Raw genomic sequence first — 116,737 nt, 5'->3', positions numbered from 1 at the left:
CAATACATGAACCATGAACTTCCTGATGTTCAAGCTGGTTTTAGAAAAGGCAGAGGAACCAGAGATCAAATTACCAACATCCTCTGGATCATGGAAAAAGCAAGAGAGTTCCAGAAAAACATCTATTTCTGCATTATTGACTATGCCAAAGCCTTTGACTGTGTGGATCATAATAAACTGTGGAAAATTCTGAAAGAGATGGGAATACCAGACCACCTGACCTGCCTCTTGAGAAATCTGTATGCAGGTTAGAAAACAACAGTTAGAACTGGACATGGAACAACAGACTGGTTCCAAATAGGAAAAGGAGTACGTCAAGGCTGTATATTGTCACCCTGCTTATTTACCTTATATGCAGAGTACATCATGAGAAACGCTGGACTGGAAGAAACACAAGCTGGAATCAAGATTGCTGGGACAAATATCAATAACCTCAGATATGCAGATGACACCACCCTTATGGCAGAAAGTGAAGAGGAACTAAAAAGCTTCTTGATGAAAGTGAAAGAGGAGAATGAAAAAGTTGGCTTAAAGCTCAACGTTCAGAAAATGAAGATCATGGCACCTGGTCCCACCACTTCATGGGAAATAGATGGAGAAATAGTGTCAGACTTTATTTTTTGGGGCTCCAAAATCACTGCAGATGGTGACTGCAGCCATGAAATTAAAAGACGCTTACTTCTTGGAAGGAAAGTAATGACCAACCTAGACAGCATATTAAAAGGCAGAGACATTACTTTGCCAATAAAGGTCCGTCTAGTCAAGGCTATGGTTTTTCCAGTGGTCATGTATGGATGTGAGAGTTGGACTGTGAAGAAAGCTGAGCACCAAAGAATTGATGCTTTTGAACTGTGGTTTGGAGAATACTCTTGAGAGTCCCTTGGACTGCAAGGAGATTCAACCATTTCATTCTAAAGGAGATCAGTCCTGGGTGTTCTTTAGAAGGAACGATGCGAAAGCTGAAACTCCAGTACTTTGGCCACCTCATGCGAAGAGTTGACTCACTGGAAAAGACTCTGATACTGGGAGGGATTGGGGGCAGGAGGAGAAGGGGACAACAGAGGATGAGAAGGCTGGATGGCATCACCGACTCGATGGATGTGAGTTTGAGTGAACTCCGGCAGTTGGTGATGGACAGGGAGGCCTGGCGTGCTGCAGTCCACAGGGTCGCAGAGTTGGACATGACTGAGCGACTTCACTTTCACTTTTAACTTTCATGCACTGGAGAAGGAAATGGCAACCCACTCCAGTGTTCTTGCCTGGAGAATCCCAGGGGTGGGGGAGCCTGGTGGCTGCCGTCTATGGGGTTGCACAGAGTCAGACACAACTGAAGCGACTTAGCACCAGCTGACAAAGGGCCCTGTTAAGAATAGCCATAAGCCTCCGTACCACCTGTCTTACCGTTGGTCATGGTCAGGGAAATGGCTCTTGCTTGCTGCTTCTTCCCATATCTAGAGTTACACTGTTATAATCATCTTATAGATGATCTTATAGAATCATCTATAAGGTCAATTGTTTCAAGTTGTTTAATTGTCATTAATTTTATCTGAGGCTCAGTCACACATCTGGTAATGCAAGAAACCTCAAGCTGTTTAATTGTCATTAATTTTATCGGAGGCCCAGTCACAGGTCTGGTAATGCAAGAAACCTCAATCTCATAAAATAGGCAGAATACAAGTAATATATCTAGTAACATTAATAAAGTGCAGCCCAATACCGCCCTAAGATATCTACATCCTGACTCCTTACAGGATTGAGAAAGGAATGTTATTATCTCAGGAGTTTCATGGCCAGTGGCAGAAGAATTGATCTTTATGGTAGAGCAGGTATTTCTGCCCCTGGGGAGGTCTGGTTAATGCATAATGCAGATACATAATGCATACTAGAGGACCAGGGAAGTCGTCTGAATGTATTTTTATATTCTCCTACAACTTGTTTTTCTAATTCCCTTCTACTTGATTGCCTCCCTTAAGGGGGTGTCTGCCCTCCCCCCCACCCCACTTTTTTTTTTGCGGGATCCTAGTTCCCACTGGACTGCCAGGGAACACCCTGCCATTCCTTTTTATCCAGCACAACTCTCTTGAATAGGGAGATGTGCACCTGTCAACCAACCATCCCACTAGACGTTCAGGCTCTTTCAAGGTTTTCACCGAAATGCTGTTGCAATGAACTTGCTTGTTTGTGTCTCTTTGGGTTCTTGCGTTTCTCTAGAAAAAGCTACCCAGAAATGGAAGTACTAGATCAAAGAGAATGCCTATTGCCAATTATAACATTCCCCATACCTTTGCCAATACCAGACAATATCAGTCCTGAAGCCAGTTGGATGGTTAAAGAAATGACAGATGGGACAGGCTGGTTAAAGAAACAGATGGGACAGGAGGAGAACGCACGAGATAAGCCTGAAGCGGTGGTGATAAAGGGCAAGAAGAGCCCGGAGAGGCGTTCATGAACACCCCTTCTCACGAAGGGAACAACTCTCCCGTCCGCACTTCGACTTCCGCCACAGACCAGCGCGCGAGGACGGCTGCCGCGTGCCCGCCGCAGGGGCGTGTCCTGCGCAGGCCCCGCCCCCGCTGCGTGCGCACGTCGGGCTGCTTGCTAGGCTGCGGCGGTCGCGGCGCCAGAGCCAGTCGCTGACTTACGCGCGGACGCGGTGCTGACGGACGCTGGAGCGGACTTGCGGCGGGTGAGTGTCGGTGCCCTGCAGGGCCTTCCTCGGGGCTTCTCCGCGAGCCTGGCCACCCCTGGCTCTCGGGAACTCGGCTCGGCCGACACGGCCCGCCGCTCCCCGGCGCCCGCCTGAGGAAGCCCGGACGGGCCGGGGCGAGGGGCGGCCAGGGGCCGGGAGGGAGGACCTCGCTTCCCAGACGGCGTTTCAGAGGCCCGGGGAGGGAGGCCTGAGCCGCTCGTAGGCGTTGGTCCGCGTGGGGCACACCCCCTGCCGGCGTCTCCTGCGCCCCACAGGAGGTGACCCGACCCCCGGGTCGCCGCGGGAGGACTTGGCGTTCCCGCCGGGCCTGCAGCCTCTGGCCCCCCAGCCAGCACGTCGGTCCACTTTGGGCCGGCGAGGACCCAGACCTAGCTTGGCGTCCGAGAGTCGTACCCGGGCTGTTGGCGCGGACCGGGCTCTGACCTTCCTCCTCCTGACTCACCTCTGCCTAAAGGGCCCTTTGAGTCACTGTTGTGACTTCCCTAATGACCCGCGGCCGCCAGGTTGCAAGGGAGCAACGTCAGGGGCAGCTGGTTAGTCTGGCAGGGAGTCTACCTGTCACCTCACAAGCGCGGTGCCCTCGGTGTGTTAATTGCCCTGTAAAAGCTGCCAGGACCGCCGTGTCTTAGCACAAGGCCTGTCAGCGTCTTGTCATTTTAATGACTTCTGGTGAACTGGTTGCTGTGGCCTGTGGCTGTTCATCCTTATCGTGTTGTATCATTGGCTCCCATGACCCGCACCAGGTGGAGCATGGTTGAAAAAAAGAGAGACATCCTATAGTGCTCTAGAGCTCAGGAAGCCCTCTCACTCTCAGTTCAGTTCAGTCGCTCAGTCGTGTCCGACTCTGCGGCCCCATGAATTGCAGCACGCCAGGCCTCCCTGTCCATCACCAACTCCTGGAGTTTACCCAAACTCACGTCCATAGAGTGGGTGATGCCATCCAGCCATCTCATCCTCTGTCGTCCCGTTCTCACTCTCAGCCCCTAACAAAACCCTGTGAGTTGATAGTTTTTCCACTTGTGAAATGGGGTTAATGATGAATGGAATTAAGACGCTTAACCTGCCTCCCACAATCAGGAAAAGGGCACAGGTGGTCTTGTACCCGGTTATCTGCCCCCAGATCCCATGCTTTTTCCTAGAGTGGAAATGAATTTATGTTATTTAAACTAGACAGTCTTCCCCCTCACCCTAAACTGTCCTCCCAAGTAGAAGGAAACAGGAGCTTACTGGTTTTATGTATTTGAATTTCTGTTATGGCATTAATCAGGGTATTTTGATTAAAATTTTAACTGCCACATTAAAATTTTTAATTTTTCTTTTGTGAGGAGGGGGATAAGAAATATAAATGAGTAATTCTGTGCTTTATTCTTTAGTTTAGTTTTTTTTTTTTTTTTTGAAGAAACATCACAAGCTTACCAGAAGCTCTCAGTTCAGTTGGTCATTTCCAAGTTTACTTGGTGAAACTGGGAAAAGTTTTCAAATACAGTAGCTAAGCCAAAGGCTTCCTGAGTAGCTCTGTGGTAAACAATCTGCTTGCTAAGGCAGGAGATGCAGGTTCTATCCCTAGTTTGGGAAGATTCCCTGGAGAAGGAAATTGCAACCCACTCCAGTATTCTTGCCTGGAAAAGACCATGGACAGAGGAGCATGGCTGGCTGTAGACCATGGAGTAGCAAAGAGTCAGACTCAAATGAGCAAATGGGCACTCATGCAGATAAGGCAAAACACTGGTGAGGGTGTGGGGATTTCAAGGACACACTCGTTGAGTGACTTCATCTGACTGGGGATGTGAAGGGGAAGAATCTGTGATTTCCCCATTGTCTGACTGGATTTCCTTGTTTCCTTTGCCTGGGCCAGTAGGATGATAGCCTGTGAGTCTCCAGAGTCAGGAATATGAGCTACTCCAGAAATGACAATGCCAAGCATAAGATGAAATACAGAAAGTAAAGTATTCATCACCTTTGGTTTACGCTCGTTGAGTCTGTCAAAAAGCAAAACAGCCAGGGCCTTTGGCTACCTTGATTTTTTGGTTTCTTTTGAAAAGCTGACTCTCTTCAGAGAACAGTTGGGCTGTGTATCAGGTTTGCAGGAAAAACCAAAATATCATCCATCTAGGAGGAAGACATTTTTGAATATTGAAATTGTATATTTCAGCATAGTTCCCTGACCAGGATTGGAACCCATGCCCTCAGCTGTGAAATTGTGGTGTCCTAATCATTGGACCACCAGGAAATTCTCCAGTATAAAATTTAGAATGTAGCTATAACTCCTTGGAGAGAAAAGATGAAAAATTTGAACCATAAATTACCTCCTTGTTTATTACTGGACTAAAAAATTTTAAGTACACACTTAATTCAGTCTCTTATTCTGATAGTACTTAATGGGAGAATTGAGAAATCTGAGTCACATCTCCTTTTGTATCGAACACAGTGAAGGTTATTTGCTTTTTAACTTTATTATATCTGTTAGGTTTGTTTGTGTAAAAGCAGAGGATGAAAACTCTGTCTTTTGTTGTAACCTGAATAATCTCTCAGGATATTTTTGCCCTGCTGAGAAGCAGTGCCATTACTGATTAATTCTTGCCAACAGTGAAGGAGGGGTGCATATCTTTAATTGGAACAATTAGTATAACTGCTTATACTGGGATCTTTCTGTTTTTTATAGTGAAGATATTTCACTCTGGTGACCATTCAGGTACTCTGTGATGTTGTTGACTCCAGTTTGGTTTACTTTTTCATATTGACTTCGTTTATTTACCATAAAATGTCTCCTATTATATTACACATTGTAAAGCCAGTGAAATTTAGCAGTATTGTTGATGGTCTGGTCTAACAATGTTATATATGTTTACAGAATATGCATTACATTTATTCATAAATCCTTTCTATATGACCAGCTTCTTTCTATTTAAGAATAATAATGGTTTTGGAATTCACTGTAGATAATTTAGAGGTGCATAGCTATTGTAAAGGGAGTTCATTTACAATCAGCCCATTAGAGGACTGCATCTTTTTTTTTTTTTTTTTTAACTTTACAAATTGTGTTAGTTTTGCCAAATATCAAAATGAATCCGCCACAGGTATACACATGTTCCCCACCCTGAACCCTCCTCCCTCCTCCCTCCCCATACCCTCCCTCTGGGTCATCCCAGTGCACTAGCCCCAAGCATCCAGTAACGTACATCGAACCTGGACTGGCAACTCGTTTCATACATGATATTATACATGTTTCAATGCATTTCTCCCAAATCTTCCCACCCTCTCCCTCTGCAACAGAGTCCATAAGACTCTTCTGTACATCAGTGTCTCTTTTGCTGTCTCATACACAGGGTTATTGTTACCATCTTTCTAAATTCCATATATATGCGTTAGTATACTGTATTGGTGTTTAATTGTGATCTTGGCTGACTGCAGTGGAGCAAAGGACGCTTTCTGGGTCATCATATCAACCACATCTATAGTCAGACCTTCCTTACAAGATAACATTCTGAACCTTAACTAGGCGTTTCAAAACAGCAGTTAAATTCATGAGGCTCTTTTCAGTGAGCAGGTTTTAATGTCACTTTGATGTAATTTTAGAAGGCTTTTAGCAAACATGCATTTCCCTATGTGATCGTTTTTTTAAGCAAATATTTTAATAGTAATTCAAGGGCTGTTTTGTCAGTTTGTTGTTGTTCAGTCACTAAGTCGTGTCTGGCTCTTTGGGACCCCATGGATTGCAACACGCCAGGCTTCCCTGTTCTTCACTATCTCCTAGAGTTTGCTCAAATTCATGTCCATCGAGTCGGTGATGCCATCCAACCATCTCATCCTCTGTTGCCCCCTTCTCCTCCTTCCCTCAGACTTACCCAGCATCAGGGTCTTTTCCAGTGAATCAGCTCTTGCATCAGGGTGGCCAGAGTACTGGAGCTTCAGCATCAGTCCTTCCAATGAATAGTTGGCTTATGGAGTAGGAATTGCATCAGAATTGCATGTCTTCTTGCATTCATTGAGGAGGGTTCTTTTTTCAAATATGTGCTTAAGTATCTCCCTGTGAAAGTCTACAGATACACTGACTTTTTGTTTGCACTTCAAAATGATTGAATTGTTAAGTACAAAATTGAGCTGATTAATCAGTTGGTAACCATTATTTTCACTCATAAACAGCTATTCAGCACTAGATAATGTTTTACATATTCATGTATGTTTTCTAAATACATACATGTTAATTTATATTAGAAAGAGTGACAAATAAATGGTTCATTTCTCCCCCAAAGGAAACTGTGGAGTATTTTTGATCATGAGAAAAACATTTAAACCCCTTGATCTGCAGTTTCTGTGTCTGAAAAATGAAGTTAATACTTGATGAGCCTTCAAGTCTTGGGTGCTTAGAATGCTGTTCTTCAATCTAAGGGGTTTCCAAATCTTTCTGTTTCACGAAGTTAGGGGTTGGGAACTTGTGTTTTTAAAATTTCCCTCATGCTTATTGTTTGGGGCCTCCCTGGACATAAGAGAAAGCAGACTGGCAGGAAGGCAGAGAAGTAGTGACAGGAAAGGATGGATTGCTACGCACAGTGCCTGCCATCGGCCGTTCTGCCAGAGGCCCAGCAAGTGGGTACTGTCTCCTGTCTGTTGTTGTTGTTTAGTTGCTAAGTTGTTTACGACTCTTTGCGACCCGGTGGATGGTAGCCTGCCAGGCTCCTCTGTCTGTGGGATTTCCAGGCATGAATACTGGATTGGGTTGCCATTTCCTTCTCCAGGGGACAACAGGAGCAACACACGAATAGATTTGTTTCCTTCCCAGGAATATCAATAAGTCTAATTATTGTCATAGTTCTCAGTAACTTTAAAAGGGCTTTGGGGAAGAATGGCCTAAAGAGACAAGTGTCTAGCACCTTGCCAGCCTGACTTCTGCTAAATACCCTCAGCTTCCTTTCTCCCAGCGAGCTCTCTCTCAGTCTTGGAAGCCTCACGTTTCACTGTCTTGTATTATATTCAATTCCATGATTACCTGAGGGCTGTGGGAAGGTGCTGGCATGATTAGAACAATCTGCCATCATGCTTTTAGTTAATCTAGGTGGCTGGCCTGCCTTATCAGTCACTGAGGTGATCCTGTTTATTATGACAAACACTGGGACCCATAGTCTGAACATACAGGTGTACTGAAGGAGTTGGTGAGACAGGATATTTGAGTCAGAACAGTCTTGGAAAATCTGGAACATAAAGCTCTATCTTTAACACCATTGTCTGTACAGCACAATTAGCGTTTATAGTATAATACACCTGTTCTGTTAGTTATCTTTCTGTTTCTCTTTTTCTCTCTCTCTATTGAAAGCTGCTTAAAATCCCCAACAAGATCTTAGGCCTCTTTGTAGTCAAGGAGCCCCATGAGTATTATAAGTGTTTGTGGATGATAACATGGCATGTCATATGCCCAAGCGTGTTCATCCCTTCCTTAGTACTGCATCTGCTGTTCTCTCTGGCAAGACCACTTGGAGCTGCTGCGGAGGAACTGTTGTCATCTGAAACTATTTCCAGAGCAGCTTGGGGGAGGGCAGGCAGAGGAAGGGGAAGGATCAGTGAGCAGAACTGAGTTAGAGTGTGAGGGGGTTCTGGGTAGCAATGTTTGAAGGTGATGAGAAAAGCAAAGATAGTGAAGTGACGTTACACTTTTGCTCCTTCAATTTTCTAGAAGGAGACAAGGGGAGGGTCAGTCTTTCTCTTTGCTTAGTAATTGCAGGTGTCCCACTAATTAGAAAATAACTTTGGCCACCTCATGCAAAGAGTTGACTCATTGGAAAAGACCCTGATGCTGGGAGGGATTGGGGGCAGGAGGAGAAGGGGACAATGGAGGATGAGATGGCTGGATGGCATCGCCGACTCGATGGACGTGAGTCTGGGTGAACTCCGGGAGTTGGTGACGGACAGGGAGACCTGGCGTGCTGCGATTCATGGGGTCGCAGAGAGTCGGACGCGACTGAGTGACTGAACTGATTCCTCTACCACACTTGGGTTTTTGTCAGCCTCAGAGAAATCTCTTAAGTGTCTGTGCTCAATGTCATGTTCGTCTTGCTTTGTAACACTTTTTGTGTTTGCAGAAAGTCTTCCTGGTGCACCCAAAAGGAACAGTGAGATGATTGGCTCCTCTGGGTTATGCTTTCTTCCCTTTTGCATGTGACTTTTCTGGGACACATGCCCAGATTTAAGTCAATACGTTCAAGTTCAAATGCCTACAGGTAAAAGGACAGAGAAGCAGCGCACTCTCTGCCCACTTGGCACACTTGTATTGCCTCTGTAGTGTGCACCGAGAGGGTTACAAAAACAACAAACCCATGATCCTTGTTCACCAAGAATTGGCAGTCACCTTGAGGAGGCGCCAGACAAAATTCACTTTGTAAGGTTTGTGATTGTTGTTTTGACACTCAATATTCTGGGAGGTCAGGGAAGTGAAGAGCTGAGAAATGGAAAAGACAGTCATTTGAACTGAATCCACTGCGTTGCCTAAAAGACAGCAGGAACAGAAGAGAATGAATGAGCATTAGTGAATGAGCATTCAGAGAGTTACTGGAAACATGTCACCCACAAAAAGAATGTCTTTCATAAATGGCTTGTCTAGAACAGGGATTCCTGAACTTGAGGGGCCTACGGGTGCTCTGGAATTGCATAGGTAACATGTATTTATTTATTAATGAATCTGTTCTCTCCAAATTTATTTCTTCTGTATCTGCAGAAGTTCAACACAGGAGGCATTAGCCACATGAGGCAAGTTTTTTTTAACTTGTGATTGTCCTGGAGAGAGAGTCAGAAGTCTTCCTCTGATTCTCAGAAGGGTTTGCAACCCCAAAAGGGTAATGATTATTATAATCTGACAAATAGCTTTGCTACCAGTCTTCAGAAGTACACATCTCTGAATTTGTATCTTCAGATGAGGAGGTAACTGGGTGGAAGATTAGAGAGAGAAACCCAAGGATTCCTTTGTAAACAACCTTCTACCCAGCACCAGGTGTCATGGGACATACATGAGTGCTTGTATGTCCCACATACAAGCATGTTCCCACATACACAGCGGTCTAATCTGGTTGCCAGGCGTGGCACAGCTAAAATGCACTTACTAACTAGTGGGGGTGATGCTCAGCTCTGCCTTCGGAGACCTTATAGTCAAGTGCAGCTGTTTAGAGTGTGTGCCTGTCCACAATACAGATTTAGAGCCAAGTAGGAATGTTGGGAATGGGGTGAGAAATCACGTGCTTTTTGGAAGGTCAGGCCATTTTTTTCAGAAATGACTGGCCTGTTGGAAACAAGATATGAAAGAGGGAGGGAGCCCTGGGCAGGTTCGGGAGTGGTGACTGATTAAGAACTAGCTCCCCTCTGCTGCTTTGGACATATAGCCTGAAAAGACTGTCCTAGAACTGCCGTCGAGTAGCACACGCAGTGAGACATGCAAACTATCTGTTTCAGATGAGTGCCTTAGCTCCCCAGAGCTCAGCCAGCCAAGTAGGCCAAGCTTGTACCCCCGCCCCACATCGCCCACCACCACCCTGCTCTAACTGTGGATGCTCCACTGTCCATGCTTCCGGTATCAGCCTTCCGTGTAGGGTTGGGTTGGGGGAAAGGCATTCAGTTCAGTCAGTTCAGTCAGTTCAGTCGCTCAGTCGTATCCGACTCTTTGGACCCCATGAATCACAGCACGCCAGGCCTCCCTGTTCATCACCAATTCCCGGAGTTCACCCAGACTCACGTCCATCGAGTCAGTGATGCCATCCAGCCATCTCATCCTCTGTTGTCCCCTTGTCCTCCTGCCCCCAATCCCTCCCAGCATCAGGGTCTTTTCCAGTGAGTCAACTCTTCGCATGAGGTGGCCAAAGTACTGGAGTTAGCACACCTTAAAGCAAGCCCTGGAGCACATGATTTTCTGCTTTGTCAGTTGTCCTCCTCATCTTGTCTACCTTTTCCCCTAGTTATTCATCCAGTATTGCCTAATCAGGTCCTTAGTCAGCAGTAGATGTTCCGGGCCATTTGAATTTCTTCTCAGTAATGATTAGCGCTTACAATGATGTTTGACCAGTTCTGGAGACCTCTTGGGAATTAGAGGCACCCACTTCATGTATCTTCATGTATTTCGTGGGGGCTGTCTCATGTAACAGGAAGTTGCTCAGTTTTACAGTGGCAAACTGCTGTTTGTTTTTTTAAATTTTCTTTTTGGTAAACTGGTATTTTTGTAGCATTTTGCTTTACCCCCCTGCAGTAACCATAACAACATAATGCCTTGGTGTATTTCCTCCAAAATGTTCTAAAAATGTGGGCTTGTTAAGAGAAGCTTGACCCCCCTCCCCCTTCCCTAGAGTAACAGACCTGAGAAGAAGAGTGCTGTGAAACCCCTTCCCTGAAGCCAGCTGGGGGAGTAAAGGGTCTCCCAGGTGGACAGCAGGGAGGGCCGGCGCTTTACGTCTGCATCAGGTGGAGCAGTGCTGGCAAGTGTTTGTTACCTAGACTGTTAAAATTTTGCCTAGCCATTTCTTCCCCCACCCTTCTTTTTCTCCCTCCCTCACCTCCCAGCCCAAAACCTCTCTCTTTTTTTTTTTTTTTTTTTTAAAGTACAGCTGTGTCTGCTGCCTCACCCTACACTGCTAGCCTCCTTTTCCTTTTTAAAAATAATTTAACAAATTTATTCACTTTGGCTGTGCTGAGTCTTCATTGCTGCTCGGGCTTTTTGCCAGTTGTGAGCAGGGCCTTACTCTCTAGTTGCGGTGCCTCGGCTTCTCACTGCAGTGGCTTCTCTGGTTGCTGAGCACAGGCTCTCAGGCACTTGGGCTTCAGTAGTTTCTGCACACGGGCTCTAGAGCACAGGCTCAATAGTTGTGATGTACTGGCTAAGTTGCTCCCAGGCATGTGGGGTTCTCCCGGATCAGGGATCAAATCTGTGTCTCCAACACTGGCAGGAAGATTCTTTACCACTGAGCCACAAGGGAAGCCCTCCATTTCTTTCTTTCTTTCTTTTTTTTTTTTTTAAGTAAGGCAGTGTTCTGTTCTTAACCAGGCTTCCAGAGTCCTTAAAATCTAAAAGGTATGTCCTTAATAGCTATATCTGTGGAATGTGAGGGAGGCAGTTTAAAACCATGCAGTGCAACCTTTCTCTTTCAGACCCCCTACAAGGCCCATGTAACCTCCCCCCCCACCACCCGCAACTGCTCATCAGTAGAAATTTTTGTAGTAAATATGGTGCTCAAAGATACTTACTCACTAGCCAGCCAATTTTCTTATGTCTGGGATTCACTTTTAAATGTTCTCTTTGTCATCTGCTCTTTGAGAATACCTCGATTTTGAGAATACCTCACATTCTGGAAATCATCCAGTCACTCAGCAAACCCTGATTAGGTAGGTACCCTGTGTTGAAGTAAGACACGAAGATAAATGAGCTGTGATCTGGAAAAACATAGGTACAAAGAAATGCTGCAGCAGGATACACGTGCTGTAATAGATGATGAAAAGCTTGCTTAGGTGGCTCTTAATGTAATATCAGGTCTCCAAGATCATCCAGCTCATTGTTATCTGACCTTATTTTTAGAAGCAGCACAACTCCATTTTCGGAGGAGTATGCGAGCTGCTGTGTCTGAAATGGGTGGGGGAAGCCCATGGTCTTTCCTGCTCTACCTTCTGTTAAATGCCATCCTCCCTGCAGCTCTCTGAGACGTGCCTCTTATTTTATAAATGAGGCTGTTGGAGTTCCAGAGCAGCAGTGTTTGTAATACAGCTCACTGGCGCAGACCTCGTATTAGAGCTTTTTAGCCTACATGTCAGTCAGACACCAGACTGATAAACAATGATTCAATTTTCTCCCAGTTCTGTGTTCTATTCCTTCAAGAAGTCAGTGAACACATTTCTGTCAGGGGCTTCTCCTCTTCCTGGCTTTGTTAACTGAGCCTGCTTGAAAGGTTTTGCCTCCTTGTGGGCTAAATACAAATCAGTCCTCTTCCCAGGAAGACCCTTTTCCCTGTCATCTGTGGGCAATGAGTGCCAAGTTGCCCCACTTACAGCCTCTTCTGTTTTCTGGTGGAAATTCAGTTTCCCCAGAAATCGCTGTAAAGGATATTTGATGAAGGTGTGATGGATGGCATGAAGCTTACTGTGAAAACAAACCTCTTCTTGTCTCTCTCTAAACTGATGAAGGGATGAGAGGTTAGAGCAGGGTTTCTCAACTTTGGTGCTCTTGACATTTTAGGCTGGATAATTGGTGGTGGTGGTGGTCTGGTGTGTGTGTTGTGTGTGTGTGCACACGTGTGCTTTTGCTTTCTGCGCATTGTGGGATTTGAACAGCATTCCTGGCCTCTATACACTAGATGCCAGTAGCTCAGCCCACCCTCCAGTTTTCGCAAGCAGACATCGCTCTGGGTGTGACCGATGTCCCCTTGAGAACCACTGGGTGGGGATTGATTGTCAAGAGAACTAACTGCAAATGAGAGTTACCATATTTATATAAAGTCAAGTTTTCATTTACCTAAACCTTGATTTATAGTGATGAGCTGCTCTGAAGAAACAAAACAAGAACATGTCCCATCCTGGATTCTGACCCGTCTAGAGCATGGGGGGGCCTTCACCTAACTCAGGTTCAGAGGCCCCTGAATAGAAGGTGAACTCCGGAAATCATCTTCCTTTGCGTTCTTTGCAAAACTTACTTTGCTAGATATGCCCAGGTTTTTCTGTTCCTTTTTTGGTATTAGAAATGTTACCAGAAAGAAAACAGTTTCTTCATAGTGAGCATTCATCTCAGCCTGTGACCCTGGAATAGATTTCATGCTACCTACAGGACCTTTCATAGAGAAAGCGGTTTTTCCATTTCTTGACTAAAAATATTCAGAAACATTAGTTAACTTTTGGTGACACTTGCTTTGGTTTACTATTCAGCATCATATGGCAAGCTAAAAATAATAAATAAATGAAAACAGCAGTTTTATAAGTAAACTAAATAATAGACTGAAACAGCAGTTTTATGGTTATCTCATTCAGTTTTCACACCTGCCATGCAGAGCTGTTATCATTACCCTTACAGATGGAGAAACTGAGATTCTGAGAGTAACTGGTCCGAGGCCCCCAGTGGGTGTGCAGCAGAACCAGGGCCTGCCCTGCAGTACCTGACTTGAGCCTGTGCCTTGACCACATGCCTGCACTGCCTCTCGGCCTGTGTGGCAGTGGACTCTTGGCCAGTCATAGTTGAAGTCAGGTTTGTTGGGCTCCTATACACGCTAGCAAAGTAATGCTCAAAATTCTCCAAGCCAGGCTTCAATAGTACGTGAACTTCCAGATGTTCAAGCTCGTTTTAGGAAAGGCAGAGGAACCAAAGATCAAATTTCCAACATCCTGTGGCTCATAGAAAAAGCAAGAGAGTTCCAGAAAAACATTTGCTTTATTGACTATGCCAAAGACTGTGTGGATCACAAAAAACTGGAAAATTCTTAAAAAGATGGGAATACCAGACCACCTAAACCTGTCTCCTGAGAAATCTGTATGCAGGTCAAGAAGCAACTGGACATGTAACAACAGACTGGTTCCAAATCGGGAAAGGAGTACATCAAAGCTGTATATGGTCACCTTGCTTATTTAACTTATATGCAGAGTACATCATGAGAAATGCTGGACTGGATGAAGCACAAGCTGGAATCAAGATTGCCAGGAGAAGTATCAGTAACATCAGATATGCAGATGACACCACCCTGTGGCAGAAAGTGAAGAAGAACTAAAGAGCCTCTTGATGAAAGTGAAAGTGGAGAGTGAAAAAGTTGGCTTAAAGCTCAGCATTCAGAAAACTAAGATCATGGCATCTGGTCCTATCACTTCATGGCAAATAGATGGGGGAACAATGGAAACAATGACAGACTTTATTTTGGGGGGCTCGAAAATCACTGTCAGTGGTGACTGTAGCCATGAAATTAAAAGACACTTGCTCCTTGGAAGAAAAGTTAGGACCAACCCAGACAGCGTATTAAAAAGCAGAGATGTTACTTTGCCAACAAAGGCCCTTCTAGTCAATGCTATGGTTTTTCCAATGGTCATGTATGGATGTGAGAGTTGGACTATAAAGAAAGCTGAGCACCGAAGAATTGATGCTTTTGAGCTGTGGTGTTGGAGAAGACTCTTGAGAGTGCCTTGGACTGCAAGGAGATCCAACCAGTCCATCCTAAAGGACATCAGTCCTGCGTGTTCATTGGAAGGACTGATGTTGAAGCTAAAACGCCAATATTTTGGCCACCTGATGCAAAGAGCTGACTCATTGGAAAAGACCCTGATGTTGGGAAAGATTGAAGGTGGGAGGAGAAGGGGATGACAGAGGATGAGATGGCTGGATGGCATCACCGACTCAATGGACATGAGTTTGAGTAAGCTCTGGGAGTTTGTGATGGACAGGGAAGCCTGGTGTGCCACAGTCCATGGGGTCACAGAGAGTCAGAGATGACTGAGCAAGTGAACTGAACTATAGGCCAGCTCTAAAGACCACCACGCAATTCACTCATTGCCTCAGTCCCTCTGGTGTCTGGTCAGCACGTTAGCATTGTGCTGTGCAGGTGGGACTTGTGTGTGTGTGGCTGCCGTTAGCCTTGTTGAGCCCATGTTCCAGAAACTTTAAGATGGAGGGATTTGGTCTCCATGTCCTTGGATGTATACTGAAATACAGATACTTATGTTTGTATCTAGATGGTGGTCACATTTACACAGATGCTGAGTTACTGCCAGCAACTACTGCACAGGGAGACTGTGATCTGGGCATCTTGTACTGGTGAGGAAACTAGAGCAGACAGAGTAGTGTGTTCAGTTCAGTTCAGTTTCTCAGTGATGTCCAGCTCTTTGCGACTCCATGAACAGCACTCCAGGCCTCCCTGTCCATCACCAACTCCTGGAGTCCACCCAAACCCATGTCCATTGAGTCGGTGATGCCATCCAACCATCTCATCCTCTGTCGGCCCCTTTTCCTCCTGCCTTCAATCTTTCCCAACATCAGGGTCTTTTCCAATGAGTCAGCTCTTTGCATGAGGTGGCCAAAATATTGGCGTTTTAGCTTCAACATCAGTCCTTCCAATGAACACGCAGGACTGATGTCCTTTAGGATGGACTGGTTGGATCTCCTTGCAGTCTAAGGCACTCTCAAGAGTCTTCTCCAACACCACAGTTCAAAAGCATCAATTCTTTGGTGCTCAGCTTTCTTAACAGTCCAACTCTCGCATCCATACATGACCACTGGAAAAACTATAGCCTTGACTAGACAGACCTTTGTTGACAAAGTAATGTCTCTGCTTTTTAATATGCTGTCTAGGTTGGTTATAACTTTCCTTCCAAGGAGTAAGTGTCTTTTAATTTCATGGGTGCAGTCACCATTGACAGTGATTTTGGAGCCCCAAAAAATAAAATCAGCCACTGTGTCTACTGTTTCCCCATCTGTTTGCCATGAAGTGATGGGACCAGATGCCATGATCTTAGTTTTCTGAATGCTGAGCTTTAAGCCAACTTTTTCACTCTCCACTTTCACTTTCATCAAGAGGCTCTTTAGTTCTTCTTCACTTTCTGCCATAAGGGTGGTATCATCTGCGTATCTGAGGTTATTGATGTGGTATGTACTGACCTGTTATCTCTGACCTTGGATCCTAGAAGATTTTAGCGAACAGCTGGGGTGTCTAGAAAGAGAGTTTAAGGGTGTTTTGTTAAGTAATCACTCTGCCACCTTGATTTTTCTGCCTTTCAAGTGTGGTTTTGAGGATTGTTGCAGGTGGATTGTTGTTGTTCAGTCACTGAGTCTTGTCTGACTCTGTGACCCTGTAAACAGTAGCACACCAGGCTTCCCTGTCCTTCACTGTCCCCCTGAGTTTTACTAACAGTGAAGACTCTGAATGTTTTGTCTGTTAAGAAAAATTTTATTGAGTTAAAGATTATCCTTGTAAGTCAGCTGTCACTCTGAGAGGCTTTTTAGATTGGAAGAGAGGGCTGGTGTTACACCTGACTGCTAATACTCTCACATCACCTGCAGTATATTTTCTCTACCTTTCCACTCCTGGCTCCTCCTCAGGGACATGTTCATCCATGTACGAATCGGGCCCGATACACCGAGGGAGGAAGACAGTTGCGCACCCCTATTCCTTGAGCTGTTGCCTTGTTATTAGTACAGGGAACCAGAGAGCAGAGTGGCAGCGGGCTGCCTGCTCTGGGGCCCTGACTGCTGCCCCTGGGAGGCCGGGCCTGCGGGGAGCCAGAAGCCGAGCCTCTTGCCCTTGGAGAGGCCGGTGGCTGTTGCTCCTGGTCCGCTGCCACTGTAGACGCATGTCTGTGAGGACAGGGCAGCCTCTTGGGAGTTACCATTCCTGGTCAGGGCTTGTTTGTCTGCACCCACTTCACCCCCCCCTCCCCTCTACTGCCAGAGTCTAGGCAGTTGTGAAAATGCCTGAGAATAATACCTAACTCTGAGGCCTGTGGAAGCATGTTAGGGTCCCAAACAGGTCCAAGGTGAGCCAGAGGAGCCGCCTCATTCGATTGACCAGTGCCTTGGCCTGTGGAGTTGCTGATTTTAGAAGACCTATATGTTGATATATTTTCTGTCCATCACACTCCTGTTACCAAGGCAGAGTATATTTTCAGTAGACAGGAAGATTGGACTGAATAGATCTCAACATGTGGAGAACACGCTTTCAGGTTCTTAAAACCAGCTCTTCTGATTCTCTGTAGTTTCTATGGTAATAGGTACTATAGAAATCTGCAGGCCTTACCTATTGTGACCTCCCCGTGGGGTCAGGATGCCCAAAGCCTCGGCTTCAGCGTCTGCCAGGACCTGGCAGATCTGGCTGCTTCCCTCCAAGCACTGAGGTTGGGGGGTGGGGGGGTGGGCGCCATCCTCCCCCTTGGGACCAGCCGTTTCCAGCCTTGGCCTGCCCTGCTAGTCAACAAAAGCAGGGCCCGCCAGAGGACAGCCTTCTCGGGTTGCCCTGTAATCTGAGTGAGCCAAGGTGAGTGTGTTAGGGGTGGCGGTATAGTCTTCAGATGGGAACCTGAGCATATACTTCTCAGCAACCATAGGATTGAGCTCGCTTTTCTACTAAAAAACAAGTGTCACTCAGTGGTTTAGCCAACCCCTCCACTGTGAGCAGAAGTGCCATGTAACATAACCTCAGTTCCCATGTGGCTAGTAGTCCTGTCAGTAGACACCATACCGGTGTCACCTTTGTGTGCCACTGAGGCCTGGCTGTGGACACTGAACCACCTTGCATTCCGAAGGACTCAAGTTTGGTCCCAGCTTGACTGTTCACTCTGAGTGACATTGGCTGTGTTACTCAGTTCTCTTGATCTTACTTCCTTCATAGTCATGGGACCCTGCTCAGAAGTGACTTAACATGGCGTGTCCACATCTGTTAGACTTCAGTCCAGTGGTCTTCCTCTGCACCGCCCCTTCTGGGTGAACCTGAGGGCCTTTGGTCCCTGCTGGGAGGCTCTATTGAGTCTGTTTGTAGAGAGGAAACGGCTTCCCAGGTGGCTCAGTGGCAAAAGAATCTGTCTGCCAAAGCAGTAGACACCTGAAATGACAGTTTGATCCTTGGGTTGGGAAGATCCCCTGGAGGAGGAAATGGCAACCCACTCAAGTATCCTTGCAGGCAGAATCCTATGGACAGAGGAGCCTGGCAGGCTATAGTCCATGGGGTCCCAAAGGAGTCAGACATGATGCATGTACAGAGGACACATGCATGTAAAGAGGAAATCACCTGGAAGCCCATAGCACTTCTAGGTTTTCCAAGGTGGAAATTTGGCAGCAGCATCCTAAGCCCCCATGGTTTCCTGCCACTCCCAACACTGTTTATGTCATCATTTATGAGAGAAGCCGAGGTCACAGGTGACAGTTGTTGCACCTGAATGAAAGAAAATGTGGCTGACCACTTAATCCATAGGACACATGCTTTCTAGATTGTTCCAAAGTTGGAAGGATTTTTGCTTGATTGTGCCTAGGGGTGACCCACAGTCTCATCAGAACTTATGCTGTTACAACTGGCCTTGTGGCTATCTGGTGCCTAAGCTTTGTTCTTATAAAATCCCAGCCTGACTGTTCTAGAATTCAGTCATGACTTCAGCCCCCACCCCTCAGGTGCTTCTCATGGGACTAAAAAGCCTTGTCTTCTCAGCCCCAAGACCCAGTGACACTCAGGAAACAGAGCAGGTCTTGTAGTAGGAAGTGGCATCTTTGGTGCCAGCAGCCAGTGGACTTCTGGCCCCTTCTCTGCTCTTTTTAACGTTTCAGGTATCATCGCAGTGTCTGAATTCTTGCTCAGCTGTATTTGAACGTGCTAGAGATGAGCCCACCGCTCCCCAGCGAACACAACCTGCCTGAGAAGTCTTAGACTTCCTGAGTCCAGTTTTTGAAGTTACTAAGAGGCTAGTGCCCTTAGTTGCTTTCTGGTTGCTTGTTGCCAGATATGCAGGTGTGTGTTGAGTAAACCTGACGCAAGAGCTTTGTGTCCCTAGACTCCTCACTTTTCCAAAATTGCTTGTCTGAACTTGCTCTTTGTCAAGAGGTTAATAGTCATCCATTCAATTAACTGTGGGATTGAATTCACCCAGTAACCAAAATGAAAGGGGTGAAGCTTGTGTATAAGAATTCCTGAGGTGTGGCAGCACCAGAGTTCAGAGACCTCATGTCATTCATTCTATAGACTCAGAAGGTGGTGACCTATAGGATATGGTCTCCTCAGGGGTTTGGGAGGCCCCTCTTCTCGGCTGCTTTGTTGGATTAGAGCTGAGTCGGCCCTGTGCACTGCTCCCAACACCCAGCTCAGCCAGCGTCCAGCAGCATCTGCAGTGAGAATTTTCTAGCTGCAGCGGTCACAGATCTCACCTCAGAAAGAACAGGAATTCCCTTTTCCTGACACGGGCAGAGGAAAAGGCCAGAGTCACAAGTCCTCACATGTAACTGACTGCCCAGAATTACCTTTGGATACATCAGATTTCATATTCATCCTCAGTGTTTCAGAACCACCCACCTGTTCACTTTGTCCAACAACTTCTCAAGAGATCATCAGCACTTTTCAGCCGCGTTAGTTTCATGAAGCCCTTGTACACACGTTAGCTCCTTCAGTCTTCACAGCACACTTGAGAATGTGGAGCAAAGAGAGTTTTGTTACCCAGTTTTATGGATGTGGAAACTCAGCTTTCAGAACGATACGCCTTACCGCAGCCATGGAACTACTAAACACTGAAATTGCAGCCCAAACCTTTCTAACTCTAAAGACCTCATCCTTTGGACAGGGCCCATCTACCTTTCCCTTCCTCAAGGTGAGCTGGGTCTAGAGCAGTAATCAACAGCAGGTGGGAGCCCGGACGTGACCCCTGTAAACTGACAGGTTCACTGAGCTCCCTCCTGCCCCCCAACTTCCAGCCCTCCCTGAGGTCTGGGAGCAGCGCAGGGACGGTCAGGTGGTCGTTTACTGCAGGAAGCAGGTTGCACCCCTCTTCACATCCATTGCCAGATGAGATGCAAAACTGGCCCTCGGTGTGAGGTTTACCCCTCTCAATACTGGATTTTAAACAGTGCTCAGGAGAGCAAGTCTATTTCCACGTTGCATCCGGGAATAGGGCTTCTTCCACTTGTTGAGTTTCCTGGTGTCGTAGCAAGGTCTGAAAAAAGCTCACCAGAAGTGTCTCGTCTCCCAGGGTAGACCAGTTAATAAACAGCTCACTCTCAGTTTTTTCTGTAACGTTGACACCTGTTGTAAAGTGGTTTCATCTTCGTCATCTATTTGATCTTCATAGTAGTCTTGTACTGAGTGCTGGGTAGGTGTTCCTCCCATTTCACAGGTGAAACGTGGAGAGAGCCCGAGGTTAGGAGGCTGAGAGCTGCACTGTCCCGCTCCCGGCTTCCTCCCTCCTGCTGCCTCCACAGGAGCCCTGGCTCCTGTGTTTGTTTGTCCTGGCGTTGTTTGTCCCCCAGATCATGTTAGGCTTATAAGTAGCATGTTAGAATTTACTCTTCTTTCATAGACACTCAGAAAGGAATATGTGTGATGGGTAAATAACCTGTTTCTTCATAGCTGCTGAGGCCTGCCTGATAAAGAGTATGTGGCACCATTAAGAACTGACTTAGCCTGCTTTATGGGATTGTTCAACAAGAACAGAGGGGTGAAAAGCCTTCAGGGGATATAGGGAAGGAACAGCTCCTATAGCCCAGGAAAGGGAGCGTCTTGTTCTGTGTTTATCATCTGAAGACATTTTCAGGGCACATGCTCGTATTTACGTGCTGAAGACATTTGTGTTGTACATGGTTTTTGTGAGCAGTGAGGCATCATTTTTACCCGTGACCCTCCTGAATGTCACAGTGTAAGTAGGTGGGGTGAGATCATAAACAGAGGTGGATGTGATGAAAGCTATTAGTTCAGCCAGAAGAGTGGAAAACACACACATGCACACACACCCCCCACATCCACGGGCTGTGGGAAGAAAGCTGCACCAGTGACTAGAGGCAGGACTGAGACAGAAGGAGCCAAGGGCCTCCTTACCTGCAGTGCTGGCTACGAAAAGCAGCCAGAGCCCCAGGAAGGGCCTGCCCTCACAGGCCTGCAGGCGAGGAGCAGCAGCCTTCCTGGGCAGGGGGGTGTGGATGTGGACTGGGCCTGGTGGAGAGGTCAGGGGCCAGTGCCCAGCCCTGATACGGGGAGAGCAGCCGGGGGCAGGGACTCTGGGGCAGACCCTGGGAGGGGAGCAGTGAATTCTCGGGGAGCCGCAGGAGAAACACAGCACTGGCCGCTCAACGAGGGTGCCAGCCCCCTTGGGCCCTGTGAGTGAGAATGGCCTTGGCCAGCTCAGAGGCACAGGAATTACAAACAAGTCTGTAGTTAGAAAAAAACGGACCACCAGAGAGAGGGGTGGAGGTGGGGAGAAGGGAAGGAGGAGGGGATGGAGTCAGAGCTGAAGAAAAGTAAAACTAGATTTCACACCATCTAACTCAGAGGTGTAGTACCCAATTAAAATTTTTATTGTTTTGTTTGGTATTTTAGAATTGAATCCATAACTTATTGTCACTGTCTCACCACCCTCTTCGTTTACCTAGCCTGGTCGGTAGGCATTTCATTTATGCAACGGCATCCATTACAGCTCAAGCTGGAGGCTCCCCAGGGCGCTGGGCTGTACGTGATTTGGAACGTGGTGTTGGATTCTGAGCAGCTCAGCCTGAGGGAGTCTTGCTCTGTCTTGTAGGATATGCTTCCAGCTTAACAGGGAAAACAGGATGATGGCCCTTGTGGCTGTGATGCCAGTTCTAGACTGGAGTGGACCCTGAGCCTCACACAGCCCTCTCGAGGCAGCCAGGGCCTCCGGTGTCCAGTGGAGGCCTTTGTGCAGGGAGCGAGCAGCCCCTCACCTTCCCTCTGGCCGCCATCTCTGCGCACAGGAGACCAGCTCCCCCTCAGGTCATGGGCCTCCATCTGCGCGCTGTGGCAGTTGGTGTCTGGCCACCTCGATTCCAGTAGGCAGGAGAGCTATACTGTTTCCAGCCACCGGTCACTGCCTTTCCGCCTCACTTCCCCCTCCCTCTCACGTGCTGGCCAACTCTGCAGCCTGCCCCTTTCCCTGGTTGTGGTTTCCCAGGGCAAAGGAAAAGAATGGGCATGAAGAAAAGAATTGTGACAGCTGAAGTCTCCATTGTGCCTTTGGGGGAGGGAGTGGGGATCACGTTTCTGTCTGGCAGCCAGGCTGACTGACCTGAGGTTTGCTGACGTGAGTTTGTAGAGCAGGCCTTAACGTCTTTGAATTTGTCTGTTCTTTAAGAAGCCCTAGAGCCTTGAGCCTGTCATTCCCCAGGGCAGAGGCTTTGAAATGAGTGTTCTGGATCTGCTGGGCCAGGTGCACCAGAGAGAACACTGGTAATCAGGACAGTGTTGCCGTTTCTCTCAGAGCAGGTGTGGGAGTGAAAACCAGTCATGATCAGTGAATAGCTAGGAGTACAGGGGTTACAGGGTTGTGGAAGCAGATTTTATACACAGAGGGTCACGGTGTTGTCGGGAAGTAGAAGAAGAGGGCCTGACCTCTATAGATAGACATTTCTGGAATTAGTAGGAGCACAGTGAAGGGCCCTGGGGACTTCTGGGGACTCACTGGTGTAGCACAGAGACTTAGACGGCTCCCCCAGTCCTGTTCTCTCTGTCCCCCTCCTCCTTCTCCCCTGCCTGTCCCTCCTGCTTTCAAAAGAATGGAGCCACTTTGCATAGAAGGAGCCAATTGGCTAAAATGTCCAACAAACAACAGGTATTTATAGTTTTCCAGAGTCCCTTCCTGCCATCACTGGTGTACTTAGTTATCCGTCGTCCTAGTCAGTGTTTGGGGTCTTTTTTTTTGTTAGGATTTTTTTTGTTTTGATGTGGACCATTTTTAGTCTTTATTGAATTTGTTAACAGTTGCTTCTGTTTTATGTTTTGGTTTTTGCCTGGGAAGTATGTGGGATCTTAGCTTCCCGATTAGGGATTGAGCCCACACCTCTTGCATTGGAAGGCGAAGTCTCAGCCACTTATTTTAAACAAAGAAGTTGATGCAGACGTTTTCATGCCTGGGTACTGCCCGTCAACTTGTTGCCGTGGTGCCAGGATTCCATTGTTTGCTGCTGTTTAAATAGCCCTGCCCTGTATTGTTAGGCTGGGTGACTTTTTTCAAATGTTATAGTATAGCTATTTATCATTTTGGTACAGATTACTTACTGTTAATACCTCTTGAGGTATATTTCCCACAGTGGACTATTTTGGGATCTTTTTGTTTTTGTCGGATGCAGGGTGGGGCAGCTTCTTATGGATTACAGTCTAGAAAGGCTCCATGTTCTTGATTTGGCCTTTGATTTTCTAGGATTATAGTGGTTCCTGCAAAGAGAAAGGATTGGAGTGTAGAAGTCAGCCTGACCAAGTTTGACCATGTAGCTTTTCAAAGAATGAAGTGAATTCTGTTTCTGACATACAAGGTGGCTCCTAAATCCCCCCGCCCCGCCCCTCCCACCCCGGCCACTCCCTCGAGGAATAGTGGCCAGGCCTCCAGGCGGCCCTCTTTCTGGAACTCAGCCCGTGTAGGGTGAAGATGCTAAATGAGCCTTCCTGAGAATGTTCTCCTTCCTGCCAGAGGGCACTTTCAGCCTGCGTTGTGTGCGTGCTTGCTAAGTTGCTTCAGTCGTGTCCGACTCTTTGCCACACTATGGACTGTAGCCCTCCAGGCTCCTCTGTCCATGGGGTTGTCCAGGCAAGAATACTGGAGTGGGTTGCCCTCCCCTTCTCTGGGGATCTTCCCGACCCAGGGATCGAACCCACCTCTCCTGTGGCTCCTGCATTTGAGGTGGATTCTTTACCACTGAGCCACCAGGGAAGTGCTCAGCCTGCGTTAGGGACTCAGTATAATTGCTGCTGGAATGGGATAAACTGGTATCTACCCTTCCTTCAAAGCAAAATTTTTCAACCCTGTTCTGAGTTTAGAACCTGTTGAGGTGGTAGACCGCAGATTGTGCCTTGCTGTCCATTGGCGCCTGCTGTTGGTGGAACGCTTTACAGTATTTCCCGTGTGCCTTCTTTCCTTTGATTTGTTTTCAGCAAGTGTTTTTATGGAGAGCCTATTTCCGAGGCCCTGGAGCTATAGCAGTGAAGCAGACAGCTGCGGCCCTGTCCCCGGGGCTAGAGTCTGGCCTTCTGGGAATGGGGATGCAGAATTCAGGGCTGTTGGGCAGGACCAGTGGAAGAGGGTGGAGGGTGTGCCAGAGGAGGTACTGGCACAAATAAACTGCTGCTGCAGAAAAAAACAGTCTGCACCACAGTGTTCACCAGCATTTTTATAGAGGAGAGTATATCTGATTTGTCAGGAGGAGGTCCCATTTTCTATATTCTGCTATTTCTATTCCCTCTTTTTTCCAGCTTTAGTGAAGTATCATTGACAATAAAATTGTAATATATTTAAAAATGTATAAAAGTGATGACTTGGTATATGTATACATTGACTTAACATATCCATCACCTCACATATTTACCCTTTTAAAGAAATGAGAACGATTCAAGATCTGTTCTCTTAGCAGATTTCAGTTATGCAGTTCAGTATTATCAACTATAGTCCATATAGTCAAAGCTAGGGTTTTTGCAGTGGTCATATACAGATGTGAGAGTTGGACCATAAAAAAGACTGAGCACCAAAGAATTGATGCTTTTGAAGTGGGTTGCTAGAGAAGACTCTTGAGAGTCCCTTGGACAGCAAGGAGATTAAACCAGTCAATCCTAAAGGAAATCAACCCTGAATATTCATTGGAAGGACTGATGCTTGAAGCTCCAGTACTTTGGCCAGTTGATGCGAAGAGCTAACTCATTTGAAAAGACCCTGATGCTGGGAAATATTGAAGGCAAAGGACGGGGGCAGAAGAGGGTGAGATGGTTAGATAGCATCACTGACTCAATGAACATGAATCTGAGCAAATTCTGGGAGATACTGAAGGACAGAGGAGCCTGGAGTCCTGCATTCCATGGGGTTGCAAAGAGTAGGGCATGACTTAGTGACTGAACAACAATTATCAACTATAGTCACCATGCTTTTCATTAGATTCTCAGACCTTATTCACAATATAACTGAAAATTTTTACCATTTTACCAGCCATTCCCATTTCTTCCACTCCCAGGCAATCCCCATTCCATTGTTTTCTCTGAATTGAACCTTTTTTTAAAAAGATTGCACACAGAAAGAGTATCATGCCTTGTCTGGCTTATTTTACTCTCTGCTATTTTCTAAGCGTTCCTGGAACAAGTGCACCATCATATCTAATATTTACTGAGTGCTTACCACGTGGCAGGCACTGTGCTTCTGTGTTCTTAATCCTTCCTGTCATTAATTCCATTGTATAAATGCTAAATCTAAAGTTGAGAGAAGTTTCAGAAAGACTGCTGAGCGAAACCAGGCCTTGTAATATCTCCAAAGATAACAAAGGAGATGTCATCTAGGGAAAACTCAGAAAGGAAATGCAGCAACATACTAATGGTGGTTATCTGTGGGCTGAGATAGAAGTGGCTTTTTATCCTTTCGGGGATCATTTATTATACTTCTTTGTCCCCCTAGACACCTATTTCTGGGCAGAGCTCAGTAACGCTCGGTAAGAAGACACGGGTTGAGGTAGAAAGTTCAGGTCTCTCCTTCCTTTGGCTTGATTTGGCCCCAGTGATAGTAGCTCTGGTCCTGTGTTACTGCTGGTGTTGGGGCAGCTGTGCTGCTGTTCCCAGATGGGCTTCCCCCGTCGCACAGTCAGGTGGAGCGTGAACTTGGCGCCTTCCAGGACCAGATCTCCCGGGCTGACGAACGCAGAGGCAGTGGGCATCGACTGGCCTACATGTGTCACTTCTTCTAGCTCGGCAGAGTCTGGAGTGGGCTGGAGGCAGTCTGCTCGCGTGGTGACTCGGTGCAGCTCATCAGGGGCCTTTGGAGCCGCCCCGAGGGGATGCTCTCTGCACAAGGGCGCCCGCCTCTAACAGGCAGGCTGGCTGGTTCCGATGCGCTCGCTGCCACACTGAGAGCTGCCGCACTGCTGCTTTTTTTATTTAAGTCATATTCCTTTGTTATTTTATGTTTTACGTAACTTTTGATATAATCTCAAAAATACAGAAAAGTTGTAAGAACGGTACGTAGAATCCTTGTGTATGTTTCATCCAGGTTCACCGTCAGCACTGACTCTAGTGCTTCACTTGTATGTCCCCCCCGCTGCAGTGTATGTGCCTGTACACACACACACACACACGCGCGCGCACGCGCGCGCGCACACACTCTGTCTCTGAACCATTTGACAAGTTGCAGGTAATATGCCCCATTACTTGTGACTATGCGAGTGTGTGTTTCCTAAAACAAGGACATTCTTGTAAATAAGCACAGTGCAGTTATAAAAATCAGTAAGTTCAGCATCAATACAGTGCTATTACCACTGTCCATATTCACATTTTGTCCAGTGCAGATACGGTCCCGTGACAGCAGAGCTTTATTTTTATGAAAACTTCCCCGAGGCCTGTGGCGCCTCCTTGTGGTGTTGCTCAGGGCGAGCAGAACCGGCGGGCACCTGGGGAGTGACTGCCGCAGGCGCCACATCCCCTGCTCCCCTGTCTCCGCAGGACCAGAGGCGTGAGAGCAGCAGCCATGTCAGCGGAACTGGAGACCTCAGAGGGGTTGGATGAGCCGGAGAAAAAGATCTCCGGGGTCCCAGAGAAGGAAAACCACACCAGGTGAGTGGTGGCAGCCGTGGTGCAGTCAGGTCGTGCTGCCGGGCCCCAGGATGCTCCGTGCCCCGCCGCCGCCTCGCCCTCGCCCCCGGCCCACGCAGGGAGGCAGGACAGGCACTGCTCCAAGTGCTGAGTCATGGGATTTGATGATGCTCCTGGCCGTTTCTTCTTCCTGGAATTCTGAGCGTTTTGTCATCTGGGGTGAGCAAGGGTAATCAGAGGCAAAGCTGGCACCTTTCCAGTGTCTTCCACCCCTCAGATGTGGGAGTAGCTCTTAACTCCAGGGCTTTCCTTACTGGGTTGGGGGCAATTCACTTGAAGCCTCCAGTCACCCGGGCCTGTTCTTCATCATTCTCAGCCTCTCCTTATAGCCCTGTCATTGGCAAAGTTCTCTTTTTACATCTTGGAATAATTGCTGAAAATAAACTGTTGGCAGCACATGAGTGATATGAGCCAATCTCCCAAAGAGGCCAGCAGAGCCTGGGCCGTGAGACGCCAGGCTTTTCTCGCTCTGGTCGACAGGTGTGTGGATGCACAGGAGTCCCTGCCCAGCACCTTCTCTGCCTTGTCTGGTGCTGGCATCTGTCGTGTGATTTTGTTCAGCAGTACAGGCCTTGGTCCTGGCTCTTGCCTCCCCAGCCTCGCTCTCAGTCCCATCCTTCTGTGCCGGGTCCCAGCTTCATGTCATCCTCAGGGGCTGTGGGTCCAAGGTGGGAGGAAAGCAGCTGGGCCACCCCAGGAGGTGCACGGTCTGTTCTCTCAGGGGTGTGGATCCTGGGAGACACCTTCCCCAAAGTCGTCTGTTCCTTGAGGTCAGCACACACTGTGGTAGGGTGAGGTATGTGTTTCTTCGGGCGGGCACAGAAGCCAAGCATCACTCATTTGGGTGCTTCAGAGAGACCCGGGCACGGTGGAGTGGGTCAGAGTCATCCAGAGTCCGAGTCCTGGGAGCAGACCCACGTCTGCCTGTGCTTTGCTCCCTGCTGAGAGGCTGGAATCACGTTTCTGAGCAGCCTCTGCCTCGAGCTCGGCGAGTGGTCAGCCTGGAGTTGGAAGGCTAATTCGCACATGCTTTCTCCATAGGATGGCAGACCTTTCCGAGCTCCTGAAGGAAGGGACCAAGGAATCACATGACCGGGCGGAAAACACCCAGTTTGTCAAGGACTTCTTGAAAGGCAACATCAGGAAGGAGCTATTCAAGGTTTGTGCCCTCAGTCGTGAACTGGGTTGGGCTGGGGGCCCTTAGTCCCACAGGGTTGCCTATCCCCCAGCTTTCCTCCACACCTCATGTTTTCTCAGCATCAGGCTGTGGTTTCATGTCTTAAAAGGAATAAGGTAGTGATGTAAAGGAAGTGATCTGTGTTCCAAAGAATTCACCATGTCATTCCTTTAAGAAACAAACGCTTCCTGCACACGTGAAATAACTCACTGTAAAAGTGGGGAGCGGAGGGGGTGCTCAGGAGTGTGGGCAGTGGGCTTGGGAGTTGCTGGCCCAGGCCCTGGCCCTCTCCCATGGTCTCCCCATCGCCCTTGGCAGCTGGCCACCACCGCGCTGTACTTCACCTACTCCGCCTTGGAGGAGGAGATCGACCGGAACAAGGACCACCCAGCCTTTGCCCCCTTGTACTTCCCCACGGAGCTACACCGGAAGAAGGCGCTGATCAGGGACATGGAGTATCTCTACGGCGAGCACTGGGAGGAGCAGGCGCAGTGCTCCGAGGCCACCCGGAAGTACGTGGAGCGGATCCACGAGGTGGGGCAGAACGAACCAGAGCTGCTGGTGGCCCACGCCTACACCCGCTACATGGGGGACCTCTCGGGGGGCCAGGTGCTGAAGAAGGTGGCCCAGCGGGCCCTGAAACTCCCCAGTACGGGGGAAGGGACCCAGTTCTACCTGTTTGAGAATGTGGACAACGCACAGCAGTTCAAGCAGTTGTACCGGGCCAGGATGAACGCCCTCGACCTGAACCTAGAGACCAAAGAGAAGATCGTGGAGGAGGCCAACAAGGCCTTTGAGTTCAACATGCAGGTACTGCCAGGGCCAGGCGGGAAGGGCGTCTGCCGGCAGGGCTGCCCCAGAGCCGCTTGAGGGGCATCAGTGCCCTCAGACAGATAGGCTGCCTGAGCGCAAGTCTAGCAACTAGACAGGCCAGCAGGCACAACCCCAGTCAGGCTTCCACCCTGTGTGATCAACAGCCTGTGTGTGGTGCTTTGGGAAGGTGACACCCCAGCATGTTGAAGGGTCGGGAAGGTGGGAGCTATCTCCCTCCCTCTCACCCCAGGCTTCTGGTCTGAAGGAATGTGGAGTTCCCCCTTTTTAGCAAGGGTTGCTGTGAAAAGTCCTGCTTGGTAAGTTCAGAGAGAGAACCAAAGAGAATGATTCCGTTTACAAGTAGCTGTTAGACAGGCCCAAGTCTGGCAGGCCGGTTCTGTGTCCAGAGCCCAGGCCCTGCCCTCCGCTCCAGGGAAGTGCCGGCCTGAGCATAGGCCTGAGGGCCCCTCAGGACCAGCCAGCCCTGCCAGGGCTGCCTCCTCCCACCTTCCTGTTTCTTGCTAGAAATACCCAGCAAGAACGTGCTGGGGATCCCACGGCATGGGGGGCAGTGCTTTCTCCTTTCTCCTGTCTGCCCCCTGGGGGTGTCCGCCCGTGGGCTCTCAGCCTGGGCAGCACAGGTGCAGCCACACCTCCCAGAGCTCCCCCTCGGGGGAGGTGTCCACCCCGTACACTCCCGTCCCTGCCTGCTCGGCCCGTCTGGGGACACAGGCTGGTGATGGCTGTTGATCCTTTGCACCTGCAGGTGTTCAATGAACTGGACCAGGCTGGCTCCTTGCTGGCCAAAGAAACCCTGGAGGACGGGCTCCCTGCGCACGACGGGCTTCCTGCGCACGGCAGACTGCCCACGCAGGACGGGCTTCCCGTGCACGACGGGAAAGGAGACTTGCGGAAGTGCCCCTACTACGCTGCTCAGCTAGACAAAGGTAGGCCTCACGTGTCCTGCGCGCCCGGGGCAGGTGTGTTGGCCCCCACTCACGGCATGTCCCCTCGGTGCTGCTGCGCAGGTGCCCTGGAAGGCAGCAGCTGCCCCTTTGGAGCAGCCCTGGCTGTGCTGCGAAGGCCCGGCCTCCAGTTCCTGCTGGCCGCCAGCGTGGCCCTGGCCGCCGGCCTCCTGGCTTGGTACTCCATGTGAAGGACCCACCGTTCCACACTGCGCTGCCTCCTGTCCACCGGCCCGCCCTGCCTCCACCCACGACCAAACTGCCACCTCAGGTGACTTTCCTAATGCTGGCCTTGAGAAAACAAGCAACCAATAAAAGCCAGAGACTGAAGCCTTTGCTTGTCAGCATCCTGCCTGCGGGCCAAACGCTGAGCTGGGTGCAGGCCCGCCCCCCGAGCCCCCCGGCCCTGGCAGCAGGAGCAGTCCGCAGGCTGGCCCAGGCCTCTGGGACCAGCGCTGCTGCCAGGGCCCCCGCACCTCTGACCCAAGGCTGGCTCGCTCCCCTTTTCCTTGTTGTGTCTGCACCTAGGTGGGTGTCTTTCCTGTGCTGGGAGTAGATCGCCAGCAAGTTCAGGCCCCAGAGCTGTGGGAGGGTGGGGGCCTCCCCAGATGGGCTGCTCTTTTTCTGGACTTCTCCTGGGGTTAGCAGCCAGAAGTTGGGCTTTCGCCTCGCCTCAGAGGTCCTGGAGCTCCGTCCTGGGCAGCCAGTCCTCACGCCTGTCAAGCAGACACCCGAGTTGGGGTCAGTTTGGCCGTGGGCTGTCTCCTCTGACCTGTGAAAATGCTTCTGCACTCAATAAAGTGGATTCTGCTAGTCGCCTCCCTCCTTTCTGGTGTGACGCCATCCCTGTCGGTGCCCGGCAGCCCCTCGCTCTCCCAACACTGCCAGTCCCTACCCAGCACCAGCCTCTCAGGGCAGTCAGTGAGCCGCCTCTCAGGGACGTGGACATCCATGTGGTCCCTCGGTTTTCTAGTTCTCAAGAGTGCTTTAGTTTTCCTTTTTTTTTAATACCTAAGATAAAAGAGCATATACTTGTATTATATAACAATTGTCTAAAATAGAAATGAACTTAAATATTTATTTTAATAGGAGTTTATTACCTGTTCTATATATTGAGAATCTGGGAAAGTGTTACTCAAAAAAGAATTAAGTGGTGGGGACACTTTCCAGGAACTGACCAAGCCCACCCACCTTCACAAGTCAGATGAGGGGTGGGGGCCCAGCTGCCTGCCTGCCCCAGCAGCCTGCAGACCTGACGCCTCATCCCCGGTGGCTCTGTCCTGCTCAAGGCAGCGAGGGCACCTCCCCCCAGGGTTGATGACCCCGAGTTCTGGCTGGCAAGGGTCTCTAGGTTGCAGACCCCATGGGCAAGCGCATGGTGTGGAGACAGGTGACATTATCAGTAAGGAAGCCTGATGGCGCAGTCATGGCTGGGCTCTGGTGGGTTTAACCAGGGACTGAGACACCAGCATTGTCCCTGGGTAGTGGGTTCAGCAGAAGCACTGAGACCCTGAGGTCTTGACCCCCTGCCTTCCAACTACCTGCAGGCCCCCCACCCTCTTTCCCTCACAAAAGAAGGAAGCCAGGCAAGAGAGCAGAGGCCTCGGGTGGGGGAGTGAAAGGGCCAATTTAATAAGGAACTATCAACTGAGACTGGCCACGGTTCACAGTGACAGGAGGCCATGCAGTGACTGTGCAAGACCAGGAGGGGGCGGCAGGATACAGCGGTCCATGGGAGCAAGTTCACAGACAAACCCTTCAGGAAACAGTGTGTGCTCAGGCCCAGGGCAGGGCTGGTGGCCACCGGGACACCTCTGCCACTTGTGGCTGCTCCTTCCTTGTCCCAAGCCTGTCCCAGTCCAGCGCCACGGCTGCTCCTGCTGCAGCGCCTGCTGATGGAGCAAGAGCAGTGACGGCGAACCAGCCAGGCTGCAGGGCCCTGTGGGCACCGGGAGGAGGGCCCGTGGAGAGTGCACCACACAGCCCAGAGTGCCTGCAAGGAATCCCCGCTCTGTCATCTCTGGTCCCACCTGGGACACTCCAGGCAGAGGCTGTGCCCACACCCTGCAAGGGCACGGTATAGCCAGATGGCCTGGCTCCTGGGCATTCCTTCTGGCCCCAGCAAAGGCTGGGATTCACGGGGTGTGGCTGAAAGGGAGCTGGGCAGGGGCCATGGAGAATCGCTTCTTGGCAAGCTAGGGTCCAGTCCCTCACTCCGTAGCCTGCAGGTGTGCTGACCTCCATTTACCCCAGGTAATTCCTGGGCACAGTTAAGAATTCCTGAGTTCTGAGGGCCAGAGTCATTGCTTCTGACCATCGTGCCTGCCTCTAGCATCCACAAACTCAGGCCTGCCTGGGTCCATCCGCCATTCTCAGCCCAACAGATCAGAAATGACAGTGGCTATGGGCTCGGCCCCACTGCAGGCCCCGGTCTGGGGAACCAGCCACGGCTCTGGCTACTTTTGGTCCCAGGGAGACTCTGGACCAAACCTGTACCTGGTACAGAAATGGAGAAGAGACCCCAGCAGGGAGGACCACATGAGGAGACCACTCCCTCTTGTCTTCTTGATCACAAATGCCTAGCACGGCAGCAGCACGCAAGCTCAGCGCCATCCCCCACCACTCACTGGCCCTTGGCCTGAAATCCAACAGAATTTTTGCCACCAGAGTCAGATGCTCAGGGAAGGGCAAGGCGAAGAGGACAAGACTGCCAGGGGACGGACTAGTGGAACGGCTTCCAACCCCCAGTGGGAGCAGGGAGGTGAGCCACTGAGTGCGGGGGGCGAAGCATGGGGGGCCAGACGGACAGCGGGGAGTCCAGGCCCAGCCCGTCAGCACAGGCGCTTGTACGTGTAGATGTAGGCCTTGCAGCTGGGGCACGTGTGTGTCACATCCTTGAAGTCGTTGATGAGGCAGGGGATCAGGCAGCAGCCCAGGTCACACCTGCATCAGGAGAGACGGGGGCCTGAAGATCAGGGGCCGAGAGTCCGGCCCCTGCAGGGCAGCAGACGTGGGCATGGCGCCACCCCGCGGGTGCCTGCACCACCTACCCCATGAAGCAGCAGAAGAAGCCCAGCACGAAGTTCATCAGGCCAATCTCATAGGAGATCTTGGTGGTGATGGCCTGCTGGCAGTGAGGGCACACGGTCTGCACGGGCGCACCCTCGAAGATCTCTCCCTGCAGCACGGTCACGGTGGTGGCAGCCCCTGAGGGGACCAGGACCGTGGCCGTGTGGCCCCCAGGGCCAGCGTAGGGCCCTGGCGGGTAGGGCCCCGGTGGGTAGTAGCCCATGGGTGGATGGGGACCCGGAGGAGGGTAGAAACCTGGAAACAGAAGACGGAGCAAAGGCGGGTCACTGGCGGGCTGGGGCGCTGGCCCCACGGGAAAGGTGAACATAAATCCCCGAGCCTCCAGCACCCCAGGACACAGGCTTGGGGCCCAGGCAACCATTGTCCTTCTCCCAGCCTTTCCTGGTCTCTGTCCCAGAGCACACAGAAGCTCCCTGTACCGTGCTCTTGGGCACCTTCCCGTGTCTGCTGTCCACCTGCACGGTCGGCCCTCTGCCCTTATGTTAAACACCCACACAGACTGCCGGCTGGCAGCAGAGGCTGGCCCAGCTGCCTACGCGGGGTGCTGGGCTGGGCTGGTTCCTTTCCGTCTTACCTGAAGGCATGTAGGTGCCGTCTGCGTTCACGTGTGGGGGGATGAAGCCGGGCTGGGGCATCGGGTGACCAGGCGGCTCATAGGGTGGGGGGCCAATGTCTGCAGGGGGCAGCGACATGCCCGGTGGGGGCTGCATCACAGCTGGGGAAGTGCGGCCTGGATGGGGCGGGGGGCGGGGGAGGAAGCGCAGAGGCTTAGTTGTTGGAGGGGCGCGGCTCCAGGTGCAGCTCCCAGCAGCTGTGAAGGGCATGGGACCCTACCTGGCGTGGGCGGAGCGCCACTTTTCTCCTCCAGAAGCGGGGCTGTGGGACCCCCAGGATAAGGAGGGGGCGGATCATTCGACATCTTCGCTGCTTCTCCTGGGCCTGGAGGTGAAACCAGGGTGCAGGCTGTGCTCCCAGCTAACCCCGCCCCCCCCACCCCCACAGGGCCTTCCGTGGCTCCTCCCATGGGCGTCCCTTGCTCTTGGCCTCAGGTCACCTTCGCTTGTCTCCCCACACAGGTGTCATCGCTTGGTATGGGCCAGGGCCAAACCTTTGGGAGCACAGCCTCGGCTGCCCCCAGGCCCTGGAGATGCCCCACCACTGCCAAGGTAACCCAACCCAGAGCCACCATCCTGCAACCTCCAGGAACTCCAGCCTCAGGGGTCACCCACACTTCTGTGTGGGAGCCAAGGGCAGGGGGGTGGCCTGGTGAAGGGGGTGGAACCCAGCAGCTCGGGAACCTCATCTAGGGTGTCTCAAGGGCAGTCCGACTGGGTCCTCTCCACCCCTCCCCCTGAGGGGGCACCAGGCTGACCTTCGCACCAGGGCCTGCCCGTGGAGGGTCGGGAGATGCTTTACCTCTGATCTCAGGTACTCAGAAGAGACAGGCAGGTGAGGCTCCTTCCACCGCTGGCCTGGGCGAACACGCAGAGTTCTGGGAGCTATTTTAGGGGGAGACCCACAGGCAGTGCCCTCAGCACCAGGGCAAAGCTGGCCCTGGGCACCTGGCCCCACGCAGCCACGGTGCCATCCTGTGTCCCTACCCACACCCAAGCTCCCCCTCCCCTCCCCACAGCTGCTGTCCCCCAGGACCACGGCCGGTCCTCCATCCTCTCCCCACCAGCCCAGAGCAGCCCCCACACGTCCACATGCCCTGCGGGAATCAATCAAAACTGAGGGCATCTCCCCACAGAGTTGCATTCTGTCTCCTTTAGTAAGACACTTCCTTCAACTCTCTTCAACAGCATGAAAGCCCCTAAATTAGTAGCATTTTAAAGTGAGAATTATTTGTTTTTAACTGAAATAATGTGAACTAGGAAAAAGAGCTACAGGAATAGGGGGTCCCCAACAATCCTGTAGCGCGGGCGGCTGCGATGGCGCACAAGCGTGGCCAAGAGGAGCTACCCTATGTCCGAGGCCAGGACAGAAGCCGGGAAGACCCCATGCCGGAGGGGCGGCGGCCAAGAGTGCTAGGCTGTGACAGCGCAGGAACGGCCGAAAGGAGCTACCCCACGTCTGAGGTTGGGGCAGCGGCCGGGAGGAGCTACCCCCGGCCCGAGGCCTGGGGCGGCGGCTGAGAGTAGCAACTCCACGTCCAAGGAGCGGTGGCTCTGCGGGCGCAGGAGGGCCTAGAGGAGCTACTCCACGTTCAAGGTCAGGAGGGGCGGCGGTGAGGAGATACCCCTCGTCCAAGCTAAGGAGCAGTGGCTGCGCTTGCTGGAGCAGCCGTGAAGATAGCCCACGTCCAAGGTAAGAGAAACCCAAGTAAGATGGTAGATGTTGCAAGAGGGCATCAGAGGACAGACACACTGAAACCATAATCACAGAAAACTAGGCAATCTAATCACACTAGGACCACAGCCTTGTCTAACTCAATGAAACTAAGCCATGCCTGTGGGGCAACCCAAGATGGGCGGGTCATGGTGGAGAGGTCTGACAGAATGTGGTCCACTGGAGAAGGGAATGGCAAACCACTTCAGTATTCTTGCCTTGAGAACCCCATGAACAGTATGAAAAGGCAAAATGATAGGATACTGAAAGAGGAACTCCCCAGGTTGGTAGGTGCCCAATACGCTACTGGAGATCAGTGGAGAAATAACTCCAGAAAAAATGAAGGGATGGAGCCAGAGTAAAAACAATACCCAGTTGTGGATGTGACTGGTGATAGAAGCAAGGTCCGATGCTGTAAAGAGCAATATTGCATAGGAACCTGGAATGTCAGATCCATGAATCAAGGCAAATTGGAAGTGGTCAAACAGGAGATGGCAAGAGTGAACGTCGACATTCTAGGAATCAGTGAACTAAAATGGACTGGAGTGGGTGAATTTCACTCAGATGACCATTATATCTACTACTGTGGGCAGGAATCACTTAGAAGAAATGGAGTAGCCATCATGGTCAACAAAAGAGTCCGAAATGGAGTACTTGGATGCAGTCTCAAAACGACAGCATGATCTCTGTTCGTTTCCAAGGCAAACCATTCAATATCACAGTAATCCAAGTCTATGCCCCAACCAATAACCTGAAGAAGCTGAACAGTTCTATGAAGACCTACAAGACCTTCTAGAACTAACACCCAAAAAAGATGTCCTTTTCATTATAGGGGACTGGAATGCAAAAGTAGGAAGTCAAGAAACACCTGGAGTAACAGGCAAATTTGGCCTTGGAATACGGAATGAAGCAGAGCAAAGACTAATAGAGTTTTGCCAAGAAAATGCACTGGTCATAGCAAACACCGTCTTCCAACAACACAAGAGAAGACTCTACACATGGACATCAGCAGATGGTCAACACCGAAATCCGACTGATTATATTCTTTGCAGCCAAAGATGAAGAAGCTCTATACAGTCAGCAAAAACAAGACTGGGAGCTGACTGTGGCTCAGCTCATGAGCTCCTTATTGCCAAATTCAGACTTAAATTGAAGAAAGTAGGGAAAACCACTAGATCATTCAGGTATGACCTATATCAAATCCCTTATGATTATACAGTGGAAGTGAGAAATAGATTTAAGGGACTAGATCTGATAGAGTGCCTGATGAACTATGGACGGAGGTTCGTGACATTATACAGGAGACAGGGATCAAGACCATCCCCATGGAAAAGAAATGCAAAAAAGGCCTCTGAGGAGGCCTTACAAATAGCTGTGAAAAGAAGAGAAGCGAAAAGCAGAGGAGAAAAGGAAAGATACAAGCATCTGAATGCAGAGTTCCAAAGAATACCAAGAAGAGATAAGAAAGCCTTCCTCAGCGATCTATTTGCAAAGAAATAGAGGAAAACAACAGAATGGGAAAGACTAGAGATCTCTTCAAGAAAATTAGAGATACCAAGGGAACATTTCATGCAAAGATGGGCTCGATAAAGGACAGAAATGGTATGGACCTAACAGAAGCAGAAGATATTAAGAAGAGCTGGTAAGAATACACAGAACTGTACAAAAAAGATCTTCACGACCAAGATAATCACGATGGTGTATCACTCACCTAGAGCCAGACATTCTGGAATTTGAAGTCAAGTGGGCCTTAGAAAGCGTCACTACGAACAAAGCTAGTGGAGGTGATGGAATTCCAGTTGAGCTATTTCAAAGCCTGAAAAATGATGCTGTGAAAGTGCTGCACTCAATACGCCAGCACATTTGGAAAACTCAGCAGTGGCCACAGGACTGGAAAAGGTCAGTTTTCATTTCAATCCCAAAGAAAGGCAATGCCAAAGAATGCTCAAACTACCACACAATTGCACTCATCTCACACGCTAGTAAAGTAATGCTCAAAATTCTCCAAGCCAGGCTTCAACAGTATGTGAACCGTGAACTTCCAGATGTTCAAGCTGGTTTTAGAAAAGGCAGTGGAACCAGAAATCAAATTTCCAACATTCTCTGGATCATCAAAAAAGCAATAGAGTTCCAGAAAAACACCTATTTCTGCATTATTGACTATGCCAAAGTCTTTGACTGTGTGGATCACAATAAACTGTGGAAAATTCTGAAAGAGATGGGAATACCAGACCACCTGACCTGCCTCTTGAGAAACCTATATGCAGGTCAGGAAGCAACAGTTAGAACTGGACATGGAACAACAGACTGGTTCCAAATAGGAAAAGGAGTACATCAAGGCTGTATATTGTCACCCTGTTTATTTAACTTATATGCAGAGTACATCATGAGAATTGCTGGGCTGGAAGAAGCACAAGCTGGAATCAAGACTGCTGGGAGAAATATCAATAACCTCAGATATGCAGATGACACCACCCTTATGGCAGGAAGTGAAGAGGAACTAAAAAGCCTCTTGATGAAAGTGAAAGTGGAGAGTGAAAAAGTTGGCTTAAAGCTCAACATTCAGAAAACGAAGATCATGGCATCCAGTCCCATCACTTCATGGGAAATAGATGGGGAAACAGTGTTAGACTTTATTTTTTGGGGCTCCAAAATCACTGCAGATGGTGACTGCAGCCATGAAATCAAAAGACGCTTACTCCTTGGAAGGAAGGTTATGACCAACCTAGATAGCATATTCAAAAGCATAGACATTACTTTGCCAATAAAGGTCCGTCTAGTCAAGGCTATGGTTTTTCCTGTGGTCACGTATGGATGTGAGACTTGGACTGTGAAGAAGGCTGAGCGCCGAAGAACTGATGCTATGAACTGTGGTATTGGAGAATACTCTTGTGAGTCCCTTGGACTGCAAGAGATCCAACCAGTCCATTCTGAAGGAGATCAGCCCTGGGATTTCTTTGGAAGGACTGATGCTAAAGCTGAAACTCCAGTACTTTGGCCACCTCATGCGAAGAGTTGACTCACTGGAAAAGACTCTGATGCTGGGAGGGATTGGGAGCAGGAGGAGAAGGGGACGACAGAGGATGAGATGGCTGGATGGCATCACCAACTCGATGGATTTGAGTTTGAGTGAACTCTGGGAGATGGTGATGGCCAAGGAGGCCTGGTGTGCTGTGATTCATGGGGTTGCAGATTCGGACACGACTGAGCGACTAAACTGAACTGAACTGAACAATCCTCCTGAAGGACGAGCCTGGAGTCAGTCAGTTTAAATATTAAATGTAACAAACCAGTGGCAGGGCCAGAAGGACTGAGTCCAAGCAACAAGAGTGAAAAAAGATAAAATCAATTTCATCAAAATATAAGACTTGTACTTCTAAGGACACTATCAAGAAAGTGGGAAGACAGCCCACACAATGTAGGAAAATTCTTTCAAATCAAATATCTTAGGGATCTGCACCATTTAGAATACATAAAGAACTTTTCTAACTCATTAACAGAAAAGATGACTCAGTTTTTTTAAATGGGCCAAAGGATGGGAACAGACATTTCTCCAAAGATAAACAAATGCTCAACAAGCACATGAAAAGAACCTGAACATTCTGAGTCAACAGGTGACTGCAAATCAAAACTACAAGGTACCTTTTCCTACCTACTGGAACGGCTAAGATGAACAGGGCAACAGTGAGTATCACGCAGAGAAGCTGGAACCTCTCCCCGCCCCACTGCTGGTGTAGCTGCTCTGGAAAATAGTCTGGCAGTTCTTCAAGAATTACCCAGCAGTTCCGCTCCTAGGTATATACCCCAAGGAACTGAAAACTCATGTCCACACAAAAACCTGTGCAAGAATGTTCATAGCAGAATTACTCATAATAGCCAAAAAGTGTAAACAACTCAAGTGTCCATCACCTGATGAGTGGATAAACAGACTGGCCGTATCTATACAGTGGAATATTATTCAGCCATGAAAAGGGATTAAGTATGGACACAGCTATAACCTAGATGACCCTTGAAAACGTGATGCTCAGTAACAGAAGCCAGACACAAAGGACCATGTATTGTATGATTCCGTATATGAGGTAAATCCAGATAATCCACAGAGGCGGAAACCAGATTAGTGGTTTCCAGGGGTTTGGGGGGTTGGCCTATGGCCAGTATAGAATTCCTTTTGGGACGCTGTAGATGTTGTAAAACTGGAATGATGGTTGCATGATTCTGTGACTAAACTAAAAACCACTGAATTGCACACTTTAAAATTTCTCAGCTGAGGCATGATCTTAATTCTCTGACCAGGGATTGAACCTGTTCCCCCTTGTACTTGGAACACAGAGTTTTAACCACTGGACCGCCAGGGAAGTCCCTGAATTGCACACTTTAAATGGGGAAATCATATGGTATGCAGATTATTATACGTCAATAAACTTATTAAACTGAAGGAAAACACAACTGCCCAAGCTTATCATCCTAATGCAGCCAGTCTCGGCATGTCCCTGCCAGTCTGCACAGGCAGCCAGGTTTTTATATAGTTTCTGCTGTGACAAAGTTAAATCCTTTTAACACTGTGTCACATATATTTCCTCTATCCTCTAAGACTCCATGATCATAGAGTTTAGTATTTCCAAAAAGGGGCCCATCCCTGTTTACTTGACCAATCCCTATTAAATCATTTAGAAGGCTCCTTGTTACTGTCATGAAACAATGCAACACCTTTGACTAACGCTCTTTCCCTTTCCTGGATTATTTCCTTGGCCTAAACACACCAGAAGTGAGATTATTAGGTCAAAAAATATAGACATTTTATACCTTCTGTGAAGGATGATGCTGACTTACAGCGCACACTTTGAGTACCGTTAATCACTGATTTGTAATGTTAAGATGACACTTGGTTTTGTTGGTCTCCTGCATCAGTAAGAGGGAAGACACCGCCCCCGGAGTCGCCCAACACCGAACCTGGGGCAGGCGCTGCCACGGGGCACCGGTTCCCCCCAGGCCCTGCCGCTCCTGTCTCCTCTCCCCTCCACATCCACCCTGCAGCTGCCTTTAGAAGCCATAGCGGAGCCTGGGAGGCAGGCCCCTCTGTACCTATGACCAACACAGCCTAGCACAGAATATTTCAGTCACCCTAAAGTGAGATTCCCCAGTGGCTCAGCGAGTCAAGAATCTGCCTGTGATGCTGGGGACTCAGGTTTACCCATGAGTCAAGAAGATGCCCTGGAGAAGGATATGGTAGCCTGCTCCAGTATTCTTGTCTGGGAAACACCACAGACAGAAGAGCTTGGCAGGCTACAGCACATGCGGTCCAAAAGAGCTGGACACGACTAAGCACACGCACACACACAGTGGGGTGAAGCCCATCTCCATGTCTGCCTGTCTTTGGACCCATTTCCTGCTACAGTCTCATCTCGCCTTCCCCAGAACAGCAGGTGCTGGGGGCCTCTGGGGTGGGACACAGGGCCAGGCACTTTCTGCAGAGCCCGGTCTCCCCACGCCCCTGCGTGGAGTTAAAAGCACAAGACTTCTGGCCCCGGGAGGCAGCCCTGGCATCCTGCTCTGCTCCCAGCTCCTCCTGGTTCACTGCAGAGCACGCGGCTGTTGAGCCAGGGCCAGGGCCCGGCCAACTGGCAGCAGCCAGAGGCAGCCCGGGGTCTCCCAGAGGAAGCCGGGAGGGCCTGGGCCCGAGCCAGCAGGATGTGCTCCTCCCTGGCTCCATCCCCTGGTAGAAACTCCATTTGGTAGTCTGAGCCGTCAGGACACGCACCCTGTGTATGGGGAGGGTGCCTACCCTGCCTCCGGGGTCCCCACCCCACACAGGACCTGCTGAGGGAACACCAACACCGTCTTCTGGAGGAAGGCTGGGAGGGCAGCGTGGGGCTGAGCCCCATCAGCACACACACGCAGGTTCCTGGAGGACGAGGAAGGGCGTGGGGCGAGACAGAGACAAGCGGGAGGATGGCAGCGGCCAGACGGAGGACATTCTGACATCAGCTCCGCCAGGGCCGGCTACAGCAGCCGTCCTCAAGGTTTTTGGTCTCAGGACCCCTTAACCCTCAATTATTAAGGACACCAAAATGACTTTGTTTTTGTAGGTTATACCTATTAATACTTAGCTACTAGAAACCAAAAATAAGGAACTGTTAAAAGTATTTGTTCATTAAAAAAATTAACTCATAGCATGTTAACAAAAATTTTAAGTAACTACTTTCCAAAACAAGATTTAATAAGAAGACTAGCATCGTTTTACATTTCCACAAACCCTTTACAAGTCTGGCTTAACATCATTAAAAAGTCTACAAATAACAAATACTGGAGAGGATGTGAAGAAAAGGGAACCCTCCTACACTGCTAGTGGGAATGTAGATTGGAGCAGCCACTGCGGAACAGTATGCAGGCTCCTCAAAAAGTGAAAAATAAAGTTGCTAAATGATCCAGCAATCCAACTCCTAGGCATATATCTGGACAAAACTCTAATTCAAAAAGATGCATGCTCCCCCACGTTCACAGCAGCATTATTCACAACAGTCAAGACGTGGAAAAAGCCTAAATGTCCATCGACAGACGGATGGACAAGATGTGGTGCATATGCACAGTGGAATACTACTCAGCCATAAAAAAAGAATGAAGTGATGCAATTTGCAGCAACATGGACGGACTGAGATGATCACCCTAAATGAAGGAAGTGAGAAAGATAAACATCATATGGTATCACTTATATGTGGAATCTAAGTGAAACTCGCTCAGTCATGTCCGACTCTTTGTGACCCTATGGGCTATGCAGTCCATGGAGTTCTCCAGGCCAGAATACTGGAGTGGGTTGCCTTTCTCTTCTCCAGGGGATCTTCCCAACCCAGGGATCGAACCCAGGTCCCCCGCACTGCAGGTGGATTCTTTACATGCTGAGCCACCCGGGAATCTAAAACATGACACAAAGGAACTTACCTGTGAAACACAAGCGGACTTACAGACAGAACAGACTTGTGGGTGCCCAGTGGGGCGGGGGGAGGGGCAGGGAGGACTGAGAGTTCGGGATCAGCAGATGCAGACGCTACAGAAGGATAAACAACGAGGGCCTACTGGACTGCACAGGAACTGTACTCAGTAGCCTGTGATGAACCAGGGAAGAATATGAAAAATAATGAATATGTATGTGTAACTGAATCACTGCTGTACAGCAGAAACTGACACAGTGTTATAAATTAACTATACTTCTATAAAATAAAAAAGTCTGGCTTAAGAGAGGACAGCTGGATGCCTGTATCTGCTTCTCCATCCAATCTGTTGTGATGTTTTGGATGAAGTATGAGAAAAGCCAGCCTCCTACAGTAAGCAGCTGGAAGGGAGAGAGGGACTGAATAGTCTTTTCAGCTTATTGTGGACATTCTTCAACACCACACCCAAACTTGACAGTTAAATATGGAATACGAATCTTTCACAACAAAATTTTCCCTGTTACACTGAAAAAAATCACTGGGCTACCTGGTATTTGGAATGGCTCTTTTACACACGGCTGGTTTTATAACAGCATGCCTGGGTCATTTGGAAAATTCTGGCCCACATTTATGAGCCTGATTATTATGTAGATCTGGCAATGTCAAGGCATCTCATTATGTGATATGCCCCTCTCAAAAAAAAAAAAAATCACATTGTTAGTATCACCACCAATCCCATCAGAAAAGTCTTTACTACTGGGATGTTGTCAAGCTCACAGCAGCAAAAAGTTTTCCAAGATTTTAACATTTTCACTTGAAAGCTCAAATTTTATCACTGGCAACAAATACAAAAACAAAAGGTCAGTTATTTTCCTTGAAGGCTCACTTTGTCGGCTGAATCCCCAAGTCCGAATAACTATAGTCTGTGTGTCAGCTGTTATTTTAAGTAAACGTGGAGCTCCATGAAAACACCAGCTGAGTAGCTGGGCTCACAGCTCCAACAGCTGCACCGTGCTTCCTGAGGGACCCAGCATGCTGCACGCGCCTCCTCTCATTTCACCACACAAAACATTAACAACGTGCACCCAAGGGTCCAGCTAATACACTCAGTCATTTTTACTGCTTTTTCTTCAGTGAAGCCTGCAGGAACAAAGCCACAACAATCACTGGTGCAGCGGGTACCACACCTTGAGCTAAGTCCCACGGCTGCTGCACCACCCCTTCGAATGCCAACATGATGGAAACAGGCAGAATAACTAATAACCTCCGAGTGTCCTTATAAACACAGTTCTGACCTTCAGCCCCTGGAAGATCTCAGGAAGCCTCCAGGCGACTGCAAGTCACTCTTCAAGAGCTGCTGGACGAGAGGAGCCCCAAGCTGGTAAGGGGGTAGGTACCTGCAGGGAGAGCAGGTCAGGGCTCCACAGCCAGAGGGACCGAGAGGGCACTGTCCCAGGGGGCCTCCAAGCGGGCTGCTGTCACTCCAGGGATGTGCCTGCGGCCACACGCGCCAGACTAGTTCAGACCCAGCTCTCCCACTCTGCAACTGTGTGACCTCACTAAGCCTGTTTCCTCATCTGTAATCACATCTACCACTCAGGGCTGGAGCAAGTTTTATAATAAAGAGCGTGTTCGAACTGCCCAGAGCAGTAGCTTGCGGCCTTGCTCACGAGAACACTGAATAAATGGCCCCGGTTATCGGGGTTGATTATTATGAACAACATCCAACAGGAAGGAAAACAACACAGGCACTGCCGCCTCTGCCACAGCAGCCTCTGGTCCCCCAGGATCTCGGGGACCGGTGACCCAGTCCAGCCTGAGAGCCCGGCCTGCAAAGGTCACTGAGGCCCTGCAAGTGGAGGCCGACCTGGGGGCCCCTGAGACACCTTCTGGAAAGGAAGACAGCCCAGCAGTCCTCCTGAAGGGTCAGCTCTCTTTCCCAGCATTTGCCCTGGCACTCCACGGCTGCAGTGCCCAGGGAAGAGTACTGGGCCTGGACCCTGGCATCCACCTGGGGCCCTGGAGGCAGCAGCTGCAGGGCCGAGTTTCCCAGAGCTGGGCCGGCCTGCCTGCTGCTCCAGGAGCTCACCCCTCAGCTCCCGCAGCCACAGCACCATGATGCCAGCTGGCCCCAGGGGGCTCCTCTGTCCCCAGGAGGCAGGTTCTAGGCAGCTGGCCAGAAGGGCTTGGGGCTTTGCCGGGAAAACAGAAAGGCAGCCTTTCGCCTTGTCTTCAGCTCCTGTCTGCTGAACCAAGGAGGCGCCCACTGCTCTGTGAAGGGTGGGGGGTCCCAGGGTCCACCAGAGGACGGAAGCACTCAGGCCCTTTGAGCATGCAGACCTTCCTGGAGGCCTGACACCCACCGTCCACACCCCCCACCCTCTTGGAGGCATCCCTCTGCCTGAGGGCTGCTTACCAGGGATGGCCACTGGCTCCCTGGGCAGCGCCACGTAACCCTCCTGTTCTCGCAAGTCCCCAGGGGCGGGCTGGAGGACAGTCTGTGTGATGGCCACTTAACAGAAGCCCCTGGAACGGATGGTCCTTCTTTTGGGAATAACCAGAGGTCTGTTGGTGCTGACTGCTGTGTAGCACCTACTTCGTGCTGGGCACAGGCTGGGTGGTGGCAGGGAGTGAGAGGCTTGGTCCTGCCTTCCAGAAGCTCACAACTGAGTTGGGGAGACCAGAGTCAAAGACACACCCCAAACCCCAACCCCAAGGACACAGCGAGACCAGTGGTGGATAAGAAAGTATGCCGTGAAAGTACAGGCGGACCAGACCTGTTCCGGGGGTCAGGGGACATCTCTCCAAGCGAGCCGGGCAGGGGGAGGAGGTGGGGTCAATGCAGGCTGAGGGGGAGGGCAGGGACAGTGGCAGGACAGAGTCACAGGCCTCAGGAAGGAGGCTGTGCCTGGGATGGGCGGCCAGACAGCAGCCTGGAGCCATCGAGTCTCAGGGCGGCCTCAGAGGCACAGGGCCCGGGGCTGCCCTGCCGCGCTCAGACCTGGGAGCCCCTGGAGGACCAGGGCAGCAGTACCTGTGTGAAGATGCTCTCAGCCCGTCTAACAACAGGTGCCCATGTGACTCGGTTCTGGCCACTGAGTCACACAGGCGACAGACATTCTTGGAAGGTGCTGAAAGGGAGCTGCCTCACCTGCAGATGGACCCCATGTCCTCGGGCCCTCCTCCTGCCCGCCGCCAGGAGGCTGAAGGCTACAGCCCCGTAGACATGCTGACCACGAGACGACCTCGGGAATGGAAGCCGTTCTGAGGGCAGCTGAAGGCGCCCGGGCCCCGGATGACCATGGAGACACCCTCCCGGCACTGACCACCTCCCCTACCCTGCAGTGAGAAACAAGCTCACTTGTTTTCACCAGTTATTTTGGGTTTCTGAGTAAATGCAGCCAGACCCAACCTCAGTATGGAAGGCAAACAGTGAAGCTGGTTTACAGCAATTCTCAACCCACAGCAGCCAGAATCTACTGATTCTGATTGGTACATTTCCAGCTGATTATTTTAACAAGGAAGGAAAACAAGTACTATTAACAATAAACAGTGCTCCCTGGGCCTGAGGCTTTGTAAACAAGAGGCCCCTCCCTAAAAAGCTCCCGCGACTTCCAGAGGCCTTGGCTTCCTCTAGCCCACACTGCCTTACTGAGCAGGCCCCGGGCCACCAAGTTCAGCACTGGTGGGACTGGAAATCCTGAACTCTGCCCCTTTTCCACTGTCCTTCCTGATAGAGGCAGGAGCCCAGACAGCATCACTGGTGGCTGCGAACCATTTCTTCATCTTTATACTTGAACATGGGTGTATCTGATGCCTTGGGAATTCTAAACACTTCAAAACAGGCTAAAGACACAGAAAGGACCAGAAAGCAGATGTGGTTTTCCCATCTGGCTGCTCTCCTCTCACCAGCCCCACACACTCCTCTGGGATGAATATCACAGCTCCATGGAGCTGATACATCAGCCTAAGCCAATGGCCCCAAATACCACAGCCTGGGCCCTTCCCCGGGGAGGCTGGAGCCCTGATGGCACAGGTCAACCTGAAAGTGCAGACGCCTCGCCTGCTAGTGCCCAGGTGTCTGGCCACCCGATACTTCAGAGTCTGTCTTCCCATCTGTGAAATGGCAGCAGCCGCCCCAGACCCACAGGGTTGTGTCAGTGAGGTCGTGATGAGAAGAGCAGGCAGCACTGTGTTCCACAAACACAAACAATGATTTGCATACATACAAACAGCTGTATTTATGGAGCCTCAGCAGAGCGTGGGAAAGGAAGTATACAATGAAACAGAAAAGAGAATATGCTGGTTGCTCTTCATCAGAAGGAAAATCAAACAGCCGACAGGACTCCAAGAATCATCTGGGCTAAAAAAGCTGTAAGACTTCTAGGAACCGTCACGATGACGACAATAACGAGCACACGGTGTCCGTCACTCGGAAGCTGGCTGGAGCTGAGGCAAACCAGTCTGAGCCCCCGGGACAGAGGTACGGGCACCTGGGCCACAGCAGATCAGGCGGGTGCACATAGCTTTTCCGGAGGACAACCCCACTGCCTGTACCTTCTCCCACATTCAGTCCATCTCAAGGCACCTGTCCTCGAGGCACACGCACGGATGGGCTGTGCCCCACTCATGCGCTGGAGTCTCTACTTCAGTTTTGTAGGAATTTGGTAACACCGCTCAGTTCCGTGCCAAGCCCGTTCCCAGTGCTCTAGTAAAACCGGGGGGATCCAGACCATGAAGCTGGGACACGAAGACCACCCAGGGTAGTTCCAGGTGGCACTGGTGGTAAAGAATCCGCCTGCCAAGGGACTTCCCTGGTGGCCCAGGGGTTAAGACTGCGCTCCCAATGTAGGTGACACGAGTTCAATCCATGGTCGGGGAACTAAGATCCCACATGGTACACAGTGAGGCCAAGCACCCGCCTGCCAACGCAGCAGACGTAAGAGATGTGCATTTGATCCTGGGTGGGGAAGATCCCCTGGAGGAGGGCATGGCAACCCACTCAGTATTCCTGACTGCAGAATCCCAACAGTCAGAGGAGCCTGGAGGGCTACAGGTAGTTCCAGCCTTGGATACCCCTCCTGGAGAGCCAGCAGGAGGTCACCTGGGAGAGGGGGTGGGTGAGAAAATCCCAAAAGACAGATGCATGAGCAAACTGAGACGGGGCTTGCCCAAGACACAAGCTGGAGAGAGCTCCTCCTGCCCCTGAGCCCCCTACCCCCCACCCCGGCAGGACCAGGCTCAGGAGCTCAGTTTCTGCTTCTACCGCTGGCACAGAGGAAGAAGTACAGACAGGAGGGAACAAGGAGCCAGGGCCAAAAACAGATGCAGCTGCAACCACGACTGAATAAACAGGACAGCCACACCTGCTGGATAGGCAGGGCTCGGTAACCAGAAGGCGGACTAATTTTAGAAATGCGATGAGTCTGAAGAACCAACGCTTAGGCAATCAGAGTGGAACCTGAAAAGACGAAGTCCTTGCCTCTGCCTTTGTTGAGCCGACACGAAATGGAAGGCAGCTCTGTGCCCCACTATACCACCACGGTGAGCTGACGCAAAATGGACAGCCTTGCAGTTGACTCTATTTTAATTGGTTATCTCAGATCAAGACACACCAGCCCAATCCAGGAAAAAGGTTCTAGGCCCTGAAGTGCAGCCCAGCCACATGGCCACTACAAGGTCTCCCGGCTGTAAGACCTATTTTGGACACAGATGCCTGCTGGCCTCACCAGCCTAAGTGAGGAGTCGGCCTGCCGCCAGGCCTTGCCCAGGTCCCCCCATTCCGTCAGGGAGGAGTGGATCTCTATACTCCCGAGAGAAGGCTTTGCCTTTCTGCCCTCATGAGCTCTAAGGTCCTATATGCACCCCTCGGGAGTGTCTCTGTGTCACGCAAGTCCCTGTGTTGCAGACAGTCTCACTTCTCACACTAGACACCGCCGGGAGGAGAACGTCTGCCTCGGTCAGTCCAGCATGGCACGCTTCTAGAGGTCACCTGGATGGAGTCAGTGAAAAGAAAAAAGCCCAAAGCCAGCAGACTAGTAATTATTCCCGGGGTGGGACCTCACCGTTCCAACGGTAAACAGCCTTTGAAAGGGCATGCGGTAAGAAGCTGTGTACAGGCTGGCACACAGCAGTCCAGGGGCACACTCTCCGGAGGAAACGTCCCTACATGCAGCAAGGGGCGCCCACACGCCCGGCATTGACGATCCCCAGGGGCTGGTGTCCAGGACAAGGACACGATGTCCGCAGAGGTGAAGGGGAGAGTGGGAAAAGCACTCTGGGAAATGTGAGTGGGGAGCAAATATAACCAGAATTTGAAATTACACTCCATGAAATAGTACAAGGAAGCTTAACTACACTCCTGTCATTCTAAATGGACATCTGACCTGAAGAGTTGACCCAAGCCGTTTGGAACAGAATTATTTTGGATCTCCTCTTTGAGGAAGTGGGAACTCATGTTATATCTGGGGTTGCCTTATTTTTAGCCATGTGTGTATTCATGCATCTAGAGGTCACCTTTCAGGCCGGAAGTGTCTCTAGGGATCACCAAGTCCAAGGTGTCAACTGACATACATCTGGTCTTCAGACATTACTAAGAGCCCACAAAGGGAGGCCTGGACTACTCATCAGGCTCTTTTCTAAGCCCTGAAGAGGAGGAAACAGCTGTCCACAAACTAGTGGGGGAGGGGCCATAAAACACAAAAACTGGTAAAATACATTAGTAGGTCGGCTGGTGAGGCCTGCCACGGTGGAAGGATAAGCAGGGAAGGGAGGGCTTTTCTGAGGCGAATCTTCAAAAAGACAGGACTGAGTTGAGGAGAGAGCCTCCCCCAGGGCTGGCCCTCATAGCTCAGCTAGTAAAGAATCTGCCTGCCATGTGGGAGACCTGGGTTTGATCCCGGGGTTGGGAAGATCCCCTGGAGGAGGGCATGGCAATCCACCCCAGTATACTTGCCTGAAGAATCCCATGGACAGATGAGCCTGGTGGGCTACAGTCCACGGGGTTGCAAAGAGTCAGACACGAATGAGAGACCAAGCACCAGAGCGGTTCCACCCAGAAGACTGGAACGTGCCCATACACCCATGCAAGGGGAGTGAGGTGGAGGGGTCCCTGCACTGTCTAGGATGCTAACGTGGGTCCCTGAGTCCTGAACCCTACAGTGCTTGGCCCCCACCTCCAGTAGACACAGGTTCTGTTTGGCCAGTGTGACTGGGACCACAGAGAAATGGGTCCCAGTGTGGCCCCCACGCTCTCCAGGAGGGGCAGGTAGACAGACGATCTGAGCTTAGAAACCAAGGCCTGCCCCAAGTGCCAGAGCTGAGAAGTGGTCATGTGAACAACACGGAATGCCTCTGGTTCTGGGATTCAGTTCAGTTCAGTTCAGTTCAGTCACTCAGTCGTGTCCGACTCTTTGCGACCCCATGAATCACAGCATGCCAGGCCTCCCTGTCCATCACCAACTCCCGGAGTTCACTCAGACTCACGTCCATTGAGTCAGTGATGCCATCCAGCCATCTCATCCTCTGTCGTCCCCTTTTCCTCCTGCCCCCAATCCCTCCCAGCATCAGAGTCTTTTCCAATGAGTCAACTCTTCGCATGAGGTGGCCAAAGTACTGGACTTTCAGCTTTAGCATCATTCCTTCCAAAGAAATCCCAGGGCTGATCTCCTTCAGAATGGACTGGTTGGATCTCCCTGCAGTCCAAGGGACTCTCAAGAGTCTTCTCCAACACCACAGTTCATAGCATCAATTCTTCGGCGCTCAGCTTTCTTCACAGTCCAACTCTCACGTCCATACATGACCACTGGAAAAACCATAGCCTTGACTAGATGGACCTTTGTTGGCAAAGTAATGTCTATGCTTTTCAATATGCTATCTAGGTTGGTCATAACTTTTCTTCTGGGATTAGCCAACTGTATTCGGCAGAGCCATTACTACCCAAGTTTGTTTGTTTATTCTTTCTTTCAAGTGACCACCTGCTTGAAAAGACTTAAGATTCTTTACTCTTTAATTCAGCCAACACTTCACAGGCCTCTCCATGGAGGCCACTCACTGCCCTGGTCCCTGCCCTCAGGGAGCTGCAGACGAACGCAAGGCTCACACTTGAGAAAAACTTACAAAAGATACTCGGCAAAACCCAAGGAGACCTGTGATGGCAGGTGCTCCAGGTGAGAGAAGGGTCGGTCTGTGGGTGGGGGCCCTGGGAAGTCTTCGAGGACCGGGTGAGCCCTAAGTAGGCCCTGCAAAGAAGTGGGCTGGGGTTCCAGGACTGGAACTAAGAATCACTAAGAGGAAAGAACTGTGGTCAAGGGCCCAGCTGCCCCAGGCAGGCCGGCAGCTCCTGGAAGGCTGGGGTAGTGCCGAGGGTCAGTCTCTCCACAGCCCCAGGCAGTACATCAAGTATCAGCTGACAAAGTGATACACCAGGCGTGAGCTCTGCCCGCAGCCCGTGGGCCCTGCTTCAGGGAGCAGCACCCCAGGCCTCAAGATGGATGTCTGGGAGGTGTCCCAGAGCCGTCTCTGCCCCTAAACCCTGATCTGTAGGCAAGCCAAGTGAACATCATGGTTCAAAGAGCTCTCAGATCTTATCTGCTTGTCAAGGTTTAAGGTCAAGGTTCAAAGGGAAAAGTCTGGACTTGGCTGTGTGTTCCAGATCTCTTTACCACACTACACTCCAGACACCCCTGACTGTAGCTTACTCTTGCAAACAAACCAAACCCTGCCCCCACCAAAGACCCATCCCTCTGCCTCCAAACCCTCTTTCCAGAAAATTGAGCCTCTCCTGTACCTCCCTGCGGAGGGATCCCCTGTCCCTCACTCTTGGGGCCCCGCTGGAGAGTACCTCATTGCCCGAGGGTGCAGCTCGGCCCCTAGCAGAGTGGTGCTGAACAAGCAAGTCAGTGAGGGAAGGCTTCCCACCAGCCTAACCCACCCCACAGGGCCAGAGCACAGCCTCCGGTGAGAAGGCCCGCACTGGCTCTCTAATGAGTGTGTCAAATATCCAGACAAGAAAAGAAATGCTTTTCTTGAGTCACAGTCAGGTCAACGGAGCCATCTTCACAGGGGAGCCCCCATTTCCCTTCAGGCCTGCCGTCTCAGGACTGCTGGGTTTGGGACCCTGCTCTGCCATTACATGCCAACCCTGGCAAGTCACTTGGTCCTCTGCCTGCGTCCTCGGCCAGGGGACACAGAGGTGATCGAGCTAGGTCTGCAGCCCTGGCGCTGAGTATGATGACCACACACGGATGAGGGCTCGACCAGGTGGGCACAGGGCGCATACAAAGCACACACTGCAGACGGAACCTCCCTCCTGCTGCCTCCCCAGCCAGCAAGGCTGCTGCTCTTACTGTTAACTTGAACTGTGACAACCATCTCACTTCTTCCTGAAGTGGTAACAGGCTGGGATTCTCCTCAAACCCCACCCAGGGCAACTCTTCCACCCTTCCCTACCTACTTCCACTTTCCCTGGCCTGTTTTCTCCTTGAAGGAAAGACACAGACAACAAAGCAGATTTGAGTTTGGACTGAATCAAAACTTACTGGACATGTCAACTACAAATTGGCACTTACCAAGAGCACTGCCAACGAGGGAACAACAAAAGCGTTTGCCATCTGCCTCTACTGAGACTGAACCCCATGCTGCTACGGCTGCTGACCTTCAACAACCCCTGAGGGAGTTCAGGGCGGAGTGAGGCATTCTGTGTTCCAGGGAATCTGATGGGACAGCTCTTTAGATAGTTGCTTATCTTCTGAAACAGACTTTATGACCTCAATCCTTGCATCTCCTCATATCTAGAGAAGCATTAAATCCTTACATGGTGACATCAGATCCTATGACTAACAAAAAACCTTTTGTAAATTGAGTGCTTCATGGTGTTGAACTCCCCCTTCACCAAAACCGTATATATTGACTTTCCCCCACTGCTTTGGAGCAGTCTCTCAGAGCTATCTGAGATGCTGCCTCCCGGGCTTCAGTCCTCATTTTGCCCCAAATAAAACTTAACTCACAACTCTCAAGTTGTACATCTTTGTTTTCAGTCGACAGACACAACATGGACCCAGCACGTTCACAGCTTTTCCTGGCCCCTCATGACACCTCCTTGGGGGTAAGAATGGATGGTCTGGACCACCCAGAGGACAGACCACATGAGAGCTCATAACACCCACAGATCGGGAGCACCAGAAAAAGTGATGAGACACATTTTCTGGAAAAATGAATCTCTGGAAAGGCAGATGCTTTGTTGCACAGCTTGGAAGTGACAGAAGGACCTCCAGTGTGGGCTATGGAGTCCAGGCAGTGCTGGTCCCAGGACCCCAGCGTTGTCACCGGAGACAGATGACCCAGAGAAGGAGAGGGAGTAGGCCCACAGGCTCAGAAGCTGATGGATCCTGCATCTCCTCGCGTGGGTGGCCCTCCCAGGGAGAGAGGCTCTGCCTACCAGAGGTCCCTGGCCAGGTGCCCCCTGCCCTCTGCAGCACTAAGTTGCACCACAGCCTCTATCACCTTCAGGGGAGATGTGTCTTGGAGGATACAGTCTATGCAGGGAGGAGGAAACCGCAGGCCTTTGTGGGATCCTAGAAACAGGCCCATTTCCATGCTGTGCACTCCACTTCCAAGTCTCTTTGTGGGGGCAAAATAAGCCTCACGCCACCACTGCCAACCTGGCTCTCTTCCTCTCTCCTCCCCACTGAGGGCCACTGTCCTTTGCGGTGCTCCCATGGCATGCTGGCTGCTCACTGGCACAGCTGCCTCCCTCCTCATGAGGGTAGAGACATCAAAATACGATGCCATGACTTTAACTGGCACACCTCCCTGTGTCCTATAGGAGTAAAACTATGTCTGTGCCCTTTCAGTAGTGTTTCTGAGAGTGGAGATGAATTTTCCCAGGCCCTGTCTCTTCTCTCCCCTTCAGATCACTGAAGAGAGAGGGTTAGGGTTGGTGTCTATGGCTGTGGAATAAAGTACCTGGGCCCAAGGGACTCAGAGCTTAACTGGGCTACGCAGCCCTGTGCCCCTCAAGCATTAGGAAACACACCAAACCAGCAGGTTCAAACAGAGCAAGAAAGCAGGAATGGCTTCCAAGCTGACCACCTGCATCAGTTCCTAACAACTGTATCTGAGGGACAACCTGGCCATAAGGACACCTTCCATTAGCTCCCCTTCAAAACAGTTCTGTTTCCTGAAGTAGCATTCGCACAGTTTATGCGTTCGCCCTTAGGGTGATTCTAGAACCACAACTGCCTGCTGTTTTTTTCAAATCTTTGCAAGAGCACATATGAAGTCCTGTCCTGGTTCCAGAGGCCCATCCAGAGTCCTCGGGTCCTCAGGGATGGGAAACAGAAAGACTTCCAAGTATTCGGACAGTTAAAAAACAAAGGGAAGAATTTTACGACTACTGAATGCTATGCATGTTTAACCATCTGGGAGGGAAACAGACAGATAACCTCAATTCACCCTGATGTGGCGGGATGGTTAGAATGGTGATAAGTATAATACAATACTGGACATTTCTAGATGGTGTTCTATGGGCAGTCACTGTAAAATTTTTTCAACTTTCCTGTACATTTGGAATTTTTCAGTATTAAACGTCTGCCAAGGCAGAGCTGGTGGGTCTCTCCCCATCCAACTCTTATCTTAGATCAGCCCTGAGGAAAGGAACAAAGCAGTAGAATCGAGGTCACACTTGCCAGGCACTGCCCTGCTCAGCAGCCCACAGGAAACACACAAAACTTGTGAAGACACTATCCTCAAGGTCCTCCACCCTCCTCACTCTAAGACAAAGGTTCTCAACCCCAGAGGAGCCCGAGAATTATCTGGGGAACTTATTAAGTAGAGTCCTGGGGCACATCTCATAACTGCTATATCTGAACCTCTGGGGGTGGGTCCCCCTAATCAGCCTTTTGAACAAGGGCCCCAGTGACTGACGCAGAGGACTTTAGGCCCACAATGGAGAAACTTACAGCCCCTTGCTCCTTACCTGACACCTGTTGAAAGGATACCTGGGAATATTTATAAGAAAGCAAAAACATGCCTACCCTTGAGTCAAGGGTCCAAACCCGGACTCGCATGATGCTGTGAGTTCAACTACAACAAGGTCTTCAATGGCATGAGGCTGGGCCCAAAGCCAGGCCAGGTCACTGCCTCCACCCCCCGGCCCTAGCACCAGCATGTGTGGCCGAAAGCGGGCACAGAGATTTACAGATGTAAGCGGGCGGGGGAGGGCGGGGGAGGCAGAGACGCGCGAGGCCCGGCGGGCCTGCCAAGGTCACCACGGAGCCCAGCAGAGGCTTCTTTGTCACCGAGACCCTCCGCTCGAGCCCCCTCCTTGAGGGAACAGCCCCTGCAGAAAACTGGGGGTGGTACTTCCCCAAGCTTGCCTGCAAGGATGTGGGAGGCATGATGGCGGGACCCCAGTGTCGGGCCGGCAGCCCCTGGTGCACCAAGCCCGCCGCCCGTCCGGGCCTGGCTAAGGTGTCACCGCAGCCCCGCGGGTGGCCGGCCAGCCTAACAACGGTACGACATCAAAACCCCAAAGCCGCTCTGGATCGCATCGGCGTCCTGGGAGGAGGCTACTGGCCTGGGAGGAGGCTACTGGCCCGCTGCGCCGCCCCCGGGGTTCCTTTACCTGGACAAGCCGGCCGGCCCAGGCCGGAAGAACGCAGAGATAGCCCTGGTCCAGGCTGTCTGTCTCGGAGGACAAGACCCTCAGCTCCGCGGGGCTTTGCGCGCACAACGCACCCCCCCCCCTACTTCCAACCAAAGGCCTCTGGGACATGTAGTCCGTTCCAGGCCCTTGAGACGCGCTCTGCGGGCCAGCGGGGACCACGGTGCCCGGCGTGCACCGCGCGGGTGCCGCGGGAGGGGGCGGAGAGGGGGCTTCGCGGCCGGAGGTCGTCCCTCTCCCTGCGAGGGCCGCGAGCGCCCAGCCCTGCTCCCGAGGGACTCCACGGGAAGCCGTCTAGAATGGTCGGGGCGACTCACCGTCGCCGCGGCACCGGCGGCAGCCGCAATACCAAGAGCGACCACCTCCGCAGCTCGCAGTCGGGCGTCTGTCAGAAGGAGGCGGGTAGGCTTTGGAGCAGGGCCGAGGCCCGAGGCGTCACGGCGAGGGGCGGGGCCGTGAGGTCAGCTCGGGGGCGTGGCCGCACGGCCGCACGGCCGCACGTGACTATCCCTGCGGGCCTCAGGCGAGCGCTAGCGTTTCGGCCCAGGCGAGGCACATAACGGGACCTAGGGGTTGTCAGATGAGGTGACTTTGTCAGGTGAGGTGACTGGAAAATCACGGGAGGTTTACCTCCCGGTGCACCAGTCCCCGCCCCTACACTACCCCCCCTACTCCCGTATCTGCCAGAGCAAAACGCACCTCCTGCCTTTCCAGGCACGTTTGTTCCTTTATTCCAAAAGTATTTATTGTGTAGGCAATGGGCGTTATGTGGACAAACCCGGGTGGGAACGGTGGTGGTTGCGTGATATGGAGATTCGAAGCAGAGCTTCGACAACACTCCGTCTTCTCCTTTCAGCTCTCATACCGTTAAGTGTTTTGTTATTGTTCAGCGTGTTAGTAGGCATTTTTTTAATTATTATTATTATTTTTTTTTTTGGTGGCCCTGTGAGGCGCGTGGGATGTTAGTTCCCTGACCAGGGATCCAACTGGTGCCCCTGCATTGGAAGCGTGGAGTCCCAACCACTGGACCACCAGGGAAGTTATGCTGCTGCTGCTGCTAAGTCGGTTCAGTCATGTCGGACTCTGTGCGACCCCATAGACGGCAGCCCACCAGGCTCTGCTGTCCCTGGGATTCTCCAGGCAAGAACACTGGAGTGGGTTGCCATTTCCTTCTCCAATGCATGAAAGTGAAAAGTGAAAGTGAAGTCACTTAGTCATAACCCGACTCTTAGCGACCCCATGGACTGCAGCCTACCAGGCTTCTCCGTCCATGGGACCCTCCAGGCAAGAGTACTGGAGTGGGTTGCCATTGACTTCTCCAGGGAAGTTCTAGAGGGCATATTTAATGCCATATTCACATTTTTATGCTTTTGATTGGTTCTGCTGTTTAAAATGGCCCCCGAGCACTGGTGCATTCAGTTTTTCTGAGTACCAGAAGATCTTACACAAAAAATACTTACGTTAGGTCAGCTGTGCAGACATGAGTTATAGTGTTGTTGGACTTGAGTTCAATGTTATTGAGTGAAATATATATTAAAGTATTTTTAAACAGAAATACTCAAAACATGGTTATGTGTTAATTAGTTGATGCAAATATTATGACAAATAGCTGACAGGTATCTTACCCTGCATTTCCCTGGGAGCAGTGGTTCAGTACAATAAGTCCCCTACATACAAACAAGTTCCATTCTGAGAATGAGTTTGTAAGTCCAATTTTTTCCTTAAGTCCAACGAAGTTAGCCTAGGTACCCAACTGACACGATTGGCTATATAATACTGTACTCTAATAGGTTTATAATACTTTCATACAAATAATAGATGAAAAACACAAAACACATTTTTAATCTTACAGGATAAGTAGTTTGAAAAGCACTGTGAAAGTGAAGTCGCTCAGTCGTGTCCGACTCTTTGTGACCTCATGGGCTGTAGCCCACCAGGCTCCTCCATCCATGGGATTCTCCAGGCAAGAATACTGGAGTGGGTTGCCATTTCCTTCTCCAGGGGATCTGCCTGACCCAGGGATCGCACCCAGGTCTCCCGCATTGCGGGCAGACGCTTTAACCTCTGAGCCACCAGGGAAGCACTGTAGTATACTATTTAACAGCTGGCATACAGGGGCCGGCATCGAGTGAACAGGCAAGAAGAGTTACTGACTGGAGAAGGGAAGCGGGTGGGAGATAGCAGAGCTGATGGGTCATCAGCAATAGGAGATGGAGGACAAGCTGCAGTTTCACTCCTGACATAGATGGCACAGGTTCTGGTTCCTTGCCGGATTCAATTCTATCTACCCTCCTGAGAAAACAATCCAGTGATGTCTGGGTAGAAACTCTTTTTTTGTCATCACAGATGACAGGTAGCACTGGATCGCATTCTGAATGACTGCTGCAACCTTTGTGTACCTTTCTGCGTTCAGCTCCTGTGCCTCAAACCCGAACAGTGCTTCCTCAAATAAGAAAATCCCCATACCATTTCCTGCATCATGACCCTCTCCTGTTCTTCAGTTACTTCTTCCTCCTGTCGCTCCACTCAATTATTTTCACTTTTGTTTCCATCGTTATCACTTGGTGCTTCTTAGCAGTAACAGCTACATCACTGCTGCTTTTGCACTTGCTTTTGGACATCCTGGGCTTGAGATAAAGCTGCTGTACTACTGTGCTCTATACTGTACAGTAAAGCACAGCCACGTGTAGAGCATGCAGGCACGTGACTGAACATGCAAACACGTTGACATCTTTGAAAGTTCAAAACTTGAATTTTCATATGTAGGGGACTTACTGTATTCACTTTCAGTATTTACAGTGACTTTTTTAAGAATAATTTTTATTTTCTTTTTTTCTTAATCAGGTAATTAGGGATTTAGATATAGTTTATTGTTAATATGTAAGTCTTTGGTCATTTTTAATTTACCCAGATGATGTTCCTGCTTTCTTTTTTTTCCCACTCCGAATGGCTTGCAGAATCTTAGTTCCCTGACCAGGGATTGAACCGGGACCCTGGCAGAGAAAGCACTGATCCTAACCACTGAACCACCAGGGAATTCCCACCACTTTTTAAAAAAATTGACGTATAGTTGATTTACAAGGTTGTTTTCATTTCTGATGTATAGTGAAGTGATTCAGTTATACAATATATTCTTTTTCATATTCTTTTCCATTATGGTTTACTACAAGATATTGAATGTAGTTCCCTGTGCTATACCATGCTGCTAAGTCGCTTCAGTCGTGTCCGACTCTGTGCAACCCCATAGGCAGCAGCCTACCAGGCTCCCCTGTCCCTGGGATTCTCCAGACAAGAAAACGAGTGGGTTGCCATTTCCTTCTCCAATGCATGAAAGTGAAAAGTGAAAATGAAGTCGCTCAGTCATGTCTGACCCTTAGCGACCCCATGGACTGCAGCCTACCAGGCTCCTCCGTCCATGGGATTTTCCAGGCAAGAGTACTGGAGTGGGGTGCCATTGCCTTCTCTGGTGCTATACCATAGGACCTTGTTATTTATATGTTTTATATGTAGTACTTGTGCGTCGTCGCGGGCGGCTGCGATGGCGCACAAGCGCAGCCGAGAGGAGCTAACCCACGTCCGAGGTCAGGGGCAGAAGCCGGGAGGACCCCATGCCCGAGGGGTAGCGGCCCAGAGGAGCTGCCCCACGTCCAAGGTCAGGGGCAGCGGCTGAGAGTGCCAGGCTGCGACAGCGCAGGAGCAGCCAAGAGGAGCTTCCCAGAGTCCAAGGTCAGGGGCTGCGGCTGGGAGGAGCTACCTCCGCCCGAGGCCAGGGGTGGCGGCTGGGAGGAGCTACCCCTTGCCCGAGGTCAGGGGCGGTGGCCGAGAGGAGTAACCCCAGTCCAAGGAGCGGTGGCTGCACAGGCGCGGGAGGGCCTAGAGGAGCTACTCACGTTCAAGGTCAGGAGGGGAGGCGGTGAGAAGATACCCCTCGTCCAGGGTAAGAGTCCGCGGCTGCACTTTACTGGAGTGGCCATGAAGAGATACCCCACGTCCAAGGTAAGAGAAACCCAAGTAAGACAGTAGGTGTTGCAAGAGGGCATCAGAGGGCAGACACACTGAAACCATAATCACAGAAAACTAGTCAATCTAATCACATGGACCACAGCCTTGTCTAACTCAGTGAAACTAAGCCATGCCCTGTGGGGCCACCCAAGATGGGCAGGTCATGGTGGAGAGGTCTGACTGAATGTGGTCCACTGGAGAAGGGAATGGCAAACCACTTCAGTGTTCTTGCCTTGAGAACCCCATGAACAGTATGAAAAGGCAAAATGATAGGATAATGAAAGAGGAACTCCCCAGGTCAGTAGGTGCCCAATATGCTACTGGAGATCAGTGGAGAAATAACTCCAGAAAGAAGGGATGGAGCCAAAGCAAAAACAATACCCAGCTGTGTGATTGGTGATAGAGGCAAGGTCCAATGCTGTAAAGAGCAATATTGCATAGGAACCTGGAATGTCAGGTCCATGAATCAAGGCAAATTGGAAGTGGTCAAACAGGAGATGGCAAGAGTGAACGTTGACATTCTAGAAATCAGCGAACTAAAATGGACTGGAATGGGTGAATTTAACTCAGATGACCATTATATCTACTACTGTGGGCAGGAATCCCTTAGAAGAAATGGAGTAGCCATCATGGTCACAGAAGAGTCCAAAATGCAGTACTTGGATGCAATCTCAAAAACGACAGAATGATCTCTGTTCGTTTCCAAGGCAAACCATTCAGTATCACAGTAATCCAAGCCTGTGCCCCAACCAGTAACGCTGAAGAAGCTGAAGTTGAACGGTTCTATGAAGACCTACAAGACCTTTTAGAACTAACACCCCAAAAAGATGTTCTTTTCATTATAGGGGACTGGACTGCAAAAAAATTTGGCCTTGGAATACGGAATGAAGCAGGGCAAAGGCTAATAGAGTTTTGCCAAGAGAACACACTGGTCATAGCAAACACCGTCTTCCAACAACACAAGAGAAGACTCTACACATGGACATCACTAGATGGTCAACACCGAAATCAGATTGAATATATTCCTTGCAGCCAAAGATGGAGAAGCTCTATACAGTTAGCAGAAACAAGACCGGGAGCTGACTGTGGCTCAGATCATGAGCTCCTTATTGCCAAATTCGGACTTAAATTGAAGAAAGTAGGGAAAACCACTAGACCATTCAGGTATGACCTAAATCAAATCCCTTATGATTATACAGTGGAAGTGAGAAATAGATTTAAGGGACAAGATCTGATAGAGTACCTGATGAACTATGGAATGAGGTTCGTGACATTGTACAGGAGACAGGGATCAAGATCATCCCCAAGGAAAAGAAATGCAAAAAAGCAAAATGGCTGTCTGGGGAGGCCTCACAAATAGCTGTGAAAAGAAGAGAAGCGAAAGCAGAGGAAAAAAGGAAAGATATAAGCATCTGAATGCAGAGTTCCAAAGAATAGCAAGAAGAGATAAGAAAGCCTTCCTCAGCGATCAATGCAAAGAAATAGAGGAAAACAACAGAATGGGAAAGACTAGAGATCTCTTCAAGAAAATTAGAGATACCAAGGGAACATTTCATTCAAAGATGGGCTCAATAAAGGACAGAAATGGTATGGACCTAACAGAAGCAGAAGATATTAAGAAGAGCTGGCAAGAATACACAGAACTGTACAAAAAAGATCTTCATGACCAAGATAATCACGATGGTGTGATCACTCACCTAGAGCCAGACATTCTGGAATGTGAAGTCAAGTGGGCCTTAGAAAGCGTCACTACGAACAAAGCAAGTGGAGGTGATGGAATTCCAGTTGAGCTATTTCAAAGCCTGAAAGATGATGCTGTCAAAGTGCTGCACTAAATATGCCAGCAAATGTGCAAACTCAGCAGTGGCCACAGGACTGGAAAAGGTCAGTTTTCATTCCAATCCCAAAGAAAGGCAATGCCAAAGAATGCTCAAACTACCGCACAATTGCACTCATCTCACACTCTAGTAAAGTAATGCTCAAAATTCTCCAAGCCAAGCTTCAGCAATATGTGAACCGTGAACTTCCAGATGTTCAAGCTGGTTTTAGAAAAGGCAGAGGAACCAGAGATCAAATTGCCAACATCCGCTGGATCATGGAAAAAGCAATAGAGTTCCAGAAAAACATGTATTTCTGCTTTATTGACTATGCCAAAGCCTTTGACTGTGTGGATCACAATAAAGTGTGGAAAATTCTGAAAGAGATTGGAATACCAGACCACCTGACTGGCCTCCTGAGAAACCTATATGCAGGTCAGGAAGCAACAGTTAGAACTGGACATGGAACAACAGACTGGTTTCAAGTAGGAAAAGGAGTATGTCAAGGCTTATATTGTCACCCTGCTTATTTACCTTATATGCATCATGAGAAACGCTGGGCTGGAAGAAGCACAACCTGGAATCAAGATTGCCAGGAGAAATATCAGTAACCTCAGATATGCAGATGACACCACCCTTATGGCAGAAAGTGAAGAGGAACTAAAAAGCCTCTTGATGAAAGTGAAAGAGGAGAGTGAAAAAGTTGGCCTAAAGCTCAACATTCAGAAAACAAAGATCATGGCATTGGTCCCATCACTTCATAGCAAATAGATGGGGAAACAGTGTCAGACTTTATTTTTTGGGGCTCCAAAATCACTGCAGATGGTGACTGCAGCCATGAAATTCAGATCAGATCAGATCAGATCAGTCGCTCAGTCGTGTCTGACTCTTTGAGACCCCGTGAAATGCAGCACGCCAGGCCTCCCTGTCCGTCACCAACTCCCGGAGTTCACTCAGACTCAGGTCCATCGAGTCAGTGATGCAATCCAGCCATCTCATCCTCTGTCGTCCCCTTCTCCTCCTGCCCCCAATCCCTCCCAGCATCAGAGTCTTTTCCAATGAGTCAACTCTTGCATGAGGTGGCCAAAGTACTGGAGTTTCAGCTTCAGCATCATTCTTTCCAAAGAAATCCCAGGGCTGATCTCCTTCAGAATGGACTGGTATGATCTCCTTGCAGTCCAAGAGACTCTCAAGAGTCCTCTCGAACACCACAGTTCAAAAGCGTCAACTCTTCAGCACTCAGCCTTCTTCACAGTCCAACTCTCACATCCATACATGACCACAGTAAAAACCATAGCCTTGACTAGACGAACTTTTGTTGGCAAAGTAATGTCTCTGCTTTTGAATATGCTATCTAGGTTGGTCATAACTTTCCTTCCAAGGAGTAAGCGTCTTTTAATTTCATGGCTGCAGTCACCATCTGTAGTGATTTTGGAGCCCAGAAAAATAAAGTCTGACACTGTTTCCACTGTTTCCCCATCTATTTCCCATGAAGTGATGGGACCGGATGCCATGATCTTCGTTTTCTGAATGTTGAGCTTTAAGCCAACTTTTTCACTCTCCACTTTCACTTTCACCAAGAGGCTTTTTAGTTCCTCTTCACTTTCTGCCATAAGAGTGGTGTCATCTGCATATCTGAGGTTATTGATATTTCTCCCGGCAATCTTGATTCCAGCTTGTGTTTCTTCCAGTCCAGCGTTTCTCATGATGTATTCTGCATATAAGTTAAATAAACAGGGTGACAATATACAGCCTTGATGAACTCCTTTTCCTATTTGGAACCAGTCTGTTGTTCCATGTCCAGTTCTAACTGTTGCTTCCTGACCTGCACACAGATTTCTCAAGAGGCAGATCAGGTGTTCTGGTATTCCCATCTCTTTCAGATTTTTCCACAGCCACGAAATTAAAAGACGCTTCCTCCTTGGAAGGAAAGTTATGACCAACCTAGATAGCATATTCAAAAGCAGAGACATTATTTTGCCAACAAAGGTCTGTCCAGTCAAGGCTGTGGTTTTTCCAGTAGTCATGTATGGATGTGAGAGTTGAACTGTGAAGAAAGCTGAGCGCCGACGAATTGATACTTTTGAACTGTGGTGTTGGAGAAGACTCTTGAGAGTCTCTTGGACTGCAAGAGATCCAACCAGTCCATTCTGAAGGAGATCAGCCCTGGGATTTCTTTGGAAGGACTGATGCTAAAGCTGAAACTCCAGTACTTTGGCCATCTCATGCGAAGAGTTGACTCATTGGAAAAGACTCTGATGCTGGGAGGGATTGGGGGCAGGAGGAAAAGGGGACGACAGAGGATGAGATGGCTGGATGGCATCACTGACTCCATGGACGTGAGTTTGAGTGAACTCCGGGAGTTGGTGATGGACAGGGTGCCTGGCGTGCTGCAATTCATGCGGTCGCAAAGAGTTGGACACGACTGAGTGACTGAACTGAACTGAACTGAACTGATATATAGTACTTTGTTTCTGCTAATCCCAACTTCCTAACTTATATTCCCTACTCTCTTTCCCCTTTAGTAACCATGAGCCTATGAGTTTTCTATGTTTATTTTACGTTTAAATTTTTTGTTTATGGCTGTTCCTCATAACTTGCTGGATCTTAGTTCACTGACCAGGGATTTAATACACACCATTGGCAGTGAAAGCACGGAGTCCTAATTCTCTGGACCGCCAAGGAATTCCCAATTTGTGTCATATTTTAGATTCCACATATAAGTAATATCATATGATATTTGTTTTTCTTTTTTAAAAAAATGTTTATTAATTTATTTGGCCAGGTCTTGTGTGGCATATGGGATCTTCGATCTTCATCGTAACATGTAGGATCTAGTTCCCTGACCAGGGATCAAACCCAGGCCCCCTGCATTGGGAGTGGGGAGTCCTAGCCACTGGACCACCAGGGAAGTCCCTGATATTTGTTTTTCTAGCTTACTTAATATGATCATCCCTAGGTCTCTCCATGTTTCTGCAAATGGCATTATTTCATTCCTTTTTATGGCTGGGAAGTTGCAGCGGCTTTATAGAACATAAATACCACTAACAATGAGACTCAACTCCATATGATTTGATTGACTTTTAAAAAAAATTATTCTGATTGTTGTGAGGAGCATGGTTTAGACCGAGAAGCAATTAGGAAGTTGGGAGACCAGCACACATGTAGTTTTTAAAGTCTCTACTAATTATGTTTAAAAGGTAAAAAGAAACAGATGAGATTAACTCTATTTAACCTAATATGCAAAATATTGGGCTTCCCAGGTGGCTCGGTGGTAAAGAATCCGCCTGCCAATGAAGGAGACACAAGAAATTCGATCCCTGGGTCAGGAAGATCCCATGGAGTAGGAGGAAATAGTATTCTTGCCTGGGAAATTCTATGGACAGAGGAGCCTGGTGGGCTACAGTGCATAGGGTTGCAAAGAGTTGGACATGACTGAGCACACACACACAACACAATGCAAAATGTTATTGTTTCAATATTTAATCAACATAAAAAATTATCAGTGAGATATTTTGCATTCTTATTTTTCTCACACCAAGTCTTCAAAATCCAGTGTATTTTATACTTATTTTACACATCTCAGATTGGTTCAGCTGCATCTCATAGGCTCAATAGCCACATGCAGCTTGTAGCTATTGTATGAGATAGTGCAGATATCAAACATTTATTCATTTACTCATTCAACCAAGCAAGATCTTGTTCCAGGCCTGGAAATACACAGAATGGAATAAAGCCCAGTCTCTGTTCTTGAAGTGCACAGTCCAGCTAGGGAGGCTAATATAGTAGTTTGTGTTGAAGACTGCAAGACCAAGTGCTTTGCGAAGTCAGGGAGGAAGCACTCAAATGGAGAAAGCTTCAGAGGAGGTAGACATTGAAGTTGGGATTTGACAGATGTGTGACAGATCCCCAGGTGGAAGAAGTGGGGAAGGGCACTCAGGCAGTGAGAACTGCTCCTGCAAAGTCCCAGAGAAGTGACGCCAAGAATCTCTGGAAAAATGCAAGCAGTTCTTCACAGGATATTAAATGGGAGGGTTCTGGTCAGGAAAGACTGGTCTTCTGGACCCGTCTATGGCAAGTAGCACTGATCCTGTTTGGTGGTAGTGGGGAATGGTGAGGATTTAAAGCTGAGTGATGTGACCAGATGTGTGCTTTGGACAGACCATCTGGCAGTGAGGAAGGGGCAGAGACTGGAGGCAGGAAGACCCATTAGGAAGGGAGAGGGCTCTAGAATGGATCCAGAGGGAAGAATTGTGGAGACTGAGAAGGGTCAGAGAGGAGGGAGGTCAAGGGTGGTCCAGAGCGTCCCGCGCAGTAGAAGAGTACAGGCAAACCTTACTATGCCAGAGGCTGGTGAGGATTTGCTGATGCTCCAGAGTCCACTAAACAGCAGAGGGAGACCTGGGTTTGATCCCTGGGTCGGGAAGATACCCTGGAGAAGGAAATGGCAACCCCTCCAGTATTCTTCCCTGGAGAATTCCATGGACAGAGGAGCCTGGCGGGCTACAATTCATAGCATCACAGAGTCTGACATGACTGAGCAACTAACACTTTCGCTTTCACCTTGAGCACCACTGAAAGCCTAAGTTTATTAAGACGGAACTGGGTTTAAGTCTTGGACTGTACAGCTGTGTGGCCTCATTCAAAGTACTTAATTTTTCCAACCACAGATGGGATTGAATATAAGACCAGCTTCGTGGGGCTGTTGTGAGGATGGACTGGCTTACTGCAGTTAGGCCACTTTGCATGGATCTTGGCACTTACTGACACTCGATACAAATGGAAGTGTTAGTATCTGCTGTCTTTACAATGCCCTGGGCCTCCATTCCTTCATGCACAAAAATGAAATTGGCATTTCCCCCTTGCTATTAAAGGAGTCAAGGAATAAATGAGGCAATTGAATTGTATCTGACTTAAAACTAAAGGCAAATGTTCATCAAAAGATTAAATATAGGGTTACTCGCAATTATGCCCCTAAGAATATACCCAAGAGAAAAGAAAAATACGTCCACACGAAAACCCATACACTAATGTCCATAGCATTTGTTCAAACTTATAGCATGAACGTTCATGTTCACTGTAGGCAAAAGAGTGGAAACAACCCGTCAACTAATAGAGGGTTTCACTGATGGTCCAACAGCTAAGATTCTGTGCTCCCAGTGCAGGGCGCCTGGGTTCAGTCCCTGGTCAGGGAACTAGATCCCACGTGCCTCAACTAAAGAGTTTGCATGGCGCAACTAAGATCCGGTGCAGCCAAATAAATAAATATTTTTTTAAAAAATATACAAAAAGCAATGAGGACAGGATCACTTAAACCAATAAACAGCAAAAAAGCTTTCAGCCAGGAAAAAAATTCAGATACATAGAGAAGTGACAAGATGAGAATCATGAACTCCGATACACTCACCTTGTAGATTTATTCATTATTAACATGTTGCTACATCCGACCATCCCAGGAATTGGCAAGAGCTGTCATTAGCTGTCCTGCAGGATATCTGCCTGTCTCACCCTCTCCTGGGGAGCATTCACTTTCTGCAGACCCCTCCCTCCTCCCTAACACACCCAAATCTACCTCTTCTCCACCTGCCACTGACCACATACCTGAACTTCGAAGCCATCCGCCCTTTTAGTCCTGATTTTACCCTAACTGGGGCAGCTGGGATCCTAAAGGAAATCAGTCCTGAATATTCATCGGAAGGATAATTCTGAAGCTGATACTCCAATACTTTGGCCACTTCATGTGAAGAACTGACTCATTTGAAAAGACCCTGATGCTGGGAAAGATTGAAGGCAGGAGGAGAAGGGGACAACAGAGGATGAGATGGTTGGATGGCATCACCGACTCGATGGACATGAGTTTGAGTAAGCTCCGGCAGTTGGTGATGGACAGGGAAGCCTGGCGTGCTGTAATCCATGGGTTTGCAAAGAGTTGGACACAACTGAGCGACTGAACTGAACTGGGGCAGCTGGAGTGCCTCAGGGCCAGCACACCTTCCGCCACGGGTGCCTTTCAGCCCCTGCCATTAGGTCATCCTGCCTCTAGACGAACCCCTGTAGGCCTTCAACTGGGTGGCCCATGGGATTCCAGATAACTTTCCTCAGCTTCCCAGGTTGTGCAGAAAATACCCCGTAGTGGGGAAAATCAGAGCGCTTCCATCCTCTCTGAACTACTGCCCTCTGCTGGCAAAACGGTGACACACGTGGGGAAGTGGCTTCCTCCCGTGGCCTGTCCTTCCTGACTTTGTTTAGTTCTCTTAGGCCAGAGCTAAAATTGAGCCCGATTCTGACACTGAGACCCAAAGGAAAGGTGAACATCTTAAGTATAGAGCTTGATGCATTTTCACGGACCTCACTCAAGACACAGAGCGTGACCTTTTCTCCCCAGCAGCCTCCCTGTGCCCTCGTCCACTCACTGTCACCCCTCAGGAGGAAGCCTCCAATCCAGCTTCTATGAATAGATTCATGTTGCCTGTTTTTGTATCTTCTGTTACAGGTTGGAGGCAACTGGAGTGAACTGAGTACAGCTGTGTAATCTAACATTCCAGGTAAGGAGGGTTACCTGGAGGGTTCGGCTCGTTGGAGCAGAGCCTGAGACCCTGTGGGTGCCTCTCTCCTCCCACAGTCCTCCGCGTCCTCCTTACCACCCGGCCTCCACCCACCAGGCTGACGCACACTGGCTTGAAAGCCTCAAACACAATCTTGTGATCATTCTGAGAGACACAACTAACAGCACTGAGGACTTCCTTTGCACCAGGTACCACGCTAAGCTCTTTTGGCCACAACACACGGCTTGTGGGATCTTAGTTGCCTGACTAGGGATCGAACCTGGGCCCCCTGCCTTGGAAGATCAGAGTCTTTTTTTTTTTTAAGATGTATTTATTTTTTTGGTAAATTTTTTGGCTGTGGTGGGTCTTCGTGCACAAAATTTCTCCAGTTGTGGGGAATGGGGGCTACTGTTCGTTGTGGTGCTCAGGCTTCTCTTGTCATGGAGCGTGGGCTCTAGGCATGCAGGCTGCAGCTTCCTGGCTCAGGAGCACTGGCTGAGTAGTCGTGGCACACTGGTTTTGTTGCTCCACAGCATGTGGGTTCTTCCCAGACCAGGGATCGAACTGATGTCCCTTGCATTGCAAGGTGGATTCTTAGCCACCAGACCACCAGGGAAGTCCCCAGGCTAAGCTCTTTAGCACATTCCTCCCTCCATACTTGTAAGGATCCTGTGCGAGTTTACCTAAGTTGAGCAGAGAGGTGGTGTACTCGGAGTTTCGGAGCCAGTGGCCGGCGGAGCCAGTGGCCGGCAGAGCCAGCTCCTATGGCTCTAGGCTGATCCCCCAGCACCCTTGCCTCCCTCCACAGGTAACGAGAGCCAGCACGAAGGGGCGAGAGAGGAAGCCGTCAGACGCAGGCCCACGCTTTGCACAGGACAGGAGGGGAACCCGCCACCCCTGCGGGAGCCACACTGTTGGATGATTGATTTGTTTGAATCGTTGCAGGTTCCCAGACCTTTGACACAGATAAGAACAGGGTGCAGCATGATGCACTCCCACAAACCAAACATGCCAATGGGCCCACCTCCCAGCGACCTGACTTGCACTCCCTTCCAAGCACAAGGTCACCCTGGGGTCACCATGCTCCTGATTTGTAGCAGCAAAGATTAGCTTTCTTCCTTTCTGTAGTTTTTATAGAAATGGATTCATGTAGTATGAACTCTTGACTGTGGCTTCTTTGGCTCAGTCTTGCACCCATGAGTCATCCATATTGCTGTACACAGTTGTCGTGTTCATTCTCACAGTCGTGTGATGGTCCATTGTGTGAATAGACCGAAGTTTGTCTGTTTTGCTGCTCATGGGCATCCAGGTAATTCCCAGGTGGGAATTTTTGGCTATTCTCATAGTGCTGTCACAAGCTTTCCAGTGCATGGCATGAGCATAATTCTGTCAGGTGCCCAGTGAAGGGGAGAGGCTGGGTCATAGGGTGCTCCTTTGTTCAGCTTTGTAGATCCTGGCACAAGGTTTCCCAAAGTCCTTCTGCCAACGTACACTCCCCCAGAGCATCAGGGTTCTGCTGGTCATATCCTCGAGAACACTTGGTATTGCCAGACCTTCGAATCTAAATGCTAAAGATCCTAAATGGACACATGAATGATTTCAATGTTAACATCTATTTTGTTACATTTCTGTCATTAGTATGGCCCATGGGAGCTAACAGCTCTTTTTCACATGTCATCCGCTTTGCATCTGTCATCCAGTTTAGCAAGCACCCACCTGTCTACTCTGGTAGTGGGTGTGTGTGTGTGCTCAGTCGTGTCCCACTCTTTGCCACCCCATGGACTGTATCCCATCAGGCTCCTCTGCCCATGGAACTTCCCAGACAAGAATATGGAGCAAATTGCCATTTCCTCCTCCAGGGGATCTTCCCGACCCAGGGATCGAACCCACATCTCTTATGTCTCTTGAACTGGCAGGCAAACTCTTTACCACTAGCGCTCTGGGCCTCAGTTTCTTTATCTGTCGAATAGCTAGCTGGCCATTTGTTGAAAACCATGCTAGGCATTTAATAAATACCATTTGATTCCTTTAGTAACCCTTCTTTTATATTGCTGTTCCACTGCCCAGCCCCAACCCCATCCACTGGACGGATGAGGAAACCAAGGCTCAAACCCAGGGGGAAGTTAAAGGCTTACCCAAGTTCACCCGGCCATCTGACTCCCTGATTCATCCCCTGTGCTGATCCCAGGCTAAGACACAGAGAACAGGCCCTGGTGCAAGGAAGTGACTGCTCATTTTTATGACCAGGGAAGCTCACAGGGCAGATCTCGAGTTCAGTCCTCTGATTGCCAACCTTCTGATCCAGTGGCTCCTCTATCACACTGTGTCCCAGTCCCTCTCCTCAAAGGTTTGGTCTCTGGCAATGCAGAGAGTTGGGAGAGCAAGAATAGAAGCCTTAAGAAGATAACAGCAAATTACTGATGCTTGATTAAAGGGGACAAGAGCTGGTTTTACTAGAAGGAAGAAATGGCAACCCACTCCAGTACTCTTGCCTGGAGAATCCCATGGATGGAGGAGCCTGGTAGGCTACAGACTAAGGGGTCTCGAAGAGTCAGACACGACTGAGCAACTTCAGTTTCAGTTTCTTTTCCAGTGTTTGGAGTCCGCCTGCCAATGCAGGGGACAAAGGTTTGATCCCTGGCCCAGGAAGATCCCACAGGCTGCCGAGCAACTAAGCCATGCACCACAACTACTGAGCCCTTGCACCGGAACTAGAGAGTCTGTGGTGCTGGAAAGATCCCGCGTGACACAACAAACAGCTAAAGTCCCCCAACTAAGACCCACTGAGCCAAATAAATAAAAATATTATAAAAGAAGACATACAGATGGCTAACAACATGCATGTGGAAAGATGCTCAACATCCCTAATTGTTGTTGTTCAGTAGCCAAGTCCTGTCTGACTCTCTCAGACCCCATGAATAGCAGCACTGCCAGGCTTCTCTGTCCTTCACTGTCTCCCTGAGTTTGCTCATTAGGGAAATACAAAGTCAAAACTGCGATGAGATATTACCTCTCATGTATCGGCTGGGCTTCCCAGGTGGCTCTAGTGGTAAAGAACCCGCCTGCCAATGCAGGAGACACAGGAGATGCACTTTCGATCCCTGGGTTGGGAACATGCCCTGGAGGGAAAGCATGACAACCCACTCCAGTATTCCTGCCTAGAGAACCCCATGGAGAGAGGAGCCTGGCAGGCTGCAGTCCATGGGGTCGCAAAGAGTCGGGGATGACTGAAGCGACTCAGCAGCAGCAGCACTAGAATGGTTATAATCAGAAAAGCAGAAAATGGCACGTTGTGGTGTGGATGCAGAGAAATCAGAACCTTTGTGTATTTCTGCTGGGGATGTAAGATGATGCACCACAGTATGGCAGTTCCTCAAAAAATTAGCCGTGCAATTACTATATGACTCAGCACCTCCATTTTTGGGTATATACCCAGGAGAAGTGAAAGCAGAAACTTAAACAGGTATTTCAAATACACCGATGGTCACAGAAGCATTAATCACTATAGCCAAAATATGAAAACAGCCCAAGTGTCTGTTGTCCATCAGGGGATGGGTGGATAAGCAATGTGTGGCTTACATATACGGTGGAATATTATTCAGCCTTAAGAAGGAAGGAGGGTGTTCCCTGGTGGCTCCGTGGTAAAGAATCCACCTGCCAATGCAGGAAATACAGGTTCGATCCCTGATCCAAGAAGACCCCAAATGCCACAGAGCAACTCAGCCTGTGCACCACAACTATCGAGCCCGTGTTCTAGAGCCCTCGAGCCACAACTTCTGGGCCCACGTGCCTCAACTGCTGAAGCCCGCGGGTCCCAGAGCCCGTGCTCCACAACAAGAGAAGCCACCCCAGTGAGAAGCCCGCATCCCATGGCGACAGGGAGCCGCCCCTGCTCGCCACAGCTAGAGCAAAGCTTGTGAAGCAACACAGACCCAGCACAGCCAGAAATTCATTCATTCATTAATTTTTTAAAAAGAAGGAAGGAAATTCTGACACATGCTACCCGTCTGGATAAACCTTGAGGACTTTATTATGCTCAGTGAAATAAGCCAGTGACAAAAGAACAGATACTGTATGAAGTACCTCGATTGCTCAGACTGACAGATACAGCAAGTAAAAGGGTAGTTGCCAGGGCCTTGAGAAGAAAAGATGAGGAGTTACTTGATTGTTTACTGGGGGTAGAGTTACATTTGGGAGGACGAGAAAAGTTCTAGAGACTGATGTTGGAAACGATGGTCACACGACAGTGTGAAGGTACTTAATGCCACTGAAAGTGAAAGTCGTTCAGTCGTGTCGAACTCTTTGCGACCCCATGGACGATACAGTCCGTGGAATTCTCCAGGCAAGAATACTGGAGCGCATAGCCGCTCCCTTCTCCAGGGGATCTTCCCAACCCAGGGATTGAACCCAGGTCTCCCACATTGCAGGGGGATTCTTTACCAGCTGAGCCACCAGGGAACTGTGTACTTAAAATGCTAAGTTTAATGTTATGTGTATTTTATCACAATTGAAAAAAAAAGAAAAAATTAATGTGCTGTAATCAGAGAACAGAGAGAGCTGCTATGTGTGGAGGCCAAAGAGGTAAGCGTAGGGAGAACTCCCTGGTGGTTTAGTGATTAGGACTAACCACGCTTCTACTGCAGGGGGTACAGGTTCGATCCCTGGTCGGGGGACTAAGATCCCTCATGCCACGTGGTGTGGCAAAAAAGAAAAGAGCCTTGAATCCAGCCTTGAACCCTGTGGACCAGTGGTCCCCAACCTTTTTAGCACCAGGGACCAGTTTCATGGAAGACAACATTTCCATGGACGGGGTAGTAGGTCAGGGATGGTTTGGGGCTAATTCAAGCATTACATTTATTTTACACTTTATTTCTGTCATTATTACTTCAGCTCCACCTCAGATCATCAGGCATGGGATCCTGGAGGTCGAGGGGACTGTGTCAAGTGCTTTGGTCTTTGTCCTAAGCACAGGACTGCAGGGCTGGCCACGGACAAGGAGGGAAGTGGATGGAACTGGGAGATATTGAGGAAGGAACGTCAGCAGGGCTTGATGAAGGGTGTGAGCTGGATGGTTGGCAGGGTGCAGGGAGGGGATTGCATCTGGAAGGCCTCTGGGCTCCTCCTTCACATCCTGGGAAGCCTCTCTACGGTATTGCTAAGAGAGCTGGACTGTGCCTTGTCCAAGCCCCAGTGCACAAATGTGCACTCATATTTTACCTCCCCCAGGCAGATATGTGGACCCTGCAGCCCCTGTTCCCCGCTCGACACGCTTTTCTGCATCAGGGCATCCTGAGACCCAGCAAGTGCAGGCTCGGATCGGCTGTGGCCTCCCCTGGACACCCAGCTGCCCCTCACCACCAGGTTCCACTTGTAGTTTCCTTATGTTCAGCCAGCCTCACAAATGAGCACTTCAGACCAGTTGGAGGTTCTTAGTTGCAAGCAACAGAAACTGACTCACATTACGTAAGCAGAAAAAGGTTTGATTGGAAGGTCACGGTCACTTATGAACCTATGTTCCTGGCTGGGAACCCAGCTTGAATGAGAACCAGGAAGCTGGGCCTGGCCAAGATGCCACCCCAGACAGCCTGGCGAGGAAGCTCAGCCTGCCATTACCCGGTGACCCAGCCACTGGACCTTCACCTACAGTGCAGTGTCCCTGAACAGAATCCCTTTCCCTGTCCATTGGCCCTTCATCCTGATGAGACGAGGAGGAGATGAAAAAGCTGAGGCTCAGGGAGGTGAGTGGCCTCCCAGCGTGGTTAGGAGGGGCAGAGTCACTGCAATCCCACAGACCATCCCAGATCAGTGCTTAGCCCACAGCTTCCTGTGGGTTAGGCCGGAGCCGATTTACATTGAAAGAGGTTTTTTAAAACATTGGGATCGTGGACTTCCCTGGTGGTCCAGTGGGAAAGAATCTGCCTGCCAATGCAGGGGACATGGGTTCAATCCCTGGTCCAGGAAGATTCCACATGCTGAGGGGCAACTAAGCCCATGTACCGCAACTACTGAAGCCCACAGCACCTGGAGCCTGTGCTCCACAGGCAGTGAGAAGCCAGGGCATAGCAACTAGAGAAAGCCTGCGGGCAGCAATGAACACCCAGTGCAGCAAAAAATTTTAAAAATAAGTAAATATTAAATGAAACATTGGTCTCAAAATTCAGAACCAGAGACAGCAGTTGCCTTGTTGATTTCTCCCATCTAACTACAAAATAAACCTCGGTGGGTGGAGTGGAATCTCCAGAGCTTTTTTTTTTCTTTTGCTGCACCCTGCGACTTGCAGGATCTCAGTTTTTTTACCAGGGGCTGAACCTGGGCCATGGCAGTGAAAGCCCTGAATCCTAATCACTAGGCCACCAGGAAAGTCCCAGACCTTCAGCTTCTGAGTAGGGGGCAGCTCGCCTGCACCTGTCCTGAGATCCCCCACCTTCCCCCCACCCCTAATAAGCAGAATGTCCAGATACCCGGCAGCCAGAAAGTGCAGACGTTCATCACAAGCTCTAATCCTCCACCAGTGACCCAAGTCTTTCCTCCTTTGGGTTCTTTCCAGAGCAAGAGAAGAAAGGAACACTATAGATAAGACTAGTTACCATTCTTATCTGTTTATCCAGTGAGAAAAATGGTTTGTCTGGGCAAAGCAGAAGAACGAAACTTTACAGAACTGATTTAATCATTGACCTCAATTTATTTGGGAGGAAAAAAATGTTCCTGTTTGATTCCCATCATATTGATTGGCTTCTGGCTCTGACCAGCCACTCAGAGAACGTCTCAGTGAGAAGTCTTTACCAAAATTGTCTGAGTTAGGGTTCTGCCACCAAAATGGAGTGGTGCCAGCTCACAGCGGCTATCTGCTGATCTAAGGGTAGTGTCCCTCTCGGGTAGGGTCCCTGGGGACAGCAGACCCTCCAGGAAGCTGAGAGCACCCTGTGAAGTGGCCTCTTCCCCACCAGCAGCCATGTCTTTGAGTCTTTCATTTTTAAAACAAATGTTACATTTTCAGACCAAAAATGACACGATTTTTAAAACATTTTATTGATGTATAGTTGATCTACAATGTTGTGCTGATTTCTGCAGTACAGCAAAGTGATTCGGTTATACATGTGCACAGTGTTCTTTTTCGTATTCTTTTCCATTCTGGTTTATCACAGGATGTCGAGTATAGTTCCCTGTGCTCTACAGTAGGACTTGTTTATCCGTCCTACATAGAGCAGTTTGCATCTGCTAATCCCAAACGCCCAGTCCTTCCCTCCGCCACCACCCTCTTCGAAAACCACCAGTCTGTTCCCTATGTCTGTGAGTCTGTCTGTTTTGTCAGTAAGTTCAATTGTGTCGTATTTTAGATTCTACGTATGAATGATATCATATGGTATTTAACTTATTTCACTTAGTAATCTCTAGATCCATCCATGTTGTTACAAATGGCATTATTTCATTCTTTCGGGGCTGAGTAATATTCCATTGTATATATGTACCTCAGCCTGTTCATCCATGCATCTTTCAGTGGATATTTAGGCTGTTTCTGTGTCTTGACTGTTGTGAATAGTGTTGCTATGAACATAGGGGTGCATGTATCTTTTCAGATTATAGTTTTGTCCAGATATATGCCCAGGAGCGGAATTGCTAGATCATTTGGCAACTTTATTTTTCATTTTTTGAGGAACCTCCGCACTGTTTGCCAAGTGGCTGTATCAGCTTACATTCCCACCAGCAGTGTATGAGAGTTCTATTTTCTCCACACCCTCTTCATTTATTATTTGTAGACTTTTTGACGTTAGCCATTTTGTCCAGTGTGGTACCTCATTGTGGTTTTAATTTAGAATTCTCTAATAATTAGCAATGTTGAGCATCTTTTCATTGTGCCTAGTGGACATTTGTACGTCTTCTTTGGAAAAATGTCTATTTAGGTATTCTGCCCATTTTTCACTTGGGTTGGTTTTTTGTTCTTGAGTTGTGTAAGCTGTTTGTATGTTTTGGAAATTAAGACATTGTCGGTTGCATCATTTTCAAATATTTTCTCCCAGTCCATAGGTTGTCTTTTCCTTTTGTTTATGGTTTCCTTTACTGTGCAAAAGTTTGTAAGTTTGATTAGGTCCCATTTGTATATTTTTGTTTTTATTTCTATTGCTTTGGGAGACTGACCTAAGAAAACATCGCTGTGATTTATGTCAGAGAATGTTTTGCCCATGTTCTCTTCTAGGAATTTTATGGTGAATGACATGATTTTTATTTTATTGTCAATATTCATTATTTATTTGGCTGTGCCAGGTCTTAGTTGCAGCAGGATCTTTGATCTCCGTTGTGGCTTGCAGGGTCTTTAGTTGTAGTACAGGAGTTTTAGTTATGGCAGGTGAACTCTCAGGTGGGCTTGTCTGAATAATTTCACGGGCTGGTAGGGAATTGAGGACCCTCAGGTTGAGGGTGGGCTGGAGTGCAGCTGGTCTGACTCAAGGGGGATCTATCACGGTGAGGGGGTGCTTTCCTGCTGAGTGGAGATATGTCTGATGAGAGCAGGGGAAACCAAGGGAGCCTGTGAGACCAAGGATGTCAAGGTAAGTAGCACCTGAACTGTTAGTCTACGGGGAGTTCCCTGGTGGTCCAGCGGTTAGGATTCGGTGCTTTCACTGCCATGGCCCAGGTTCAATCCCTGGTTGGAGGACTGAGATCCCATCAGCTGCACACATGGCCAAAATAAATAGAAATCTTGGTCTAACCTCACAGTGGGGACCCCTGGGGCATCTCACAGGAGGGCTAAGGCAGAAGGACTTGTTCTGGGACTCAGCCCTTGTGGGGCGATGTGGGGAGTGTTGTGATGCGGTTGGAGTGGGCTGGTGTGGTTGGGAAGCAGGAGTTCTGTGACTGGTGTTCTAACCAGTCTTACTGTGAAGGCTAGAGGGACAAAGCCAGTCTAACGGTCTAACTGGTCGAGAAGTAGCCACTCAGCTCAGTCAGGACAGGGGCCGTGTGGTTGTTACTGAGCCCAAGGTCTTTCTGCTCAGTAAATCGGGAGCTGAGTTGTTGGAACAAGGAATGATGACTTAAATTGGAAACCTAGCAGACAGAGGGCCTTCCCAGGTGGTGCCAGTGCTATAGAACCTGCCTGCCAATGCAGGAGACATAAGAGACGCAGGTTTGATCCCTGGGTCGTGAAGATGCTGGAGGAGGGCATGGCAACCCACTCCAGTGTTCTTGCCTTAGAGAATCCCATGGACAGAGGAGCCTGATGGGCTATAGCCCATAGGGTTGCAAAGCATTGGACACAACTGAGCGAATGAGCACATGCAGCAGACTGAGAAGATGGCAGACTGGTGTCTCAAAAACACCATCTTCCCTCAGTGGAAATCCAGCTCCTGTTTATACAGGAGGGGGTGGGGCCCACTGTGGCACCGACCAGTGGCTGAGCAGGACCACTAATGGCTGCTGGTGGACAGTCGCTCAATATCGGGTAGCTTACTTGGGGGAGGGGCCCGCTGCAGCACCAACCAATGGCTGAGCAGGGCTGCTGGGGTGGCTCAAGCCTGGTGGGTATTACACCCTGAGCAGAAAGGTGCTGCACCAAAAAGAGGCCAGGTCTGAAGAAGTAGCAGCCAGATATCGTGGTGGCCACTCGGAGGCAGCTGAACCCACCATTACTGGGACCTCCGTCTGAGGTGGCAGGCGCCATGGGCTCAGCCCGATGCTGGCTTCAAGGGTCACTGATGAGGTGGCCTGGGAGCTGGAGTCCCCAGAGTGCAGCTCCTGCCTGCCTGTTTATGCAGTGGGTGGAGGGGGGGAAGGTCCGGTGGGCTGGGCGAGGCCGGCCCTGTGAGGAGAGGTTCAGTGGAGCGGCCCCTGGCTTAAGGGCGTGTGGCCCCTGCCATAGAGGGAGGAGGCCTCCCTCGGGTTGGGACCGGGAGGCCGCTGTTACACATGGTCATGTTTGTAGTTTGGACGACTTTCTGTTCTTGGCTGAGTTCAGGCATGACCGGGACTGGTCTTGTTAGGTCTTGAGCTCATCACGGGGCACAGCAGCCTTGTCAGTCAGGGCTCCTGGGAAGTTATCATCACAGGAGTGAACTCCCGCCTAGCAGGGCCAGTTCCCCGTCCAAGCTGCCTCTCTCCTCTTTTGCACCCCCTTGTAGCTGAGGGTGGCTGAAGTCAACCCCAGGATGCTCATCTCAGTACCTAGAGAGAAGCGTGCGGGGCAGGAGGTCATTAGCTGGACTGTGTGTGGTTAGACCTCCTGCTTTTGTACACATGAGCTGTCCAGTCCTCTCACTGAGCAGGCCCTGCACTTCAGGCTTTGGACAGCGGACATCACCCGCCACAACGCAAGTGGTTGTCAGAAACAAAATGGGCTGTTGGTTCTAGTACCAGATCCTGAAGATAGAGACCTTGATTGCCAAACCCAGACCATGAAAACCACCCCAGAGTGAGGCTGGTCTTTCCCTAGAGACTCTATTGACTTTTTTGGAGGCCCATCATGAACTGCATACTTGATCGATGGTTTATGTGAAATTTACACTGATGCTACAAAAAGTGTCTGCTCCAACATGAATTCTCTTCAGTTACACAAGGAGAAATTCAGGGCTTGCTTCGGTATCTGCTAGTGAACTGACATTTACTCAGTTTGTTGGGCTCCCAGAGCAGGAACCTAGGGTTTCCTAACTCCAAGGAGGAGTCCTGATTCTAGAGGCTTCCGAGAAGTGAGTTGCTTCTCTCTCACCCCTCTGCCTGCTTCCCAGAAGGGGTCATCGGCTCTTACATAACTGAAGGACTTGAATTAAGTCAGCCTGGGGACTTCCCTGGAGGTCCAGTGGTTAAGAATCTGCCTCCCAAAGCAGGGGACACAGGTTCCATCCCGGGTCAGGGAACCGAGATCCCACATGTCACAAGGGCAACTAAGCCTGCCCGCTACAACTACCAAACCTCCGTATCTCAACTGGAGAGAAGCCCCAAGCGACTCAGCATGCACAGCGTATTTATAAAAGACGGCCCATGGGTCTGTCGGAACATTCCTCAGTGACTAACTGAGCAGCTACTCTGCCCACCCTAGGCTCTCGGAAGCTCACCCATTCGCCCACATTCTCTGGTGTCCTAGCAACTGGAAAGTGATCTGAGCTCCAACCAGGGCAGAAGCCATTCTCTCCCTGACCACTGTGACTTGCAGGCTCCCCAGGAGCCTGAGTACCTGTCCGTGCCACCCAAGGGCCCACTGAAAGCCACCATTTGTCCCCACGCATGCCCAGAAGGCCGGCTGGGGCCAGCCCATGACCCTAGCAAAATGAGCTTCTCACTCAAGTTCTCGGAGCTGGTCAACATCGCCATCCCACAGTGCGGGGTGGTGAACTTCAAGGCCCTGCACTTCCTGCTCCACGGCATCCTGGAGCACATCCACATGGCGGAGCTCGAGAAGGACCTCTCAGGGGATGAGGACTTCCTCCAAGCCTCTGTGTCAGTCACATTCCCGTCACGGGAAGGGGACGCCCAACCCACCCTCAGCCCCCTGAAGAGGCTCGGCAACATCTTCGACCACCTGGTGAGCCGCGTGGACATGCTGGAGAGCCAGCTGGCTGCGCTGAGGGACATGCCGTCCACCGCCCAGCTGGTGGAGAGCAGCCAGGGCACCAGGCAGCCCGCCCAGGAGCTGTGGAACCTGATCAGGCTCCGGAAGAAGGTGGAGGGCAACGAGGAGGCTGTGGCCAAGGTAAGCCACCCAGCCTCCAGACACGGCCCTTCACCTTGACTCTCCTGCCCGGTGTTCAGCCCTACCCGCCCCCCATCACCCCCGATGAGAGGCCCTTCCCTTAAACGGGGAGGGATTTAGCTTTGGTCTCAGGTGGAACCTTGAGTTTGCAACCTGAGTGGCCAGGTTTGCATCCTTCATCAGTGTAGAGGTAAGAAGGCCACAGTGTCTGGAGGGGGCGCATACACAGAGACAGAAAGCTGATGAGTGGCTGCCAGGGGCTGGAGGGAGCAGGGGTGGGAGGAACTGCCTAGTGGTTACGGGGTTTCCTTTTGGGGGTGATAATGAGGTTTTGGAACCACATAGAGCTGGCGTTTGTACTGTATTGTGAATGCCCTAAATGCATTCACTGAACCATACACTTTGAAATGGTATGTTATGTGAATCTCACATCAGTGGAAAAAAAATAATAATCGAAGACCTATAAGATCTGCAGGTGAAGAAACTAAAGTGTTAGTTGCTCAGTCATATCTGACTCTTTGCGACCCCATGGACTGTAGCCCCCAGGCTCCTCTGTCCACAGGATTTTCCAGGCAAGAATACTGGAGTGGGTTGCCATTTCCTTCTCTGGGGATCTTCCCAACCCAGGGATCAAACCCTGGTCTCCTGAATCACTGGCGGATTCTTTACCATCTGAGCCCCCTGGGAAGCATAGGACCTACAGGCGAGGAAACTGATAGCCAGAAACGTTCATGGATTGGCTGAGGGTGCAGAGCCCGTGACGGTGGAACAGGCAGTGAGCCGAGGCCTCCTGTTTCAGGACCCACCTTGGACCACTCGCTCGCCTGCCCCCCACGCCGCACAGTTATACATCTGGAGCTGTAGCCTCAGGGAAGAGTTGGATCTTGGGGAATAAATACCCTGGCTCCTCTCTCCTGCCTTCCTCCCATGGCCACACAGCAGGGCCAGAAGTCAGAGCACCCCGGGGTGTGGAGGGCACAGCTTGCTGGCAGCTCCTGGGGGCACTGAGTGGGGGCAGAGGATGGGTGTGCGGGGGTGCCAGAGGACATCCATCACACGGAGGGACCATTTCACGACGTCTTAGGTTAACTCTCTTGTGTTTAAATTTATTTTTATTTTTAAAATATTTTTATTTGTTTGGCAGCTCGGGTCTTAGTTGCGGCATGTGGGATCTAGTCCCCTGTAACCCAGAGATGGAACCTGGGCCCCCTGCATAGGGAGCATGGAGTCTTAGCCACTGGACCACCAGGAAACTCCCCAACACTCTTCTATTTTAAATTGAGGTGCAAGTCACGTAGCATAAAGCGAACAACCGCGTGGCATTTTGGCTCATTGATGATGTAATATGAGCACCACCCCCGCCCCCTTCTAAACTGTTTCCGTGGCTCCAAAAGGAACCCTGTGTCCATGTCTCTTCCCCATCCCCCTACAAGACCCACCTGCTCTCTGGCTCTGAAGATTTACCAGATCTGGGCATTTTGCATAAATGGAATTGTGCAATATGTGGCCTTTTGTGTCTGGCTTCTCTCTCTGAGCACCAGATTTCCCAGGTTCACCCACATTGTAGCCTGGGTCTGTGCTTCACCCCCTTTTATGGCTAAATAGTATTTTGTTGTAGGGACAGACAACATCGGGTTTAACCACTCAGCTGTTGACGGGCATTTGGGTTGAGACTCTTTCTAAACAAAGGAGTGTATACTTTGAAGGACGCAGGGGTTTCTCAGCAGCAGCAAAAAAGGAAGAAAGTAGGTGGGCGGGCCTGATAGGGTGAAAGCCTTCACTTCAACCTACATCTTGAATATGGCTTTAACACGTCTCAGCTTCCAGCCACCAGTCTCCAGGTTTTCTGATTATAATTTTTAGGTAAGAGAATGAGACAGCATACCTGGGGTCAGACGTCCACTCCTAGCCGGACAGGCAGGGTGGTGCCTAAGAATTAGAGCCCCCCGGGGCCTGTTCCCGCTGCCTCGACTAGCAGGCACCCCAGACGGTATCCACACACAGGGGCCACCAGGCTTTACGTTTAAGCTGAGAAAGGTGGGAGCCCCGGTGCCAGGGTTTTGTAGAGATATCAGACAAGCCTAACTCCCTTCCTAGAACCCAGAGTCGCTGGGCCACAAGGAGGACAGGCCAGAGTTCACCAGTCTGACTTTTCTGGGTCTCATGCCCCTTCTCCTCATTTCCCTTTCGCCCTAGCTCCCCGACTGGGCCCATCCCCGGGGGAGTGATCTTGAGAATAAGAGCTCACTGCGTACCAGGTGAGCCAGGCGCTACATCTGTTCCTCCGTCAGTCTTCTTAGCGACTCTTAAGAGGCAGGTGCTGTCATTATCCTGAGCTTACACATGAGGAAACGGAGGTGCAGAGAGGTCAGGGTTACAAAACGGGGAGCCAGACTCAGCCTGTGCTGAGTGGGCAAGCGGAAGGCATAGGAATGTGGACGCTGAGATGCCCTGCCACTTATCACCCGGAAGGGTGAGGGGCGTCCGTGGCTTCCTCCTTCCAAGATTGTTACAACAATTAAGCAAGATAAAGCGTGGGAACTGCTCAGCACAGAGCTGGATGTCTGTTCTGGCCAAGGTGGCCTGATGAGATGAGGGCAAAGCGGCGCAGTGTGAACCGTAAATCCCCGTGCTCAGTGAGAGCCTCTGGGCACAGAGGACCGCGCTGTGCATGACTCTGTTCACAGGCAATCTGCCCAGAATAGGCCAGTCCGTAGTGACAGAAAGTGGCGGTTGCCAGGGGCTGGGGGTTGAGTCCTGGTGGGAACGGGCTTTCTTTTGGAGGTGATGAAAACGTTCTGGAACACTAAACAGTGGTGATGGTCGTACACACTCGTGAATGTGCCGAACGCCGCCAAATTGTGCACTTTAGTATTGCTTTGTGTGTTTTCCCATATGCACAAAAAGCAGGGGTTGGCAGAAGCAGTTAAAAGAAAGAAAAAAAAAAAACATCATCTAACCCATATGCTGTCTCCAGGAGACACACTTTGATTCAAAGACAAACAGGTTGGAAATAAAAGGATAGAAAGAGACATTGCACACAAGTAACCGCCAGAAGAGAGCCAGAGTGACTGTACTAACCACAGACAGATAGACCTTAAGACAAGAATTGTTACTAGACACACAGCAGGCTGCAGGGGTGGCTGAGGGCAGGTTACACAGGCCTCAGAGCTGCATGGTGTCTGAGGTGTCAGCCCCTCCAGAGCAACCTGCCTTAATGGATGAAGGCTTTTAGAAATCACGATTACCCGGAATGTCCCAGCCAGCTCACACAGTGGACTGGTGGACAGGTTCGGAACTGGTCACGCCGCCCTCAGAGGACTACTTGTACACCTAAGAATATCCCCACTACCGTTACAGAATGTCACCAAGTCCCAGCCTGGCTGAGGATGCTGGGGTTACCACGGTGACCCATTGTTAGGGTTGCCATGGTAGCTGGTTCTAGGGCGGTACAGGCTGCTTAGCTAAGAGTCTGCAACCTACCCCCACCATCCCCCCCACCTCCGCCTGCATCAGTCAGTCTGGCAGAGCAAATGCCACCCTTTATGGGGAAAGACAAGCCTGCCAGCCCCAGCATCCATCCCAGACAGGGTGAATGGCGCCCTGGAGACTAAGGCAGGCACCCAGGGGACGTCTGCAGAGATGGCTTGGAAGGACCTACAGGCATGGCAAGAGGGTTGGTGCTCCTGGTCAGCACACTGCCGGGTTTGGGGGCTCAGGGGCGGGACAGCAGGGCCTCACTAAGCAGGCTTAGATTGCAGTTTCTAGCCCTCGGCATGGTTGACATCTGGGGCCAGAGGCTTCTCTGTGGTGGAGAGTGTCCCGTGCACTGAGGACACTAAGCATCCTTGGCCTCCAGCCACTAGAGGACAGGGCACCCCTCAGTATGACAACCAGGAATGTCTCCAGACTTAGCCAAACGCCCACGGGGGCCAGACTGCCCCATTGAGAAGTGCTGAGTTAGAAAGCATGGGCTCCTGGCTCACTGTACATCGTCTCCATAACTTCCATGGGGGTGCCGACCCAGACTTTGGGCGCCAGGGAGTCTTCCAGAATCACAGGTTCCCAGGCAGCCCTGACCAGGAGCTCTAGAAAGTTGTTCAGAAGACCCTGCCTGTCTCCTTGAGGCCTCGGTTATCTCATCTGTGATGATAACCCCTGCTGGCCGGCCGCCACCAGCCTCACGGGGGAAAATGAAGGACCATTGTTTGTTATTTAATATTAAGATTGTTCGGGCTCACCCTATTTCCATAAATACACTCGTAGGTCCCACTGTGCATGCTAAGTTGCTTCAGTCATTTCCAACTCTTTGTGACACTAAGAACTTTAGCCCGCCAGGCTCCTCTGTCCCTGGGAGTCTCTAAGCAAGGATACTGGAGTGGGTTGCCATGCCCTCCTCTAGGGGATCTTCCCAGTGCAAGGATCGAACCCGTGTCTCCTGAGGTAATTCTTTACCTCTGAGCCTTTGAGACCAGCGCCTCTTGAGATGAGTCTTCCTCCTCTCTGGTGCAGCCGTTGCCCTCAGGGCAGCCAGGCCATTTTTCCTGGGTTTGCCCTGCACTTCCCCATGGGAGGGAGGTTGATACCTGCTCAGGTAACTCAGTCCTCCTGGTTACACCTGGAGAGACAAGGGGAGGGAGAGAAGTCCTGCATGGATGGGGGACCTGGTCCTTGTAGATTCCTCTGAAAAGCATTTTTTCACCTCCAGCAGATAAGGCCTTGGAAAGCTGGTCTCTTCATACCATTATCACTCCCAGCAAAATTAACAATAACTCATGAATACTATCCAATAGACAGTGTTGACAGTTTCCCCCAGGTAAAACAAAAATGCTGTTTTTTAAAGCTTTATTGAGATAAATTCCACATAACAGAGAGTTCATCCATTTAAAGTGTATAGCAATGTTATATACCAATTATACTCAATTTATTTAAGTTTTTTTTTTTAATGTGGACCATTTTTAAAGTGCTTACTGAAGTTGTTACCAAATTGCTTCAGTTTTATGTTTTGGTTTTTTTTGGCTGCAAGGCAGGTGGGATCTTAGCTCCCAGGACAGGGATCAAACCTGCACCCACTGCATTGGAAGGTGAGGTCTTAAGCACAGGACTGCCACGGAAGTCCCTGTACCTCAATTTAAAATGAAGTATACAATGCAGGGCTTCCCACGTGGTTCTTGTTGTAAAGAACTTGCCTGCCAATGCAGGAGACATAAGAGACATGGGTCCAGTCCCTGGATTGGGACGATCCCCTGGAGGAGGGCATGGCAACCCACTCCAATTATTCTTGTCTGGAGAACCCCGTGGACAGGGGAGCCCGGTAGGCTACAGTCCATGGGGTCACAAAGAGTCAGACATGACTGAAATGACTTAGCACACACACACGTAGAATGCAGTGATTTTAGTATACTCACACGTGTGCAACTTTCACAGTCAGTTTTAGGACATTATCAACAACCCGGAAAGAACCCCCTTAAACCATTAACTGTCATTCTCCATTCCTGTGCCTCCTTGAGCCCCATTCCTCACTTACCATAATATCTTTAGGTTTATCTGTAGCATGTATCAGTAATTTTTTTTTTTTGCTAAATAATTGTATTTATCAATTGTACGGGCTGCAGTCCATGGGATTGCAAAGAGTCAGACAGGACTGAGCGACTGTCACTAACGATGTTGAGCACCTTTTCGTGTGCTTATTGGTCATTTGTATATCATCTTTGGAGAAATGTCTGTTCAGATCTTTGCTCATTTTTAATTGGATTATTTGTCTTCTATGTTTATGGATTCAGGCTGATAGCATTTTGTTGAGGAGTTTTGCATCCATATTGTAGTTTTCCTGTGGTGTCTTTGATTTTTATCAGTGCAACACTGGCCTCATTATAGAATGAGTTAGGAATTCTTCTGTTTTTTGGAAAAGTTTGGGGTTGTTTTTTTTTCTTACCAGATCTATTATTTATGTATTCATTCTTAGCTGCACTACATCCTCATTGCTGTGTACAGACTTTCTCCAGTTGCAGTGAGTGGGGTCTACTCTTCGCTGTGGTGTGGGGGCTGCTCGTTGAGGAGGCTTCTCTTGTTGCTGAGCACGGGCTCCAGGCGAGTGGTCCTTGTACTTGTGGCGCGTGGGCTTTGTTGCTGTGTGGCATGTCGGGTCTTCCTGGACCAGGGATCAAACCTGTGTGCCCTCCATTGGCAGGTGGATTCTTAACCACCGGACCACCAGGGAAGTCCCTGGAGAAGTTTGTTAACACATTATTGATCCGGGGATTTTTGTAGAAACGAACACCGGTAGCGTTAATACGTCTCTAGTCAGTAATGTGTTAAGAGTTGGTGTTAATTCTCCTTTAAAGGTTTGATAAAAGTCACTGGTGCAGCCACCCGGCTTGGCCTTTTTTCATGTGCTGTTTTTGTTTTGATAATTCAATCATTTTACTTGTTTCAGGTCTATTCAGATTATCTATTTTTTTCTTGAGTCAGCTTTGGAAGTTTATGTCTTTCTAGGAATTTGTCCATCTTATCCAACTTATCTAATTTGTTGGCATACAACTGTTCATAGTATTCCTTCATAATTCTTTTTATTTCTGTAGGGTCAGTAGCGGTATTCCCTATTTCATTTCTCATTCTAGTAATTTGAATCTTCTCTTTTTCTCTTGGTCAATCTAGCAAAAGGTTTATTGTTGATCTTTTCAAAGAACCAGCTTTTAGTTTCATTGATTCCCCGTGTTATTCTTCATTTTCTCTTTCATTGGTTTCCACTCCAATCTTTATCATTTCATTTTTCCTATCCCTTTGAAGTTTATTTTGATCTACTTTCCCCAGTGTCTTAAGGTTGACGGCTAGACTGTTGATTTGAGATCCTTCTTCTTTGTTAATATAGTCACTTCCAGCTAAAATTTCTCTTTAAGCACTGTGTTAGCTACATCCCATAGGTTTTGGTGTGTTTGTGTTTTCATCTTATTTATTTTTTAAAAGCTTATTCATCTATTTGTTTGGCTGTGCTGCACACAGGATCTTCGGCTGTGGCGTGCAGACTCAGTTGCAGCATATGGGCTCTAGTGCCAAGACCAGGGACCAAACCCAGGCCTCCTGCCTTGGGGGCAGGGAGTCTCAGCAACTGGGTCTCTAGGGAAGTCCTAGCATTTTCATTTTAATTCATCTCAAAGTGTTTCTAATTTCCTTTGCAATTTCTTCTTTGACCCCTTGTTTAGTTAGGACAGGGCTGTTTAATTTCCATATATTTGTGAACTTTCAAATTCCAAATCAAATGCTACTGATTTCTAATTTAATTCCATTGTTATATATTTTTGTTATACAAAAATCATACATTTTGTATGACTTCAATCTTTTTAAATGTACTGAGTTTTGTTTTACAGCCTTAGTATAGGCGATCCTGTAGGATGTCCTGTGTGCATCGTGCCGCTGTTGAGTGGAGTGTCCTGCAGATGTCTGCTACATCCAGTTGGTCTATAGTGATGTTCAAATCTCCTGTTTCCTTGATGATCTTCTGTCTAGCTGTTTTATCCATTATTGAAAATGGGATATTGAAGTCTTAACTATTTCTCCTTTCCATTCTCTCAGATTTTGCCGCATATGTTTTTAGGGCTTCCCTACTAGGTGTATGTATGTTTATAATTATTATATCTTAGGACTTGGCTGATGTCCAGTGGCTGAGACTCTCTGCACTCCCAATGCAGAGGGCCCAGGTTCAATCTCTGGTCAGGGAACTAGATCCCACATGGCACAACTAAGGATCCGGCACACCATAACTAAAAGATCCCTAGTTGGAGAACTAAGATCCCACATGCTGCACAGCACAGCCTAAAATTAATAAATAGATAATAAAACGTGTCTCTTATAGATAATATGAGTTGGATCATATTTTCTTATGTATTCTGCCAATCTGTGCCTTTTAATGTTTACATTTACATTTAATGTAATTCAGTTTCAACCATTTACATTTAATGTAATTACCCGTGGACAGAGGAGCCTGGCAGGTTATAGTCCATGGGGTCACAAGAATCAGACATGACTTAGCAACTAAACCGCCACCACTGCCGCCACAGATAAGAAGGACTTCTGCCATTTCACCATTTTTTATTTGTGTTAATATGAATGCCTAACTATGCACTATACCCTCTATATACATTATCACATTTTTTCATACCCATTTAATGATCGAGGACTTCAAAATCTAGGAAAATGCAGTAACAGCCCGGGTCATCGGTGAAGCTGAGCTATAATGCACCCATTAGCACTTGCTTTGAAGTCTCCTCCCTCCTCCTCTGGCTTTTCCCCTTACCTCCCAGGGTGAATCTACACATGCAGCCATAAGGACCCTTTAAAAATGTAAATCCATTGAAAGGATAAATAAAATTGACAAACCATTGTTAGTAGAAGGAAAGAAATCTTAAACATTAGAGCAGAAATAAATGCAAAAGAAACAAAAGAGACCATAGCAAAAATGTAAATCCAGTAACTGCCTTGTTGACCCTCCAGTGGTTCTCACTAAAGGGCATGAGGTGTTTCATGATGAATGACTCCTGCTTACTGAACACATTCACACCCAGGGTTGCCCCCTTCCCACTTAGGCCCCCTGAGAGCTCAGAGCACGACTGACATCACTGTCATTTTATGACTTGTGAATATGTTCCAGCCTCGGCCTTGGAAGAGTCAAGAAGACTTCTAGAACCATGACCATCACCAGAGAGCTTCCACACTTTACCTGTCTTTTCCGCTAACTACACTCTACTTCACATTTTCCTTTCCTCTTCCCTCTTCAGTCCATAAGAACCCTGCAGGATCTGCTCACAGACATTTATGCACTCAAGGTCTCCGTTGAAACCCTCGGGAAGGAGGTGGCCATGCTGAAAGACGTGTTTGAGAAGGTAGATCCTCCCCAGCATCCCTCATAGTGGTCCTGCTGCTTGAACCTCTGGCGGCTGGGGTGACCAGATAGATCCAAGAAGCCTATTCTTAGTCAAAGAACACAGATATGGGGGCAAGAGAAGGGGACTGACATGGCCCAGCCACTTGGCCCATCCCACTGAACTCTGCAGTTTCCACCATGACCCTCATCCTACTGTGAAAAGACATTTGTGAGTAACAGAAACCTAATTCATTCTGCCTTAGGCAAAATAATTTATTGTCTCGTTTACTAAAAATGTCAGGAATGCTGTCAGGTACAGCCAGATCAAGGTGCTCATACCACATCAAGGTTTCTCCTTCAGTGGTACTTTCCTCCAGGTTGGCTTCATTCTCAAGTCCTAGAAGCTGCAGACTTAAAGTCCATCAACTTAGCAGAAAGAGAATACTTATTCTTTGTCTGGGAAACTTTGTTCACACTGAAAAGTAGAGTAAACCTTGCATAGGCATATGTTCTAGCTTCTGTAGCCATAAGGATATCAACCCAGACATTACCATGATGTGAAAGGATATGGAATCCCTGAAATGTAAGGTCACAGCCGGTGAGTCAGACCTGGGCTCGAAAGCCAGGCCTCCACACCCTCCAGCTAGTTTTGTGGCTGAGGTTTTACAACTTGCCCCCAGTAACATTATTTACCTTATCATCCCTAATGTACAGGTCAGTGTACACATTTGGTCATCATGGCAACTCTGAGAACTTCATTCTTGGGCTGGGTAGCTCCCCTCTGTAGCAGCAAGGGGACTGTCAGGAAACTGTATTATGAAATGCTAAATAGGATCCTTGGTCAAATCTGTTTGGCAACAATGCCTTCTCAGCCTGCTTCTTGGAGATTCCTAATGTACTTTGGTCCACTGAAGGCTCCACAATGTCCTACATACAGAAACCCCTTACATGATTTTTAAGCCTAGCATTTCCCATTTGCCCAAGGAACCCTTTCCCACTCCGTGAGAAACACTTGTTTTGGAAACTGTTCTTCCCTCTCGGTTTCTCAGTCTAAGGCCTTGCATTTGCACTGGGGAAGAACCTGGGCTGGGACCAGACCCTGCACCCTCTGGCTCACAGGCTTGGCTCATTTGACAGATCAGTCCACAAAGAATAGATGCCTTCTCAGAAGATTTGAGAGGGCAGAACCGGAAGATGAGTGCACTGCAGCGGGAAGTGGTGAGGGTCCAGCCCCATACTCCCACCCCAGATCCACGCCCTCCAGGCCCAGGGGTGCGTGGCGGCAGGGAGGGGGGAAGAGGAGAACAGTCTGGAAAGGCCCCTCTATTTGCAAGTGTGGAGGAGGAAGCCACTGAGAGCACCGTACCCTCTGGGTTCACAATCCTTGTTCCCCACCTCCTTCCCCATCCCACCTGCAGACTTCTCTCCAGAGCAAGGTGACTGCCATCCCCAAACCCGAGGACCTGGTGCTCTGGAGCAGTCTCCATGAGGCCATGTTCATCCCAGTAAGTGAAGGATGTGGCGGAGGGGGACCGGGGTCAGGGAGGGACGAGTGACAGGGTAGGGGGCAGGGTGACCATGAGCTGGTCCAGAGCAGCCCCACCAGCCCAGCCCCACATCCCACAGGGAGCTGCTCCACAACTGCTGGGAGACTCCGAACTGTGGCAGATCGCGGAGCTCGCCTCGGAGACCGCCGTTGCCCAGACAGCCGAGGACCGCGGAGGAGGCCGTCCCAGCCACTTCTCAGAGGCCATCCAGCACCCCAGGTTCCTGGAGACCGTCTGGCAGTACCAGGCGCCAGGGCAGCTGCTGGAGGAGGAGCCTGCCCAAGCAGCTTTGCTCCTTGGGGCCGAGGGGCCAGACCAGCCCCAGGTGCCAGAGCCTGCGCCTGGGCCTGGGCCTGTGTTGGGACCCAGGCCTGCACCTGGACCTGGGCCTTCACCTGGACCTGGGCCTGCGCCTGGACCTGGGCCTTTATCTGGACCTGGGCCTGTGTTCGGACCCAGGCCTGCTCCTGGGCCTGGGCCTGCGTTCGGACCCGGGCCTGCCCCTGAATTGGAACCTGCCCTGGGCCTTCAACCCACACCATCAGGATCCTGGACTGTACCACCACAAGGCTGGCCTCCTCCCAGAGGCTTTCCCGGGACCAGCCCTGGGCCTTTCTGGGGCTTCCAGCCTGGCCTACGCCCAATGGGCTTCCCGCCTGCCAGGTTGCGGGACTTCAGGGCCCCACCCCCAGCCATGGAGCTGGGCTCAGCTTGGCCTCGTTCGCAGCAGTCCATGTACTACCCGGGAGACATGTCCAAGCTCTCTGCTCTCTCAGAAAAGGAGGAAGAATCCTCCTCCGTGGAAAGGGAAGGCCCTCGGGACAGAGCCCCGAGGGCTGAGGTCCCGCCAGGAGGCCTCCCTAAGGGATTCCGGTCTGCCGTTCAGCAGATGAAACCCAGCGCTGCCCTCATGGCCGCGGCCGCTGCCTCCTACACCTCTGATGTGGCCACATCAGCAGCCCGGGCGGCCAAGGCCACTGCCAAGCTGATCAGGGACGCCCCTGCCACCAAATTGGCCACTGTAGCAACAGCCGCGGCCACAGCCGGGCCCTTAGGGGTCCTTGCAGAATTTCTGGGAGCGGGGCCCTCGCGCGGGGCCTTCTCCGGGGCCGAGGTGGAGGACTTGCTGGAGGTGGAGGATGAGGACTTGCTCTCTCCTGCATACTCTTCTGTCTTTGTCTCTCCCGACACGGCCCTGTCCCAGGCCATGCTAGCCGCTAAACATGCCACGACCCCCGAAGACAAGAAGAAGGCCGTCAGGTATTCCATGAGCCACATAGCCCAGATGCCTGTCAGACACGACACCCTGAAAGAAGAGTTTGCCCAGCTGTCATCTAACCTGCAGCAGCGTATGACTTATCTAGGTAGGCCCGGCCTGACTCCTGGAAGGGTAACGAGGGCTCAGGCCCTCCTTGTGGCCTTTGAGAGGCACCTCCTCTCCATTGAGCTACCCCAACAAAATGTTACCATTTGGCTAATACCACCATTAGCCAACATTCCTTTGGCTTAAGAATTAATCTCTTACTAGTCTATTCTCTTACAATGAATGTACAGTGAGGTCTTATCTTAAGGGAGAGGGGTAGTTACAGTCTAAAGTTGGTGCCTAAGGAGGAAAAGCACTAGCCAGAATTACTCTTGGAAATTCCCTTTCAATCGTCCATAAAACACTACTGCCTTACAGTGTTTTGATAAGTTCAGATCACCCAGAGTTTCTAGGCGCACTGAACAGACCCCGGATGATGTGGTCAGTTTGGGATTAGGAACAATAGCTGGGCAAACATATATTTCCTTAAAGGCCAGTCATGTTCTAGGGGGCAGTAGGACCAACAGGGGGCTTCCTAGGTGGTGCTGGTGGTAAAGACCCCGCTTGCCAGTACAGGAGGCGCAAGAGTCACAGGTTCCATCCCTGGGTCAGGAAGATCCTTTGGAATAGGAAATGGCAACCCACTCCAGTATCCTTACCTGGAGAATCCCCATGGACAGAAGAGCCTGGTGGGCTACAGTCCATGGGGCTGCAGAGTTGGACACGACTGAGCACACAGGACTGATAGATTTATGCTCCCAGTTCACGCACACCATGAGCATATGTTCACTGTGGGAAATGGAGGGTGGGGAGTGGCCTACCCTAGAAGTTCTGAACCTTAAGCTTGCCTCAGCATCCCAGGGGGTCTTGGTAAGTCACAGACTGCTGGGGTTAGCCCCACATCTGGCTTGTTGATCTGGGTAGGACCCTGGACTTTCTTTTTTAACCCATTCCAGGGGATGCTGCTTATAACGCTGGTGACCCAGGGAACCCACTTTGAACTCTACTGTCCTCGCCTGTTTGAATCCTTATCTTGCTTTTGTGCTCTCTGCCAAGTGTAATAGTTGAATTAGCCCAAGTTGAATCCATATGTGGCACCACCCTTGGTGGGCAGGTGCCGTCCCACGGATCCTGAAAAAGTAGAACTTCGAGCAGCCAAAAAGATCCACGTCAATTTCTGAATCCTGGGGCACAGCTCAGTTTATGACGGTCATGAATTTAAATATAAAACATAAAGTCGTAGTAGCCCAAACTCTACCTCTGACCAGCTGCCACTTTTGTTAAGAAAACTAAAGATAGCTTGTAAACGTGTCCTGGCTGCAGCTTCTCGTACCCTCCTAGCTGTGCCCTGGACATCACTTTTTGGCCTCTCCTCTGAAACGGGATATAGGGTACTTTTTGTTACCCCACTCCTTTCTTGTTAAACCTGTCTTTGCATCTTGTTGTGTGATAATACATTTCATGAACTCCCAGAAGTAAACATGCCATAGTTTTACTCAGGACCATTTCTGGAAGGGCAGTAAATTCCAGAGAGATTTCCCTAGGCCTGAGCTATCTAGTAGGATACCACAAAACTGTCAAATATCTGAAATGGGGCAAGTTCAAGTTCTCATGTGATCCAAATATAAAGTGCACACCAGGGACTTCCCTGTGGTCCAGTGGTTAAGACTTGGCCTTCCAATGCAGGGGGCATGGATTTGATCCCTGGTCAGGAAGCTAAGACCCCACATACCTCATGGCCAAAAAAAACAAAAACGTAATACAGAAGCAACATTGTATGAAAATCAATGAAGACTTTAAAAATGGTCCACATTAAAAAAAAAAATCTAATCTAAAAGTGCACATTGGATATTGAGGGCTTACTACAAAAACAAAAATGTGAAATATTGTTAAACATTTTGTTGATCACATGTTAAAATGATGCTTTTTTTTTTTTTTGGCCCTGCAGCTCCTGGGACCTTCATTCCCCATCCAGGGATTGAACCCATGCCCTCAGCAATGAATGCATGGAATCCTAACCACTGGACTGCCAGGGAATTCCCAAAATGATACTATTTTGGATTCAGTTTAGTTCAGTTCAGTTGCTCAGTCATGTCTGACTCTTTGCAACCCGATGGACTGCAGCACGCTAAGCTTCCCTGTCCATCATAAACTCCTGGAGCTTACTCAAACTCATGTCCATTGAGTCGGTGATGCCATCCAACCATCTCATCCTCTGTCGTCCCCTTCTCCTCCTGCCTTCAATCTTTCCCAGCATCAGGGTCTTTTCAAATGAGTCAGTTCTTCGCATCAGGTGGCCAAAGTATTGGAGCTTCAGTTTCAGCATCAATCCTTCCAATGAATATTCAGGACTGATTTCCTTTAGGATGGACTGGTTGGATCTCCTTGCAGTCCAAGGGACTCTCAAGAGTCTTCTCCACTACCATAGTTCAAAAGCATCAATTCTTCGGTGCTCAGCTTTCTTTATAGTCCAACTCTCACATCCATACATGACCACTGGAAAAACCAAAGCTTTGACTAGACGGACCTTTGTTGGCAAAGTAATGTCTCTGCTTTTTAATATGCTGTCTAGGTTGGTCATAACTTTCCTTCCAAGGAGCAAGCGTCTTTTAATTTCATGGCTGCAATCACCATCTGCAGTGATTTCGGAGCCCAGAAAAATAAAGTTTGTCACTATTTCCACTGTTGCCCCATCTATTTCCCATGAAGTGATGGGACCAGATGCCATGATTTTCGTTTTCTGAATGTTGAGTTTCAAGCCAACTTTTTCCCTCTCCTCTTTCACTTTCATCAAGAGGCTCTTTAGTTCCTCTTCACCCTCTGCCATAAGTGTGGTGTCGTCTGCATATCTGAGGTTATTGATATTTCTCCCAGCAATCTTGATTCCAGCTTGTGCTTCATTCAGCCCAGCATTTCTCATGATGTACTCTGCATATAAGGTAAATAAGCAGGGTGACAATATACAGCCTTGACATACTTCTTTCCCAATTTGGAACCAGTTTGTTGTTCCATGTCCAGTTCTAACTGTTGCTCCTTGACCTCCATACAGATTTCTCAGGAGGCAGGTCAGGTGGTCTGGTATTCCCATCTTTTTAAGAATTTTCCAGTTTGTTGTGATCCACACAGTCAAAGGCTTTGGCATAGTCAATAAAGCAGAAGTAGATGTTTTCCTGGAACTCTCTTGCTTTTTCGATGATCCAGTGGATGTTGGCAATTTGACCTCTGGTTCCTCTGCCTTTTCTAAAACCAGCTTGAACATCTGGAAGTTCACAGTTCACATACTGTTGAAGCCTGGCTTGGAGAATTTTGAGCATTACTTTTCCAGTGTGTGAGACGAGTGCAATTGTGCAGTAGTTTGAGCATTCTTTGGCATTGCCTTTCTTTGGGATTGGAATGAAAACTGACCTTTTCCAGTCCTGTGGCCACTGCTGAGTTTTCCAAATGTGCTGGCATATTGAGTGCAGCACTTTCACAGCATCATCTTTTAGGACTTGAAATAGCTCAACTGGAATTCCATCACTTCCACTAGCTTTGTTCGTAGTGATGCTTCCTAAGGCCCACTTGACTTCACGTTCCAGGATGTCTGGCTCTAGGTGAGTGATCACACCATCGTGATTATCTTGGTTGTGAAGGTCTTTTTTGTACAGTTCTTCTGTGTATTCTTGCCAGCTCTTCTTAATATCTTCTGCTTCTGTTAGGTCCATACCATTTCTGTCCTTTATTGTGTCCATCTTTGCGTGAAATGTTCCCTTGGTATCTCTAATTTTCTTGAAGAGATCTCGAGTCTTTCCCATTCTATTGTTTTCCTCTATTTCTTTGCATTGATCATTGAGAAAGGCTTTCCTATCTCTTCTTGCTATTCTTTGGAACTCTGCATTCAAATGGGTATATCCTTTTCTCCTTTGCCTTACACTTCTCTTCTTTTCTCAGCTATTTGTAAGGTCTCCTCAGATAACCGTTTTGCCTTTTTGCATTTGTTTTTCTTGGAGATGGTCTTGATCACTGCCTCCTGTACAATTTTGGATTAGAGTGGGTTAAAAAGATTTTTTAAATTAATTTCACCTGCTAATTTTTAGATTTTTCTTTTAAAAGATGTCACTAGAAAATTTTAGATGACCTCAAAGGCCCCCAAGCTCACAGCTTCCTTCTATTGGAAGACATCATCTTAGATACTTCATAACAGAAGCAGATAGAGCTCTAGAAGCATTTTTCCCCATCCCTGTCCCTGACAGCCACCCACTCCTTTGCTTTCAGCTAACATGGGAGCCTCTTCCAAGCTTGGGTCAACATTGGACATCTTGCAGGAAAAGATTGGCAACCTCCAGAAATCCAGGATGAAGGTCAGTGTCCTGGCCAGAAAAGGCATTGAGAAGATGATGGTTTGAGGTGACCGCAGAGTCCATGGCCAGAGCCAGGGCAGGTCCTGCCCTTCCAGACGAAGAAGCACCATCTGTCCCGGAGCGGAAAGAAAGCCGATCTGCTCCATCTGGGGCGGGGCTCCCAAGGTTGGGCGGCTGTACGGTTCCCCTGACAGGGTTTAGGAGGCTGTGGGCTGGAAGCTACCCCAGGCTAGTACCCTCTTCAAGTCCCTTCCCTGCTGTGGCAACCTCAAGAGAAGAGGCCTCAGATGTCTGTGTCTCCTGTGTAGGAGGAGGAACTTGAGAGAGTTTGGGGCCACCAGATCGAGATGATAAAGGACCACCACATCGTGCTGGACAGGGCAGTGAACAGGCTCCAGATTCGCCTGGATGAGTTAAAGGTCCGGAGGTCTGGGAGGCCCAGAGTGGGGAGGATTCCTCATCGGGACGTTGAGACTCTTCCCAGAGGTTTCACAGATAGCCCAAAGGCAGGGGAACCAGGGACACTCTCCTGGCATTTCACTGTGTGTGAAGTAGACAGCCACAAAAAGCAAACCAACCCCACCCCCCCACCCCCACACATACACCAGAGCACCTGAACACGGTCTTTCTCGTTCACCACTGGGGTCACCCACCTGGCGCCAAGTGAACGAATCAATGAATGAATAGGAGGATTTCTGGCACCAGCTGTGCATGTCTCTAACCTTTCCCCTAAACTGGCTTATTGTCTGAGCGCTCACGCCACAGGGACTGGATGGAACAGCGGCGTCTGACATGAGAAATGTGAGGACCCTGAAAAGCACCTCCCAGGGGTCACTCAGCCAGACACCTCCTCCCGTGGGCTGGCTGGGCTGCCCTGACCACCCCAGCCTGATGGTCCTCGGGACCATTCCGGTCTGAGCCTTGTCCTGGAGGCATCCCAGATCTTCAGAGAAAAGATCACCGTCCTTCGCAGTGGGGAGGAGGTGACCTTTTCTCCCGGGGGTGTAATGAGACAAAATCCCAAACAGAGCCACCTGAGGTGGTTCCTGTGGGGGCTTTCCATTCCAAGTCAGGGGCTGTTGGTGGGACGCCCTAGGATGTGGGGAGCCAGAGGGGAGGGCAGAGCTCCCCTCCCAAGGTCATCACACGGAGTGACCAAGCCAGCCTGCACAGGGCAAGTTGGACGGGAGGAAAGCTTATCGAAGGAGAGCTGATGCCCAGCCTGAGCGGAGAGGAAGGGAGCGCCAGGGCCGTGTGTGGGCACAGGATACACAGTCTTGGGCTGAGACACTTGTGAGTACTAGGATCAGGAAGTGCGCCGTCTCTTGCCAACCCTGGGCTCTTGTTTAGCCACTGCTTTTCAGAAAGGCTGGGATGCTGTGTCCTAGGGACCTACTGGAACCCTTCCTGGTTGGAGACCAGGACCAGTTCATCCGGCATGTCTGATGTGGCATCCCACTCCGCTCAGGGTAGGAGAAGGGGGCTCAGAATCTGCCTCCAGAAAGCCGTCACTGGTCCCTCGTTGAGAGAAGCTCAAGAGGAGTTTGGCCCAACAGGCTGAATGGACTAAGTCAGCCTTTGTCCAGACTTCCTTCCTGCCCCTCGTGCCCACAAGAGCTAATTGCTTCTAAAAGTGGACCCCAGAAGGATCTGGAGCGGGGCTTTGTATATAGCACACTTCATCAAATAGTTCTTAAATGAACACAGGCTGCGAATCATCAGCAGCCCCATGGAGCCCTTCCAGCAGAGAGAGGAGGGAGGCAGACACCCTCCCGGGTTCTGTTGCAGCAGCGGGGCTAGTGAAGAAACGCCGCCAACACTGCCTTCTACCTGGAAAGCTGGGAGAAAACGTTCTGGACGTAACAAGTGGCACGAGAAACCCCATCACCCCTGCGTCATTCGGCCCACGTGACTGAGCCTTCACTCCGCACCAGGCGACCTTCCAGGGTCCCGCGATACAGCGGTCAAGAAGACGGACAACGCCCGGGCCCTTCTGTGTTTCTCGCGGGGGAGTGATAGCATATGTTTGTCTTTAATCGAAGCATGATTTACACACAGTAAAATGCCCAGGCTTGAAGCATAGCCGCTTGACTCATTTTTGCCTCTTTGTGCAGCCATGTCAGCACCATCCAGATGGAAGCATTTCCATCACCTCAGACTGCTGCTTTGGGAGCGTTTCTCACAAAGGATGCAGCAGGAAAGTGAATGAGAACAGAACTCTTTCCGACTCAGTATGGAAATGTGAACACACTATCTGCCCTTTGCAAACGGGCAGGCATCTTTTATAAGCTACAGGCTGCATTCCAGGACCTCTTTTTTTTTTTTTGATGTGGACCATTTTTTAAGTCTTTATTGAATTTGTTACAGTATTGCTTGTTTTATGTTTTGGTTTTTTGGCCGAGAAGCGTATGGGACCATTAGCTCCCCAACCAGGGATCAAACCACACTCCCCTGCTTTGGAAGGTGAAGTCTTAACCACGGGATCAACAGGGAAATCCCCAAAACCATTCTTTTTATTTTCTTTTTTTAAAGTTCCTATCGGAGTACAGTTGATTTATAATATTGTGTTAGTTTCTGCCGTACAGCCAAGTGAATCAGTTATATACATCCAAAGCTGTTCTTGGAACAATCAGTGATATCCAAGGCTCTGGCTGGGTGCAGGAGAGGACTGATACGAGAGGTGACATGTATCGAATGCTAACTCTTCTAGGAAGATGCCATTTCTAGTCCCCTCGGCTTCCTCGGAGCAGGAGTGATATTAATGCCATTTGAGCAAGGAGGAAACAGATTCAGGCAGAGTAACCAGCCAGTTGGGAGGCGGCCTTCCGTTGTGGTTAGATAGGCCTGGGTTTCAATCCCGATTCTGCCACTTACTGGGCTTTCTGTGGCTGCTGTAACATATAACCACAAACCATGTGACTTAAAACTAGAGACATGTACTCTTCCCAATTCTTGGAGGCTGAAAGCCCTGAACCAAGGTCCTGGCGGGCCCTCGCGCTGTCTGAAGGCTTCAGGGGGGATCCTTCTTGGCCTCTCCTAGCTTCTAGCAGCTCCAGGTGTTCCTTGGTTTGTAGACGCATCGCTCGAGTCTCTGCCTCCATTGTCACGTGACCTTCTTCTTTGTGTCTTCACGTGGCCTCCTCATCCATGTGTGAGCACATCTTAACTGATTTCACCTGCGAAGAGCCATTTCCAAATAAGGCCACGTTCATAGGTTCTGGGAAGGTGTAAATTCTGGGAAGGACCTTAGTCTACCCCGTGCATGGGTAACCCTGGCAGTGGAAGTTAGAGGGTCCCATCTTCTCTATATTTCTAGATTTTAATTAGGATCAGCCAAATGGGGCTCTAAGTGTTCTTGTCGGGCCTGATGACTCCAAAAGGTCAGCTCCCCACTAACGTGGGGTTGGAGGAAAAAGCCTGACTCCAGGCAGGGCAGGAGCTCCCGTCCCCACCTCCACCACCTGTACTAGACTTTGAGACCCACCTGGGCGCAAGGCGATGTGAAGAAGCTTTGTGTTAATTAAAATTAGGTTTGTCTTCAAATAACATAAACCCCCCAAATAGCTGACTTAAGTCATAAGTGTATTTCTCTTTTGTTTTTTGTTGTTGTTAGTCGCTCAGTCATGTCTGACTGTTTGCGACCCCAATGGACTGTAGCCCACCAAGTTCCTCTGTTCATGGCATTCCCCAGGCAAGAATATTGGAGTGGATTGCCATTTCCTTCTCTAGGGGATCTTCCTGACCCAGGGATGGAGCCTGCATGTCCTGCCTTCACAGGCGGGTTCTTTACCACTGAACTACCAGGGAAACCCCGTATTTCTCTTTTATGTTCAAGAAACTCAGAGCTGGTATAGAGCTCCTTGGTGTGTGACTTCTGTTCACAAGGTCACCTCATGGTCCAAGACAGCTGCTGGTGCTCCAATGATTTAACTCTGTGTCTAAGCCAGCAGTGAAGAGAACAGCTACCCACTTCCATTTATACTTCAGTGGTCACATCAAGCTATAAAGGAGGCTGTGAAATACAGTCATGATTCTGGGTGGCCAGATGCCAGCTGAAAGATGGGGGTTCTGTTTCTGAGAGTGAAAGGGAGACCAGATATGAAGGGAGAAGTAGAAGCCTATTTCCAGTTTTGGAGGGAGAGTGACCTCCCCCACTGCTGGGGACATGGCCCAGTAGATCGAGGCTCTTCCCAACAGGGAAGCTGGCTGCTCCTGTCGTGTGGAGGGTCCAGTCAGTGGAGATAGGGCAGAATTGATGCAGGGAATTGGTTCTTTGTGGAGTCATGGGGGTGGGAAGTGAGGGTTTTCGCCTGACACGGGGCACAGTGCGTGTCGCATATAAGTGCTTGCTTGATGTAGAGACTCCATTACAGATCAGAAGAGATGCGCTTGCCTCAAACATCTAGGGGCCCAAAGCATCAGCTCTGGTTTGTGCGTTCCTTCCTCCAGTCTTCCTTCCTTTCCTGTGTCGCAGAGTTCTATGATGCCACCCCCAAGGGGACAGGTTGTCCCGAGCCCCCGTTCCTTCCCTTTTGATCTGGAAACCTGGAGCTCAAGCCTTTCCCTGTGCCAGCCCGCCTGCTGTCCACCCCGCCCCACTGCTCCCTTCCTAGGGCGGAGGCTGAAGGCAGAGGCTGTCCTCAGGACCCCTGAGGACGACTGACATCCCTCCGCCTCTGTTCTTAGGTTGTCTATGCTCAACTAAGAAACCTAGAAATGTACAAGGCAGACCGAAATGAGATGGAGCAGGAGTTGAAAGAGGTGAGTGAGCAGAGACTCCTCTCCCCTACTCCATCCCTGACCCCGAGCCCGGCTCTCCCACTGAGGGAAATGGAATCATCCAGCCAGCACGAAGCCAGGCACACAGACTTCCCAAGCTTCCATCCACCTTTATCATATAGAAAATCCGGGGGAAGTTCTCAAAAGTTGTCCCACCAGTTCTAATTGTCAGCGACTCAGGATTAGTGACAATTTTTTAAACTGAAGTTTAGTTGTTTTACAATGTTAATTACTGCTGTACAGCAAAGCGATGCACACAGTGAAAGTGTTAGACACGCAGTCGTGTCTGTCTCTCTGTGACTCCGTGGACTGTAGCCCACCAGGCTCCTCTGTCCATGGGATTCTCCAGGCAAGAATATTGGAGTGGGTTCCCATTCCCTTCTGCAAGGGATCCTCCCAACCCAGGGACTGAACCCAGGCCTCCTGCATTGCAGGCAAGTTCTTTACCATCTAAGTCACCAGGGAAGCCCAATGTACATGGTATATATACATGTATATGCATTCTTTTCCACTATGGTTTATCCCAGGATATTGAATATAGTTCTCTGTGCTATACGGTAGAGCCTTGTTGTTTATCCATCCTATGTATAAAAGCTTACATCTGCTAACTCCAACCTCCAACTCCGTCTTTCTCCCGACCCCTCCCCCAGCAACCACCAGTCTTTCCCTGTGTCTGTGATGCTGTTTCTGTTTCACAGACAGCTTCATTCATGTCATGCTTCAGATTCCACATGTAAATGATGTCATGTGGTGCCTGTCCTTCTCTTTCTGGCTTAATTCACTTAGTATGCTCATCTCTAGCTGCATCCGTGTTGCTGCAAATGGCATTATTTTGTTCTTCTTTATGGCCAAGTCATATTCCATGCCACACACACCACATCTTTATCCATTCATCTGTCGATTTTGGTCGTTCATTTTAGTTGTTTCTATGTCTTGGCTATTGTGAATAGTGCTGCTATGAACACAGGCCTGCATGTATCTTTCTGAATTATAGTTTGTGTCAATTTGTTAAGTGAACTTAAAAACCATACCTCAACTTCCCCATCACAGGAAAACCCTGGCTTTGATCTAATAGCTGTGTTTGAGCCGGACCCCAAGGTTGAATTTAAGCCAAGGCTGGGTATCCAGGGTCCCTATCTAGAACAACTGACCAAAGTGATCTGACCTCCCCAAGATCCCCTCTTCTCCCACCCCCACAGCCCTGCCTCCCTGAGTCCCATCTCTCCCCAGAAGGCCGACAAGAGCTCCCTGGCAGGCAAGGCAAGCCGGGCTGACCTGGACACGGTGGCCATGCAGCTGAATGAAATGATTCAGGGCATGCTCTTCAGGGTGGTTGCCAATGAGGATGACTGGAAGAAGGCTCTGGAGCAGTTGGACAAAGACGTACGTACCAAGGTGAGGAGCTCTGTATTAATCACCACCTCCTGCATAACAAACTACCCTGAAATTTAGTGCCTTAAGACAGCAACGTTCAAAGTTTATGAGGGTCAGGAATTTGGGGGCAGCTTACTGGGTGGCTCAGGGCCTCCCACAAGGCTGCAGTCAGGGTGTCGTCCAGGGCCCGCGTCGTCCAGAGGCTTGACTGGGGCTGGAAGAGCCACTTCCAAGATAGCACCCTCACATAGCTGTGAGCAAGACTTGGCACTTCCTCATCACGCGGTGGCCCCCTTAGGGCTGCTTGAGCAGCCTCACAACAGGGCAACGAGTGTTCCCCCCGCCAGGAGCGTATGATCCAAGAGAGCAAGACAGAAGCTGCAATGTCTTCTCTGACTTAGCCACAGAAGTCACACTCCATCACTTCTGTGATATCCTGTTGGTTACGCAGGTCAGACCTGTTCAGTGTGATAGTCGGGGAGCGTGTGGGACACTGACCACCATAGTACTCCTCTCTGGACAAGCAAAGGGACGTGGCGGGCAGAGGGAGCGTCCTGCTGGTCATTTATTTATGCATTCATCATTTAAGGACCACCTGTGTTGAGCCAGACCCTGGGGAAACGTTGATAAGGAGTCATAGCCTTCATTTGTACTGTCCACTAGAGAGACAAGATAAGTCAGGCTAACCCCTTCCATGCTGTGTGGTTCCTGCAGCTGGTGTGACTGGTGTGGATAAAAGCACTGGGGTTTAGAATCAGGCACTTGGGGTCTGAGTCCCAGCCCTGCCGTGATCAGCATTGTGTCCTGAGTTACAGAACCTGTTCAAGTCTTGGTTTTCTCATCTGTAAAGTGAGGATTTATTCACTCATCATCCACCTATTGGGTACCTCTGGTTAAGAAGGATACGACGATAAGCAAAACAGATACAGGACACACTTGTCGTAAAAATCATACAAATCAGTGCAGAATTACAGCTGAAGTAACTCAGTTATCTGCAGAACCACTGACCTGTTTTTCTCCCATAATTGCATGGCAGGGTGAAAAAAAGTGGGACAGAAACTGCTCTAGATTGAAAGAGTCTCAGGAGTCAAAACAACCAAATGCAATACATGAGGAGACTTCCCATGTTTCAGTTGCTCCAACTCTGAAAATTGGCTGGAAATTAGATCAAATTCAGGCATGAGTGCTCATTATGTTAGGTGGGATAATGGTACTGCAGTCATATAAGAAAATCACTAAAATATTTGGGTGGAATGTTGTGATTTCTATAACTTAAAGGAAAAACCAACACTGCATCAATTCCTTGGAGGTCAGGGTTAGGACTCTGCACTTCCACTGTAGGGGTTCGATCCCTGGTCTGGGGACTAAGATCCGGCAAGCTGCACAGCACAGCTGAATAGAGAGGGGGAAAAAAAAAGGCAGATGGAGCAATATGTTAATAATGACTAAATCTACATAGTGGGTATTTCAGGGTTCATGATTCTAGTCTTTTTCCTCTCTATGTGTCTAAATTTTTTTCCTGATTGAAAGCTTTTCTGTTGTTTGTTGGTTTAAGTGGCCCTGCCCTCACTGCTCTCCTTTTCTTTGTGTATTTTTCATTGTGGGAACATTCACGTGACATAAAATCAACCACTGACAATTTTCAGGTGATGAATCCCGTGGCATTTGTTACTCACAGTGTTGTGTTAGCACCACCTCTCTCTGGTTCTGGCACATTTCCATCCCCCCAGAAGGAGACCCCAGACCCGTGAGGCAGTGACCCCTCACTCCCCCTTCCCCCAGCCCCTGGCAGCCACTAATCTACTGTCTGGATTGGCCAATTTGGGACATTTCATATAAATGAGTCACACAGCATGTGACTTTTAGTGTCTGGTTTCTTGCACTCAGCATCATGCTTTCAAGGTTCACCATGTTGCAACATGGGTTTCCCTGATGGCTTAGATGGTAAAGAATCTGCCTGCTATGCCAGAGACCCGGGTTTGATCCCAGGATCGGGAAGATGCCCTGGAGAAGGGAATGGCAACCCACTCCAGTATACTTGCCTGGAGAATCCCATAAACAGAGGCGCCTTGCAGGCTACAGTCCATGGGTTTGCAAAGAGTTAAGACATGACTGAGTAACTAACATACACATGTTGTCACATAAATCAGAAGTTCATTTTTTCCCATGACTGAATAACATGGGCAGACAGACAGACCGCATTTTGTTTGTTCATCTGCTGACGGACACGGGTTATTTCCACCTTTGGACTCTTGTGAATAATGCTGCTATGAACATTCGTGAGCAAGTTTTTGTTTGAAGACCTGTTTCCCGTGACTTTGGGTAGATACCCAGGAGTGGTCATTTATTTATCCATTCATCATTTAATGATCACCTGTGTTCGTTTAGTGACCACCAGGAGTGGAATTGCTAGGTCGTATGGTAATTCCATGTTTAACTTTTTGTAGGGGTAATATATTGTGATGTCTGTGATTATTCTTACATGATTCAGAAAACAAACACTTACATACATATGGACAGATAAAGAAGACATTGTGAAATGTTAAGAATTGGTGAATTTAAGTGGATATAGGAGTGTTCTTTGGACTACTCTTGCAACTTGTGTATAGTTTTGGTCTGTGTGTGTGTGTGTAGTTTTAAAAGACTGTAGTTGGTCTTGGTTGCAGCACTCAGGATTTTCATCGCATCATATGAGATCTTTCATTGCGGTGCACAGATCTCTAGGTGTGGCTTGCAGGCTTAGTTGCTTAGCTGCGCCGTGGCATGGGGGATCTTAGTTCCCTGACCAGGGATCGAACCTGCATCCCCTGCATTGCAAGGCAGATTCTTAACCACTGGACCACTAGGGAAGTCCACAACCACCTCACTTTTCTTGGTCAATCTTGCTTATTGTTGTTTAGTTGCTAAGTCGTGTCCAACTCTTTTGGGACCCCGTGGACTGTAGCCCTCCAGGTTCCTCTGTCCATGGGATTTCCCAGGCAAGACTACTGGAGTGGGTTGCCGTCAATCTTGTTACTCTCTCTATAACTTTGCAGGTTGCTGGAGGGAGGCGGAGTGTTTACTTAATTGACTAAACACTCTTCCCTTTGGCTTTTGGCAGCTGGTTCCCAGCGATTTGGATGATCTGAAGAAAGACATGGACGAGGTCTGGAAAGTTGTCAGGAAGCTGCTGATTGAAGGCTTCCATTTTGACCCCGACAATGCTGCTGGCTTTAGGAGGTGAGTTCCTCCAGGGGCGGGGTCCCCTGCAGCCCTTGCAGCTCCCAGAGGCTGCACAGCCCTCCCTCCAGAGAGGAAATGAGAGAGGTTTCCCGGCAGATTCTGGACTCTGGGAGGAAGGACTCAGACCTGTAAACCCGGGGAGGGGGGATGTGGGGTTTCCCAGTGGAGGGAGAGATGAGGCAGAGAGCACCAGAGCTCGGAGATGGGCCTCCCTGGCCTGGGCTCCACGTTCTTTCATGAGGAAACAGAGGGTCAGAGAGGGAGGGGGCCCCTGCGAGGCCACTCAGGGAGCTTGGGCAGACCTGGAACTAGAGCCAGGCCCCCACCCCATCCAGACAGAGCCCCCGGCAGAGGGACCCGATCTTCCTGGGGGGCTCCTGTCCTCAGGTCACCCCTCATGCCCTCCAGTGTCCCACCGTGAAGGGTCGCTCTCCCCGGTTGAGAAGGCCTCCACTGTGTTTGGGGCGAGGAGAGAAACTACAACCACTTTTATCCCCCACTGAGACCCCAAGTGGCCCCACGTGACGGTCAGCTGGGGCCAGTGGAGCTGAGCTGAGCCAGGCCAGGCCAGAAGGAGTGGGATCTGGGGGGAAGCCCTGGCCCTGAGGCACGGACGGACCTGCAGCCTCCCCCAAGCACTGCCCAGGGCAGGGGTGGCCTCATGGGACCCAGCCAGGGCGGCGGCTGACGGAGCAGGGTGTCTTCCAGGAAACTGTTTGAGCGGGTGAAATGCATCTCCTGCAACCGGCCCGTGGAGATGATGACCAGCCCGTGAGTACTGCGGGGGTGGTCGGGGACGGGAACATCCATGCACACCGTTCTGTGCACACGATCCCATTAGCTCCCTGGGCAGTACTGTGCCCCTCCCTTCCCCAGTCCCGTCTGCTGCCCGCTGTGTCCAGGAACAGGGTGGACTCCAGAGGAAAAGGGTAAGAGGAAGCTCGGGGAAAGCTGAACCCTGTAGGACTTCCCTGCACATGTTTTTATAGTCTAATACTTTATGTATTGAGGTGAAATTCACATACAAAATCAGCCATTTTAAAGTGGAAAACTCAGTGGGATTTAGTGCACGTGTGTGCATGCTAAGTGGCTTCAGTCATGTCCGCTTCTTTGCGACCCTATGGACTGTAACCTGCCAAGGTCTTCTGTCCATGGGATTTTCTAGGCAAGAATACTGGAGTGGGTTACCATTCTCTCCTCCAGAGGGTCTTCCCAACCCAGGGATCTAACCCTGGTCTCTTATGTCTCCTGCATTGGTAGGTGGGTTCTTTACCACTAGCGCCACCTGGGAAACCCCAAATGAAAGTGTAAGTCTCTCGGTCGTGTCTGACTGTGACCACATGGACTGTAGCCCGCCAGGCTCCTCTGTCCATCGAATTCTACAGGCAAGAATACTGGAGTGGGTAGCCATTCCCTTCTCCAGGGAATCTTCCTGACCCAGGGATCAACTGGGGCCTCCTGCATTGCAGGAGGATTCTTTACCATCTGAGGGAAGCCCATTCACCTCAAATTCCAAAATATTTTCATCTCCCCACCACTCAGATCAAGATGTAGAACAGTTCCAGCTCCTCAGAAGGCTGATGCTTTAATTTTTTGTGATGAGGTCAAATACACATAATATAAATTAACCGTTTTAAAGTGAACAGTTCAGGGACTTCCCTGGCTATCCTGTGGTTAAGATTCCTTGCTTCCATTACAGGGAAGGGTTACAAATTTGATCCCAGGTCGAGGAATTAAGATCCCACGTGCTGGGTGTTGTGGCCTAAGAAAAAAAAAGAAAGTGAACAGTTCAGGGACATTTAGTACATTGACAATATGGCCCAACCCCAAAAGGAAACCCCGTGCCCATCCGCAGTCACTTTACATTCTCCTCCGCTGAACCCATGGCACCCTCCAACCCACGTCCCATTTCTAGGACTCACCCATTCTGAGTTTTCCTTTTATCATCAGAACAGTTGTTCTCAATGACCTACGAAGAGGATGGTGGCCCCACGCTGTGGATCTTTCTGGAGGAAAGGCCACGTTTGAGGGTGGGCTTCCAGGAGGAGGTGGGAGCCGGGCCCTCTGCTGGCCACGTGCACCCCCCCTTTGCTCTTGTCCTCCACAGGCAACTCATCACCATTCGCAACACCCACCTGCTGCCATGGCTGCGGCCGGCCAGCGCCAACAGCTACGAGTACCTGCAGCGCCAACAGATGAGGTGAGCAGGTAGGGGTCCGGGCGCAAACTGCAGTCCCAAGACGCAAAGACTGTCCAGGGCACCGCAGCCATCTGTGAGGGACACTGTCCCGGGTGGTGGGGCTGCAGACGGGTGCGTGAGATACTCACGGGGAGAAGAACGAACAGGTTCTCAGGCGTCTGTTGTGGACCAAGAACTGTTAGGTGAGGGAGGGTCTCAAACCTCACACGCCCCTGTGAGTGAGGTTGACAGACTGGCTTCCTGCTGGAAGAAGTGAGTCATGACCCCTCGGGGTCCTCGGGGGGCTTCCCGTGATTGGGCAGGCTCTGTGCCAAGTGCTCTGATAGTTCGGACCTCATTGAAACCTTACACTTTCCCTTTGAGGTCATTCTGCTATCGTCCTATTTCACAGTTGAAGAAACTGAGGCTCAGAGAGTTTCAGCCACCGGCCTGAGGTCACAGCTAGCGTATGGCAGGCCTGGCACCTCAACCTTCATGTTTCTCTGCCCCCCGGCCGGCCCCCTAGCCCCAGCCCCGCTCCTCAGCCCCTGACACCCCATGGCTTCATGAGTGCTTCCGACACCTAGGCCCCTAGGCTCGAGGGTGGGGAGTGATAGCTGGACAGCAGCCACGGCCACGTGAAGGTGAGGGGCCTGGGGGCCTGTGCCTGATGCCCCTTTCCCTCGCCTGACTCTTGAGATGAGAGGTTAAGAGGGACGGGTGGTCCAGTGATTAAGACTTAGCCCTTCCAATGCCGGGGGCTTGGGTTTGATCCCTGGTCTGGGAACTAAGATCCCACCTGCCCCACAGTGTGATCAAAAAAAAAAAAAAAGAGGTTAAGAGCCTGTTCTTGGCAGGCCAGACCAGGGCCCCAGGTCTCGGGGAACACAGCTCTCAATTTCTGCTCTCTGCCCCAATGGTGTCTGTCTGTCCAGAGTTCCCCAGCTATTGGCCAGGCCCTGGGACCCAACCTGAGGCTCCTCTGGGGCGGAGGTGCCTCCAGGTAGCTGCTGACCCCCCTGTCCTGCCCCCAGGGAACAACAGCAGCTGCAGAAACTGCAGAACCTCGGAGTCCCTGAGAGGAGCCTAGACTCACTGGGCCCCCCGCAGGACTGGGGTGATGGGCCCAGAAACGACACCAACCTCGAGTTCAAGCCATACGGCTTGTCGACAGTCTACCCCTATGGGGACCCTGAGTTGTTGGACTATGACTCTGTGAGTCAGGCCACAGCCCCTGGAGGTGGGTGACCCCCAGGGAGGCGGGCCCTGCTGCCTCTGTGGACACTCCCTGACCTGGGGCCTGGGCTGCCTTAACCAGGCCGAGGTGGACCTCCTGGGAGTGGACGGGATCCTGTACAAGGGCCGAATGACCAGCAAGGACAAGATGCGGCCGCTGACCAGTGCGGAGAAGGAGCTGGCAGGTGAGGAGTGTCAGCCTGCCTGGGCACCCCTGCCTGGGGTCTGCCTTTGCTGGGCAGCGTGAGGCCCCGTGTGAGACAGGTGGGACCCAGAGCTGGCAACACCTGTGACGGGGGCTCTTCACATAGCCGCTGGCAAACGTGGCTCTGTGTGCCAGGCGTAGTACTGGGGAATGGCTGGGGAAGGGCACCAGAGGGCCTCCCTGGAGTGCTGGGTACGATGGGAGAGTCGTGACAGGGACACTGGTCCAAGGGAGAGGTCCCAGGCTGTTGTCCCGAGGCCTCAGAAAAGGGAAGAGAGCTTCGCTGGATGAAGGAATCAGCTGGGACGAGAGTGCTCTGGGGAGGGGGTACGGGCAATAGCAGCCGCAAAGGAGCTGTGCTGGGTGCGAGGCAGGCCCGGCTGGGGACTCAGGAAGGTGACTCTACCTGGGCCGGGGTCGGGCGTGATGAGGAGAAGACAAGGACAGGCCGGGAGGCCTGTGTCCGGACTGTCACAGGTCAGGGAGGGCTGGGCCCGAGGGAGACGGGGAATGAGTCACTCCGGTTGCTGCACCATTGTGGCTCTGGCTCCAGCTGGCTCTGGCTGGGGACCTGGGGACTCAGCTCCAGCACTGGGCCAGAAGCACCCAAAGGGGCACCTTCTCTGTGCCTTTGAGGTTCCCCTGTCTGGGAAGAGGGGCTCCACACACTGCCCTAGTGGGGTTCGTCCAGGAGCCACAGAGTCCCGGCTGTGGTGTCCCCCATCACCCCATTTGCCTCCACTGACTTGAGAACAAGCATGAGACACCTAAGCCCTGGTGTGCGGGAGAAGACTGCGGCCTGCTTTAGTGCCCTGGGGCCGCAACAGACGTCCACAGGCTGGGCGCCTGGAGAGGACAGCAGTGAGCTCTCTCAGTTAGGAGGCCAGACATCCCAAATCAAGGTGTGGGCAGGGCCGTGCGCCCTCCTAAGGCCCCAGTGGAAGATCCCTCCTGCCTCTTCCAGCTTCTGGGGGCCCCAGGCATTCCTGGGCTTGTGGCTGCATCACTCCCATCTCTGCCTCTGTCTTTGAGTGGCTTCTCCCCGTGTCTCTTCCTCTTCTGTCTCTTAACTCAGATGGCCTCACCTCAAGAAGTGTGTGTGCTCAGTTGCTCAGTCACGTCCGTCCGACTCTTTGCAACCCTCTCCAGGCTCCTCTGTCCATGGGATTTTCCAGGCAAGAATACTGGAGTGGGTTGCCATTTCCTCCTCCCATCTCAAGATCCTTCACTTATTTACATCTGCAGGCACCTTTTCTTCAAACAAGGTCACATTCACAGGTTCCGGGGGCCATGTCTTTTGGGGGGCTGCCATTCAACCCACCACAGGCCCCTGCCCTGATCCAGTGGGGCAGGACACATCTCGAGCCCTTTATTTCCCCAGACCATGCATGTCACCCTTGCAGTGTTAACAGCTCCATGTGGACAAGGTTTGGCTGCTCCAGGCCCCGGGAGAGGGAAAGAGACTATCAGAAAGAGACTCAGGCCAGGCCTCTAGGACCACCAGGCAGGATGACAGCAACGGTGGCGAACACTGAATGGGCTCAACTTCTTTCTTTTTAAAAATATTTTTATTTATTCTGTTTGGTCACGCCACATGGCATGCGGGATCTTAGTTCCCTGACCATGGATCAAACCCGCGCCTCCTGCAGTGGAAGCGCAGAGTCTTAACCATTGAACTGTCAGGGAAGTCTCTAATGAATCCAACTCCTTGCCACGCCCTGCACTGCCTCCTTTCACTCTGCAAGAGCCAGGGAGGCATTGCACAAATGAGCAGGTGAGGGCTGCTTGCCTGGAGTGCACCTTTGGTGGAGGGGCCAGAGTGACATACAGACCCCACCCTCGTCCCCCATCATCGGTCAGACGGTGACCCCCTCCACCCAGCTGCCCCAGACTGTCACCCGGAGCAAGGGGCTTTTCTCCCCTCCAGTTCCACGCAACAAAGCAGGACTGAACCAGGACGCCTCATTGCTTTATCTTGCTTGGGGGCCACAAAGTCTAACTGGCAATTGGGATCACTTTAAAACCTGCCTGTGGCTGGATTTTTTTGACCAGGTTGTGTTATTGCTCGTTTGTTACTCGAAAGAATATTTGGGCATGCTAAGTCGCTTCAGTCTTGTCTAACTGTGCGACCCTATGGACTGTAGCCCACCAGGGTCCTCTCCATGGGACTCCACAGCCAGGAATACTGGAGTGGGTTGCCATTTCCTCCTCCAGGGGATCTTCCCGACCCAGGATCAAATCCGTGTCTCTTACATCTCCTGCATTAGCAGGCAGGTTCTTTACCACTAGCGCCACCTGGGAAGCCCAATCCAAGACACACCCAGAACCTAAACCTAAACTAGCTGACGCGAACCCTGCCCAGGGCCAGCCTGGTCTCATGCGTCCATCTGTCCTTTGCCCGCAGGGCCACTGAGGGCCGTCCCGCCAGCCTGTGCCCTCCCCTCCGATGCCCACACTGTGGCCAGGATCTCAGACGGGCCAGAGGAACCCCTGGTGCCTAGTGAACAGTGCCCCCAACAGGAGGCTGGACTTCCAGAGAAGTCTCAGTGCAGGGAGGGCTGAGAATAGGCAGGGCTGAGGTAGGCAGAGGTGGCTGGGTCACAGATGGAGGCGGAGGCGCCTCACCAGTCTGGCTGCCGTCCTCACCAGCCCTGGGTGGATGGCCGTCGTTGACCCCTCCTCACCCCCTCATCCTTCCAGCACCTTCACTCTCACGGCCTCTTCCCTGCACGTTCCCACCTCATGCACTGGCCTCTGGTCTGGGAGGCCGGCCATGGAGATTCTTGGCTGGACCCCCGTCCAGAAAGGGTGAAGGATGGAGCCAGACCCCAAAGGCCGTGTATTGTGCGACGCCCTCCTATGAAGTGTCCAGAACAGGCAGGTCTCGAGACGGAAAGCAGGTTCGTGGTCGCCAGAGCTCAAGGGAGGGGAGAACGGGGGTGACTCACTCATGGGTACCAACCTCTTTTAAGGGTGATGAGATGTTCGGGAACTGGATGGGTATGGCGGCCACACAGCCTTGTGAATGAACTTGATGCTACCGAAGTGTTCGCTTTGAATAATTAATTTTATGTGAATTTTACCTCAAAAAAGGGTTTCCCAGGTAGCACTAGTGGTAAAGAATCCACCTGCAATGCAGGAGACCTAAGAGACGTGGGTTTGATCCCTGGGTCTGAAAGATGTCCTGGAGGAGGAAACGGCAACCCACTCCAGTATTCTTGCCTGGAGAATCCAATGGCCAGAGGCGCCTGGCAGGCTATTTCCATGAGGTTGCAAAGAGTTGGACACGGCTAAAGTGACTCAGCACATACATACCTTTAAAAAAAAGTGCTCACAGAGAAGATGAAGGACAGGGAGGTGGAGCGGGGCACTGCGGTGGCCGGCCCTGGTGGGAGTCGCTGAGAACTGGCAGCCTCCATCTGTCTACGCTAGAATAAGGGCTCTCTCCTCCCTGGCCTTGAGTTACTTTCAGAAAGGGTTTTCCTAACACCTCTGCCTTGAGAAGGGGAGGCGGGGAGGGAAGAAGAGGCTTCCCTGCACAAGTAGGTGGGGGTTGGGTGTGTGAAGAGGCGGGATGGGGCAGCAGGGCAGGTCCCATTGGAGTGAAGGGCCTTTGTGGGCACCAGAGGACGGGATGTGGGCCTCCAGGTGGGCAGAGCCCTGGGGGCGCCCCCACCCACGCTTGTCTCTTCCCCTTTCTTCTCCGCTAAGCTGTGAAGGTCCCACATCCCCCGGCCCGAAGCCCGCATGAGGGTGCCCGCCTGAGCACCCTATTTGGTGCCATCTCCTCCGGTGAGTAGCTGCCCCCCAGCTCCCTGGCCCAGCTGGGATTCCAGTAGCGTGTCTGGGCCCCCATTCCCAGCCTCAGGCTTTCCAGCCCCACCTCACCCATCTCTCCCCTGCCCAGACCCAGAAGGCCAGAGAAGGTCCCTTCAGCAACCTCCTCCTGGCACCCAGTGCCCTGAGCAGGGGCTCCCAGCCATCCAGGGCTCCAGCTTCACCCTCCAGCCAGGCCTCCTGGTCCAGGTGCCATCCCTGGGGCCCAGGGCTGGAGTCTGTATTCCCGGAGTCGAGCTGGCTGCAGGGCTGGGATAAGGGTGCCCATTCATTCCTTCGGGCCTCTCCACTGGGGGACCGAGAGCCGAGTCAGGGGGGTGGGGTGGGGGGGCAGCTGAGGTCACGACTCCTCGAGTCTCATCACCAACCTGAGCGCGTTTTACAGCACACAGAGTACTTCCTCCACTCTCACCTCACCCCGTCCTCATCTCATCTACTGTCCCGGCTGGGGAGGCCGCTACAGCAGGGGAGCTGAGGCACAGCGACCTCAAACTGGGGAATCCCGGCCTCCAAGCCTCGTTTTCTCTAGGCTGCCCTGCTCCATGTCCTCGTCCACCTCTGGTTTCATCTATCTTGGATGGATAGATGAAACTACCCATCCCCCAGGATGGATACTCCTACCCCAACCCAGGAAGTGTCAGATGCCCTGGCTGGGTCATCAGAGGTGAACACTCCCAGTCTTAGGGCTTCTCTTTTCCTTAGAGGGGATGGCCCCGTCGGGCCAGCCTCTCTCCAGAATGTTCTTGGGACACCTCGTGGGTCTCTCCTGCCCCTCCCGCCCACTGCAGCCCTGCCCCCCCGCGTCAGCATGGGCTCAGCCGCCTCGGGCCCTCTGCCGACGATGCCCGCTCGGCCTCCGTCTCTCCCGCCCGTGCTGCTGCTGCCACCACTGACGCCATCTCTGCAGGACCCCAAGCTGGGCCCCCAGCCGGCCCCAGGGGCTGCCAGGCACCCACGGTCCCTGCGCCTCGAGTCCCGAGCCAGCCTGCAGTCCGCCAAGGAGCCCAGCAACCCGTGAGCCCTGCGCCCGCCCCCTCCCCACCGGCATCTCCACCCTCCCCCGCAAGGCAGAGACACTGCCCTGGGCAAGGTGCGGGGGTCCTGGGCTTAAGGGAGGGGTCTCCACAAGGGACTCATTTTGACCCAGTAGCTGCTTTTAACTTGGTATGGATACACACGACACAATCCATCTCATGTTACATTTCATGGAGAACGCAGCTTTCTTGCTAGACTGAATTTTCCACTAAACCAATTGAATTCCTTGACCCATTTTCAATACAGCACAGTTACAGTGGTTTTAAAAAACAATCACTTTCCTTTTTATTTTGCTGAAATGATTTCATCAGGATGCGTTCCAATCACAGCCGATACCGCTGTCCATTTTCTTTAGCGAGCGTTATTTCTCCCAGGACCGGTTTTCTCATGGGAACCGGGTTTTACTGCATGCATGCTTTTTTACTGTCTGTTGATTCTTTCCACCAGTAATCACTGTTATGAGTTGGGTGTTTAAAGAATCTGATTGTTTGTATTTACTTCTGGCTAATCCACGAGACACTTGGAGCAAAAGCCCTGGAATCCTCCAGGACCGCTCCATCCTGTTTGGCATCTTGCTGGTTCTTTGGGTCATGTGCTCACTGTTCGTGTGCTTGGTGGACTGACCACCAAAGCATGCTCATCTGGGGTTCCGTGACTGGCCCTGGGGCAAAGAGCAGCGCGCTCATACCTGCCTGATGGGTCCCTCAGGCCGTGTGGTTTCTGTCCCTGGGATGGTTTTGTGAGTGTGTGAACGCACCACAGGGCTTGGGAAATCTTAGTTACCCGACCAGGGATCGAACCCCTGCCCCCTGCATCGGAAGTGCAGAGTCTTAATCACTGGACCACCAGGGAAGTCCCTGGGTGGTTTATCAGTCCCCCTTCTCTCTCTTGGGCTTCCCTGGTGGTTCAGCAGTAAAGATTCCACCTGAAAAAAAAAAAAAAAAAAGATTCCACCTGCAAGGCAGGGGATGTACGAGACACAAGTTCGATGCCTGGGTTGGGAAGATCCCCCTGCAGGAGGGCATGGCAACCCAGTCTAGTATTCTTGCCTGGAGAGTCCCATGGACAGAGGAGCCTGGCTGGCTATAGTCCAGAGGGTTGCACAGAGTCGGATGCGACTGAAGCGACTGAGCACGCACGCTTCTTCCTCTCAGTTTGGCTGTTTCTCCCTTTCCACCCCTAGGTTGTCCAGTTGCACCCTCCACCCTTTGTATGCTTCCTGACACTTCTGTCACATTCCACAAAGACTAAAAAAAAGCTTCCTTCTGCCTGGTTTTGGGGCACACCTCCCCCTAGCATCCACCAGAGGCCCCTGGGGTGGTGGAGCGAGTCAGGGAGTTGGGTGGGGGGCGGCGAGCTGCCCTGGGGATCCCCCCTGGGAGCATCAGGGCGCTGGCATGGCAGAGGATCCTCTGGACCAGTGGCCAAAGGCGTCCTGGGTGCTGAGTGCCTACCCCCCCGACCCCCAATGATCCCCCAGCCCTGCCTCCCCTCCCACGCACCCCCTCCTGGACCTGACTTCTCTTTTCTTTCTCCAAGGACTGCGTCCAAATGAAGCCGAGCGCTTCCTGAGCCCCGTGACCTACGCCTCCTTGGGGGACATCAGCCAGTGCAGCCCTGGCCCCACCCCCGTAGCAGAGATGAGTATTTTTATCAACTTTTCCCCAGAATAAAACCTTTTACTTTTCTGACTGTGGATGAGGGTGACTGGCCCCATACCCTCTGCAGTGGCTGGCCTTGCCCGTCCCACATGGGTGGGTGGGCCTGTCAGCCCCGCGCCAGCCACCACCCCACCGGGGCTGAATCTCCACAATCATGACAACCCTCCCCTGCCCCATCACACACGCCCCCACGGCACAGTGCCCTGTGCAGCCCTGGCCCTGAGTGGTGGGCCTTACCCAGGCTCACACGGTAAGGTGTGGCTTACCCAGGAGGCTGTGGTGTGACTTACCCAGGCTCACACGGTAAGGCCTCAGCTCTCCAGCCACCTGCCCAGGAGGCCGTGCTTCCTGGGTGCTGGACACTGGTGTAAGGAGTCCAACTTCCAACACCTCTCCCGTGTGGCCTGGGCTTGGGCCAGAGGAGAGGTGGGGGCCCCAGGGAAGCGCCTGAGCCAGGCGCGGTCAGGCTTGTGTTCTGCTGCCTCGACATGTGGGGACTCACAGCAGCCAAGCCCTGCTCTCTCAGCCCCTGGTAGCTGCCTTCCACCCCATTTTTTCAATTTACAGATGGAGTCAGTGCTTGAGTGGGCTCCTGAAGCCCGGGGATGGAGGGGTGAGCCAGGTAGGGCCCTGGGTAACTGTTTGCCCAGGGACGGGTCTCCTGGGTGCTTGGGAAGGAGGGGGGCGGTGAGCCCACCTGCAGCCAGCCAGGAGCAGTCTTGAAGATGACAGTTCTGTCCCCCATGGGGGCTGGTGGGGAAGCCAGCTTTTGGCCTGATTGCAGGCGGGAGCTGGAGGCAGAATCCTTGCCAAGGAGAAGGGCAGAAACCCCCCTGCCCTGTTCCGGACCCCGGGGGCAGGGGACCTGCTGGCCTTGGCAGCTGGGAGGGCGGTGCTGCACCTCCTCCTGTCGGGCTGAGGGGGTTGGGGCGGGGGCCGATGCTCAGCAGGGTGCCCACCCCCCAGCAGGGGAAGGTGCTTCAGGAGTGGGTGAAACCGGGGGTGGGGTCAGTAGAGGGGGCACTTTTGAAGGCCCTGGGTCCCACCTCCTGCTCTGCTGGGGGACCACAGTTCCTGGCTGGGCCAGGCTGGACAAGGAGTAGCGTGACCAACTGTCCTGGTCTGCCTTCGAGTGAAGAGGGATCCCTGGAACTTTCTGTTTTAAGGCTCAGATGAGGGGATTCCCTGGTGGGCCAGTGGTTAGGACTCCAGGCTTTCACTGCCAAAGGTTCCAGGTTCAATCCCTGGTTGGGGAACTAAGATCCCACAAGCCGTGTGGTGCAGCCCAAAAAAAAAAAAAATTCTTTATAAAAACATTTGCTAGGTTTCAATATTGCAGGAATGCAAATTCCCCATAATGGCTATTTTGATGGTGTTGTTGCTGTGAAAAAAGCACATTAAAACTTGCCTCCGTGGAGGTCCAGTGGTTAGGACTCCAGGCTTTCACTGCCAAAGGTTCCAGGTTCAATCCCTGGTCGGGGAACTAAGATCCCCAAAGCCTTGAGGTGCAGCCAAAAGAAAAAAGACTGAGATGAATCAGCCCTGTGGAGAGGGAGGTACACAGGCTGGCCTGGCACAGATGAGATGGCTCTGGCCAAGCAGAGGATCCTACCTCGGTGTGTTGCATGGTGACTGCTCTGCACCCCAAACCCAGCTCCACAACCCACCAATGCAAATGAAAGGGTCACTGAAGGTTCTCTTCCTTTCAAAGACCACAGACTCATTAACCCTAAGGTATGCACCACTGACGACAGCATGTGTCCCAGACCAGATGGTGTGCCTTGGAGAAGGCACCACAGGACCCCGCCTTGTGGCTCGCCTGCAGCGTGGGAGACCTGGGTTTGATTCCTGGGTTGGGAAGATCCCCTGGAGAAGGGAACGGCTACCCACTCCAGTGTTCTGGCCTGGAGAATTCCATGGACTGTATAGTCCGTGGGGTCGCAGAGTCAGACATGGCTGAGGGATTTTCACTTTCAGGACCCCAAAGCAGGCCGCCAGGGGGCACCGGAGGAAAGGCCTTCTGGGCAGGGACGTCTTAGGGGCACATGGGTCTCCCTGGCACCACTCCCTTGGCTGACTTGAGCCCTGACTTTCCATGGATTCGAGAGCTCTAAGCAGAGACCCTCCAAATACACACAACCTCCAGAGAAGGGCTTCTCTTCTCTCTCCCCTTCCTCTTGCTCTCAACTTTTCCTAGATCCATAGA

At 50.4% G+C, this 116,737-nt stretch overlaps 3 protein-coding genes across 10 annotated transcripts; 2 read left to right on the top strand and 1 right to left on the bottom strand.

Annotated features, from left to right (window-relative positions):
- The first annotated feature begins 2,571 nt into the window (after positions 1–2,571).
- Positions 2,572–30,717, top strand: HMOX2 (heme oxygenase 2). 2 transcript variants are annotated; one of them, XM_027528119.1, is made up of 6 exons: positions 2,572–2,686; positions 26,797–26,907; positions 27,988–28,105; positions 28,442–28,933; positions 29,703–29,883; positions 29,965–30,717. In XM_027528119.1, exons 2-6 carry the CDS (start codon positions 26,822–26,824, stop codon positions 30,090–30,092), a joined length of 1,005 nt encoding a protein of 334 aa, XP_027383920.1. In that variant the 5' UTR covers positions 2,572–2,686; positions 26,797–26,821; the 3' UTR covers positions 30,093–30,717. The 2 variants fall into 2 exon arrangements, with proteins under 2 accessions (XP_027383920.1, XP_027383919.1); XM_027528118.1 differs by lacking the exon at positions 2,572–2,686 and adding an exon at positions 15,438–15,455.
- Positions 30,718–30,977: 260 nt separating this feature from the next.
- On the bottom strand, positions 30,978–55,374 carry CDIP1 (cell death inducing p53 target 1). Of its 2 annotated transcripts, none has more exons than XM_027528120.1 (6): positions 55,227–55,374; positions 34,408–34,490; positions 33,826–33,930; positions 33,566–33,721; positions 32,952–33,225; positions 30,978–32,844 (listed from the first exon to the last, which is right to left on the bottom strand). In XM_027528120.1, the coding sequence occupies exons 3-6, from the start codon at positions 33,908–33,910 to the stop codon at positions 32,733–32,735; spliced, it is 627 nt and encodes a 208-aa protein (XP_027383921.1). In that variant the 5' UTR covers positions 33,911–33,930; positions 34,408–34,490; positions 55,227–55,374; the 3' UTR covers positions 30,978–32,732. The 2 variants fall into 2 exon arrangements, with proteins under 2 accessions (XP_027383921.1, XP_027383923.1); XM_027528122.1 differs by having other exon boundaries at positions 54,871–55,296.
- C25H16orf96 (chromosome 25 C16orf96 homolog) lies at positions 55,228–114,566 on the top strand. Of its 6 annotated transcripts, XM_027528112.1 has the most exons (20): positions 55,228–55,311; positions 67,222–67,273; positions 67,351–67,482; positions 77,389–78,953; positions 87,728–87,832; positions 88,951–89,031; positions 89,232–89,318; positions 89,440–90,724; positions 94,918–95,003; positions 95,312–95,422; positions 99,690–99,764; positions 101,013–101,177; positions 104,257–104,375; positions 105,087–105,149; positions 106,486–106,578; positions 107,592–107,772; positions 107,876–107,978; positions 111,710–111,790; positions 112,624–112,849; positions 114,410–114,566. In XM_027528112.1, the coding sequence occupies exons 4-20, from the start codon at positions 78,531–78,533 to the stop codon at positions 114,423–114,425; spliced, it is 3,300 nt and encodes a 1,099-aa protein (XP_027383913.1). In that variant the 5' UTR covers positions 55,228–55,311; positions 67,222–67,273; positions 67,351–67,482; positions 77,389–78,530; the 3' UTR covers positions 114,426–114,566. The 6 variants fall into 6 exon arrangements, with proteins under 6 accessions (XP_027383913.1, XP_027383917.1, XP_027383915.1 ...); XM_027528116.1 differs by lacking the exon at positions 77,389–78,953; XM_027528114.1 differs by lacking the exon at positions 88,951–89,031.
- The last annotated feature ends 2,171 nt before the right edge of the window (positions 114,567–116,737 follow it).

The sequence above is a fragment of the Bos indicus x Bos taurus genome, chromosome 25 (genome assembly GCF_003369695.1).
Source record: "Bos indicus x Bos taurus breed Angus x Brahman F1 hybrid chromosome 25, Bos_hybrid_MaternalHap_v2.0, whole genome shotgun sequence".
NCBI classification, from domain to species: Eukaryota; Metazoa; Chordata; class Mammalia; order Artiodactyla; family Bovidae; genus Bos; species Bos indicus x Bos taurus.
This window is presented reverse-complemented; position numbering and strand designations above follow the sequence as displayed.

Bases quoted from the DNA above. Each gene is read 5' to 3' on its own strand.
- HMOX2 (XM_027528119.1), top strand. From the start codon at position 26,822: ATGTCAGCGGAACTGGAGACCTCAGAGGGGTTGGATGAGCCGGAGAAA. The intron at 26,908-27,987 runs GTGAGTGGTGGC...CTTTCTCCATAG, and splicing joins GAGAAGGAAAACCACACCAG to GATGGCAGACCTTTCCGAGC. The intron at 28,934-29,702 runs GTACTGCCAGGG...TTGCACCTGCAG, and splicing joins CCTTTGAGTTCAACATGCAG to GTGTTCAATGAACTGGACCA.
- CDIP1 (XM_027528120.1), bottom strand. From the start codon at position 33,910: ATGTCGAATGATCCGCCCCCTCCTTATCCTGGGGGTCCCACAGCCCCG. The intron at 33,722-33,825 runs GTAGGGTCCCAT...CGCCCCATCCAG, and splicing joins TGGCGCTCCGCCCACGCCAG to GCCGCACTTCCCCAGCTGTG. The intron at 33,226-33,565 runs GTAAGACGGAAA...TTCTGTTTCCAG, and splicing joins CGGCACCTACATGCCTTCAG to GTTTCTACCCTCCTCCGGGT.
- C25H16orf96 (XM_027528112.1), top strand. From the start codon at position 78,531: ATGAGCTTCTCACTCAAGTTCTCGGAGCTGGTCAACATCGCCATCCCA. The intron at 78,954-87,727 runs GTAAGCCACCCA...TTCCCTCTTCAG, and splicing joins ACGAGGAGGCTGTGGCCAAG to TCCATAAGAACCCTGCAGGA. The intron at 89,319-89,439 runs GTAAGTGAAGGA...CACATCCCACAG, and splicing joins ATGAGGCCATGTTCATCCCA to GGAGCTGCTCCACAACTGCT.